At 52.5% G+C, this 106,414-nt stretch overlaps 5 protein-coding genes across 5 annotated transcripts; 2 read left to right on the top strand and 3 right to left on the bottom strand.

The window, feature by feature from the left end:
- Positions 1-862: 862 nt before the first annotated feature.
- On the bottom strand, positions 863-37,762 carry NUP214 (nucleoporin 214). Its single transcript, XM_058818208.1, has 36 exons — positions 37,691-37,762; positions 36,137-36,332; positions 35,326-35,477; positions 34,862-35,066; positions 34,323-34,393; positions 33,897-33,960; positions 33,529-33,632; positions 33,114-33,220; positions 32,900-32,966; positions 32,269-32,392; positions 30,278-30,439; positions 28,746-29,202; positions 27,271-27,446; positions 26,657-26,748; positions 26,254-26,343; positions 25,760-25,909; positions 25,394-25,552; positions 23,114-23,217; positions 22,448-22,627; positions 21,917-22,002; positions 21,735-21,818; positions 21,142-21,387; positions 20,298-20,462; positions 19,695-19,806; positions 17,834-17,909; positions 17,057-17,165; positions 15,990-16,092; positions 14,410-14,483; positions 10,897-12,654; positions 9,424-9,494; positions 8,773-8,929; positions 7,321-7,470; positions 5,918-6,089; positions 2,550-2,692; positions 1,746-1,770; positions 863-1,072 (listed from the first exon to the last, which is right to left on the bottom strand). The coding sequence occupies exons 1-36, from the start codon at positions 37,730-37,732 to the stop codon at positions 1,039-1,041; spliced, it is 6,267 nt and encodes a 2,088-aa protein (XP_058674191.1). The 5' UTR covers positions 37,733-37,762; the 3' UTR covers positions 863-1,038.
- Positions 37,763-39,073: 1,311 nt separating this feature from the next.
- Positions 39,074-51,479, bottom strand: AIF1L (allograft inflammatory factor 1 like). Its single transcript, XM_058818237.1, has 5 exons — positions 51,388-51,479; positions 46,985-47,051; positions 43,956-43,997; positions 42,662-42,824; positions 39,074-41,042 (listed from the first exon to the last, which is right to left on the bottom strand). The coding sequence occupies exons 1-5, from the start codon at positions 51,463-51,465 to the stop codon at positions 40,955-40,957; spliced, it is 438 nt and encodes a 145-aa protein (XP_058674220.1). The 5' UTR covers positions 51,466-51,479; the 3' UTR covers positions 39,074-40,954.
- A 2,251-nt stretch (positions 51,480-53,730) lies between these two features.
- Positions 53,731-72,037, bottom strand: LAMC3 (laminin subunit gamma 3). The gene is given in 29 exon segments (XM_058818343.1): positions 53,731-53,975; positions 54,983-55,082; positions 55,281-55,427; positions 55,557-55,756; positions 55,858-55,960; positions 56,085-56,246; positions 56,348-56,492; positions 56,776-56,901; positions 57,015-57,091; positions 57,364-57,569; positions 57,951-58,089; positions 58,555-58,733; positions 58,815-58,957; positions 59,059-59,212; positions 59,563-59,808; positions 59,891-60,079; positions 61,697-61,915; positions 62,352-62,464; positions 62,654-62,849; positions 63,126-63,242; positions 64,618-64,754; positions 64,948-65,046; positions 65,149-65,266; positions 65,402-65,590; positions 65,907-66,073; positions 66,909-67,039; positions 67,217-67,521; positions 71,516-71,939; positions 71,942-72,037. Coding segments are annotated over 29 exon segments (4,857 nt in total). The 5' UTR covers positions 72,023-72,037.
- Positions 72,038-83,778: 11,741 nt separating this feature from the next.
- FIBCD1 (fibrinogen C domain containing 1) lies at positions 83,779-97,424 on the top strand. The gene is made up of 7 exons (XM_058818395.1): positions 83,779-83,856; positions 88,521-88,997; positions 90,197-90,356; positions 90,993-91,129; positions 95,754-95,850; positions 96,009-96,188; positions 97,165-97,424. Exons 1-7 carry the CDS (start codon positions 83,785-83,787, stop codon positions 97,422-97,424), a joined length of 1,383 nt encoding a protein of 460 aa, XP_058674378.1. The 5' UTR covers positions 83,779-83,784.
- Positions 97,425-101,392: 3,968 nt separating this feature from the next.
- Positions 101,393-101,776, top strand: QRFP (pyroglutamylated RFamide peptide). The gene has a single exon (XM_058818461.1). It carries the CDS (start codon positions 101,414-101,416, stop codon positions 101,774-101,776), a length of 363 nt encoding a protein of 120 aa, XP_058674444.1. The 5' UTR covers positions 101,393-101,413.
- The last annotated feature ends 4,638 nt before the right edge of the window (positions 101,777-106,414 follow it).

Consider the following 106,414-nt stretch of genomic DNA (forward strand, 5'->3'; position numbering starts at 1 on the left):
AAAGAAACAATATAATATTTCTGCTGAAAACAGAAAATGCAGAACTCCCCAAAACATCCTAATAGGACCAAGGAGAAAATCCCATCTAATTTGCTAATACAGGAGCTGCTATTTCAAACATGTTATCCACAGAGCAACATTTGCAGGTTTCATGGAGGTCAGATGCATCAAATACAAAAAGTGTTTGGTCAGGAGTCTTTGGGGCATTCTTAAAAAAAATTGTTTAGTATGTTCAAGTATAAACACATGAGAATTTCACAAATGAAACTGACTAAAGCCAAAAGCTACAGGAAAAAAACCAAAATCTCATCTCTGTTAGAAAACAAAATGTATCCAACAGTAGAATCCAACAACCAAAGCCAAAAAAGGCAAAATCACTAATGGCTCTAGATGGAGGTCATGTGTCTCCTTCCAGGGCCAGAAGTTTTTCCCCAGAACCTGAGTTCCAATTTTTGAGTTCTGTAAGATGTACAGAAAGGTAAAAATAGGAGAGCTTTTACTTCCCACCTCTTTGCTGAATGTTACTGCCATGGGAACGTGCTCTGCACGCTGCCAGCTTCTTCCCAGATAATTTCCTATTTCTCCACCAAGCCTCTGGCTCACACATGACTCAGTTTCAGCACTTCACTGAGATAAGCATGTGCCCCATCCTAGACTTAAAATTAGCAGGGCAAACCTCAGTCCCTTCTTCAGAGCCTGGGATAATCAGGCATTCTATTAATGAAAAATGTGCTGGTTTATGTCAGGAACCAACTGGAGCTTCTACCTTGGGTAGGCAAGGGATGGACAAGAAAAAGCTGAGCTCAGCACACATCCAGCCCTTGATGCAGAGAGATAATAAACCCTTCCACCACAGAAAACATCAAGCCAGATAAAATAGTTTAATATAGAGCAAGAGCAAGTATTGCATAAAAATAAGCAAAATCTTTTTCTTAAAAAAAAAGTCTGAGAACTCGTATTTAGAAGAAAAGCTGGTTGGGTATCAATCATGTGGGTGACTCATGAATGCAGGAGCTACAGGAAGAGTTCAGGATGTCCCTAGCTTCTCCATCCACTAAATCCAGAGGAAGATCTGTGGAGCAAGATAAAAAGAAAACCACAGCAGTGAGTGCTAGAGCCTCCCTCAGGCAGCATTAATTCAGCAGATCTCTCAATCAAACCTGCAGTCTCCCTAGTACCAGCAGCTTTTTATGAGAACACACAAGTATTTCCAGCCTCTTTTACCTGAGCCTGCAGCAACACACACTGACTAGATATAATTGTGCTTATTCTAGAGCCTGCCATCTGCAGAGATCCATGTTCTCTCCATCTGACAGGGAAACAAAGTTTAGGAAACTTGCTGGAAGGGATCCAGCCAGGCAGAGGCAGAGCAGATGACAGAGTTAACCTTTAACTGTAAATCATCATCTCACTTCAGCCACCAAAGTACCAATTTATCTCATTCCTTGTTTCAACCTGATAAATGGAGCAGACTCCTGATTCACAGACACAGCTTGAGCAGAGAGATCATGTCCCTGAGAGGTGGAGAGGGAGCATGATCCAAGTGGAAATTTTCTCTTAAGAGACAGGTAAACCTCTCTGGAAAGCTCACATCCTGGACTGGGACCTCTGCAGCATCACCAAAATGGGAATAGAGCTAGTATTTAAATGCTATTTTGAGTGTTTGCTCCTGTAAACCATTCCATTCTTTATTCTGATTCAATTCCTATTTTTAAGGAAGAGTTAAGACACAAAATGGTACTTACGTGTTAGGTGATCCAAAACCAAACCCTGAAAGAAAAGCAAGATAGAAAAACAGTTGGTAAAAGGGAACACGAATGCTTAGGATTTGTAGTAAATGTCCCCTCCCACACACAGATTGAAAAATATTTCTTTCCTGCCTTAGGCCAGGAAAAAAGCGATGGGCAAACAATGAAAGTCAAATCTCCATCTACAAGAGAAGTGACTTGCCTGCCTCCTGAGAGAGCTTGGCTTTCACTGCTCATCAGCCAGGTCATTCATTAGCAGCCCTGCAGACAATGTGCCTGCTTTGCTCCTCTCTCCCTGAGCTGCTTTTTTGAGGTTTGTGCTTAATGCAGGCCCCTGGTGTCAGGCAGCCACCAGGGAACGTGGCCCTGCCTGGATCACTGTGGCTTCACTGAACTGCAGCACAAAAACATTTGGCTGTTGGTGCTCCAGCTCAATTTTTCAGTGCATATTCCTCTAACACTAACCACTTACAGCACAGATACCCAAGTGGGTACTGAAGAAATATTCCTTATTTCTCAGTATTTTCCTTGGAGAAGAAAGAGCAACTCCACAAAAAGGGGTGAAAAGCAGTAAACAGATGAGGTGTGCAGAGCAGTAGTGATGTGCTGCCATTGCAGCCAGCAGATCAGTCATGAATTAGGAGCTGAAGGCTGAGAAGGTGCTGTACCTCACCCTGCACCTCTATCCTCCTGGACATGGTGCCTTCCCTACAGCACCAGGCAGATTTTTGAGAATTCCCACCAAATTTCCAGGGAAAACAAGAGACATGGGGATGTTATGGTGACTTTAGCCTCTCCTACCTCCTCCACCTGTCCCAAAAGCTGAGAATCCACTGCTCTGGGTGCCAAAGCCTGTGCCCTGCTGGGACAGGGAGCCAAAGGTGGGAGTGTTCTGGTTTGCCAAGGTGCCAAACGACGCCGTGTTGTTACTGGTACCACCAAACCTGCAGGTTTAAAGAGAAAATCTCAGTTTGCAAACATCATCTCACTTACACTGGAAGTTTGTCCCCATACCCATGATAACAGTGCACTCCTTAAATGAGGATACATCAAAAGGTGGGATCAGTTGATATGAATAATTGTTCATTTTGGAAAGATTTCTTGCTTTGGGAGAATATTGTACATAGCAAGGTCTGTTCAGCTCCCATTCTAAACACACACCAGGCAAATATGTTCATGCTCACACACAGGGTATATTTTCAAGGGCTTGGAAATACCAACTCCAGCCAACAAATGGAGTATTTTAATTCACCCCTGTGTGTGTGTTGTCACCAAAAGCCTTGCTTCACAAACAGGGCAGCAAACACAGAATTGGTGTGAGCTGCTCAAAGTCAGAGCACAAACCAGAGCCCAGATACAGAACCCAGACTCTCAAATTTCAGAGGGTACCTTCCCCATTGCCCAGAAATGTGCAGATTTCTCAAATCCTTTCTCCCCCCAGCCCATTTTGAACTACACAAGGTTCCAGTGCTTCCCTGAAGATCTTCACCAACCTGGCACTTCTCCCCACCAACTCTAACTAATCACTTCCCTAATTGCCTTTGGGGACTGAAATGAGAAACACTTTTATATAAGAAAATGTGCCTTTCTCCACCCACTCTGTCCAACCAGGCAGCACAAAGCTCTTGGTGTGACACACTAATGAGACCATGACATGCAGTGTTTCTCTGCCCTTCCTTCCATTCTGAATAGAAGAAATGTTCTCAAAGAACGACCTTCAAATTTAACTTAAACTGGGCAAAATGCAGATTTCCAAATGACAAGCTCTGCTAAAGCTCTGCAAATGCACAACAATCCTAAACTACAGCCTGAGCAGAGCTGGACATGTCACAGTGTGCCAGCTCTACAGGGCTGTGCCTCACACAAACTCCTGTCATTTCTCACTTCAAACACAACCTGACAGCACGTTAACCCACCTCTCCATCCATCCACATCCAGGAGACTTGAAAACACCCAAAACACAGAGCTACATCAAAAGCTATCTCTGCAGACAAAAGACAGCCCTTGTAGCAATGTGACAAGCAATTCACCTGGCAAAGGACATCACCTCTGCTGCCCCAGACACTGCCAAGTGTGCACACTGCCTCCACAGACTGCAGAGACACCAGGGGCACTTCAGTGACTCTGCATCTCTGCTCCTGCTCTGCCTTCTCACCTCTCAGAACCACAAATGTGCTTTTCTCAGGAAAAGCAGAACAGATTTTTTATTTTAAAAAGAAGCAAGACTGGGTGATGTGTTCAGAACAAGAGGTTTCAGAGTGCTCCATCCTCTCAGGACCATGCTACAACACAAATCCTGTCTACCTTGTGTAAGGAAGAGGTGAAAAGAGTGACAAGAAAACTTGTGGTTCAAACTGCTCCCTTCAGGCCTGTTGGAAAGGCTGCACACAGTTTAAGTAAGAAACAGCTTAATATGGACAGATTTTTTTCCAGACACATAAAAGACACGAAATGCAGTCATTGCCTGGTAACAATTTAATCAACCTATCTTGCCCAGATTTTCAGGTCTTTTGTAAAGCTGCTGTGCAAAACACAACTGAGATGCACTTGAGGTTAGTTTATAAAAGCAAAATATTATTTGCCCACAAACAGTTGGAACTGCACGGTCTGAAGAAGTGTAGTGGTTTCTATTTCTGATACCCCCATAATTTATTGAGTGATGCACATTTTTCAGAATTGAAGCAGTATGAATCACATGTATTTAAGTCAGCAGAGTATTCTCAGGAACTGGGAGCTAATACAACACCATGTACTTGCAAGTAACTTCTTTGGAATTGGGATTTTTAAAGTTTCACTTCAAGAGAAAGGCAAAAAGGAAGTCCTGCACAGATGCTACAGAATTAAACTATTGCTCAACATTATGTGGTGAGATTTGGATTTTTGTAAAGATGCCTGGGAATTTTGCACACTCTTTTAAAGTTTTAAAAATCAACATCATCAGGGAACTCTGAAAACATCAGACTGAGTCTGTACCTTTCTAGTAGAGAAAAAATTGTCAAAGCTTCCCACAAGTGAAGTCACTGAATTATCTTTCTTGAGTCTGCAGACTGCTTATGCAAGCCCTCTTTTCCATCAACATGCTGCTTGTTCTGAATCCCATTTTATCTTTAAGCTCTCCATGTTGTCACTAAGCAGATCCAGTCTCAGTACAAAATCCTGCAGCACAGTGGCTTGATGATGGAACTGAACAAACCAGCAGTTGATTTAAGCTAAGTCATCCCTACAAACACATCTTCCTTTTAAGATTTAATTAAGCTGCCTGTATTTTCACTTTCCAAAGGGACTCCTCAAGCTGCTGCACATTCTGGACAGCAGGAGCACCTGGCTGAAGCCTGCCCCAGCTCAGGGGTACCTGCCCACACCTCACAGGAATGAACAAGTCACACTTCTGGATGCTCCCCTGAGCCTTACATAAGGGCAGTTCCTCCTGAAGCCAGACAGAGAGACAAACACTTGTGAAATTTATAAACACCAAGATAGGGGAGACATCCTGTTTCCTCTCCTCACTGGAAGTTTTTCTCTTTTTAATTGGCTCTGTTCAGTCTGACTGTAACTGCAGCACAATGCTGAAGAACTGCATTTGCTGCCTCCTGCAGAAGCTGCTTGGCAAGGTTTGGAATTTTGTATTTGCTGAACAAAGCAAGGAATGATGTGCTGTCTGCTCTGGTGCCAAGCACAGTCTTAGGGGACACAGGAACAGGTAAAAACAATCAGGGAGGGATAAATATGAAGAGCTCAGACTGTTACAAGTGCCTCATCCCACAGGTGAGAGAACAGCCTGAATTCTCATTAGCATCTCTAGCCCGAATCTAACCAGAGGATAAAGTGTCTGGACAGAGTAACAGATAACAATAATTGTTATTTTCTTTGCTAGGCATAGTTTGTAGTCCTAGATTTGCACACAGAGAAAATACCCCTGCATTTCCTCACACAGTTACAAGCTGACATCTCTGAAGCTAAAGATTCAACACAGGATTTACCAGCATTACAATGCTCACGCTCATTCTTTGGGGTGCAAATTTTAGTTTTATATCTTAATATTTTTGTCTTTTAAACAAACCAAGGACAGTTTGAGCTTACCAGCCAACGATAGAACATATTCCTCATGTCAAAGCAGAGGTAACCAAGCAGAACCTTGTCATGCAAGCAGGCTGCTTTCCCTGGCTTACCCAAATCCTCCAGCGCTGGCTGCTGCCGTCCCCTCGCCGAACACTTTGCCTCCCGTTGAGCCCAGAGGGCTTGAAAAGGTTGGGGCTGAACCGAATGCTGGCACCCCTCCAAACCCAGGGGATCCCCCAAAAGTGGGAGGGCTGCCAAACACTGGAGCAGCACCGAAGCCACCTGAGCAAAACAGAGGCAAAAAAGGGGACAGGAATATCACATAAATGATAAGGCAGAGAGAGAAAACAAAGAGCAGCTTTCCAGGTAGGTAATGGGGTGTGCATCCTATCATATGGACATCAATTTATGGAATTAATTCCAATCTGCAGGGTGTTTTGTTGTAAGAGATATGGGTAAGAGAAGTGCCTGAATGCATGAAAGAAAACTGCAACTGGCAAGTCTCCCCCATCTCTGAAGATCAGAGAGTAATGCAAACTTGGGTTTTAAGGGATTCAAGGATGCAAAGATTCAGGAGGTAGGGTATGATTTAATTCTGGTTTAAGTGGTGGAAACTAAAATGAAAGGATTAAATGCCAGGTCAGTGGAACTGCCTGCAGGAACTGAGAACTTATCTCTGCTCTTGGCAATTTCTTTTCAGGGGTTAGCCGCCTCCTGCAGCTCTGAATGGATTTCTACCCAGATTATTTCTATGTTCATCTGCTGATATTACTGGCCTGTTTCACTGTAGAACATGAAGGACACCTGCTCTTTTATTTGACCAGGGATGAGGATGAGATACCACTGCACCTTTTAATACCCAGGGTGAAATTCCAGTCCATGCCAAGGTAATGGATACTGTTTGGCTGTAAACACAAAAGGTCTGGAAAAAAAATAAATGCTAGGCCTGAATTATTTAAATGCAGATCAGATATTTTGTTACCTCTATCTCTAGGAAGTTAAGAGCATTTATCCCAGGGGCTGAAGCTTTGGTCAGCAAACACTCTCTTTAGCAACGTATATTAACATTTTTCACTTTCCTTTTTCCACTATTTTAAGTAGTGAAATGGGGATAAAAGAGGTTACAAAACCCAGAGCAAAGCTTGTAAGATAATATTCCAAGGAAGTATCTAAAACAAGAAAAATGTATTCAGTTCCATGTTCTGTACTCTTAACTTTACAGAACATATGACCAGAACTAAATTACACAGCTCTCAGCTCTTAAAGTGCAATGGGAATTTTTGGAATCAACACCTGAGGAAGTGGTGTACTGGATGCTGCATAAGAGAGAGTAAAATTCAGTCTTGGACCCACCAGTTAAAGCTCCACTCACTCAGCCATTTATTATTTTTCATTTATTGTTCAGAGACAATTCTTGTCCATGCACCGAGTCCAGGCTGTGCACAGCTCAGTGCAGAACAGCAAATATCTCCCAGACAGTGAGGGCTGTCCTAGTGGGTGCTCCCCAAAGTACCTGCTTTGTTTGGAGTGGAGAACCCAAAGCCTTGGGAGGCCACACTTCCACCACCAGAGCTGAAAGTGCCTGTAGGCTTCTGCTCTCCAAAGGAGGAGCTGCCAAAGCCAAAAGTCTTTGCTCCGCTGTTTCCAAATAAGCTTGAAGAATCTGGGGAGATGAAGAATATTTATAAACAGCCAATACTCAAGAAGACAATATTCTACACTGCACTTCATTAGCTGAAGCAGGAGAAAGGAAAATGACTTTTCTTTCCACAAGCCCCAAGCACACAATGAACATCACACTGACAACAGCACAGGGAGAAGCCAAGTTTTCCCTAATTCCTACAGGACTTTGTAGTTGCACCAAGATCCATTCTGGATTTGAGAGACCACTAACAAGCCTTTATTGCTGCAATCTAGTAAATTACCAGGAGGGATGATTTGTTTAGATGCATCCTGTGCCCCAGTCAGTAAAAGACAATTCCTCAAGTGAGAAATCCCAGCAGCTACAATCAGTCCCTCCAGACAACACAAATATCAGCAAACCACAAATTAAAGGTTCTCAGCTGTTTTGGCAATGCTCATTATTTCTACACAAGATTATCTAACAGGACCTTAAAGTAGGAGCCAAACTTCTCCAGCCTTACTGAGAAATAACTCATTTTCTTCATCCTTCATGAGCCTACAGGGAGTTTTTGCATCTGGAGGCAGGACACAGAACAACCAAAGCTTTTCTCTGGTAAACCATCTGTTTTGTTTCATCACAAACCGCAGAATTGCATTAAATGATTAAATTAGCAAGGTTAGAAAACTGACCTCAACCATTAATCCCAATGGATCATTAAAGATGTAATAAAATAAATGGATTTTCTCTTTTAAGGCTTGAAGTGCTACTTCTAACCACTTGCAGCACTAATTTTACAGCTTCCCTTTGTTCCCCAACTTTCATGTTCAGTCACTGCTTCCCCCTCTTTGGGCTTTCTACCTGCCTATCCATATGTCAGAGCAAATTCTGATAAAGTACCTTGCATGTGCTGCATAAAGACATTAATTTTTAGGTAGAGGTTCACAAAAATTCTCTCCCTCTCATATTGATGTGTTGCAATTTTTACAGTCCTAGGGCGATGAGAGATGATCAAAGCTTTCTAACTTCCAACCAAGTTGGAGGCAGAAATTCAGTGACAAGAATTTTGAGTATTTCATTTTAAGGAAGGATTTAGACAAGAATTCTCTACAGAATATAAATATTATTCACACTTCTTGTTTGTTTCAATGGCTTCCCTACTTGTTTTCCATAAACCTAGAAGAAAAATTCTGGATTACACATCACACATGCACTGGTTACTCCCTCAAAGCCTTTCATATTAACACAGAATTTACTCAAAAACAACCAGCAGAGAAGCAGATGGGCTCACAAAAAGCAGATGGAAATCACAGCACATTTTGTATTCTTGTTTTGTTCACTTACTCTGGGAAGCTGCAGATCCAAATCCTCCACTGGAGGAACTGAAGGGATTCTTGTTGGCTGCATCCTGGCTTGGCTTTCCTCCCAAACCACTGAAGAAGCCTCCACCTCTCCCACCACTTCCAGCTCCAAACAAGCTTCCACTGGAAGAAGATGGCTGCTAGAACACAAAAAAAGGACAAAAAAGGGATTTAAGCAAAGTCAAAGCAGCACGTGTTCCCCCCAGGCTGCTCTGCCTGGGTCTTTTCTCTGGATGTCTGAAGGGGCTGACAAACCAGCCAGCAATCACCTTCCAAAATGGAATGCCATGAAATTTTATTTAAGTCTCTCTTAAATCTTGTCCACAGCACAGAATAATGCCTTTGAGACTTGCCCTACACTTGTCCTACTTTCCACATAGCATGGAATAAAGGCAGGAGACTCACTGCATCTATCTTATCTTGCATCTGATAAAATGTTTGTGTCTCCATGCCCCCTGCAGTATTCATGCAGATGCTGCTTTGGTGCTTACCACAACAGCAAATATCTCCAGTACAGACTGGGACACATTTTATTTAATACATCAAACTATATTTTAAAAAATACATCAGAAATAAGGAACCCTGATCAAGTCCCCCACATGTAACAGCCCCACAAAAAGCCATAAATACTTGCCTGGCCAAAGACAGTGCCTCCAGTATTTGCTGCTTGCCCAAACACAGAACCTGTGTTACTAGAACCAAAACCTAAGAGGAAAATAAAAGAAAAATTAACCACTAAAACTATTACCAGAGTGTAAGACCAGGACAGGATAAGGACAGGTCTTCCATGCCAAAACAAGGATACAAATGATGTTAGCAAACATATCTAGGCTGGACAAATACAAAGCATGTCCCAACACACAAATAATAATTTACACTGAAAGTTTATATCAAAATCATTCTCATTCTCTCTTTGGCCAACTTAAAAACAGACATTATAAGGCCTTTTCACTTGTAGGATTGTAACTAACACTAAGAGAATGGAATTTCTGTTAACATGGCTACAATAACACTGCAAGTCGTGCACAAGCACTGGAGCATTCTGATTGCCCTTGTGTAAAGAGGATCTGAGCTTTGTTACCTGAAGACTCCTGTTAAAGATAATGAAATGTTTTGATTAAAAAAAGAACTCCCCTTTCCATTTCCCAGTTCACTTAAATGTGCCTTTTGTAATAAAACTTGCATCTCTATAATTAGGAACACCTTTCTCGAGCAGAGTTCACTTCCCACCATTTAACTATTCTCTGCTACTGTAGTTAAAATGAGCAAGCAGTTGCCTGCAGTGCCATCATTTTTAATTAAATGAACCTAATTAGTTTTTCTTCTTTGGAAATACATGCTCTCCATTATTACTATGCACTTGTCACTTTTCCCTGGGAGCTCTCTGAAGATTGTACAGAAAAACCTTTGGAAAAGCCCCAACAATATACTGGAGAACAAAAAGGGACTGACCAAGGAGGTTTGGTCTGTGCAGGAATCCAATTTAACTGTGTGGACAGGTAGCTGATGCTCCTGTTACTGCTATATTTAATTTTGAGATGTTTCCAAATGCAGAAGTGGATTTAACAGATTTTTCCCTGCAAACCCATCACTTTGAGGGCTTAAATTTTTTTTTTGGCCATCCTAGCTGATGATAGTGTTACACCTGGCTGTACATGCACTGTTGCATCTGTTCAGTGCAGGCCACTGAGGGAAGTGCTGCATCTGTGTTTATTCATTGCCTTGGTTATGGTTTCAGAGCTGCTCTGTCCCTTTCGTGCAACAATTTACATTTCCAGTTATTGTGCAACAGGCAGGATAATATGTACTTCAAAATTAAATTAAGGTAGACTAGTAAGTATAAAATGAAGGCAGGACTGGCTGACAAGGCTACATTCAGAGGCCTGCTGCTGAACAGTGAAGCAGAGCAAAAGCTTCTTTTGCCTCCAACATTAGTCTGCTTCTCACATCCACTGCAGCTCTTGTTCTTACTAACTGAAAACAAAACAGAACAAAACCAAAAAATGAGACCCATCAGGTGCAATAGGGGGGGAAAAAGGCATTAATGCCATCCTGCTTTCCCCAGTGATACACTCCAAGCCAGAGAGTGCCAACACTCTGCTCTTACCTGAGGCCTGGCAGAAGCTGAAGCCAGCAGAGGACGTGGTGGTGGTGACAGCAGCAGTGCTCCCAAACACAGATCCCCCCTGCCCAAAGCCAGAGCTCTGCCCAAACACAGGAGGGCTGCTCTGCCCAAAGAGCACCCCCCCTGTGCTGGCTGGCTGCCCAAAGGAGAAGGAGCTGGCACTGTTGGTGCTGGCTGGGGCTCCAAAAACATTCCCACTGCTCGAGGCTGCTGTGGAAGCTGCTGGCTGGCCAAAGGCTGGCATTGTCCCAAAGCCAGACTGGCTGAAGGTAAAGCCACTTGAAGAACTGCTTGCAGGCTGTCCAAAGACTGGTGCTTGCCCAAAGGCTGGCTGGCCAAAGCCTCCCGTGGTGGTGGTGCCAAAAGCAGAAGCACCAAAGGCTGAGGTGGCAGCCTGGGTGGTGGCAGTGGCCGTGGAGAGAGTGCTGGTGGTGAGCTGCCCAAAGGGAGAGGATGCTGTGGTACCTGCTGGGAGCTGTCCAAAAACTGGGGGTGTGGAAGGAGTGGCAGCAGCTTCTCCAGCAGGCTGGGTAAATGCTGAGCCAGAAGAGCTGGAACTTGGTGGCTGAGAGAACACTGAGGAGCCTGCAGACGTGGGGGCAAACACAGAGGCACCAACAGCTGCACTCTGCACACCTGTAGTAACATCAGAGGTAGAAGCCAGAGCACCTGTGGCTTCTGCAGGAGAGGCAACACTTGCTGTGAAGGTTGCTGCTGACACATTCTGATCTGCAGGGGTGGCTGTGGAGACAGCAGGAGGCACTGGGGCCTTCAGATCACTGGTGGAGGTGGGAGCAGCCACGGGCTCAGGGGCAGGAGGTGCCACTGTGGTCCCAGAGCCCTCTGGGACGGTGTCCCCAGCTGTGGCCTGGGGTAAGGCTGGCTCTTTGAGTGGCTCTGAGAGCTGTGCCTGGGGCTGTGGCACTGCAGCTGAAGACCCAGCTGCTCCAGTTTCGTTTTCAGATGGTTTTTCTGAGCCTGGTGGTAATTTGGCATCCCCTGCAGACTTACTGGAAGTTGCAGCAGGGACAGCAGTTTGTGATGAACTTGAGAAACCTCCAAACGAGAGGGATGTCGAAGCAGGGAGAGTAGAAGGGGCAGGGGTGGAAGTGCTCATACTGTTTGTCTGCTGAATACCAAATGAAAAGGTGGGTTTGCTACCACCAGAGCTTCCAAGATTAAACACCCCAGAAGAGCCTGTGTTGGTTAACTGGACATTGCCAAAGAGACTGCCCGTGGCACTGGTGCTGATGGACAGGGGTGCTGTGCCAGCTGATGTGACTGAGGTTGAAGCAGCTTCTCCAGCTTTTCCTAAAGCCAGGGGAGCAGTAAAACTAAACCCAGAAGATATTGTAGACACTTTAGTTGACTGTGTTCCTGCAGCACTGGTGGATGGTGCTTTACTGGTGGTCTTGGCATTATCATCTACTTGACCAACCCGTAGTCCTGAGAAGCTCCCAAGAGTTTCCCCAGCTAGGTTGCCCTGAAACAAGTGATCTCCTGGTTTGGATGGAGCAATATCCAACTTGCCAGAGGTTGTGGGGGGAGCAGAAGATGATGTTGCAGCAGCTTTGGTTGACTGGGTGCCATCTGCTGAGGAGCTACTTCCTACTACACCTCCTGGAGCACCTGCTGGTTTGTGGGACCCAAACACAAAGGAGGAGGCCTCAGCAATTGCTCCAAGTTTGGAACTCCCAGCAAACAAAAATGAGTCTGGCTGAGCTGATTCTTTTGCAGGAGCTGTCAGTGAGAGAGACAGAGGAAACAAATTGAGTTAAGGTATGCAAAGCTCATTTATCATTCTTGCAATAATGGTCCATTTTAGTGCTTCACAGACTGTCAGTGCTCCTGCCTCAAAGCTATAAAGCCTCTGTCCATCAGGTAACTGCAGCCTTCACATCCATTCAGGACACAACAGTGACACCTGAAGCCTTTATGGCCAGGGTGGCAGTGACAAACACTGCTAGTGTCACATCACTGCCTCCACTTAACCATCCTTTCCTCTGAGAAGAGACAACTCCAGCCTTTGGCTCCCATTTCTTTTTCAACAGTTTGATAAAAACATGAAAGACCTGGTTATTACAGATCATTTTCTACTGACACCACTCTCACCTCTTCTTACTTGGTTCAGGTAAAAAAATTCCTGACATTTACTACAGCACTTTCTTTTTAAACCAATGGCTCAGAACAGTTAAGGTCATAAAAATACTTTCTGACACTTGAAGAGTTTTCCACAAAATCAAATCTTTCTTTACCAATTCAGTTATTTATAGACCACCAACCAGTTTTGATACAGCTTGTTTTCAGCTTTGAAAAACTAGAGAAAAACTCTCAAAGGTAATTGCCTGCCCTCCATTTCTAACCTACACTGCTGTCCAACAGGGTGAAATTGTTAAAGTTTTAAGGGAGACTGAGCTAGTTTTATTTAATGTACTGTCATTTCATTTCTGTGCACCAAACTCTGACCAGAAAACACTTCACTGGTGTTTGGACAAAGAACAGGAAATCTTCATGGAGCTCAAACAACAAAGAGCAAAAGTTTCTTACCAGATCTGGTATTATCTTTGTGTTTTCCTCTATATTAAGTATATTTAAGTGACTGACATTCAATAACGTAGCTTTATTTTCCTCCCGAGGCCCTGAAATTACATTCTGTAGTTCTTTCATTATCAATTAGAGAGACAGAGGTGCTCCTACCAGCTCACAGAACAGAGTGAAGTACCTGCCCTCACACAATGCTGTGGTTTACAAGTCTGCCTCCTGTACCCCCCACTCCTGCTTCATCTCTGTTATTTACCTAAGCTTTTATGTTCATCTCCAAATTTTAAGCCCAGCTCATTCTCTCTGCTTAACATCAAGAGTGTCAGTAGGATTACTGTAGCTGTGATGTCTAAGGATAGAAACAAGCCAAGATTTGTAAGAAGAGGTGATATCTTTTATCAGAGGGACCAACAACATTGGGAGCAAATTTTCTGACTGTATGATCTCATCTGCAAGACTGAAATTAAAGGCAGAAAGCTTCAAAAATATTACAAAGCAGATTTTATCAGTTCCTTTGATGAGACTCAACAAGGATCTACCTACGGCATGGAAAATCAGCCTCTGTATTGTCACTTCAATTTTGGAAGCAACACAAAGCCATTCCAAGCACTTCCCTCTGATTACTAAATGCTCAGTGGATAACAGTTCTATGTCAGTCCACCTCAGCAAACTTAAATCTACAGATTAAAAACAGCAGAGGAAATGACTACAGATGTTACCCTTTCCATAATCTAGTGCCTCCTAAATGTTCTTGGCAACAAATATTTTGCTTAATTGATGGGTGGGTGGCCCAGATTTCTGTGTATTACAGGGGAGAACCCAGCATGTGTATGAAATGTTATTGCAATTTTAGTAATAGAAGTGCAACACACAACAAGAACCACATGGATTAGGAAGAGTAAACACTCTGTTAAGAGGGAAGAGATGCTGTTTGCACAACTCTCCCAGACTAACCTTGAGAGGGAGCGAGGCTGGCAGGCGTCTGTGATGAAGCAGCTGATGTGACACCACCAAAATTAAATACAGGCCTAGGAGGAGAGGGGAGAAAGGGAAAGAATGACTTAGCTCAAAGTGCTGAAATTTCCAACCATATGATGGGCACAACTCAGAGGCTCAGATTTCCAGTACAGACTTGCACAAAGCCAGGCACACAGGAACAGTTTCTCCAAGGATTAACAGCAAGAGAGAAGCATACACACACACTGTGCTCCATTTGTTCCCTCGCTGAAAAGGCTTCTAGAGGGTTAAAGAGAGTCAGGGCTCAAAGTTCTTTTCACCACCCTCATCCTTCCATGTTCTTTCCTTTCTGTGGTGTATTTCTTGCTCATGCACCAAAACCTGATGAATTTGGGTGAGAGGAAAAACCACAGAGGTAACTAGAGTTTGAAAGAGGTAAAAGGGAAGAATCAGTGCACGTGCAGAAGGGAATGACTGGATACAACCATCCATCAAAAAGGAGATCACTCATAGCAAGACAAAAGTGAAAAGTTATCATGACTATTTTACACTGAAAATATTTTGTCTTGCAAAAATACTGTGATCTTTCATAATGAGTCTTGCAGAGATCTCCATTCCCTGAGGCTTTTTAAGCTTTCTCTGATTCTCAAAGACCAGCTGCTGATACAGAAGTCAGGCCATGGGACTAAGACATCACTGACAGCAGCACTGTATTTAGCATATGGTTTACACACTGAGGCACTGCACATGGGACAAAGGGAGGGTTGTTTGCTTTTTGAATCTGAATTTCCATCACTCAAAAGGACTCTTTTAGCCCTCTGAAGAGCCCAGCAAGGCATTTGGGTAGTATTCACTTTAAAAAAGTGCAGAGAAATGGGTAAGACTGGAAGAAAGCACCCATTTGAATGTGTGTGTATTCTGAAATACTTAATGCTGCCAACTTCACAGAGAAATTCACTTGAGTGGTAGACCAGTAAACACGCAGAACTTCAAACAATCATTCCTAAGGAATTATCCCTCTCCCCTAAACATAAGATATAACCAAATAAACATTTTTGCTATCCCTGAAATTCCATAAGAAAGATTTCAGAGTAACTGTATGTTCATAATATGTGCCTTGCTCTGTGTTATTGTTATGTAACAGATATCACCAGATGGCTTGGGGGCCCTCTTGTCACCTTCATGAACTGATTACTTTTCCAAGCCAAAACACAAAATTTGTTCTGCTGTATTAAAATGAAGAAGTAATTGTGACCATCAGTACATATTTCAAGTCCTAACAGGTCATTTGTTTATCAGTAGATAAAACCCAAAAGTAAGCCAGTCATCCTTTACTCTTGATTAGTTATACACTGAAAATTCTCAGAGCAACATGATATTGAGTCAAAATCTCAAAGACCTTCACTCAGGCTTCCACAAACAAGGTCTTCAAAGGATTCTGGTACAACCCCTGCCCTCCCAGTCTAACATTGCAGGTGCCATTTTACAGTTCTGCACAGCTTGTAGGCAACACCTGCTGTAACAGCCAAAACTCATATTTAATGTCAACCACAAAGAAATTTAATGTTCATACAGACCCTGCAGAAGAAAACAAGGATGTTTTGTTAAGCTGTGAAGTTGTTGCTTGTACTGATGTCACAGTAGAAGAAACAGCTGTAACTGTTTTTACTGTCCCTTGTCCTGTAAGTTACAAGAACAACAAATAAATATACTTTTAAAATAAATTTACAAATTAAAAAAAATAAACAAGGCATCCTGTCATCTATCTATTAGAAAAGCAGGGATTAGCTTGCACACACAGTCTATAATTTAATAAATTTCTAATAAAAAGGAAGTGCTATCAAATTCAGGAGCTGACATTTTCAATAAACCAAAATTTAAGAAGCATTTGCCAAGTCAAATATGATTCCTAGCTATTTTTACTGCTTCCTACCCCTGGCTAAGAGGCAACCTACATCCACGGATTAAAGGCAAAAGACCAACAGAGATGGATTGCAGACATTTATGCAAGAGGCTTATAAAACCATGCCCAATGCAAGCATTATTGTCTAATACACATGAAAAATCAATTGCTTCCTTCCCCTAATGTTTCCTCTTTCCCTGTTAAGTTGTAAACTGAGCACTCCTTTCTTTGCAAGCTTCCCAACTCTGAGACTGATCCCTGTGTCTGAAGTGGCTCTGAAGTTGGTCCTACAGCTCAATGTTCAATAGATCCAGCACAGGAATTAGATCAAGCTTGTTCAGGTACTCCTATAATGCTATGTGGCTAAAAATCAAATCAGCACATTTAAAATCAGTAGGATTTTAATGTTTTAAAAATGAAATCTGCTTTTAATTTGCTGTCAAACCACAGTAGCCTTGTGGAAGATGTGCTTTCAGCATTCCCTGATAAGAGTTACAAGCCCTGAATGCACTCTGAACAAGGAATTGTGTCACTAAATTCTAGATGCAGGAGCAGACAAAACACAGGGAGAGTAGAAAACCACTCTCCTGTACTTCTGTACCTTCATTTTTACAAATTCTTCCCTTCAAGACTGGCACAGCAACCTCTCAGTGGAGGCAAATCTGTTCTCAGTATTCTCATTCTCTGGACTGTGCACCCTGACATCTTGCAAGAGACATCCAGGCCTTATTTCCAACTTACCTGAGATCTTGTTGCCTGATGATGTTGGAGCAGCTGTGGATGCCATAGGAGAGGGTGCACACACAGAGGAAGGGGGAGTCTGGCTCTTCATTGAGCTTGTGAGAGATGTCTAAAAACACAGCACCACTTCAGGTCAGTGAAGTCTGTCCATTATCAAAGGTCTTTCTGACTTTGGTTTGCTATTATCAGAGTCATGCAGTGACTTAAGAATAAAATAGAGGTGGGTGGCTGCAGCACTTAGAAGAGCTCTGCACTCTTGGGCCCATTATGTCTTGACACTTAAATAGAGGGTCAGTCCTCAGCTTTTTCAACAAGCCAGCAAGCCTCTGTGGGCAGCAGCTCAATGATTTCAGAGGACAAAGACTTCTGCATTGGGGTTTTTTGATGCATAGATATAAACCCCAGCAGCTTGTCAACTATTAAGCAATATTTTCAGTAGAACAGCAGGGTAATAAAGAACTCTCTCCTTTGTTTTCCTGTAACTTTCTTTTTTTTTTTGTGTGTGAAATTTAGTTGTAGCTACCTAACACAGCTTCCTTTGCTGTTAGCTGCAACCATCACTGCAGCAAGGCTGTGGCCATTAGAAAGCTGCATGTCTTCAGAAGTGAGAAAAGACAAGACATAACATAAGATATGCCTGACATCACGCTGTCAAGGTCACAGATACAGAAATGGTTTGTCAAGAATGCAGGGCAAGCTATGAAAATTAAACCCCCAAACTCTGCTGAGCATGCCCAGGTAAGTATTCCACAGGGAAAGGGCTCCCTATCAAAATACCTGCTTAGCTTGATTTGTAGCAACAGTTGCCAAAACTTGATGGACTGCCTGGGCTGCAGAGTGAGGTACAGATGATCTAAAAAAAAAAATTAAACAATTATATGAATAACTAGTCTGAAAGAGGATTTCCTCTCCTCTCCTCTCAGAAAGCCCAGCTCCCAGAAGCCTTGAACAACAGCCACTATTAAAGATTCCACACACAACTCCAAAAGAACAAATCTGATTAGAGAATAAACCTCTTAAATGAATCAGCCACATTTAACAAAGGAAGTCTGTAAATGTGTTTAAACCTCTAGACTGAAATGATCAAGTCTTCTCCAGACACTCTTGTCTCTGAACAGAGTCAGGGCTTTCTATTTTACAGGGAGTTGATGAAAAATCAGCAGGTAAGGGGATTACAATTTTATGCCTAGTGGATAACAAATTTAAGCAGCTTCCTCCACAATGTGGAGTCCAGACACGTACATGCAATACTTAGAAATGCTGAGTAAGTTGGGAGGGGGTGGAGGGAGCATTTCCTGTCTTTGAAGTGCACTATAAACACTGACAAAGTCGTGGAAAGAACTGTGATAAAATTAATCTATATTCTACATTGTAAATTTGGTATTTTTGACCATGAAATACAAACCCCCAGACAATTGCTGCAGAATGGCAGCACCTCATGGGCTGCAGGATCTGACCTTGGCACTGTGGGGCACCAACAAATCAAATCAAGCTCCCTTTCTAAAAAGCTGAATCAAAGGAATTCCACCTTTTTTTTTTTTTTTTACAGTGAAAAGTAAACACACAAATGTGTGAAAGCCAGTGGTGATGCAACAATAGCAATTGTTCCAGGAACTGCACATACAGTTATATGGATAAAGCATTTGTAATTCCATATATAATCAGAGATATGTGATGAATTTATCCCTCTTCTTGCAGTAAGCCCAACTTTGCACAGACTTCTCAGTACTGCCCTGAACTGGCCATGCACTGCCCTGGTCTTAAGCAACAGCATGAACTTCAAGTTAAGACAGTTCCAAGGTCATCACAATGGCAGGGAAAAAGCTTAGTCCTAGGCTGGTGACAGAGCCTGGTGATAAGGAAGAAATCTCTGGAATGAGCTGAGCTGGCTGCTGTCTGCAGGAAGCAGAGTAGGGAAGCCAAGTGTTAGAGCTAACTCACAAGAAATGGTAACAAATTCAAGGTTAAATACCAGAAGTCAATGTTCCTAGTTTACTCCTGAGGAAGAGCCCTGCAGCTCTGAAAGGTTCCAAAGGGACTGACCCCTAGTGACACCCAACCTTGCAGTCAAAATTCTGGTGTCAAAACATTTGAGACAAGTTTCCAGAAAAGCCAGAGCACAGCTCTCCCTCCCTTCAGGGGGTAAATGTGGGAACAGACAGAAGAGGCATAACTCCAGAGAAGGTTCTCTCAGCAAAGGATGACAAAGTAGAAGGAAAACATCTGGACAGCCTGAAGTCACAGACCACACTCAGTGACAGAGGGCTGCAATTCCCTCACTGAAAGAGGTAGAATAGAGGTAGTGATTTGAGAGATACCAGGGCCAAATTTCATATTAGCAGTTAAACCACTGAATCCCAAAAGCAGAGGATGCACATAAATGCATTTCACAGACAAATGGAGAAGGAGGTTAATACTGGTCTCATCATTTGTTCAGGACAAGCCTTTAGCAATTCCTTGAATGACCTGCTAAGATCTTTCTTTCAACACACAAACCCAATACTCTTGTCTAAATGCACCCACTTCAGGTCTTACACAGGCAGACTCAGTAAAACACTGCTACTGCTCCCCACTGGCAGATGTGCTCCAGTGCAAATACTACCAAAGGGCACCAGAAAGAGAGGCAGCACTCACTCACCCTATAACTGCAGAGACTGCACTGCTGGACAGTGCACCAGACTTGAGTTCTCGAACGTTCACCACCTGAGGAACATTCTTCAGAGTTGATTCAGTCAAGGAGGTGCTCACAGCTTGAAGGAAAAGGAAAAAAAAAAAAGACAAAAAAAAAAAAAAAACAGATGTGAAGAAAAACTCTATATTAAGCATTTAATTTCATTCAGCATGGCCTGAATAATTCCAAGAAGGTCCATCCAAGATTCAAGAACATATATAGTGTACCTGGCCTGAAATATTTGGAACCTCAGATTTCATTAAGGACAAAAGTGGGCAGCAATCTATATAGTTGGTACATTTTTTGTTTGCTGAGCAAATCTACTATGAACTCTCTCTTACCAACATTGTAACATCTTCTGTTAACAGAAACGGGAATTTCTCAGGTATTCTGTACTAGCAGCTTACAGGAAAAAGGAAGACAAAGGAACACTGGATAGCTCAGAGGTGCGACAACTACAGATGTGTGCCACATTCTGTTTGATGATCTCCTCCTTTGAGAGCACTAAATCCCTGTGAAAGCCCCACTGAGCTGCTCAGAGGTCACTTGGGCAATTAGCCATCCTTTTACCTGGGGACTGGTTAGCAGCCATCTGCCTCTGCAGAGCTGCAGCAGCAGCTGCTTGTGGTGCTGGAACAGTGACAGTGGGAGCAGGGGCTCCATGCTTCACAGTCTTTGTTGCAAGCATTGTACTGTCTGCCCCTTGTGGGATGATTCTGTTTGAAGATGCAGGCACTAAAAATAAAACAAATTAACAAAAGTATTAGTTAAATGTTTCTCTATAAATCAGGGAGTCTTTGGAAGCCTTTGCTGAGCTGCAGTTCCTCTAAGTACACAGCTTCCTTCTGACAGGACTCATGTGCAGGCCATTCAAACAATCAACACAATCTGTCCCTGGCAGATTTTGGTATATCCCAAGAAATTTAGTCAGTCTCAATAGATGTAATTTCAATACACTAGAGGATTTCCAATTTGCTGTAACAGACACTTCTGCTGACACCTTATTTCTCTCTCTGGCTGCAGAGATTAAAGAAACCTCTCTTGCACAAGGAAAACTGAATGTATGCAAATGCAGCTCTTACTGAGACTTGCTGGGCTCAGACCTCCTAACCCTGGCCACAGATGCAGCAGTACTCCAGCTTCTTAGGCTTTGGGCAATATTTTAGCTCACTGAAATTTGAAAGAAGCAGGCTATCACAAAAACACAATCAGTGAGTTAAGGTGTTTTAGTGCCTTTAGCTCAAGTTCATGAGGTTACAAAGCCACTCTGTTACTGCTCCTGGGAACCTGGCAAAGTAAATGTGTATCCTGCAGTCTCATTTCTCCAGGGCCTGAAGCACTGGCAATGGATAACACAGTAGTTAAAGCTACTCACAAGACCACATTGAGAAGAGACACTGCAAACACGACTCACACAAAGTACCCAGGGAGAGGTGCTGTTTCCCAAAGGATGGAGACTGAGCCATCAAGCCAGGCTGGACTGAGGGAGTTCGGACCACGGGAGCATGACGAGGGACCTGGACTGGGGCAGCCTCTTCTTCCTGGTCCACTGCTTGGGAATCATCATTCTCCAGTGACTGGGAAACTGAGGATGTTGAGCTGACTTCATCCAAATCTTCATAATATCTTGTGGACAAGAAGGCAGATCGGGACAAACTTGCTGCAACATCAAAACCAAAATTCAGTATTAAGTTGAGGGAACCATCCAGTGTAACAGCCATGACAAATGCACCCTAGGACAGTCACCTATTGGCTTGTTTAACTCATACATTTAAGATTTGACTTCTTAACTGCCTGCAAAGGCAGCCTTCAACCAGACAGCAACTGAAGGCAAGTCCTTCTGAGAGCAGATGGGAGAACAGGAAAGGAGAAGTAGGGGGCTGAGTAGTCAAAAGCTAATTTCAGGTCTCAGTCCCACAGCAAGTAAGTCACCCTCCCAGAAAGAGTGAGACTTTATAGAAGTGACTATAGAAGCATATCAGACTTCTATAGTCACTAAAGGCTTACCTGGAGCTGTAGACCTAATTGGTGGAGTTTTCCTCTTGGCTAGAAAATTCCTCAGCTGTGCCTGCTTCACTGGGGATAACTTAGCTGGAAAATGGAAGGCAGTTATTAGTCTACAGTCAAACTGCAAGTAAAAAAAAAAAAAAGGTAATTCACATTTATGGCAGGAAGAAAGAATAAATTACCAGGTGCTTTGGGCAGAGGTTTTGCATGTGATTTCAAAGTGGTTTTCATCAAATCGTTGCGCAGGCTTTCAAGGTCACTGTCAAAACTGGGACAAGGCAGAGAAGTGAAAAAACAGCAGCAGAAAAAAGAAGCCAACCAAAGCAGGAACAAAACTGGGCCAAAGTAGCCACTAGAACCACTGGCATATTTAGAAGAACAATTGGCTCCTCTAGATACTGTGTGATGCACCTTTAACTATTTTGGAAACTTCAATTCTTCCCCTGAAGTCAGACAGACAACCAGCAGTATCTCAGCCTGGAGGCTCAATTATCCCATTTACTAAAAAACTTGTTAAACTTTTAGGGGAAATTTCTGCTAAGTATCACACAGTGTCCACGAATACAACCAATGAACTTCTGTATTACCTGGGCATGGTTTAGTATAATCTTCAGAACATCCTGTCCTCCCGTACCATGCCCACAAAACATCATTGTCTGGAGGATGCACATTACTGGGGGCAAGAGAGAGGGAGGAATTCATGTTTCACACACCTCTGAGCACTGTTGAGAGGTGAATCACTGGGAACACTCCACTGAGATGTCTGGTTGTAGAGGCGCAGCTGCTGCAGGCTGTTCACCAGGTGGTTCAGCCTCTTCCTCTGCTGGTTGATGATTTCCCGGTTGTTTGCCAGGGTGTTGAACAAAGTCTCTCGCTCAGGGACTATCAGACGCCTGCAGAGACCAGACCAAGAGACAGGGATAAGGATCATTCTGTGCATCTGGGGCACAGGCAGCAAGCAAACACCAATGGTTTGGTGGTTCTGGCTACTGAAACTCAAGGTCAATCTCCAAAGCAGTTCAGTTCATTTCAAATACAGATTTCTCCTTTGAATGTGCAGTTTATTTCTTTAGCTCATTTGCTTTAAGATGCTTTATCTATTAGAAAGGTTTAATTAGCTGCCATCAATGAATTTCTGCAAAACTTAGTTTGTTTCTACAAGCACTATTTACACTGTACAGAGACACAACAAGCTTATAACATGTACAAAGCCAGAGAGTCTGAACCTATGGCTCCCATTAGGTGTCTGAGACAAGCTTCATTTGCAGATCCCTCAAAAAAAAAAAAAAATCACACTTTTAAATAGAAAAAGGTCTTTATCTGTTAATTATAGACTAATTCCCAATTCACAGATGTAGTTCTGTACTCCAGTTCCTTACTTCTGCTTTCTCTTCTGTTCCAGGTGCCGGTCCCACTCCAAATCCAGGACGTCGTTCACATCCTGAACAGCAAACTTCACGTACTGGTGCAAGCGCCGGATTTCCTGCCATGAAAAATAAAGTGAGCTTTAAATTCATTTCAGATATTTCAGTTGAAGAAGATGAAGACTCTTTGGGCTCATTCAGTCCAAGCCATAGAACACTTGCCTGTATTTCTGCCTGGAGATTTTTGCCAGCACAACAGAACCCAACACGGTGAAAATTTATGTAACAATCAATAGGGTACACATTGTCCAAGGTTTGCCCTGGACATTTCACCTCAGCTCTCAACTAAGAGAAATACTGTCCATAATTATTTGCAAAACACTGCCAGGTCTTTACAAAAAGGATTTTACAAACCCCAGGCATTATACAAAACAATTCTTATTTCAAATGCCACTTCCAGAGCATGAGTCATTTGGTCCCATCTTACAACACTGAAACTTCTAACAATTATAAGTGATCAAAGCTTTGCAGGCTGCTCACACGGCTCTAGAATATCAGCATTCACAGACTATGATTCATGAAAGCACTCACAAATGCTTACACATCCCACAGTAAGGCAAGGAATTAATTTGACTTTTATAGGTAGGAAAATAAAAGTAAGTAAAAAGCAAGGACAGAGAGTAAAGTGACTTATCCATGACCACACAGCTGCACAACTGCAGCTATGCCAGAGACCTCTGGCCCCAAGCTCTGCTCCCTAAACAAACCCAGAGCTCAGTCTCATTCCTGTGATCCCTCCTGCCTGGCATGGCACAGCCCTGGCTTGAACTCCAACCTTGTAAAATGGAAGTGGGAACTGTAGCTGGTTTCAGCTCATCTCAACAGAATGCTCACCTAAATACAATGAAGCAACCAAGGAACACAGCTTGAGAAGAATTCCACTATAATGCTCTCAAGATACAACATGGAATTCTAGTGGGACCTCTCCAACCTGAAAGCAAACCCAGTCCTGCTGTGGGCTTAGTGTTAAACACTGCCAAGCCCAGGCTTCCTTTCCCCAGCACCTATGTGGCAGCAACTCTCTGGATACCAAACTGGTAGAGCTGGACATCAGAAAAGTCTCAGGGTATTGAAAACTTCATGAAAACTAAGACACAAAGCTGCCTAAGGGAGCTTTTCTCACCCAGGAGAATGGGGATGATGCAGACTAAGCAAAATTTCAGAGTCAGCACACAGCTTTCTCAAAGCAAACTTCCACAAAGTTGACCCAAAAGCTCTCTCATTCCATTCAAATCCACTTCCACTTCTCTCCCACTGTGTTCTACTTTCCTCATGGTCCTTTCTCTACACAGTGAAACACATACTTCAAGATTATCATCTCTCTGAAGTCACAGGCTTAAGCTTCAAATGTCACAGCGACATGCTGGACATCAAAGCAGCAATTAAGACTGTGAATCAGTCAACAGAATCCAGGTGAAGATTAGAGATCAGACTTAAAAGAAATTACTTTGTGTCAGCTGATTTCCAATAACTACATGCATGGTCTTGATACTTAATGCCACAAAGATGACATTCAATTATGCCTTCAACCTGCCAGTCAAACCTCTTGAGGGGAACTTATCAGTGTATAAAAGACCAAGTATCATTTGTAGGGCACATTCACTCTATTTTGCTTAGGGTTAAATAGCCTTCATCACCAGAGCTGCAACAAAAAGTGCTTCACCCCTGCTTTCTTTCTTGTCTTTGAAAGCTTCTTTATGTACTGCTGGTTATTTTCCTTTGTGCCCCAGCTTTCAGAATATCATTAAGCTTTATGCTCCACCATCCATGAAATTAACCACACAATTCTGTAAGTCATAATAAATCATCAAATTGTTCCACAAGGCACTTGCTGAAGATAAAAATAATTCTAAGAACTCTTCTATAAAGTGTAGGAAAAAACTCAACACTCTTTTAACTAAATCCCTGAGCAAACACTACAGGCTGAGAAGGAACAGGATGTCAAGAGTCACATTCTAAGATTAGAAGACTTAGATCTCAGGTGAACTACATCCACTTCAGGAGGAGTTTTGAATCATCACTGCAAATGGCAACAACAGAGAGGAGCTTCAGGAGAGGATTTCCAGCAGCTCTTGCAAACTCATGGAAACCAAAGCTCCCCACACATTTACTAGACTATTTACTGAAACAGCAAATACTTAGGGCAGAACAAGAATGTTAGGAACTTGCACACACAAGCCTAAGTTTTATTTGATTTAAAGCTCTCTATCAGAAGTTGGCTGACATGATTCATACCTGAAGCTGTGCTTCACTCTTGGGATCCAAAGGTTTCTTATAGAGCAAGTGTAAATACCCCGAGCTACGATTCTGTTCGTTCTGTTCTTTAGCCTCTTCTACCCCTGCAAATCCCTCCAGCAGGGTTGTCTTCAGAATACTGATATCTCCATGAAGTGACTGCAAAGTGAAAAGATGGGACAAGGTTCAAGGTAACATTTTCTACAGCCATTTCTAGCACAAGGGCTCCTGCAAGCATCTATCTGTCTAAAAGCACAAAGGCAAATGCCCAGGTGTTCCCTCTACAGTTCAGGTGTAGAGGTGTAGGAGGAACATCAGGTGAGGAACAGTCACTGCTGGTTCACAGTTTGAAGACAGCCTGCTCACCTCTGTGGTCTCTTTAATTTCCAAGAGGAAGGTGTGAAGATCCTCTGACTCAGTCCTCAGCATCTTCATTTCCTCTGGAGTCCCAACTTGGAAACAGGCTTTGGAAGTCCTGGCCTTCAGCTCCTCCATCTCCTTTTGGAAATGTGCAATCTGCAAGGCCAAGTGGAAGAAAGGGCAGCCACTGAAAACACAGCAGGGACTGGAACAAATGTCTCAGCTCTTGGACCATGCCTCAACCACACCATAAACACTGATCACTTTGCAGCCAATGCAGGAAATTCTTCTTGAACATTAACAGGAAAGAATACTCCATCTTCTCAGCACAATGACTGAAGATGACTGAACAGGACACACAAATAACAACTACAAATCAGGCTGATCATCTTAGGAAAAATTTTCATTCTGATTCCTGAACTACTTACAGACACCATCAGAACACAGCTGAACTGAAGTGTTTGTGTGGCATTATGAAGAAAACTGCTTGAAAATCTTACCTCCTCCCTGATGCCTGCTATGACAGGGTCTGACTCCTTCCACTGGTGGGTCTGTTTCTCTAAAGCTGTGCTGGGGAGTGCTGATTTGCCCTGGGGAAAAAAAAAAAAAAAAAAGACAAAACCAAAACAAATATTAAGGATATATCCATTGTAACAGGGAGTTCAGAATATCAAAAAAGGCCTGGTGTTAAACTCCATTCAGACACTCTGGTTATAACAGGTAAAATACAGCTCTCTAAAGACATGCAGAAAACATTATTTAGAACCACAGATTTGCCACTGTTTCAAAATCAGAACTTAGCTAATTCTTTGACCAACATTAGTTCAGTCCAAAGAATTCTAAGCAATTCATGGGCCATGAAAAACATTCACCCTCCAAAGAAACCAGACAAGTTCCTGTTACCTGAGCAGAGCTTGGTTTTGCTGCTGATGGGGTGACTTTGGCTGTCTTCTGTACCAAGGAAGCTGAAGGAGGATTTTGAGCAGGACGTGCCACTGGAATTTAATAAGAACAACAGAAATGGATGAAGTTAAACAAAGCTTGAGGAAACAGGCAGTGATGAGAAACAATCAGCATTATCAAATCCAAAAGCAGTAGTGCTATGGGCCCCAATGCAAGAACACACCTTCCTCAGGTGCCTTTTCACTTCCATTCAACTTCTCTTGTGACTGCTTTGAACTCTGGTCAATGCAGATGGAAGGTAAGGCACTGATTTGTGTGGCTGCCCAGAAACATTCAGAGCACTGAAAATGCCAGAACTTCTGGGTGAACTTCAGCAGCTGAATATAATTATTTCACACATGGCTCTTTGAGAAATAGAGCACAAATGGAAAAAATGCTCAGTTTCAAGACAAAGTGATTCACATCATGATGGTGTGCCAATCAGGAGGGCCTCTGGAGCAGGAAAAGCAGCAGGAAAAAATAAGCAAAAAGCCAAACGAAGCTCCCTGTGTCCTAAAACTTTTATAATGTTTTTCATAATGCTTTATTCCCAACAATAGGTATCAGACTCCTACCTGTGGCAGGCACAGGGGATGAAGTTTTCAGTGGTGTGGCAGGAGGGGCTGCAACAGGCATGGATTGGCTCAAAGAACCTCCAGGAGCAGTTTTGGAACTGGTTGAGAAGGAAAACATTGTGGAGGTGCTTTGCCCACTGCTGCTGGTGGGAGAAGAGGTGTCTACAGCACTGAACCTGCAACAGAATGAATAAATGAGTGAGTGAATGAATGAATAAATGAATGAGCACCCCCTGGGATCAGAACCACTCAAGCTGCAGATACAAAATCATGACTGTAACTTGTGGGATAGTGGGAAGGAGCCATTCAGGATAATTTCTGAATACATGGAACCACAGAGACTTCTATCTTAGATCCTCCCGTGAGCAAAAGCTAAATGCCAGCAAAAAATACTACCCTGCTTCAAATGCACCTCATAATTTTGTTCCAGCTATAGCAAATCTGAGCTGACCTTCACTGCACATCTCAGAGTAAGGCTCAAACAGAAATTCTATAGGAAAATATGAATTTCTGCTCATTTGCAAACTCAGCTCCTCAAGACAGCCAATTTAAATATTCAGCCAATTCACTGGTGTATCATTTGCTTTATACACAAAATATAAAAAGCCCTAAGAGCTCCCATCAGATTCTGGTGTAGTAAAGATTTTTCTAATTCAAAAAGAATCATTTAAACCATCAGAAATTTCTTTATGATGCATTTACATGAAAGTTCTTCTCCTTAAAAAGCAGCTCCAATTAACATAGCTCTGTGTTTTAAGCCACTTTTTCTAAAAATAAAGAGCAAGTCTCAGGAGTTGGAGGGAAGAGTGAGTATATGACATCTGAGAACACTCAAATCCATTTTACATGGCTTCTAATCAATATTAGTTTTGTTTTTTTTTTCCAGTCAGTGTGAACAAGCTTTGAAGATTCCAGATCCTGTGCTCAGTGAGCAAGTGTCCATTTAAGAATACAACCAAAAGGTCTGGCACCTTCTCTGCTGAACACAGAGTGGCAAAGCAATCCATCAGCTGTGGCTCCAGCTTCCTCTCAGGCTGGGGTAAGGAACCTTCAATAAACTGTCAGAGAAATTTGTACTATCACCACCCCACTCAAACAATTCCAGACAGAAGAGATTTCCCAGCAGTCCTCAGTCACGATTTGCATCAAACCAAGGCATGGAATCACTGTTTGATGCCTATGAAACAAAGATATAAAACCCCCCTAAGTCTCTGGCAATTTATCAGTCTAAATTTTTGGCACTGTCCCTTGACTAGTACACATGAACAAAATCTCTGCCATGGGAAGCACTGAGGGTTTCCACAGCCACAACACTCTTGGATAAAGAGGGGCTTCCTCAGTGCTTTCCTGGGAATGTGGGGAACTGCTGTCAGGGCAAAAAGCCAGACACCATCTTCAGAACTACCATATATTATCCATGCCTGCTGCAATTTAACATGTATCCAGCCCCTGCATTCAGTGCTGAATCTATTTACTTCTCATTGAGGTTCACTTTGACTGAAGAAGCTGAAGGTGCAAAAGATGACTTCTGTGCAGCAGGTGCTGTGGAGAGCAGTGGCCCAGGTGAGCTGTCTGCAGCTGGTTTAAAGTTCATGGAGCCAAAAGGAAAAGAGGTGGCAGGAGCTGCTGTAGTGCTGCCTGCAGAAGCAGGAGTCATGGATGCCTTGGAAGAAGCAGAGGAGAAGGAGAATGTTGCTAGTCCAGTCAGAGAAGGAGTCTGGCCTTGCTTGGAGGCATCAGTGGCAAAGGAATATGGTGGAGGATCACTGCCTGTGGAGCCAGGAGCCTTCACAGCTGGGGGCATGAAGGAAAAAACAGCTGCTCCACTCCCTGCTGGAGGCTGACTTGAGGTGGGCACAGTGGGAGCAGCAGCTGGGGCTGTGTCAGGCTTCAGAGAAGTTGGAGTTGTGGTTGGACTCGTGGCAGCACTCCCTGCAGGAACACAAATGGGAAAGGAGGAGGCTCATGGGGCTGCACTGAGTCATGGCAGAAGGTATTGCAAGGCTAAATCTGTTTGATATGGACAGCTCAGCACTGCTCCTCTCATTGGACAGTGAGGAAGAGAGATGGCAGAGCTGGGCTGGCAGTTCCCAATCCCAGCAAGTGATACAGAAACTGTACAAAGTCATGATCAATACAACAATCTGTTCAGATTAATGTTGTCTGCAGTTTCCTGTGAAAAAGCTTCACCTTCCTCCATTGATTTTGATGAGGTTCCTGCCATCTCAAATAAAATAAGCAGTAAGCATTCAAGTTAGCCAGCACTGCAGGAAGGCAGGCTGCCAAAAAGCAGCTTTCTGGCTGGGAAAGGAGAAGCAAATTTGGGCACAGGGGAGAAAATGGTGCATTTGCAATTATTTCTCTATGAATGCAGACAAGCAAAACAATCATCTTACCTGCCTACATCATACCACACAGCAACACATCTATAACTCAAACAAAACTACTCCCATTCACCTGCTGACACAATTTTCACAGTGCTGAGGAAAGCTTTAAATAGAATTTAAAAATAATTTTATTTAAATAGGATTTTTCTGCAGTCAAACACCTTAGTTCATATCATGACCTCCTGTGGCAAAACTATGGAGGAAAACCATCATCTCTCTGAAGTGTGCAGGCCATGTTCAGAGCTGGGCAAAGAGCCTCCTAAAACTGGTCTGGCCCTATTCTGCAAAATAGGGAAATTGCAGAAGAGATTGCACAGGGAAATCTAAATGCACAGCCTGTAAAGTGCTTGAGATCCCACAAACAAACTCCATGATCCTAGAGGTCTTTTCCAAACCAAATGATTCTGTGATTTGGTGAACAGGACTTGGTAATTTCATACTCATGCACCAAAGACAGAACAGTCCTGGAAGCTCAAAACACCCAAGAACTGCTCCCCATTATCATTATAAAGAAATAATATGTTTTCTGTCACCACATGTATCTGACTACTGAACTGACAAAGATCAGTATGACAAAGATCCACAAATCCCAGTGCTCCCCTGAGCCCTGGAGCACTCACCTGCTGCCTTTGGGACTCTCTCCCCTGCCACCTGCAGTGGCTCTGGGGTCACAATAAGTGACTTGACTCCTGGGTTTTGGTTGATCATGTGAAATGGGCAAAGCACACCATCCGTAGAGAGCAGGATCAGAACTGGAGCTGGAGCAAGGATCTTCTCATCACCTGCCAGAGACCACACATGTAAGTCCTGCAGTCAAAGCTTCCTATTCTGTTCCTGCTGGAATTGCCTCCTTCAATATTTCTTACATTTCTACCTTCTTGCTTTCATTTGCATTTTTGTTCCCTTGCTTCTCTGTCAGTGCTCAGATCTCTTCCTTTATCCTTTTGTATTCCTTTGTGTTTCTGACTTCATGTTTCATAAAAGAGTTGTTTGACAATTGAATGTCATCTCCTGAATGACAAAGCCCAACTTTCACCCATCAATTCCTGTGCCAAGCTTTTTCAGATTTTGAAGCAGTCATTTTTCCTCACTGATACTCTGCTCCCTCCTTCAATTCCTCTCAGCAATCCCCACATTCCATTGGGCCCTCCTCATTAACATTCATATGCATAAACTACAAAATGGAATTGCTACAGAGGAAGCTTTTTAACTTTAAAGAAAGCAAACATCAAACAAATATCCTCGTGATCTGAACCACTGACATAAAATACTTGTGTTTTATGCAGCTGCTTTGTGAGTCTGCTTCAGTACAAAAATTCTCAGAACAGTTAAAGGCTCCAGAACACTCTCTGTCTTTCTCAAATCCTGTAATAGTTTAACTGTGCCTAATTACATGCAAAAAACCAAACCCAACACATACAGAGTGTAGGAAAAATCTGCTATAATCATGGTGCTTTGTTTGTCAGGCACAGTGAACAGCCATTTTTCTTTACTATTGGTTCTTCAGGAAAACCATGCTAGGGAAGGGCTGTTTGCATTTGGGAACAAGCTCCAGGACAAATCAGGTTTCTCTGCAACCTAAACTTGCTGTGAACTGCAAAGCCAATTAATGTGTAGCCAAACTCTTGTGTCAGAACACAGAAAATGTATTAGCACAGAGCTTCTCCAAAAACCTTTTTAAAAACTCTGAGGCAGCATAACACAGGCTTTAAAAAATCTGTCCTGACAGATTTCTTAATCCAGTAACTGTATAGATTAACAGAGAAAAGGCTTCAAATTCAATTTGGCATTCAACTACAAATGTTTGACCTCAATTCCCTACTGCAGGTTTTTTTTCAGGTAAAGGTCTCAGTTAACTGGCACCCTCCTGCGCTCTTCAGGAACTCCTGACTGCAGTACCTTCCACTCTGCCTGAAGGCATCTCTATTTCCATCTGTCTCTGGCCTTCAAGGCAGAATTCTCAGAATTCACTGAGATGCAACACAATAGCTCAGATGTAGCTTCAGACTTTGACAAAATGCTTTGAAGGGCCTTCAGGCAGCACAGAAGGTACAGCAATAATGCAGCTGAGATGTGGAGCACAGCAGGGTTCAGGCAGTACAGACCTGAGCTTTAATGCAGAATTAAAACCTACGCATTCACCTCAGCAATCTTTGCTCTTTCTGGCTTTGAAACCAACCCACTTTTCCTTTAGATCCATGCAAATGTACTTGATACAAAACAGTTCTGCAAAAGGACATAAGTGACAAGAATAAAAAACACCTCATGGGCAGCCTGAAATCCCCAGTGTTGGAACACAACTCCTTTAAACTCACTAAAATGTCAGTTCTGGGGACAGATGTAACTCAGGAGCTTTGTTTGTCATGTCTGTTGGTGTCATATCGCAGGATGCTGAAAGCTCCAGGAAAAAAATGAATTTAACACTTCACCCCTGAATCCTTACACAGAAGTGAAGCCACGTGCTGTGGGTTTGGAATTAAAACAGCAGGAGATGTGTTGGTCTGCCTTTCAGAATGATCTCCCAGAACTCTGAGCACAAGGCTGCCCCTCAAGAACATCAAATATACTGAGATTTTTGGACTACCCCACAAGAAAGACAAACAAGACTTACTGATCACAATGGGCATGTTACTGGTGTAGTCCACAGCAACACCAACAGGCAGAGTGTCATCACTTTTATCTGTCAGAGGAAGTTCTGCTCTGCTTGAGTCCTCCAAAACCCACGATTCCCAGTTCTGCAAAAAGTAAAATTATTGCTACATCAGCTACTGCTTTCCTGTGACCAGCCTTCTTCAGCACTCCAGCCTACAACAGCTGAAACACCAGCTAGAGAGTAACTACTTAAATTTGTCAGATTAACAAATGCCAGAAAGATCAGGGTCCTTCACAGATTTCTGTGTGACTTCTCATGTATCACTGCATGTCAGAGGTCAGACATTTTTAATGCTTAACTTCAACTGATGACCCCACATCAATCACTTTATTATAGTGAGTTTGATCAAATTTTGCAAATAACAAAAAATAGACTTCTGGAACTTGATTCACAACACACATCTCTTGTTCACCTAAGAGTTATCTTCAGATTATGTACAATTTAGAAGCTTGTTTAGTTTTGGGATGTCTTAAAAAAATCATCATCTCATGGTATTCCAGGTCTTATACAGGTTATACCTGGGGAAAGAAAATGCATGTTTGCACAGATGCAACACAAAATACATTCCAAAATGGAGTAAAAATATTACCTGATCCCCCTGCCTGGCAAGAATGCTGACTTCTGTGGAAGCTGCTGAAGCTGCCAGAACTAGATCCCTGTAAGCATGGACACAAACAGGTTAAAACTAACATAACAGTCCACTGCAAGGTCAACAAAAAGGAGGAACACAATCTATGCAGAAGCACTGATGACTCAGACATGCATACCAAGGGAAGGACTTTGCCATGATTCCTGCCACTCACCATTCCTCCACAAAATTGAGGAAGTAATGATGTTGTCTCTCAGTGCAGCTCGTGTAGCACGGTTCCATGAAATTCACAAACTTCTCTGGTCGCTTCTCTTCCTTTTTCTGTAGGATCAACATTGATAATTTATCCTTCAATGCACCAACCAAGTGATCTCCCTTAAACTTGACAGTATCAGGGCACACCAATAACATCACAATTGGATCTCAGCAGAGAATAATTTACTCATTGATTTTCAGGTGGATCCTACTTCCTCCACTTAATCCCCCAACCTCAATCCCATGATTTACAGCACTACTAAACTCAAATTCTGTGTGGTGCCAACATCAACAATAAAAGTAACTCTCCATTGTCATGAAGAAGTCAGGAACAAGCAACAGACACTATTGTCATTGTGACTGCTGGCACTTACAGGCAATATGGCTATGACCACTTGTGGAGACATCTCCAGTGTCCCATCAGCCTCTGCATACACAATGGCAAAGACATAGGTGCCAATCCAAAGCACATCCAAAACTGAAAGAGAAAGCAAATACCTCAGCCAGAAACACTTTATAGTTAATATTTCCTTGTTGATTTTAACTGTGCACAGCACACAAAAGGAAATAACAAGCAAATGGCAACTAAACTCCTAAACTACCAAGCTTAAGAATCACAGAAAATCACACTGTAATTTCATAATCATTGCTATACAGGTGCTATAACTAAAGACAATAGGGGGAACAATGAGTAAAATACTTTGGAAGAGAAAACAAGTTAAAAAGTAATAAAAAGATGCACCTTTAACAGGATTGTCCGAGTCATAAAAGGGAGGACAAGGAATTACTTTCTTCTCCTGCAGATTCTGCAAATAAAACAACTCTTAAATATACAGAAAAGGCAATGAACAAATCCAATTGCAAGTTTTGCAGAAAGCCCAGAAAACTGGTTTAAAACTCACCCATTCTTTAACAATCATGGGCCACTCTGAAATCATGACTTCAGTGACCAGTGCAAACCTTAAACTAAACCAAGTATTGGCCTAAGACACTTGAATATTACTGAAGCACTTGGGTAGCATCACATGGCTCACACCATGTGCCACCTAACCAGATTCTGGAGTTTGTGATACAAAAACCAATCTACCAACCAAAGAAAGACCAACCAACAACCCAAACATATTTTAAACTCCTGAAATCATAAGGCCTTAACACCACCAATACTCACAGGCAGATATTGCACCACAGTGCCATTTTGCCTCCCTGCAGCCAGTTGTTTTCCCTTTGGGCTCCAACACACTAGGCAAAAAAAGAGAAAATTTCATTAGCCCTGAGGAACTGGAGATGCCCCACAAAAAGAGGGCAAATAAATTAAAACTGCTATTTTTTTAACTGAAAGAAAAAAAATAATCTGAATCAAACAAGGCATCATCCAGTCACAGAGAAGGCAGGACTATACAGGTCAAAGCCCAACAGGTGATGATGCTTATTTGCATGTTTTCCTGGAAATGAGTCAAGCCTGAGATAGCACAAACCACAGGTGGGCACGTTTGGTAACTCACAAGACTCAGCTGCTGCAATCAACTGGGAAAGAGTAATTCCACTGCAACACATTTTCTGAGTCTCACTGAGTTTAAACCCTTCCTTTTTGAGAAGAATTTTAAGAAACCTCCTCCTGAGGCAAACAACCTGTGTTTATACACCTCTCAATCAATGTCTCCTCTTTAATGTTCAAGATTCTGAGTGCCCTCCAAGGCTGCCACTCACCAGATGTGACAGCAGCAGAGGATGGGAGTGTGGCATAGACCTTCACAGAGTCTGTGACCTGCAGCACGGAGATGCTGCCATCGGACAGACAGACGGCCACCATGGTGGGACTGGCAGGGTTCCACTTCAGGTCATTGACCATGGCTGCACCTCCTGAGTCCTTGGCCAGTTTGTGACAAGCAAATGCATGTTTCTGCTGTTTTGCCTTTTGGGGAAGACAAATACACAGGACAGTCAAAGTGGAGCACAAAACCAAACTCTCCTGAAGCCACAGCTCAAAGCAGTTTTGACTTATAAGTCTATAAATTAATGATAAAAACAAGCAGATTTTGAGAAACTCCTGTACAAGACAACCCTCAGAGAGACAGAAAATCCCACCCCAGCTACACCTCTCCTCTGCTGCATTCTGAAAAAAAAAATCCAAGCCCCAAACCAAAGGCAAACCCACTTGGCATAGGCTGTACCTGATTTAGGAATGTGCGGACATCAAAAAAGCTGATGAAGGACCCAACCTCACTGGACATCATACAGACAGACAGGGTGAGATTGTCACAGCTCAGAGCCAGGTGCTGCATAGGAAACTTCATGGGAACCAGAGTACTCTGAATACTCTCCACTTGAAACACAAAAGGAAAGGAAGATGGAATGAAGGGGACAAATTTAAATAGCAGGAATTGTTCTTGTAAAATGAGACAACAAATTTATGCAATAATCTTCAGTCCTATGAACAGCAGTTATTAAAAGTAACATGTAGAAAAACTGAATGAAAGCAAATCCCTTGATCTGTATCAATACAATCTTGAGAGATGCCAAATTTCTAAAAAAAGAAAATGCCACCTTACTTCCTCAGTAACCTGAGTAATAATAAGTGGAAAGATTTTTGGCTTTATTCATGTATGTAGAGAATGGAACAGTTACTAAGGAGAATGAAAACCATTCTGCACTCAGGTGGTGGAACAGTGGTTGCTTCTCCTCTCCTGGACAGTAATTTAGCCAGAGTGGGTAACTCAGTGTGAAAGCTGCCTCAGTGTGTCCCTCAAATCTCACACATCCCTGACACATGCACAGGCTCACAGCTCAAAGAATGGCTACCAACCATTGTTCCTGCCTTCCTACACAAGAAAATGTGGCAATTCAAATGCCTGACAGAGAATGGCAAGGACTGTAACATGTATCAGAAACCAAGAGTTCCATGTCATAAACCCCTACAAACCTGTCTCTGCCAAACCCGTGAGATTTAAGTGTGTCTTACCGTGAGATTTAAGTGTGTCTTACCAATTTTATTGGGATCTTCTCCTGGCTGTTTCTGCATGAGAAGATCTCTGGTGTGGAAGATCTGCAGGCTGGTCCCTCCTCCAGCAAAGACCAGCCCATATTTGTTGGACACTGCGAGGAGGCTGGAGCGCTCTTTGGGGAGGTCATCAGGAGAATCAAAGATGCGAACCTTCTTCAGTGCTCTGAACTGAAAATCCTGTTTGGGAGAGTTGGGAAGAGGCTGCTCACATGCTGCCCAAGAGGAACAATTTGCTTTGGCTTCTCTATCCTGCACACCCAGGCAGGCTCTGGCCACTCCATCACATTTTCTGTCTCATCCATAAAAGACTGAGATCACACCACTTTTTTTTTTTTTCCCATTGGTTAAATCTTTCTTGTACCCAGTGCTTGTGTTCATAAAATCTGCCTGGGATATCTGACCTTCTCAGGAGCACACCAAAACCAGCCAAGGGATACAAAGAGAAAGGAATAAAGAAAAGATGGGACAGGACTGAACAAAACTTGCTGCTACAGGTACACATTTGCCAACCTACATGCCAGTAACTCCAGTCAAGCACCTGAGTTATTCCCAAATAACTGCCACTAAATAAGGACATTCCTGCAATCTGAGGAGGATGTAGGAACTCAGAAGCTTCTGCAAAGCAAACAGCCCAACCACCCTGTCTATGAGGGCAGAAGGCATCTGCATAAAGATCCATAATCACCCCAGGAATCTGTTCCCCCATGTCCCTTCTCACAGTAACACTGTGAGACACAGTGACACAGGATGGGCTAGGCTGGCTCCACACAGCAACACTCCAGCTCACACTGCCCCACAGCCACACATTCCCAAACCACGAGATCCCAGCACAAGGCATGCTGACAGAAGGACTTAGAAACATATCACTCTTCTTCCAAAACAAGGTTCCTCCAACTCTCCTTCATCCCTGAAACTGCTCAAGAACGAGGCTTGGAGCAACCTGGTCTGCTGGAAGGCGTCCCTGCCCATGGCAGGGTTTATTAGGATTCCTTCCAACCCAAACCATTCTGTGATTTCCTCCCCAGGCATTAAACACCCCTCTACACCAAGGCCATGCCAGCCTTCACTTTTCCACCCCACAGGCTTGTACCACGGTATACCAGAGAGTCCCCAAATATTTGGAAGTCCTCAAGATTGCCCAGAAAGGCTGCGGAGTGTTCCTCACTGGAGATATTCCCGACCCGTTTGGACACAATCCTGTGCTGTGTGCTCTGGGACGAACCAGTCAGAGCAGGGAGGTTTGCCCAGATGACCACTGTGGTCCCTTCCAGCCTGACCCATCCTGCGGTTCTGTTTCACAAACACTGCAAGGATGTCTCAAACAGCCCCGCCATATCCCAAGCCGACCCTCCCGGTTTGTCAGCCCCACGGTCCCAACCAAGCCTCCCCCATAACCCATCACCGCTCGCAGCCCAGGCCGAGCCTTCTCCAAGCCCCGCTCCCCTCCGGCTCCAAGCCAAGGCCCCCCGGCCCGAGTGAAACAGCCTGTTCCCCCGTCGGGCTGCCCCCACAGCCCCGCTCTCCCCGTGCCTCACCTTCATCTCCCGCTCGGGGATCACGTCCATGTCGTCCCCCATGGCGGCCCCGCGGCCGCGGTCCCGCCGCCCGCGCTCCGCCGGGAGAGCCCCGCGCCGCTTCCGCTTCCGCCGGGGCCGCTCTGGCCGCGGCTCTCGCTGCTCCGGGTCCTCCCAGCGGCTCCTCCCCTACAGCAGCTGGGTTTAATAAACCCTCTTTGCACAGAGTCAGATTGGAAAATAACTATGAACCATCGAGTCTAATCTGTGACCGATCACCACCTGTCACCCACATCACTGAGTGTCGTTCCTTAAACACCTCCAGGGACCGTGACTCCAGCACCCCTCTCGCAGCCCATTCCGATATCTGATCGCCCTTTCTGTGAAGAAATTCCTCCCAGTGTCCAACCTAAACCCCCCTGGCGCAGCTTAAGGCTGTGTGCTCTAACCCTCCACACGTTCTGAGGCGCTGAGAGCTGCGCGATGCCCGTGCCTCGCTCCATCCTGAGGGGACAGACCCCGCTGACAGCGGGGATGGGCTCCGGCAGAACCAGGGTTAGGCTCCGGCCGAACCGGGGTTAGGCTCCGGCTGTCCCTGCCGAGCCACGGTGGAGCCTGGCAGGCGGCTGCTCCACCCCGGCCACCAGCCCTTGGTGAGCTGCTTTGATGCTTTTCCCGTATCAGTATTGCTGAAGGGCTAAGGAATAACAGACTCCCGAGTCGGAAGGAACGCTCAAGGATAAATTGAGCATCCTGACCCTGCACAGGCCAACCCCAGAGTCCCACCATGTCCCTGAGACCCATGTCCAAACATCCTGCAGCTCTGGCAGCCTTGGGGCCGTGCCTGTTCCCTGGGGAGCCTGGGCAGTGCCCAGCATTCTCTGGGGAAGAAGAACCTTTTCCTAATTCCAACCTAACCCTACCCTGACTCAGTTTCGTGCCTTTCCATCAGCTAAAATCCTGCTCCCTTGGCGTGGGCTGCAGTGGGAGCACAGGGATGCTCTGGGTCAGCTCCAGTGCGGGGTGGCTGAGCTGCAAACACAGCAGCTCTGTGAGCTGGAGGAGCCTTATTGTGCTCCAGGACCATGCAAAAGCAGAAGATGGGGCCTTAATCATGCCAGGTCCCCAATTTCTTTACTTGTTCAAGTTTTCAGGGGTTCAGCTCCCAACCAGACAGAATGCCAGCACTCAGCCCTATGGGAACATCTTGAGAAGGGCTGTTTCCAGCTCTAGCAGGTCATTCTCTTTTCCAGGACCAAAAAGGACAAGGATTGCCACAGAGACAAGCAATGATGGCTTTGGGCAGTGACCTGAACTGCAGCAAACCACATCCAAGTTTCCCTCGTGTAATATGCTTCCTTTATTTCCTAAGTGAACAACAGCTCCAACACATAGCCAAGAAAAGCAGGTGCATTCCCAGAGGCTACCAGGCAGAAGAAAGCAGACATGGGGCTGTGATCTCAGGGAAATTCTGTCCTTTTGAGAAACATGTGAAAAAAGTGCACACAGTAATTCCCTGGGAAACGTGGTCTCCCCTTTAGATAATTCACATCAGACAAGAACCTTGGGCAATGGCTTCCAGAGCAGAGAGAATAATAAAAAAACCCTTCCTTCAAGAGAAGCATTGCAAGTGTCTGCTCTCAATAAACAAGTTATTCCTTAAAACAAGCACTGGCACCTGCTTCTTTTCAGTAAGTCAGAAAAAAGCGCCAACTTTCAGGAGGTGGCCTCTGTATTTCATCCCACAAACTCCATGGCTTTCAGTCAGTTATTACAGATAAAAATCAGATCAAGACAGTCCAAACCTATCTCCACGATCTGTTTAAGAGTTTATATTAACAGACTTGGAAACCAGCTCTCTTAATCTTCAACCAGTCATATAGACCAAACTTCAGAGGAGATAACAGTAAACACTGACACACTGTGTAGCTTTAAAAGATTTATTTTCAGTCCCTGAAGTAGACTGGTGCTGCTTTTGCTCATAATTTTTCTCTCTGTTACAGTTTTGGTTTTCACACAAACAGTAGTGAGAATGTTTTTGTTGGTTTTTTAAATTATTTAAAAGTGCAGCCTTTGGCAGGAACAATCAGCCTAGTAGAGTTAATCATCTGTATTTCCTTTAAAAAATGTACTTACTAAACCATGATTTAAAAAAGTTAAAAGCTGTCAAGAGCATTTAAGAAAAGAGGAGGGAAAGGCCAAAGAGCAAACACCTGAATTCCAGAAATTGTGTATGGAACAAGAATCACCACAGTACCCAGAGCATGGATAGCACAGTCCCAGCTCATATTCCATATTTACAGCCCTTCTTATTTTGCAGATTTGACAGCTTATCCATCAGGGAAATGGATAATCCCAGGGGACCAGGCTGAAACACGTACAGGGAGGTCTGCAAAAATCAGAGGGACAGAGCAGCTGCCTGAGGACAGATCCTCATCTGCAGCTGCTCTGGCCAGGCTCAGTTTGGTCACTCAGCTTCCTTTCACCTGGAGGTTTCACTTGCCCCAGGAATCCTGTGGGGCTGCAAAGGCATCACAGCTTGGTTCTGGACTCCATGGATGGGACAGACAACCACCTGCCCAGAGGTTACACTCCTGGTCGGGCCCAAGTGGTGATTTATCAGGAAGGGGCTCCCCAAGGTGGCATTAACCATCCTCACTTGCAGTTGGACCCCGAGATCTGCCTGCAGGATGAGCCCCCAGAGCAGACAGAAACTGTCCCCACTCCAACAGGCTGTGCAGGCAGATCTCTGTGTCCAAGCACATTCCCCATAGGATCAGGCAGATGTGGGAGGCTGATTTGCATTTTGGGGAGGTCAGGAGGGGAAGAACTAAGTCCAAAGTAGGAACAGGAGGATGCCGCAGAGAAGGCACTTATTTCTTTGCACCCATGAAGCTGCTCTCAGGGGCTTTTTCCACATCTGGCAGCAAGGACCATCAGGAACCTGTCGTGACAAGCACAGCTCTGAATCCATAGGCTGGGAACAAAGTAGCTCCTCGTCTGAGAAATGCAGGAAGGGCAGAGGAAAGAGTAAAATCACAGGATATTTTTTGTTCTTTTTGGTCTCACATTACACTTGGTGCTACGGCTTCTGTCTAACAGATCGAGTGTGCTAAGGGATGCAGCAGAAAGACACGAGCGGGAGGGGCTCCAGCTTCCCTTGCTGTTCCTCTAAGGCAGGTTAGTTGAAAACTAGGACTGTCCACAATAAAGAGTAACAAAGCACAGGTAACCTCTGTTACAGACCAGCAAAGCAAACAGTGCCCATTTTACAGCCTGTCCTCTTCAAGGGAGGCTGGCTATGTCTCTCTCTGGAGGGGGACCAGAAGGTTTTCGGCTGCTTTCATTGGCTTTTCCTTCAAACAGCATGACCCTGCAAAACACAACAGATATTGCCAATTTTAAAAAAGCAAATGTATATTTATCCATCATTGGGGGTGTCATTCTCTGCTGAAAAAGAGCATCTGGCTCCCCTACAAAGAGCACTCAGATAATTAACAAAGCAGGGAAAGCCAACAGAGGGCAGTGCTGCCAGGCTGGGTTTTCCAGCAGCTACCAGGAGTGGGTTCCCTAAGTCTCTGCCGGTTTTCCTCTCAGAGCCCAGGGGATTAGCACATTTTATTTAGACAGCCACTTCCGAAATCCCCTGGGCACACACTGCATGCCAAGTGCTCCTGATGCGTAAAAGCAAATACCACTCCTGGCCCACCTTGCACATAACCACACAACAGAGCATTCAGAAGCCAACACTGAGCAAGCAATTACAGCCCGGGGAGAGAGCAAAAACAAGGAGCAAGGCACTGGCTGTAGGAATCTCAAGCATTTTGAAACCACTAGCACTGTCTTTGTCCCTGAGGACTGCAGCTACGCTGGGAATGCCAGCTGCCTCGATGGATCAAAGGGCTGCACTGCTCTTAGGATGAGTTTTACATTTCTGCTCCTGCTCTACAGGGTCCAACAGACAATGGGGTGTCTGTTAGCAAGAGAAGGGACCTGTTTGTGAAAGCTGCTGCAGTTGGGAGGAGGGATGGGAGATACAGGACACGCTGCAGGCTGTCTGATTCTGTGGAGAAAAAGGAGGAGCAGGGATGTCAGAAGTCTGTGTCTGCCTGGAAGAGGAGCATCACAACAGAGACACAGCACACAGTGGGGAGAATCTGCCAGCAAACATGTCCCAGCTTAGAGAAACCACATGAGAAGTGGATGCAAGATTCTTCCTCCCAACCTGCCCGGAAAGCTGGCTGTGTTTCTAAAGCTGCCTTCAAAAAGGGGTAAGGAGGATGGAGAGGATCAGCTCCTATTCATGGCAGTTTCAGACACAAAAGCAAGGCCAGCCTCTGAGCTGTGAAAGGAAATGCCAGGCTTCAATGGGATGGAGATGGAGCCAAGCAAGTGTTTGGAAGCCATTTGTTAGAGCAGCACTTTCAGAGCCCTGTTGAGAGGGCAGAGGGGGCCGTGGGAGGCTAGTGCTGGCAGCCTGTATCACAGAACACCTCTCCCAGCACAAGCCAGCTGTTTTAAGCATGTGCCCCATCTCCATCTCTGCCCATCCCTCCAAGATCAGGCAGGGACAGAGCATCCTGCGGGATACAGGGTGCTCCATCATTCACTCAGGTCCTGCCACCATCCACAGGGGAAGTCTGTGTCCCCAAAGCCAGCAGGATCCTCAAGGAGGAGATGGGAAGCAGTCCTGCAGCGCTGAATGCCTGCACACCCTCGGGCAGGGAGGGGGATGGCTCCCATGGAGCACGTGGGAGGAAGCCTGGTGCTAACACACAGCAGGCAGCTCTGCTGGGAGCACTCACCACTGCTCAGCTTGTACATCCTCCATGGCACCCTGCAGACTGCCCTGCACAAGGATCCTTGTGTCCCTCCATGAACACTGAGCGTGCACAGCTCCAGCTCCACCACACAGAACAGCCTGTGCTTCCCAGCTGCCCCCAGAGCAGCTCAGGTGCTGCTGCTCTCCCCAGCTCCATCCTGGACACTCACAGTTTGAGCACAGCAGAGCGCTTCCCAAGCATCAAGTTGACAAAGTCCTGGTAGGAGATGGTGTCGCTGACCCCTCCAGTCACCTCAGAGATCATCCTCTTCAGCTCTAGGTGGGTCTTCGGAGCCCCCAGCTTCTCCATCATCCTTTTGACAGACATCAAATCTGCAAGAGCAATCACTGCTGTCAAGGGGTGACCCCACAGACCAACCCTAGGGACAGAGCCATGAGTTCCCCACCTGAGACCACCTCACCCTGTGGCTGACACTAAAAGTCCTCCAGCACAGCTCACTGCCACTCTGCCCAGTACAAAGCATCGCTTCCCACTTGTGCAGCTCAGTATAAAAGTACCACACACTCAGAGAAGAGGGACAACTGCAAGTGCTCCAGGGACACTTGGGGACAGTGCTCTCTAGCTCGGATTGTGGTGCCAAGAATCACAAGGATGGGGAGGAGGGAAGCACCACTGGGGTTAAAGCTGGAGACAAACAAGCAGTGGGGAGCAGACGCCCCTGCCCATCTCCACAGGCCATTTCCTCCCATTGCACTGCTGCCTGCTGAGACCTGCGGGCCCCTTCCCTCCCGGAAGCCTCAGTCAGGCCTCTCCAGCTCCACACAGGCTGCACTTCAGCTGCAACACTTGTGGAGGAGGGGAACAAGGCAGCTGCCTCCTGGAAGGGCACAGTGCACAAGTGATTACACTTCAGTGTCAGCTCCAGGCCTGCAGGAGGCTGGAACTTTATGTAACTGGTGCTTTCTGAGCCCAAAGCAGGGCTGCTCAGCTGAGCCAGACTCACACCCAAGGCCTTGGCTTCCCTCTGCTCCCTTCCTTGCAAAGCAAAGAGCTTCTCTGCACCAGAGAATTGCTCGTGGATTTATACAGCTCCTGCCTCAAGCCAGGCAAGCCCTAGGATTGTCCAAGTCCTGCAGCTTCCCAGCTCTGAATTCCCAGCTTTGCAGCAGAGGATTGAGTAGAAGGCCTCAGTGGAGAAAAAGGGAGAAGAAAAAAAAAAGCATTTGGAGCAGAAAGAAGTGGAGGAGATCAACAGAACTTCATGAGAACAGCACTGAGAAGAGCTTAGATCTTGAAATAGGCAAGGAGAGACTGAGGAAGCTGAGAGGCAGGGGCTGGAGAGCCAAGGAAGCCCCTGGCTGACAATCAAGGTCCAAGCAAGGCTGGACATAGGAAAAGCCCACAAGTTTTCCTCCTCAACACCATGATGCAGAAGGAAGCAGCAGATCCAGCAGCAGACAGGCTGTGGCTCTTCCAGTCCAGCATCCCTCAGAATCACTCACCAATTTCACCTTGGTTGTTAAGGTCAAACTCCATGTATTTCTCTGGAAAAGACACAGAATTAAGTTAGCAGGACTCTAGAGCAGGGGGGTGTGCAGGGCTTTGGAGCACTGCCTGCTTACAGCCCTGAAATAAAGCATTTGGTGATAAGATTGATATACTGCTGAATGCAAAGTTCAGAGGGGGAGACCATCTCAAGGCCTGGTTTTAGCACCCTTATCTCAACTCTAGGGCTCTAGAGTTTAGGTTCTCTTTAATTGTGGCTGCTTTTCATTTAAGCTGAAGGAAAACACTGGCATGAGAACAAGGTATCAGCTGGCTATGAACAGCGTTAAAAGGTTTCCAGCCAGAAAAACAAAGCTCTGGAACAGGCTCCCAGAAGGAGTAGCAAGGAAAACAAACCCCTGAGCACTGCAGAGATGAAGCTTGATCGGATTAGGAGGGGGATTAAATGACGCAGTTGCCTGCAGTAATGAGGGACAGACTCCACAGTGCTCCCATCACTGTGCTCCCTCCCAGAGCAGCACCTGCCAGCTGAGATGCTCAAGGACCACATCAAGAGGGTGAAGCCAAGAACATGCCTGGGCACAGTGATGCTGGAGCAGGTTGTTTGCCCTTCCAGCCTGCTGTCAAACACTGCTGACTCGAGCAAATCCAGCATTGTCAGGGAGAGGCAGAGCCTGCTCCAGAAGGTCTGGTTAGCTTTGCAGGACAAAAACTTGCATGCTGCAACAGGCAGAGCACTGATTTGAGTTAGAAAATTCAGGAATTCAGTCCTGTGCAGTTTCTGCCCTTTGAAGTGGCACACCTGAGCTTCCTACACACCCCTCACCCCTTGATAGCTGTTCCCCATTTAGACTTTAAGCTCTTCAGGCAAGGATTTGTCTGTCTTACAGACCATACAGCTCCCAGCACCACAGGAGGCCCCCATCACCTCAGCTCCACTAAATGGAAAGAGCAAGATGCCTGCTGGCACCATCCATCCATGCTGAGCTGGAGAAACCACCCTGCAGTGAGCACTCGCTCCCCACACCAGCCTTGGAGGACTCAAATTAACCAAGGCTTCCAGGCTGCTCCTTTTCCCCAGGAAGGAAAATGGAAAACACCTTTTGCCTCTGCTCCAGGAACACCAACAGGCATATGAGCATGAACACAGAAGTGGCAGGCTAATTTAAGGAGCCAAAGGGAAGAGTGGTTATTTCACACAATGGATTCTTCCCAGGACCTGTGCTTCTAAAGGAAATTGTTGGGATAACTGGACTGATGGGCAGGAGGCAAAGGAATGGCTTGGCTTGGCTTCACCTGGGTCTCAGCCCATGGATTCCTGCTGCCATGAGCTGACCAGGACAGAATACCATGGACAGGAAATACCATGTACAAACCAAAGCTATTCATGCTTCAGGCTGGAGTAAATGTCTCACATTAAGCATCAAGCAACCAATCCTAGAAGAAATCAGGGCTGTAACACACAGCCCTGATTAGGGGCTGATGTGGCACTGCCTCTCCCCACTCTCTGCCTCACCAGAATGACCTTGTGCATTTTAGCTGCCACCTCCCTCACCAGGGTCAGGCACCCCTGCATATGCCTGGGGCACAAACCCTGCTCTGCCATGTCCATGCCCAGCCCATGTTTTCTTTTCTTCTGAGCTGACACTTAGCCAACAGTGCAGAGAACAGAGGCAGCTTTACATCAGCCTCAGCTCACACATTCACATTTCCCTCCCACCCCAGCAGCAGGGACATAGTGGGGCAAAAACCATGCACGGTCCCTCCCTCACAAACACATTTACACAAACACTGCATGGGGGCTCCATCTCTCTGCCTCCCCCAGGCTGGGAGGAGGAAGTGGGAAGGACAGCAGAGAAGAAATATTCCCCCCATCATCACACAATGAGCTGATTGTTGGGGGAGCTGGAGGAGGCCTTGGAGAGAGGGACAGGCCACGGAGACAAACTCACGAGGCAGCAGGAAGAGATGCCAAAGGCTCTCGTTACAGGGAATTCTGCGCCTGTGACCTACAGTTGCAATGTTTGAAGAGCCCCAATTGTGATGGGAAAAAATAATGCGGGGCTGCAGCCAAAAGCCAAAGCTGCACAAAAAGCAACACAAAGAGATGGGGGAGCACAGGAGGCTCCTCTGTGCCCAGCAGTGTAAGGGATCACAAAACGCCAGCCAGCTTCTTCCTCGCTGGACTGCAAAGCCAAAATTCAAAGGGAAATAGCAGACAATGTCTGAAATGGAAGCAAGGTCAGGTTTTATTTGGTTAGAGCCAGGCTGAGCACAAGCCTCGAGGCAGTGTGACGCAGGCATGTTTTCCCAACTGCCTTCAGCCACAGCTTGGAAAGAAAGTGGGTACACCAGAATAACCCTGCCAGATCTTGTCCTCTAACCAGTCTGAGGACAAGCTCCAGAGGACTCCAGGCTTTTGAGCTGTTTCTCTATCCCCTGTCCCAGCAAAAGGCCCAAACTTAAGCCCTGGATCTGCTGACCCACTGGAGTCAGGCTTTGGTCAGAACCAGACATATCAGTGCTGTGTTCCCTCTGCTGGGAAAGAACTAAAACTTTTGGAGAGAGGAAGTCCCCAACTCCTCCAGAAAGCAGCTGACACTTCTGCTTTGTGGAATGAGGCCCTCCTACATACTGGAAAAACAAAAAATAGAGTCCAGCTATTGCATTGCCCGTTATGCCAGTTAGCTTGCTGGGTAACTAGACAGAAACCATCCTCCTTTGCTGCTCCCCAGGGTTTTGCCCACACAGCAGGTTTTGTAGTAACAGCAGCTGCCAGGCAGGGTGTCTGTAGGGTGACAAATCCCTGCCCTGCAAGCAGGAGAAGCACAAAGGCTTGTGTGGAAAACACCTCTCCAGAGAGTTTCACCAAGTCCCACAAGCAAGGGGGAAGGCATCCATCCCAGCTCAGTCACTTGTATTTGGCCGAGAATCTCAGGCTGGTGACACCCAAGTGCTGAGGAAAATAATCAGGTTCAGCGCAAACAGTAAGGCTCAAAGGACAGGGCGACCCTCCAGTTCTCACCTTTGAACACTGCCAACTTCTCCTCCAGGCCTTTTTCATTACTGAACTTTGGGTCACAGAGAAACTCCTAAAACAGAAAAAAAATATCCTCAAGGTTAAAGGTGTGAAAACACCCTGGAGGGCACCTCCAAAGGGCACAATTCCCAGAGAGTCACAGCTGAGCAACAGCACCAGGAGACTTGAAAATGGGCTGAATCCCTCCACACCTTGTCATTAACATTCCAGTGCAAGGGGAATCCCTCTGATGTCTCAGATTTCCCACCAGCAGCTTGAGGGAGGGCTGGACCCCACCTGCCTTTGAAATAACTGCATGAAAGCCCCTGTTCATGCTCTCAAAGTTTCAGCTCCCCACATCTCTGCTTAAGCACACTTAGCATGTGGATTGGGCACTTATTTCCAGCAAGGGCTCCTAGTCCTTGCAGAAAACACTCTTATCTCAGATTTCAAACTCTTAGATAAACTCAGAGGGGTTGCAAAGAGAGCAGGCAAAGTTTGCAGAATGTCATATGCCCAAGAGGACGGGTATTTTGGGCTCAGGAACTCTTATACCAAATATCCATTTTCCCCCCTCTACCCTGCTCAATTCTGGCCACTTGTCCCTAGCCCCACCTCAAAAACCTTCAGATGGCCATGAGAACAGACCACAGCTCGCACAGCCAGCTCTTGTGCTGTGCCCTGCCAGCAGCACTCCCCACAGCTGTGAGCAGCAGGGTCTTGCTCCTGTCCCTGCCCTCCCACACCGCCCAGCTCCAGCCCAGCACAGCTTAATGACTCGATCTGTGTTCAGCACAACACCACATTCTTCAGTGCAGAAATCATTAACATCTGCACAGCTTATGCATGGCCTGCCCAGGACAAACCCCTCGAGGGGTGAGTGGATAGAGGGCTGAGGCTGTTGCCTACTCTGGGAATGTGTTCCTCACCACTGCTCCCCATGCTCACGGGGAAGGCAGGAGTGTGCTGATCACTGTTGGTAATGCTAATCCTGCTCCTGTGCTCTGGGTCCCACACACCTGGAGCTGCTCCCTCCTTCCTCATTGGGACAGGGGAGCTTGGACTGCTCAGGGAATCCTCAAACCTTCACTGCCATGGCAAGTCTTTTCCCTGCAGCTGAACTAGGGTTTTGCAGGAAGCCCACTAGGACAGAAGTGACTGCCACCCCCTCCTCCCACCCCAGAAACTCCAGATGGGACACCAGACACCATGGCCACAAAACCAGTGTGACACTGGCTTCCCTCATCACCGTGGTCACCAACTCAGATGGAGAGCTGTGGTGAAAAACAACATTTCCAGTTCCTTCTTTTGCTCTCCTTTGCACACACAGTTTCATTTAGCTCAGTTATTTCTACCCAGGGGTATCATTTACCAGCCCAACACAAAGGGCCCAATTCAGCTTTGAGACCTGGGCCCAGGCAGCAGCAGGAGTCACCAGAGACCAGAGTAGTGTTACCTGCTGCCATCACCACTGAACAGCCTCTGCAGAAGGCAAACATCACTGAAAGCCAAAACAGGGCCAAAACACCTCCTGGCCACTAGGTCACAGCTTCATTCCTGCCCTGCAGGAGCAGCAAGCAGCTTCCACCTCCCAGCAGGACAGGGGATGTGAGGGCAGAGCACAGCGTCTCTCTAGGAGCAAAAAGCAGCACAGAAATGGTGAAGACTGAAGGGAATACATCCAGACCTGATGGCTGAAGGATACACGCCCAGGAGCCACCAGCACCTGGCACAAAAGCAGCACAGGTGACACTGCACACAGCATTAGGACTCAGTTCCCTTGTGCTTCAACTGGAGGGGGGCTGCAGGGCCCACCAGCACCACAGCTCTGCTCCAGGTGCAAGGAAGCAACAAGGGGCTGTACTTGAAAGGCATTCCACTTTCCACATTGTGTGTGAGCTGGGCTGTGACTGTGATAAGGAAAACACTCACAATGGCACACAGGAATTCAGTCCCCAGGGCCTGTGACTCAAACTCAGAGTGGCTGAAAGTTCCTCCTAGAGCCCTTTGCCGAAGTCCCCATTTTAAGGAGCATGTTCTATTAATAAGAACTGCTTTAAAAGCCTCTCCCCTGCTCCTGCCCTGAACAGCCTTTCTTGAGCTCTTGACTTTTCTAAGCCAATAAACTCAGTCAGACAAGCCCCAGTCTGACTGACTACCTGCAAGACAACCTGAGCAAAGCCAGATCCATCCTTGCTCCCCAAAAAGGTGACTCCAGCTGGCAGGCCAAGCTCTCTCAGGGATGTTGAAGTGCTGAATGCCAGCCACCCTGCCTGCAGGGGCTGGGAAGGGCTGAGGGATGCTCTGCCTGCCCTTGATGGGAGAAGCAGGCACCTGCTCTCTAACAGGCTGAATTCCTTCCCTGCAGCCCAGAGCATTAGAAGGTAAAACAAGGTTGAAACTAATCTGTGCTGGATTAGACCTGCCACCTTGATGCATGAGGCTGGACAATGTGATTGCATTGCCTGAAAAGAGGGGAACAACCAAGAGGGGAGCCCACAAGAGTGGTTCAGGCTGGAAGAGAGGAGCCAGCACCAGGACTCAGCTATCCTTCAGCAGCACATGTGCACTCAGCCTTCTGCCTGCCAGACCCATATCCCAGAGAGAGCTCTGGGGTAGAAACCAGCCAGGAAAACAGGGCTGGAGGGAGCTAAGTGTTAGGATGAGACAATGAGATTAAGCCTGATAGGAATTTGGCCTGATGGGTTTTATTAGGAGCACTTGACTGTTTTACAGCCTCAGGGCTCTTCAGTGCTGGGGAAACCCCCGTCCCTGGCTCCAGCCACAGTATCAGCCCAAGTTTCTGTATCAGCTGTTTGTCAGGGAGGTGTGAGGCTGTTTGCTGCACTCCCCCATTGCCACACAGAGCTGGCAGAGCACAGCAGCGTGGGGGTTGCTGCCCAGAGCACAATGGCTTCTGAGGATCCACGGGCCACCCGTGCTATCTGCAGCTCGGTTTTGAGCTGCTCAAACCCCAGCTCGTAGCGCTGAGCCAGCACACAGGGCAGCAAGGGTGCAAACAAGCAGCTCTGTCAGTGGGAAGTCACACAGCTTGTTTCATTTCTGTCACCCAAACCTCAGCCAAAGAAAAGGCCAGAAGTGATGTCAGCTTAGGGGAGAGATAGGGAACCTGCTGAACCCTGCGTGGGAACAGCCCTGAGCCTGGGGACACAGCAGGGGCACAGCCCCAGCATCACAGCAAGCACAGCTTCCCAGGCTCAGTCCTACCAGCTTAAGGATCATGAATCCACCGTGGGCCTGTGTGATCCTGGATGCTCTGCAGAAGCAGAAGCTGCAGCAGTAGGTACATCACAGTCCCTTGATCCCCAGCCTAAGGGCCAACACCACCTTGGCTAGGAGAGATGTATTAGACCCAGCTGCACACCTTGGTGCAGGGTGTGCTGTGTCTGCCTTCCAGCTGCAGGTTACAAAGGCTCCATTTTAACCAAGTGCTCTTTTTCCACAGCACATCCTAATTTCTAGTTAATTGAGTAATTTCTAATGACTTAATTCCCTCCCCATTGATCTAAACTTCACCTTTACTGTCTCACTGGAGGAGCACATTGCTACTTTTCATAGCTTAGTCAGTGTGAGGGCAAGGTGAGCCCATCTCCTCTGGGCTTTCATCTTGTACAGCAATTTGATTTCTGTACTTCTAACACCAAGGTGTCACTAACTAAAGGAGCAGCTAAGAAGTGCTAGAAATCCCAGCACTGTTTGCTTCGAGGTTAAAACCTTCTTTTCACCCTCAGAACTGCTCTTAGCTGGGAGGGATGCCAACAGAGCTGCCCCCGTAACCATGCCAAGCAAGGGACAGGGTAAGCCTGGAGCTCGGGGGAAAGGACCTTGCCTGACCCTGGCATGAAGAGCACGAAGCCCAGTGCACTTTGCACTAATCCAGGAGGTTCCATTCCCCCTGCCCGAGGCTTGTGGGACGTCCAGCCATCCCGGGCAGCCCGTTCACTCGCTGTAATGAAAAGCTAGGAAGGCTGGAGTCAGCTCTGAGCAGCACAAACTTCTCATTCCGGGAGGAAAAAGTTGAAGCGCTCGATACAGCAGAGAGGAGGTTGAAATCCTCCAGGAGAACAACAGCCCCCATTCTTGCCGGAGCACGTTCCCAAAGGGAACTCCATAGCAGCCAGCCCCCGGGCGCCCACCAGCCCGCTCGGACCTGCCGATGTGCGATGTATGGGGAGCAAAGAGCCGCAACACCAGCGGATGGAGAGCGGGCCCCGCACAAACCCCGCTTCCTCCTGCGGCCGCATCCCCTCCCCAAAGGGGTTTGGGCAGAGGGGTCTCCAGCTCCTCCTGCACCCACCGCCCCCTTCCTCCTCTTCCTCCCGCCCCCTCCGCAGCCCCCTCCCCATTCCCCACTCCTCACAGGGGTCGGGAGGCGGCCCCAGCCCCACCTTGTTGATCTCGTCCAGCCGCCCGTCGTGCGGGGCTCTCCGCAGCCCCCCGCCGCTCGGCCGGCGCGGAGCCGCCATCGCACCGAGCCGCCCGCGCCCGCCGCCGCCTTAAATAGGGGCGGGCAGGGCCGGGCCGGGCCCTCCGCCCCCCGCCCTTAACCCGTTCCCCGCCCCGCACCGGGAGGGCAGCGAGGTGCCCGCGGTGCCCGAGCACAGCGGGGAGGCACCGCCGGCTCTGGGTTTCCCGCAGGAGGGAAGGGATCGGCTCCCTGTGCCCGCACCGCCCGCAGGACGCGGCTCCGGGACACCGGGGATCGCTCGGAGCTGCCCTGGGAGCGGCATCGCCCCGCAGAGCCACAGGGGCGGGATGGCACAGCCGCTTCCAGGCGATGGATTAACGCTGGAGTGCGAGCAGCGGGAAAAGGGATGGACCGAGGTGATGTCCCGGCCATGCGTGTCCCGGCCAGGGTCGCACCTCCTTGCTGCCACCCTGACACCTAATTTTAAAATCATGTTCTAGCATGATTTCATGCTAGAATTTTCAGACATTTGCCCCTTGCCACCCCAAATGCAGCCGCATCTCAAGCCCTGCTCTTTAAAGCAGCGAATGCAGGTACAGCGTGCTCTCCTGCCACCGCACACCCTGGATGGACAGCTGCGTGTTATATTAAGAATTTTTAATGGATACAGCTCTAGGCAGGTGGCGCCAGCCAAAAACACAGAGTTCCAGGGAGAGCAGGAGGCAGCGTGAAGCACATCTTCAGCGGCAGGCACACAGCAGAGGCTTGACATTTCTGTAAGAGCAGCAAATTTGTGTGTTCACTGGAGATGTGTAATTGTCCTCCCAGAGAGACAGTGAGTGGCCATGGCCCCCTGCCTCTGGCCAAGCCGGATCACGCTGTGCTCTCGCTGTTCCATGGTTTTGCTTTCCCAGAGCTGTCCTTGGGCAGCAGCAGGGGAGCCCCTGCCATCACACCCCCACAGCACTGCAGCTCTGCCCACTCCTCGGGCAGCTTTTGTGCAGAATTAGAAGGGCGATGGCTTTGTTCTCAGCAGGAGAATCCTGTGTTCCTTCCAGGCCACTGGACCCACCAGAGATGTTGCTGGGGGAATTCAACATCGATGGCAGCAATTTTACATAAATTACACAAGACTTTAGCAAACCTGATTTGCAGCACTGTGAGCAGAAAAAAAACATAGGTAAAACCGGTTAAAAAATGAAGCAAGCTCCAGCCTGGGGACTCGTTTCTGCTCTCATGGGAATGATTTCAGCTACCTGGAGTCACAGCCCAGCCAGCACAAGGTGGGCTGAGCCAGGACCTGGCTTGTCCTGCAGCCTAGCCCACACAGGAGCACAGAGGAACAGAAATGCCTTTCCTTTAAAGGCAATACAGCCCCTGACCTCTGCCACCCCGTGGGAGTGACACAGGCAGAAGCAGTGTCCAGCTGTTCCCCATCCAGTCCACACTGGCTGCACAGCCTGCTGCCATCAGCCAGTTCCTCTCCAGTGGAGCTGTGGGTGCTGCTGCTCTGACACCTCCTTTGGCTGCATCTCTGGGACTTGGTGGCAATTGGCTGTTTTGTAGCCATGCCTGGTGACATTCAGTGAGCCAAGCAGAGCTGGCTGCGGCCTTGTCTTACCCTGGAGCAAGGGAACAGCAAGACCTGAGCTCCTCTCATACTGAAGCAGGCTGAGGATGTCCCACCTGCCTTCCAGGAGCTGGGTGAGGATCCATCTTTGCTTTGTTTCTGCTCATTAATTGAGCCCTCCCTGCTGTGAGCTCCCTTCCCTTGGGAGGCAGGCAAGCTGTGTGCCCTCAGGCGAGCAGCTCTCTGCCTGGCTTCACCAGCATTCCTCTCTGCACCTCTGTGACCACAGCACTGCAGGGTGCTGTGCAGCAGCACCAGCTTCCAGCATGTGTGAGAGCCTCTCTTCTCCTGGGGCAGGAGGGAGTGCCAGGCAGTACAGCTTGGGTACACTGCATACTTGGTAAGCTGTCCCAGCGATGGGAAAGGAGGGATGGAGGAGATCTGTGAGGATTCTTTGTTCACTCTGCAGTGGGAGACCAACCCTGGAATGGCTCCATATCCTGCACAGAAACATCAGTGCCCCTGGTGGGTGGGTGTCCCCCCATCCCAAGGACAGAGGTGGTGGCTGGAGTCGTGCTGCAGAGTGCTTGAGGTGCGGAGCCTGAACAGGTGTGAAGAAGGACCTGGGGTGTGATACTGAGGGAGGGCAGTGCAGTGGGAGGGATTGGTGCTGGTGAATGCAGAGTGTCCTTCCCTCTGCCATTCCCTGTGCAGGGTGGGCACAGAGGACGTGTGGCAGCAGCCAGCCACCGGTCACTTGGAGCAGCTCTCAGGGAGACTCCTCAAAATGTCCTCCAAGTTCTGCTTGTCGGCCCGGATCTCAGCCAAGTCGCTCTCAAACGCCTGGATCTGCTCCTGCTGCCGTGCTGCCTCCTGCTGCAGCCGCCTGAGCTGCCTGGCCAGGGGACCTGGTGTGGCCAGGCGCAGCCACAGCTGCTCCAGCTGCAGCCTCCCAGCGCTCAGCACCGCCTCCACCTCCGTGTCCTGCTCCAGCTCACCTGGGCAAGGAGGGAGAGTGTCACAGACATCTTTTATGAAGAACCCTTTCCTTACGATTTTTCCTCCTGAGAAGCTGAGAGGCCTCAGGAATAAAATGTAAACATTGATTATCGGCTGCTGTTGAATGCAACAGGTAGATCTTTGATTGGCCCATGTTGGTTGTTTCTAATTAATGGCCAATCACAGCCCAGCTGGCTTGGACAGACAGTCTGAGCCACAAGCCTTTGTTATCATTCTTTCCTTTTCTATTCTTTGCTAGCCTTCTGATGAAATCCTTCCTTCTATTCTTTTAGTATAGTTTTAATATAATATATATAATAAAATAATAAATCAGCCTTCTGAAACATGGAGTCAGATTCTCTTCTCTTCCCTCATCCTCAGACCCCTGTGAACATGGTTACAGGAGAGGACATGGATGAGAGCAGAGAAGGGGACAGGAGATGTTCTGGATGTACTCCATGGCACCAGGCAGACTATAAGGAGTGGGTGCAGCAGGGCATGGAGGCTTTGCAGCTTCTCACTGATCACAGACAAGCAAACAGAGCTGTGGCTCCAGGCAGGGCCTGGGCACTTCTCATTCTTAAAAATGGGTCATGGTTTCCAGGCTTTTTCAAAATTTCTTGGATGCAAAAGTCCTGGAATGCTCAGAAATAGACCCATGTGATAAAAACAGGAGGAGCTGGAGCAAGACCAACCAGCAACAAGGAGCAAACCAGTCTAGCACAGCCCTCAGTTCCAAAGGGACTTTGCCAGCCTTGCTCTCCCTGAGGATCCCAAGGGAGATCAGTGTACCCAGAGCAGACATGAGCACACACATTCAGCAAGCCCCAATTCATTCTTCATGAGCCTTAAAGAAGCCTTGCTGAGACCATGGATATCAGCCAAAAGAGCACCCAGCCCAGCCTGGATGGCCATCAGGCAGGAGTAGCAGTGAGCGGGAGAGCCCTGGTCCCCAAGAGCCCAGCCCTTCCCCTGGAACTCACACCCCATTTCCCCCAGGTCTCACCTAGGCTGTTCAGCAGGTTGTTCAGGGTCTCGATGTCCGACATGAGTGAGCCCCGGGCTTCCTGGAGACCTTTTGCCATCTCACTCACCTCTGACCCCACCTTCCAACAGAGACAGACACCCAGATCAGGGACACCACTGACCCTTGGCTGGATGGTGGAGGAGATCCCAGGAACATCCCCAAGGTGTTGTCCCTACAGTGGAGCTCCCAAACCAGATTGCTCCCTATGCTTTGGGCTGTGGGCAAAGCTGCCTCCATGCTCTGGAGGACACAGCCTGCCCAAGGGAACCCAGCTGACCTGCTGTGCTTCCTCCAGGTCGCCTCTGAGCTTCTCAGCCATGTGCTCCTGCTGGGAGAGCTCCCACTGGGTCTCATTGGCACGCATGGCGAACTGGCTGGCGTGTTTGAGGGCCTGTTTGCTCTCCTGCAGCACCGCCCGTGCCCTCTGCAAAGGGACAGAGATGGGGACAGTCACCTGAGGACACACAGCCTGCCTGCAGCAGCCTGGGCTCTGTGGGTGATGCTGCCAGCCTGGCCATGCCCAGCAGCTCCACCCCAACCCCTCAGTTCAGACCTTGGCACTCTCCTCAGAGAGTTTCTCAGCCTCCCCAGCTGTCCTCTGGGCTGTGGTGGAGATGGACAGGGAGTTTCCCAGAGTCTTCTCTGCCTGTTTAATCTTCCTCTGAGCATCCACCACCACTCTGTTCCGCACAGAAGCCATCCTCCTCCTCAGGGCAGCCTGGCTCTTCCGATGCCCCAGCACCTTCTTCATGCCTATGGGAGCAACCTGACCATCACCAAACTGTCCTTTTCTCCCCTTGCCACCTGATGAGAGCCAGGTTGTGGCTGGAGATGCTCTGACTGGTGCCTTTTACCTTCCAAGCTGGCCAGGAGGGACTCAGTATCGGAGAGAACAGCTTTTCCTCGAGAGACAGCCCTGGTGGCCATGCCATGGGCAGAGCCAGCCTGGTCCTGGAGCTGGAGAGAAGATAGGAGGAATGAGGCTGGGCAGCTGGGAGGCATCTGGGAGGAATGAGGCTGACCACACCTGGCTGCTGGAGCAGCAGGGATGGGGCTCCCCATTCCTGTGAGCAGCAATTACCTGCTTGAAGCCACGAGTCCTCTGCAGTTCCAGATGCAATCCTGCTGCCAGAGTGTGAGATACCTCCACAGCCTGCTGAGCCAAGGGCTCCTGGGCTGCTGCTGCCTGCTCCAGCACTGCCAGCTCCTGTGCCAGGTCTGCAGCCTGCATTGGCAGCACCTGCTGCGGGATCAGGAGTGCCAAAGGCTCCATGAGATCATCTCCCAGCTTGGTAAAGCAGGAGGTAGGGGTGCCAGCAGGAGCTTGGTTTGGGTGCTGCTCACCTGCCTCAGAGCAGCCACCTGCAAAAGTCTCTCAGCCAGGTCAGCCTGTGCCTGTTCCACAGCTGCCAGAGCTCTCCTGGCCTCTGCTGCCACCTCTGCCATGCCAGCACCCAGCTCCTCCTGTGCCCGCTGGATTTCCTCATACCTACACAGGACACTGCTGTCAGCCAGGGCCCTCTGGTCCCTTCAAGGATGAAGAGGACAATGTGGCCCTGGACATGGATGTAGCAGGAAATTCTGGGGCTTTTCTTGAACCCTCCCCAGCACACAGCACTCTGTCCCTCTGCTTTACAGCACTGTGGTGCTATGAGCACCCTGCAAGGTGCTCAGCATGTGCCTGTTGGGCAGGTGGCAAATCCCTGTGACTGAGCCCTGTGACAGGGACCTGGCCAGAGGAAAGGGGCTGTGGTGCCCTGCCAGCCCCTCACCCAGCCTCCAGCTCATCCTGTGTGCTGTTCCTCTCCAGCAGGTTCCTCAGGAGCTCGGAGCTGGCATTGGAGGCACGCAGTGCTCTCCTGACCACGGCCTCCACCTGTGCCATGGAGTCCTTGTGGCTGCAGGGACAAGGACACACAGACAAAGGCAATCAGGATTGGCCTCCTGGAAAAGGAATGCCCCCTGCACCCCCAGCTGGGCTGACAGCTTCCTCTGCCTGCTCAAATCTTACCTCTTGGACAGAGCCTGAGCCTCCAGTGCCCAGCGGCTCCAGTTTGTGGGCTGCTGTGGGATTTCCTGGGGAATTTCCTTGGAACGCAAACAGCAGCACTGAGACCCTGGCAGGGAACAGGCACCCCTGCACCCTGCCAGCCCAGCACCACCAAGAACCTCCCAAAGGGCTAGAGCAAGGAGAATATCTCCTCTTGGCTCAGCTGCAAGGAGGGCCATACCCACATGGAGCCCAGGCTTTCCCACTCCCCCACTCTGCTGGTCACATCCCACCCCAACAGTGCTGGCAGGCACATCCCAGTGCCCCCAGCATTGCCACCACCCCCCCAGGAGCCCCTGAGAGTCCCCACCGTGGTAGCCAGGGTGTCAGCAGCGTGCAGGATCTCCTGCTCAGCCGACTGCAGCGCGGCCCCAATCTCGGAGAGCAGCGTACAGGTCTTGGGGGGTCCGTGATGGGAGCAGCTGCTGGCCTGGCTGGCATTGCTGAGACGGCCTTGTGCAGTGTTCAGTGCCCCTGCCAGCTGTCCCACCTGCACCAGGAGGGTGGCCCAGGCACCTGTGGGCAGCACAAGCATCTCAATGCCCGTTGGGGTTGCTCAGGGCTCCCTGCTGCCCTGTGGAGCTGCTCCATGCCCCAGCCCCTAACAGCTACTGCTGAAAGGGGAGTGCAGTCCCTCTGGGTGTGCAGGAGGAACCCAGGAATTCAGCACCCAAAGGGTACCCCCCAATAATGCCCATCACTGCCTGCTCCAAGACCTCAGTGGTGTGAGCATCCCCGCAGTGTTCTGTCCTCCCAAAAAGGCATGTCCCCTCCACTGTTCTCCCCCAGGTCACAGCACACTGAGGCTAGCACACACCTGGGACCTCCTTGCACCCCCCCAGCATGTCACAGCACCCTGAGGGAGCAGCGAGTGGGAGGAAGGAGAGTCCCCTGTACCTCTCAGGAGGTGTGGGCTGGGCAGCCCATCTCCACGGGGTGCATCTCCCAGCATGGCAGCCTGGCCCGGGTGGGTGTCACAGCCTGGCTTCTGCAGCCACTCCTCCATCTCCTGCAGCCTGGCCTTCAGGCGGTCAGCCTGTGGGCAGGACAGGGGACACGGGGGGACAGTGAGGCACTGCAGAGGTGTCACAGACATCTCTTATGAAAAATCCTTTCCTTAGGGTTTTTCCTCTTGAGAAGCTGAGAGGCCTCAAGAACAAAATGTAAACATTGATTATCTGCTGGTGTGGAATGCAACAGATGCATCTGTGATTGGTCTCATGTGGTTGTTTCTAATTAATGACCAACCACAGTCCAGCTGGCTCAGACAGAGAGCCCAAGACACAAGCCTTGTGTTATCATTCTTTCTTTTTCTATTCTTAGCTAACCTGCTGATGAAATCCTTCCTTCTATTCTTTTAGTGTAGTTTTAATAAAACATATATCATAAAATAATAAATCAAGCCTTCTGAAACATGGAGTCAGATCCTCATATCTTCCCTCATCCTCAGACCCCTGTGAACACCGTCACACAGGGGTGCTGTGCCTGTCACAGGCTGTACCTCGTCCTTCACCAGCCCGTAGCAGGCAGGGCACTGCTGGCAGCGGGAGCTCAGCGGCTCCAGGAAGAAGTTGGCCTGGCAGCGGTCACACTTGTAGCCCACGAAGCCAGGGTGGCACAGGCAGGTGCTGTTCTCGTGGCACTGCGGGGTGATGGAGCCCAGCGGGGAGCAGTTGCAGGCTGCAGTGGGGGCAGAAAGGCGTCACAGTGTGGCTGCCAGCCCTGCTTTGGGGACAAAGATGCAGCGCCCGTTCCCCTTACCTCGGCAGCCCCTGGCAGAGAAGCCGAAGAAGCCGTGCTGGCATCGATCACATCTCCTCCCTGTGACACCAGGTTGGCAGGAGCACTGCCCCGTCAGCGCGTGGCACCCGCTCTCCCGTGACCCTGTTGGGTGGCACTCACAGCTGGCATGAGAAGTGGAGGGTCATGAGCAGGCAATCAGTGCAGAGAGCAGAGCTGGGAGCATGGAGCCATCCCTGGCAGCCCCGTGGGATGCCCCACATACCTCCTGCACCCCACGGTGGGCTCCAGGCCGTAGTAGCCAGGCTGGCACTGCCCACAGGCTCTGCCTGTCACATGTGGGAGGCAGTGGCACTGGCCTGTGCCAGGATCACAGCCCTCCAGCCTCGGGTCTGAGCCACTGGGGCTGCAGTCACAAGCTGTGGGAGACAAAATAACCCTTAAATCCCAGCATAAATAACCAGACAAAATAACCCATAAATCCCAGCATGGGGCAGGTGGATTGGCCTGCAGGTGGGCGCTGGGGCTGAGCTCCTGACAACGTGGAGAGCCACATTCCTCCATCAGCCAGGGCTCCAAAGAGCCCCTGCAAGCCAGAGTACCTCTGGGGAAGGATGGCAGTGGAGCAAGAGGGCAAAGGGGAACAGGTGGGGGCAACCTGGACCATCCATCAGCCCCCTAAACCTGCTGGGCATCCCCTTCCACCCTCTGCCTTCACTGCTGGGAGGGTTTTGGCTGCTAGTGAGCTGTGCCCCGGGGCGGTACTTACGAGCACACTTCCCAGCAGGGCTGGGAGCCAGCGCGTCCCCGTAGAAGCCCGGCCGGCACTTCTCGCAATGCTCCCCCATTGTGTGGTGGAGGCAGCGCAGGCATCGGCCGGACACGGGGTCGCAGTTCCCCACGGCATTGGGATCCACGTTCCCGTGGCACTGGCAGGGCTCACAGGGGTGCACGGGGCCTCTCTGCCCCAGGGGGTCCCCGAAAAACCCATCATCGCAGAGCTCACAGCGCTTTCCTGGGGAAGGTGGAACGGTGGCGAGGATCCAGCCGTGCCCACTCTGCCCACGACCCCTGTGCCCACCCAGGCCCGGCCTCACCTCTCTGCCCCGGGGGGCAGTGGGTGCAGACCACCTCCCCAGTGCTGGGCACCGCGGTGCAGGGCGAGCGGCCGGGGCAGGGGCAGGGCTTGCAGTCATCGGAGCGCCCCACGAAGGGGTTGCCGTAAAAGCCGGGGCTGCAGCGCTCGCAGGAGGGACCCTCTGTGTTGTGTGAGCACTGGCAGTGCCCTGCGGGGAGGAAAATCCGCTAATAACCCCAACACACCCCCATGAACAAGCCCCACCACCACAAGCAACCCTATCCCAAGACCATAACCAACAACACCCCAACGAGCTCAAGCTTCCAGATGGGGATCCTCCGCCAATGACGCTGAATAAACAAACACTACCAACATCCCCCCTAAATAAACTATACCGAGCACCAAAGGCACAAAAGAGACCCCTAAACTTACTAGTCAACCTCACCCTGCAACCACTGCTACAACTAACCCCAACACCCTGTAGTAAGGGTAGGGGTTAGATGCAACCCAGCGGATCCCTTGCTGAGCGCGGCGAGAGGGATGTGCAGCTCCAAGCGAGGGGTTGCACATCCCCAACCAGCACTCGGGATATTTTCCCTCCTTGCCCAGTCCTTGGTAGAGGGAGAAGGTTTTGGAGCGGCCACGGAGGCCACAGCGATGCAGGGACGAGGCAGCGCTGGCACAGGCAGCACCATCAGTGTGCGCGGGGGCTGCCGGCGCCTGCCGTAATCCACAACACATTTCCGAGTGTCGAGGCGCGTCCTTTCCAGCCCGGCTTGGAAAACACAAACAGCCGGCCCGGCACCCACCGGGGAGCATCTCCAGAGCGAGCCGAGCCTCTGAGTCAGCCTTCCGAAATGGGCTGTGAGGAGGAGAGGGAGGAAGAGGAGGGGCTCAAGGAACCCCCAGCTCCAGGCAGATGCTCTGCTTCCCTGGAGACAGAGGAGTTGGGGGAGGATTCCCCCCGTGTTTTGTGGGGTCGGGTCATACCAGGAAGGCTGCGCAGGAGGGAGTGTTATTCCATTTTCCCCACATCCAGGCAGAGTCAGACGATGGAAAAGAAAGAAAAAGCGGGTGGCAGGAAGAAGTGGAAAAATAAACGAAAGGAAATGCGCAGGCTGGCAGCGCCCAGGCCGGAACATCAAAAGTCTGGCCCCTTCCCTGGGGATTGTGCAGTCGCGGCGCCAGCCCCGCTCTGCGGGATGAGGGCGGGTTTGCAGAGCTGCTGCCGTGGTTCTGCGGGCAGGGCAGGGACATTTGCCGAGCTCTCTGCCTCCCCAAGCCCTCTCCATCCCTGCTGCACATCATTATTGCTCCCCACCTAGGAGAGCCAGCCACCAGGGGTTGGGCTGGTTGGGCTCCTCTGGTGTCTGCCCTCTGTGTTTTCCTGCTTTTTTCCTTGTTTCTCTGCTCAGGTTAACTCTCAGTTTGCAGATCCCAGAGCTGCCCCCAGTCCTGCTCCTCTCATCGGGCAGTGATGCTATCTGTGAGACCCAGCCGAGCTAAACCCTCTCTGCTGCCCTGGTCCCTGCTCCCTCACTCCTCTGAGCACCAACACCCTTCCCTCGTCCTCCTTAGAAGTCATAAATTATCATGAAAAATGCTCCTCTAATTATAGATTACCACCATTATTGCACTTCATTAATAATCTCTATCTTTGCAGTTATGAACCCTGTCCCTAGAACCACCCAAGCGATTCAACTTGCAGATTTTGGGAACCACAACCTCACCAGTGGTTCCCAGCTTCCCTCAGAGCAAGCAAAGGCGGGGATTTGTCACCCACACACGGAGCAGCAGGTGAGTGGCGGGGCTGGAGGGTGCACACCTGTGAGGGGGTGGCAGTCCCCGTGCTGGTTGCAGGTGCAGGGCACGCAGCTGACGAAGGGGCCGCCAAATGGGATCTCCCTCTTGAATCCAGGGGCACAGGACTGGCAGAACTGCCCGCTGTATCCCGTGGGACACGTGCACTCCTCCACCCAGCCCGCCCGAGGGCCCGGCCCGGGGCGAGCAGATGTGAGCTGGACCTGGCTCAGGGACAGCCTGCCTGTGAGAGGGGACAGCCGTGTGGGAATGGGGTGCTGCATGCCCTGCTCTGCCCTGAAATGCTCCAGACAGACCCCAAAACACCTCCTGGAGAGCCCAGGGGTGTTCACAGAGAGGAGGCAGCCCCTGCCCCAAAACACCCCTGACAATCTCTCTCATCCTTCAGAGCCTGATGCTGCTTCACTGTCTCCAGTCCCACCCCAGCCTGGTCCCCATGGGGATGTCCTGTGGAGATGTCTCAGTCCCACCCCAGGTTGGTCCCCACAGGGATGTCCTGTGCAGATGTCTCCAATCCCACCCCAGCCTGGTCCCCACAGGGATGTCCTGTGCAGATGTCTCCACCCCCACCCCAGCCTGGGCTCCATGGGATGTCCTATGGACATGTCTCCAGTCCCACCCCAGCCTGGTCCCATGGGATGTCCCCTGGAGCCACCCACCTCTCCCGGGGCCGTGGCTCACGCGGAGATGGAGGGAGCTCAGGTTGGAGAGCAGGCGCTGGAAGCTGAAGGCTGACAGCAAAGGCTCTGCACCCTCCTCTGCCTCGTGGAGCCTGTTGGAGAGGGAGTGGGGAAGGCAGGAAGGGCCAGCATGGGCTGGGTGCTGCAGGACAGCTCAGCTCCTGGCTGGGACCTGGGCAGGGGGTCCCTGAGATGGGCAGAGAGCAGTAAAAGACAGCCCAGACAAATCAGGCACTGAGCCCTAAACCCACTGAGGCTCCCCAAAACACCGTGATGGGTACCTGAAGGTGACAGCTTGCTTTCCATGCTGGAGCTGGCTCTTGCTGCTGGACATGGTGATCTTCATCCCCTCACCCTCCAGCAGCAGCTGGACCTGGAGCAGGGGCACTCTGGGTTCTGTTCTTGTCCCGTTCTCCACTCCCAGCAGCAGGGACAGGAGCTGCCCATAACTGAGGCACTGGTTCTGCAGAAACTTCTCTGTGAGGGGAGAGAGGAGCAAAGTCTGTAGGACATGGAGGCACAGCTCTGCCAGGACTGCCAGTCCACTCCTATTCCCACCGCCACCATCGAGAGCCACAGCCACCCTCCTAGAGTGGTGCCAGCTCCAGCCTGCCCTCCTGGGGTCCCAATGCACTGTTCCAATGCCCACCACTATGTGTTCTGCTATGGAAATGTTCTTAGCTCTGGAATGGAGCCCAGTGCCTTCTGCAGCAGCATAGCAGTGGGATGAGAGAACCAAGGGATCCACAGTACCTGGTGCAAGGAAATCCACTGGCTCCTCTCCATCCCACTCAGCGATGATCTCCCGGCCAGCCCAGCGCAGGGGCAGCTCTGTGGTGCCTGGAGCTGTGGCAGCCCAGCCCTCCAGCCCTGTGTGACAGGATAGAGTGGCAGGGCACAGCTAAGGGAGCAGTGAGTGCCTGCCAGCACAGCACCAGCAGGGCGCTGCTTTCAGGGGCTCTGTCCCTCCTCCCAACACTCTCTCCTTGGAAGGAGCCAGCACTTTGTAACACCCTGCTCCACTTGGGCCCTGTGTTCTCATGCCCTTAACCACCCCTCATCTATTTATTTTCTTAGATTTGGAGGAAATTATCATCTTTAAACTTTTGCCCTCCTGTCTGTGCTGCCATTCTAACATTACTGTGTGCTGGTGAGCACAGGAAGCCTGAGGAGAAATGCTGGAGAAGCCCAGAAGAGATGGGCCATAGTTGCATTAATTTGGTTTCCTTAAGAAACCAGTTAAACTCCCCCCCATTCCACAGGGTTAGCTATTTCTTCCAGCTCTGCAGGACAAACACTTGGAAATCTCTCAAGCGGGCTGTGCTGTGTTATCAAATCATCCCAAATTTATACTTTCACCCAGTGTAAGAAAATTCCATCTGATCCCCCTCCACTCTGGGCTGGGGAATGTTTTGGGGAGCAGGGATTTAGGAGTGTGCTGTGGCTGCATCTCAGCTCAGAAACTTCCAAACCAGCCCCCAAAGGAGCAGCCCCAAACTGGCTGTGTGAAGGATGGAAAAAAAGGCTCGGTTTAAAGCCTGGCTCGGTTTCAAGGCCGGGAAGACATTCCAGCAGCACAGCAATTGGCAGCGCGGTTTAAAGGCAATTAAGATCCGCCCGTGCCCGGCGCGTTCGCACCCATCTGGGAAGCGCGGGGTGCCCGCCGGGGGTGCCCGTGCCCGCGGTGTCCCCGCGGTGTCCCCGCAGCGTGCGGCAGATGGCAGGGTTTCCCCAGCATCCCGCACGCTCCCAGCCCTGCCAGCAGCCAGGCAAAAGCGCCACCTCCCTCCCTCCCGCCCGTCCAACCGAGCTGTCACATCCCAGCCGGGCACGGGGACAGAAGGGAATAATTGGGGGAGTTCCCAGCAGGCTCCGTCCTATTGTTGTTTTTTTTTTTTTTTTATCTTTCTGAGCTGATCTTTAGTGCTCCTGCCGTCCCTGGTGTGGTGCAATGTCCATGCCTGATCCCACAGCCCTCCCTGAGCCATGCACAGCCCCAGGAGCAGGTTGGCATGGAGGGGTGCCACGGGGAGTCCCAACACCCTGTCCCCGTGGAGCTGGGGGCAGGAGCAGAAATTTAACAGCAAAACAGGGGCAAGCCAGAGAAATCCCTCTCCACCCATCACCACCAGGGAGATGCTCAGCCCCACACAGGGACATTCAGCCACATCCTTCCCAACCATTTTTGGCTGAAATTGGCAGAGCAGTGCCCTTAGTTTTACTTGGGGCTAGGGGAGGTCGTTACCTTGGCTGAAGTCGGAGCGGATCTGGGTCTCCTCGTAGCCATCTGCCGCCCTGCAGGCGCTGGAGTGGCCGTAACAGAAGCAGCTGGTGCAGCCGATGGGGTTGTGGGGCTGCAGGTTAAACCAGCCCGGCTGGCACCTGGGCACGGGGAGGAAACAGGAGAATGTGGCACAGGGCAGGCAGAGCTGCAGGGAACCACGGCAGTGTCACTGTGTGGGACTCTGGTGACACTCCTGTGAGCCCAGCCCCAGTGGTCCAGAGGAATGCGGCCCTGTCACCAAGCCCAAGACTGGAAAGGGACAGTGTTCCTGTCCCCATGCCAGGTGCTCACCTGTTGCACAGGTGTCCCTCCACCCTCTCCTTGCAGGTGCAGTGCCCCGTGTTGGGGTCGCAGGTGCCCACGCTGCCCGCGGGGTCACAGCTGCAGGGTCTGGATGGGTGAGATAAAGGCAGGACGGGGTGAGATAAAGGCAGGACGGGGTGAGCCCCGGTCCCATCCCGCTGTCCCTGCCCAGGCCGAGCTCCTCCTCACCTGCAGCCGCCCTCGCTGAGGCTGTGGTAGCCGTCCTTGCAGCGCTCACACTTCCAGCCCGTCACGTTGGCTTTGCAGACGCAGGTCCCCGAGCTGTCGCACTGGGGCTGCAGGGACCCTGCGGGGACCCGACCAGCCCTGAGGCTCAACCCCAGAGGGGAAAGACGGGGAAACCCCGAGCAAGAGAGAACCCCCCAAATTCATCCCTCCCAGCAAACTCCGGCTGGGTTATCGGTAGCTGTGCCGCACGCACCTGCGGGGTGGCAGTGGCAGGGCTGGCAGGCTCCCTGCGGCTCCCAGCGGTAGTAGTTCTGCCTGCAGCTCTCGCAGCGGGGCCCGGCCGTGTTGTCGCGGCAGCTGAGGCAGTGTCCCCCGTGCCCGGTGCGCCGGAACAGCTCCCGGTCGTAGAAACACTCCTCGGAGCGGCCGCTGCAGTTGCAAGCTGCGGGAGAGGCGGGAGGACGGGTGGGCACCTGGCGGGCACTGGAGGACCCAGACGGGACCCCTTGGCCCAGCAGTGAGAGTTTTCAGCAGTGCCTGTGCCCTCGGAAGCAGAGGTGCGTGCAGTACAATGCACGGAGCAGATGGCTGCACTCGTGAGGTAAAGGGAATGGGAATACTCGGGGTGCTGCAGCGAAGGGGAGCCCCGGGGTACAAATCCTCCCTCCCTCCCAAAATGGAGCAGTGCGGGAAGGGCAGGAGGTGCCAGGTGAGCTGATGCAGCAGCAGGGCACCCAGAACCACTGGGGGGTACTCACGGAGGCACTCGTTGGCAGCCTCGGCCGTGCCGCGCGCCCAGGGCCGGTCCTGGTAGAAGGGCTGGCAGCGCTCACAGTCGGTGCCAGCCGTGTGGTGCTGGCACACACACACCAGCTGCCCGGCCTCGTCCGGCAAGCACTCGCTGGCATGGCCATTGCATTTGCACCTGCAGTGAGACCCCAGCACGGGGCAGCTGCTCTGAGCACAGTGTGGGCAGCAGCAGCAGTGGCACAGTGCCCAGGCTGTGCAGTGTGTGACCCTGCTGCTGGCCTGGCTGTGGGGTGAGAGCAGCTCAGGCTGTGCTGGCCTTGAGGCCACCTGTCATGTCCCTGAGGCTCTCCCACTCTGGCCAGTTGGGAGGTCACACACTGAGGGTGGCCCGTGCTGACCAGCTCCAGCTGCTGACCCCAGAGGTGGGACAGCAGCTCCAGGTCTGCTGGCTGGGAGCTGTCCCAGCCCCGCTGCCTGGGGCAGACAGCGCTCTCAGGGATGGGGAAATTTTCCACTTCTCCCAGCTGGGGAAGGGCATGTGCAGCACAGCCCGCAGGCAGCACCAAGTGGGTGCCACCTGCATCTCTATCCCACATCTGCTGCCCTTTCCTGCTGGCAGCTGTTCCAGCTTCTCTGCCGGTGGCCTCTGCAGCTTCAGGTCATCTTTCCACTAGAACCCCACGGCTCCCCTTTTGCAGTGCCCAGGAACCAGCAGAGTCACAGGAGGAGCAACACGAGCCCCAGCATGATTAAAAGCCATTGGGCTGGGAGGGAACAAAGCAAATACAGGTGGTGCCACATGGACTGGGCTAGTGGGGAAAAGACCTTTCTGCACAGCTGGGAGGTCTCCAGATTTCATCCCCTATCTCTGCATTTCCAGCTCCAGTTTACACATGGAGGAAGCCACACCTGAGCAGTTTGCCCCAAAATTCAGACAAGAGATGGGGAGCAGCTGCCTCAGTCCCACAGCCCCAAGAAGGTCCCCATACTTCTGCCTGGCTGCTCCTCACCTGCCACCAACAGAGAAGTCAGATATGGCGTAGTAGTAGGACTGCAACACCTTGGGGTCCTTGAAGATGTCATCCCCAAAAGTGTTGAGCCGGTTCAAGGAGATGAGCAGGTCAGTGACTGTCACCCACTCCTGCAGGGGACATGAGGAAGCCACCTTGGTGGAGAGGTCTGGGCCACCATCTCCCACCCCAACCAGGCCACATCCTGCAGCTTTTCAAGCCGGGCTGCAGCTCATCCCCAGCTGGGTGCAATAATTCCCTTGATCCCAAGGCTCTGTGCCCCACACCCTCTCCCACCCTGGTGGCACCTGCAGCGCGGGGCTCCCATCAAAATTGTAGGCGCTGGGCCGTCCCTCCAGGGTGGAGAAGGCCACGTTGCCGCCGCTCAGCGGGGAGATGTCGCTGAACTCGTCGCTGCAGAAGGCCACCTGCTCGTCCTCGCCGGGCCGCAGGTACTGCCGCGGCTGCTTGCCGTAGGTTTTGTGGCAGGAGGCGCTGTAGAACTGGAAGGGCACCCAGGGCCCCCCGGCGCGGCTGCGCTTGTAGATGGCGAAGCTCTCGGGGCGGCTGGTGTGGAACTTGAGCCGCACGTAGGTGATCTCGTAGGCTTTGCCTGGGGACAGAGCCACCACGCTGTGACCCTGTGTGGGTCACTCGATGGGCACCACAGCCTGGGTTATCCCAACAGCACCCTGCAGCACCCAGCGCAGCTAAAAATGGACAAATCACTGCCCTCACCTGTCACAGATATCTTTTATGAAACATCCTTTCCGTAGGATTTTTCCCCCTGAGAAGCCTCAGGAACAAAATGTAAACAATGATTATCTGCTGCTGTGGAACGCAACAGGTGGATCTTTGATTCAGCCATGTTGGATGTTTGTAATTAATGGCCAATCACAGCCCAGCCGGCTCGGGCTCTCTGTCCGAGCCACATCATTCTTTGCTATTCTATTCTTAGCTAGCCTTCTGATGAAATCCTTTCTTCTATTCTTTTAGTATAATTTTATTGTAATATATATCATAAAATAATAAATCAAGCCTTCTGAAACATGGAGTCAGATCCTCATCTCTTCCCTCATCCAAGACCCCCTGTGAACACTGTCACACTCACCCATCTGCCCTCAACAGCTCCTCCTTGGTGCAGCCCAAACCCTGTCTGGATCCAAGCTGGCTCTCGCCCCAGTGCAGGGCCCACCCCTTGTGTGGTGCACTGGGTGGGTTGCAAAGAGCAGCTCCAAATCCAGGCTGTGGGGGAGAGTTAGGCCCACAGCACTGAAAGCATCCCCAGGGCAGTGGTGCTTTAGGGATGGAGAGCTGGAAAAGGTCAAGGCCAATCCCTTCCCAGGGAGCTGCATGCCAGGACCTGGCATCGCTTCCATCTTTGCTGGGATGAAGACAAAGAGAGGCCACCAATCCTTGGGGCGTCCCAGCGAGCTCTGAAAGAGCTTGAAAGGATTAGCAGAAAGGAAAAGAGAAAACACCAAAGTGAACATCAGACCCACTTAATTGCCAGAGATGAAGGACCAGCTCAAAGCCCGAATTGCTCCATAACAGCACCACTCCTGACAGCACAAAACAATTAGCTGCAAGGTTTTGGCTTTATTTGAAAAGATAATGAGTTGGGAATGTTAGAGGGGTTATTCCGGGACTAGGAAAACAAGCCTTTAATTGGGCCCATATGAATTCTGTCGCGTATGTGCTGCGACTTTGCTGCGGGGGAGCCGAGGCAGCCGGCTACCAGCGCTGGGGAACAGCAGCTGCATCCCATCAGGGATGCGGGAAGCTCTGCCGGGAGAGGGGGACAGAGCCACTGCCAGCCCACCCGGAGGTGACGCGAAGGGGCTCAGCTGGGCTGTGCCACCCTCGCCTTGTGCCTGTCCCCTCCCCCGGAGCGCTGGTGGCAGCGGGGGTGGCCCTGTCCTGCACACCCCGAGCCTGGCAGGCGCCGGTTCCCAGACAGCGCTGTCCCCAGAGGGGTTCTACCAAAACAGCGAGGTCGGGGCCGTCACCTCCCGGGGCAGCTCGCTCTGGGAGAGGAAGGGAAGGCAGGGCTGTGTCAATAAACCACCCCTGCCCCAAGTGGCCCCACATGAGGGGAGGGGGTGGCCGCGCTGGGGCAGCCCCGTTTTGGTGCCTCCAGCTGGGGTGGAGTAGATTCACTTTCCTGAGGAATTTTCGTGAGAGGAGAAGTTTGGCTGATTAAATAGGCTGTCTGAGAATTTTCATGTGCTTTTCCCAGACAGGCTTTTTAATCAGCCAATTTCTCCTAAGAAAAAAAAATAATAAAAAAAGATCCAGAAAATAAACCAGGCTGGTTATCTCCTCTTTGCTGCTCAGGTGTGACATGTCCCAAAGCCAGATGTGCTGCTGGACAGCGATGCTGGGAATGGTACACAAGCAGCACCAGGACCCCTGGGTGCTCTCCCAGCTGTGCACCTGCCTTCCCCCGAGCCCAAACTGCAGCTTGTACTGCCCTGGGGCTCCAAGAAGAGAATTCTGGAGAGGAGGAAAGCAGCATGTGGGACAGTCATGTCACCTACATGTCCTGTCATCTCTAGTCCTACAGGAAAATCAGAGTCACAGACACAGATAATGCCTGATCGAGACACTCCAAAGTGAGCCATTGGCATTCAGATTGCTTCCTGAGGAGCCCTGGAGTGTGCTGCCTTTGCAAGCCATGGATATTTTGAGTTCCTTCCTGACATCTGACAGGGGACATACAAGAGCTGTGGACACTTGGGATGATCGACCAGCTGCGAGCCCACTGCACCATAACAGCATGGCTGGAACCTCACAGAGAGAGAGAGATTTAAAGGAGCATAATCTAATTAACGCCAATCAACAACACACAGGTAAACACGGGTCTTGTCCAAGTCATCCCATGTCTTATTTAATAAGCTCCCCAGGCAACCACGCTGCAGAACTTACAGGAGGTGTGAGTGAGCAAGACAGGCAGGCTGAGGGGACACACTGCATGGGATGGAACACCCAATTACTTGGTGGAGCTCAGGGGCAAGGACTCAGCCCAGGTTGCATTCCAGGGGACTGCAGTTGGGCTTTTCCTGCTTAACCCAAGTGAAAGCATTGAGGCAGCAATAAAAACATCTGTGGCTGGGACAAGAACGGGGCCTGGCAGTTGTGGGAAAGGTCAGACAATGATGTGCCAAGCACCAAGATGGTATTTTTTAGCATGGCAAGATAAAGGAGCCATGTAGGAAGAAAGGTACAACGGCAGAGGATGCTCCAGCTCATGAAGGGCTATAGGGCTGGAAGATGATCGGTGCAATGCTTGAGCCTTGGCTGTGTTAACAGAGACAGATACAGCAGGGCAGTCACAGGGACTGGGCTCCACTGGAAACCCCAGTGTGGGGTCCAAGAAAGACCACAGAGGAGCCAGGGAAGAGCTGGAAGAAGGACAGGGAATGGGAAAGCAGCCCCGGGGCTTGCAGAGCCCGCACATGTGGGTGTGCACAGCTGGGACTGGTGGCCACAAAGTCGCCCGGCGGCGGCAGCTCAGCCACACAGGCTGCATTCGGGTGGTCTGTGCCCCGGGTCACCCACACACGGACTGGGGACAAACAGCCTGTGCTGGGCGGGCAAGAGGCTGGATAATGCCCTCAGGGCTAGCAGGAGCAGGGAGTGAGGATGGCAGACTCCTCCAGCATCGCTCCTGGTGCCAAGCCCCAGCCCGGGGACAGGAGCAGATGTCCTTCCCCTTGCAGGGCGCTGGGAAAGCAGCGACCTCCACCCAGCCAGGCAACTCCCAAATCCCTGCTGGGACAGGCATGGACCCTCCACGGCCACCCCGACCCCGCTGGGTCCCACCAGCACGGCTCAGTGCCACCCCGACACTCGGCTGTCCCCTCACCAGTGCCACCCCGACACTCATGCGTCCCCTCACCGGCTCCAGCCGCAGCCCCTCCACTACCCGCCTTCGGCATGCAGATGGCAGGAGACTGCAGAGAATGAAGATTTTGCAGCGCTGGCCAACAGCCAGGAGAGTTTAGATGGCAGGAAAATGTTATAAAACCTTTTTAAAATGCTAGGCATGCCCCTTGGGTTTAAGCACCCTCCAGGTGGGCGGCTTGCACGGTATTTAAAACACAGAGGGTTTGATGCCAGCTGGGGAAACCTACCGGGATTGCACGGTGTGTCTGGAGCTCGGCACCCCGAGACACACCAGGCACCCCGAGCAACGCACGGGGGTGAAACAGGAGGAGCTTGGCACCCACGGCAGCCACCCTCCCCGGGCAGGGCTCTCCCAGTGTAGGAACTATCTGCCTCCAGCTCCACAGGCTTCCAAAATCAGTGAATAAAACATCCTGGGGTGAAGGGGGGAGCAGCACTCTGAGCATGGCTGGGAAGCAGCACAGACAGGCACAGCTCCTGGCATCCCGGGCAAGGCTGATGGAGTCCATCCTCCCCGAGTCCTTTCAGTGCTCTGCACAGTGCAGCTCCCTCCATCCACCCCCCAAAAAGCCCTCGGGAGGGTCCTGTCCTTAACCCAGCGCTGGCAGCAAGAGCTGCAGGGTGCAGGAGCATCCAGCCCCATCTCTGCACCCCGATCTCCCTCCACCGACCCCGCCGCGGCTCCTGCTGGCGCTTACCCAGGTGCAGGGTGATGTTGACGGAGTTGGGGTGCTGGATGCCGAAGGCCATGGACTGGCTCTGCCACCAGGTGCTCTCCTCCTGGCTGTGGAAGTCGGTGAGCAGGGAGGCGTTGTGGTGGCGCCGGGGGTCGCTGGCGTCGCAGCGGTGGCACAGGGCGCTGGCGTGCTGGGCGCCCATGTGCAGGCAGTAATCCTCGGGGGGAGACCCGCACGTGTTGCTGGCACGGACGGCCCGGCCGAAGGCGGCGTTCTCGAACACGGGCATGCAGCGGCGGGGCTGCCCCCGGGGGTCCCAGCAGGGGGATGGGACCCCCAGCCCCAGCCCCAGCAGGGCCAGCAGGCAGAGCCCCGCAGGCCGAGCCATGCCGCGGAAACCCCGGCCGGACTCTGAGGCTCCTCTGGATGGCAGCAGGCGGGACGGGATGGGACGGGACGGGGTGGGATGGATGGGATGGGATGGGACGGGTCCCCCTGCCCGGCACCTCCTCTCGCTCCGAGGTCCATCTTGTGGAAGCTGCTGGGAATGTCGAAATATTCGTGTGAGAGGCAGAGCTGTGGAGTTTGAGATCCCTGCAGGACATGCTAGTGCTCAGGCCGTGGGGTTGGGACTATCCGGTGCTCCATCCCCAAAACATCTCCCTTTCTTTGTGGATTGGGGATTTGCATCTCCAGCTGCGTGGGCATAGCTGAGCTCCTCCATTTCTCAGCCGTGGGAATGAGCTTGTGGTGGTGCATATCTCACATGAGGATTTTTCCATCAATTGGTGGGGGTCACCACTTTTTTTGCTGCTCCAAAATCAAGGGTGGATTAGGGAAAGGCTCTGAAACAGATTCACTTTGAAGCACCTTCTCCCCACACTGATTTATGGGGGGCATTGACTGCTCTCCCACTTACACCAGCCTGCCTGGGCTGTGGGTCTGTGACACCCCAGCACCCTCGAGTGGGGGGTCCCATCCCTGCCTGCTGCCCTGAGCCAGCCCAGTCCCCCAGACCCAAGTGAGGGCACATTCCTGTGGAGGCATCTCCATGGGGTGGCAAACCAGATCATCACCAGACCTCATTAGCAGCTCTCGGCTAATGCTAATTATAGTCTGTGCCAGGGGAACCTCTCTGGGGACCACGGCACCCTCCAGATCTGACCCATGAGGGCAGGAGGGTGGCAGCACACAGGGAGAGAGGCAGCCTGGCACGGTGCCATGCCCCTGGACAAACCCTGACCCACACCCCACAGGGCAGTATTTGCAAAAGTGGGATGCACAGGGGAGCTCTGACCCCCACACCACTTCACTGAGCTGCCCACAGGGGCTCTGGAAACTTAGTACTCATATATAATTTAAGCTCTCTTCCTCCCCTTCCCTTCTACTCTTATTTATTTTATTCTCCTTCCCCTCCACGCTGCGGGAGAAAGCACCAGAGGGGAGCTGTGAATCAGAGTCCTGGGCAGCAGCGCCGTTTCAAAGCCCCATTATCATATATTGACCCAGGCTCTGACAGCCAGAGCCAGCTCCTCTGGGAGGGCTGCATTTCCCAGCATCCAGGAGCTGTGCAGCAGCTGCTGGGAGTGGGCAGCCACTGGGAAACCCACTGTCAGCCTCCGGGGAGAAGGAGAGGGGTTTGCAGCTCAATTATTGCCCCGCGCGTTCCCAGCGCCAGTTTTAATGGGACTTGCATCCTGCAGGGATGAGGTTTTCCAGGTGTTTTGCTTTTCCTGTGGTACTGAGGCTGTAAGCTCAGGACAGGAGATAGAATCATAAAATACTCTGAGCTGGAAGAGACCCAAAAGGATCATTGAGCCCAACTCTTAAGTGAATGACCCATGTGGGGATTGATCCCACGACCTTGGCACTATTAACACCGAGCTCTAACCAAACCTTTTGTGTCAGGGGTTTGCCTCCTCCTCCTTGGGATGCAGCACTCATCCCTGAGAGGATTTGCCTGCCCCTGTTACAGAGGGGGAGAGAGTCATGACATGTTAGAGAGTGATGACACCACACAGCCAGGGCTCAGGATGCTGATGAGTGCCCCAATCCCTCCTTCTCCTCCTCCAGCACAGCCCACCGGGTGTGGGGGCACAGAGAGCTTGATGGGAATTGGTGCTGACACTGCTCTGCTATGGGGATGCTGCAGTGGGAACTGCACATTCCCAGGTGGATTCAGCTGTGCCCCAGACAGGATGAGCCCTCACCAGCCTCCTGCTGGGTGGTGGGCACAAGTTTGCCCCTTACTGTGGTCCATAGTAGCAAAGCCCAACCTCACCTGAACTCCTCTGTACCTGAGAGACTTCACCCAATGCTCCAGGACTTTGGTCCAAGCACTTGAGGGATGTGGTGACCAAGGCTGTGATGACACCAGCCTGTCCAGGAACCTTCTTGTGCCCCAACACAGACCTGGTTCCCCGCAAGGGTTAAAAGCCGTGGAGGCGGAGAGGAGAAAATGTTCTTCTGATTTGCTTAATGAACGTTAATTAAGAAGACAGAAGATAGCAGATTCCTTCAGGGTAGAGATGAAAGGCCCGTTAATTAAATCTGGAGAGCGAGGAACAGGGCCAACTGATCCTCCTCCTGATCAGACCTGACAAGGCAGGCGCGGGGCAGGAGCGAGGTGTGCCACATCCCACAGCCCCTCGTGGCCCCCAGCCCAGCTCCAGGCTGCCAGCACGGCCAGGTTCTACAGGCTGTGTGGGACTGGGTGCCTCTTACCTGCCCCCAGCGCCCCTGAGGCTGAGGGTGGCCCCATCCACGCCCTGCAGCTGGGGTGAGAGCTGGGTCACTGCTCCAGGCTCCACTGCACTCATGGAGTGGTTCTGTTCTCAGTTTCCAGCAGGAACTTCTCCCAAAGGATGAGCTGACCTTGCTGGAGGAAGGGGAGCACAGGATGGACAGCTCCATCCTGAGGAAGAGGAGGAGAAGGTTTGGTCACCCAGCTTGGTGGTTTGCCCCAGGTCCCACCTCCCACAGGTTAAATGGGAGAGGGTCAGGAAGGCACTGACTACCACCATGTGCCATGGAGGGACAAGCCTCTGGGATGGACACCTCCCTGTGCTTCACACGCACACTGCCTCACCTTCCTGGAACAGGCAGCTCCTACCACCAGGGATTCGCCAGAAATGGATTTTGTGCCTGTAGCTGAGACCTGGGGCACAGTAACAGGATTCTGCTGGCAGCCTGCTGCCTCCATGCTATCTTCCTGCTTTCAGCACAGCCTTATTTTCAAAAGCAGAGCACTTGAGCATCCCAAATCACAGCCCAAAAAAACCCCAGCAGCCTTACCTGGCCCTCTCTGACACTGTGTCCAGTTCCCTCTCCCCCTGCATCCCCTGCCCTGGCACTGGAGCAGGGTTGGAGGCAGGCTGAGCTGCAGGATGCCACCAGCATTCCAATGAGCACAGACATGGCTCTGCTGCTCTCCCAGCCCTGCAAGGGGGCACAGCTGGGGTGACAGGGTGCTCTTTGTCACAAGCAGCAGCTCCTTGGGCAGAAAGGAGGAAAGGGCAGCTGCCAGCTCACCCCCCAGCTCTGCTGACCACGGAGTGAAGGTCCCATCTTCAGCGTAGTGGGAAAACGAACCTGCAGTGTAAATAATGGCTGGAGTATCTCTCGTGCACGCTGGCTTATTTTGTAAACCTGAACTTTGCAAAATGTCACAAAACGGAGAAACGAGAGGCCTGGGATGAGTAAATCTCCATTAGAAATTCCCTGGGATGGCAGCAGTGATGTTCTCGCTCGATGATGGCACATTCCAGCCCAGCCCGGCTCGGGGAGCGGGGTCATGCGTGGCGCTGATTGCAGAAAGTATTTAATTAACACTGCTGTAAATGCAGTGCTGGAGATGCCAGCCAGACCACGGAGGGGCCACCACGCTGCTGAGCTGCAGGAAGTTCTGCCAAGGCTGACAGGAGATGAGGGAGGGCAGAGAAAATCCGGCAGATTTTGCTCCCTGCTTTGCCACAGCCCCTAAGGGGCAAGGGGAGGATGGGACAGTGACACTGCCAGGATGTCCCCTGAGCAAGAAGGCTTCACCAGCAGTGTCCAGACAAGTGGGGGAACCCCATAACGGGTAAAGGAGCTCTCTCCCAAAGCAATTGCCAGGACACACATCACCATCCTCTTCCCTGATGCACAAATGGTCTAAAGTCACCTTTTCAGAGGTAATCATCCCCAAATTCTCTCAATACCTGGCAGACAGTGAAAATAGGAACATCTCAGCTTCACTCGTGCATGACCACAAGCTCATCATGTCACTGATGAGCTGAGCTGCTCCAGATCTGACCCAGCTCAAGGACACAGGGTGAGAGCCAAGCCATCCCTGTCCCCAGGACACACATTTCACCCATTGCCTTGGGCTCAGGAGGTCAGGGAGCACAGCAGGAGAAAGCACCAGGTCAGAGCAGGACCAGCAGGTTTCAGGCACAGCCAAAAAGGACCTTTTCCCTCCTGAGCTCATCAGCAGCCTAATGACTCTGCCTAAAAAGCTCCAGAGCCCCTAATCACTCATCACATTACGGCTGCTCACAAGTGAGGCCAACCAGCACAAACCTCCTCAAAGCCTTTCTAATTAATGAGCAGAGGCTTAGGCTCTCCCAGCCCAAAAGCAGCATCTCAGATAAAACCAGCAGCCTCCTGCCAGCCCCAGTCCCCTTGATAAACCCCTTTAATGGGCTTGTCAGCATCACCTGAGGCCACTCCATTGGCTAACAAGGCACATCTGTCTGTCTGTCCCAGCCTCCATGCTGTGGGTGGGGAAATGTCCATCCATCCATCCATCCATCCATCCATCCATCCATCCATCCATCCATCCATCCATCCATCCATCCATCCATCCATCCATCCCCACCGTGGCAGGAGCCATGGGATGTTCCTGCCATGGCTGCCCCTAATCCCCTGCTGGATCCCTGGACATTTCCCCTTCACCAGCAGGGTGGGTGACAGCTGAGCAGCAGCAGATGCCACCAGATGGTCACCAGAATGACAGACCCAGCTAAGCTGGTAACTGGGAGGACACTGGAGCCCCTCATTTGCTAAGTGGCTCCCTGTACTGGTCCCAAGGGGAGCAAGCAAGGGATGGTGGCACTGAGCTGCTGCCCACAAAGCCTCCAGGCCCTTTGCAGCACTGAAACACCTGCACTGGCTCTGTCACAAAGGTTTGTGGCCACAGCCACAGCTTGAGCTGTCCTCTGAGAGAGGCTGAGCACTCGCACCTCATCACAGAGATGGTTTCTCAGGGGGCTTTGGAAAATCAGGCTTGGGAATCTTTTAAGAACTATTTAAGCCTGCTGTAAGCCTGGGGGCTTTCCCACAGCCCCTAAAACCCATTGCTGTGATGAGTGGTGAGTGCTCAGCCCCTCTGCCAGGGGCTCCCCCCCCCTCCCTCCCTCTCCCATCAATCAGAGGTGCCCCAATACTCTCTGTGACAAATAAAAGTTGCTGCAATACCTTTGACTTTAAAGCAGGAGAAATAACTCCTCCGTAACGTGATCTACTGTGTCTATCCCCAGGCGTGTCGCCCTGCATCGGGGCTGGGGCTCTGATTTAATATTCTCATGGAAAGCGGCGCCCTCACCCAATTACCACGGGCATTTCTGCACAGGCAGCAGCTGAGCCACCGGGCACTGAATGAGCCCCACGGGGGACAGAGCCCCACTGGGGTCACCCCAAAAGTGCCGCAGGGGGCCCCGAGTTAATCTGGCACTCCCAGATGCGTCTGTGCCGAGCACTGGGTTGGACTGGGAGGCACTGGTGGGAACTGGGAGAGCGAAGGGAAAGCAAAGCCTCGCTCCAGGCGGCGGCAGAGAGCTCTGTGGGAAACGTCCCCGGAGATTTCCACTTTCCACGGGAATAAAAACCTTCTATTTCCAACTGGAATGCCTGCTGCTCAGCATCCCCCTCCAGCCACGGAGGCTGGATGCTCCCTGGTAATCCTGCATCGTTTATTTTCATTGGCTGACAGAAAAAAGCGCCGTCAGAAAAGCGATGTTAGCTGTGCTGGCTGGCATAGAAAATGTTGCTTTAATTGTATTTTATTTGGCAGTAAGAAAAGAGAAGCAAGAACAAACCCTCGAGATATCCCCTCTCTCCCCCCCATTTAAAATTTCAATTTGGTAATTTTATGACAATGTTTCTGATAAAACCCAACAAAGCACATTAAAGTGAGAGAAGTGATTTATCCTTTTCAGTGGCACATGATCTTTGGATACATTTCCCAGTCTATATATATTAAGACAGTTAAAAAAACCAAAAACCCAAACAAACTTGTTTTTATTTTTTTTTAATGTCAGCTGTTATTTTTCAACCACAAACCCCAGTATTTTTTCCAACTCTGGTTTCCTCCTTTCTGATCTCTAAAGGGCAAAACCAGGCAAGTATTGGATATCCCATCTGAAAAAACCATCACGGAGCAGCCCCACTTCCTTCATCCCAGGCTTGGCCATCACACCATGTCCTGCTGTGATTTTACGCTTTCAAGGCCATTTTCCTTGAAAATTTCCCTTCCATCCTGTCCTCAAAGAAACTGTGTCATTGATTTGCTGTTGAAATTTGGAGGAAGCGGCTGGCTCATGCTCAGCCTCCCCTGATGCTGATGCCAGCTGGGAGCCGCACGGGCTGGCCATGATTTGGGGGTTCCCTGACCTTTCCCCATCATCTCCACAAGCCAGGAGGATAAAACCTTCCAAGCTAACCTGACACTTAGAAACCAAACCACCAACACGTAAACCTGAGGGGTTTCTCTGTGCCACCCGGAATCAAACACTGAGTTTTGGCTAACCAGCCTGGTTCTCCCACCCAGCCGAGCATCCTGAGCTTCCCTCCAGCCTCCTGCAGATTTATTTGCTGCACAAATCTCCTGCTCCCACCCAGTGTGGCAGCGACGCCTTCGGAGCACCGGGTGTTCCACACAGCGTGGGGAGGGCTTGGGAAGGGGTTAATGGGTGGGCACAGGCAGAGCTGGGGAGTTGCTAGGAGACTTGGGGCTTTGGGATGCTGGATGTGATGCTCAGCCAATGGAGAAGTCCTCCGAGGAGTAAATCTGCTAATTTGGGCATCGTTGGTTGCAGGGGCTCGGGGTGGATGTGGGTGCTGAGCAGAGCTGACCCTGACCCCCTCCTCCCAGCCCCACACTGGTGCTTTCCCATCCTGCTCCTGTGGTTTCAATTAAACCACTGAATTAATCTCCAGCAATAAACTCAGCTGCTATTGTAGTTTGCTTTGGGATTCATCATCACTTTTGCAGCAAATACAGCAATTAAACAGAAAGGTCTTGGTAGCTCAGGGGGGGAAAGCTGGGCTCCCCCAGGCTGGTGTTTGGGATTGGGGTACCCAGGTCCCCCCCAGGTTAGTTTTCACCAGCCCAAAGCCCTTTGTGGAGAATGCTGAGAGCAAGGAGAGCTGGAGGAGGCACCACTGCCCCCCCTCACCTGCATATGCTCCTCCAGATGGCCCAGGCTGCTGCTCTCCATGTGGGAAAAGGTTTTAAATTAAAATCTTCCCCGTGTTTTTTGGTGATTTTTGGCTGGGTTTCTTTCTCCTGACTTTCCAGCTCTCCAGCCCATTTGCCATCATTAAGTGCAGATGGATTGGCAGCACGGTGGAGCTGGGTGGGCACAGGGGGGTCTCCAGGCAGGGCCCAGACCCACAGAGACATCCTTGCACCCCACAGTGAGCCCCTCTCAGCCTGGGGTCAGCCCTATCTGCCCACAGCCCTCCTTGGCTGTCAGGAAAATGAGTTGTTCCTTTCTGGAGATCCCTGTGGACCCCCCAGCCAGCCCCTCTCATCAGCACCAATGTCCCCCCTGTCACCATGGGCAGGGGAGCACTCTGGATATCCATCCCAGTGGGGTCTGACCTGGATCTGCTCCAAACCAGAGCCTTTTCCCACCCATCAGCTGCTCAGTGTAGAGATGGGATGGGATGGGATGGGATGGGATGGGATGGGATGGGATGGGATGGGATGGGATGGGATGGGATGGGATGGGATGGGATGGGATGGGATGGGGATGGGATGGGATGGGGATGGATGCAGCTTTCCTGCTATTCACAAGCCTGGCAGAGGAGCAATGCCCACACCAGGGCAGGATCTGGCCCCTCCAGGGACTCTGGGATGCCAACTTTTCAGAGAAACAGCGGATTACAGCACATCAGCTCCAATCAATACTCTGCCGTAGCAGAGAGCAAAGGGAAAAGAGGAACAAAAAGAGGTTTCTCATTTGCGGGGGATTTGGGGCTTTTGCTGTGTTTGGAGGGAGGAGTGGGAAAAAAAAGCTTGAGAAAGGGCTGGGAAGGAAGAGCTGGGGGGGACAGAGCAGCTCCCACCCATCTGGGACACTGGGTGGGACCCTCTGAAACACTCGGGGTGCCAGGGAGAGCACAAGGGCATGGGGTGGGATTGGGATGGGAATGGGGTGAGCACAGGGTGCTCCATCTCCTCCTGGCACAGAAGGTTCCATTCTCTCCTCCTGAGACCATGGCATCTGCAGCAAAGAGGGGCAAAAGTGCATGACAGGGTTTGGCAGAGGGGAGAGAGGAGAAAAGACGCTCAGCCCTCGTCTGGTCCTGCTGAGACCCTCACAAAGTACAGCCAGGCTGGGGGATGCTCTAGACAAAATGGAGGTGTTAAAGGAGGGGTTTTGGAAACCCAAATATCTTGCAGGGACAAGAACAGAAGTGATGCTACTGACCCCATGTGGGCTGCAGCCCGGGAGCTCTTTGTGGGTGGTTTGTCTCTTGTCTGAGCCATCGATTCCCCCTGTGGAAGAAAAAGGCCCTGACACAGCCAGCGGTGTCCTGCCGTGTCACCCCAGGGATGGACAGAGCACCCTGGGGGAGAGGCTCCTTCCCTGGCAGCCAAAACGGGCTGAAAAAGGGGGACAGGGGAGCCTGCACAGCCTCAGCACAGAGCAGGGCTGGAACAGGAGCTGGGGACACACAGGGGAGCCTGGGGACACACAGGGGAGCCTGGGGACATACAGGGGAGCCTGGGGACATACAGGGGAGCCTGCACAGCCTCAGCACAGGGCACTGCTGTGCCCAGCTCACCCTGGGCTGCCCCGCTCCTGTGCAGGGACCCCCGCAGCAGCCACACTGCCAGCAGAGAGAGCCCCCAGCGGGGACCAGGGAGGGTTTTTGTCACTCCGGGTCGGTGGCCCGGTGAAGGACCAGCGAAGGACCATCCGGGCACCGCAGCGCTCTCCCTCGGCTGCTTGGGATGAGGCTCACGCAGCTCCTCTGCATTCCGCGCTCTCGCCGGCGCGGGGACGGAGAGCTTTGAAGGAGCTGCCCTTTCATTATTAATATGATGATGATGTCTGACGCCGTGCGTGTGCAGCGGCGGCTCTGCCTCCCCTGGCTCCCTGCCAAGGAAAGCACACGCTGTTCCTGGGGAGGGCTCGGTGTCCCCCAGCCCAGCCCTGGCACCGTGTCTGGGACAGTCCTGATGCCCCTCTCTGGGCTGGACCCACGGGCCATCGCTGCTCTCACCAGCTCTAGCACCGAGTGTGGCTGAGCACAAGGAGGGTGAAGTGCCACCTCTGTAGTGTCCTGTCCCCACGGGGGCACAGCGCTGACCGCAGCCCAGCCTCTGCCCGACACCCCCACTGCAACTCTGCTCGCTGTCTTGGACCACAGCATAGGAGAGGGTGTCTGAAATGTTTCAAAGGGCTCTGTTTAGAGCTTGGGTCTGATCCAGTGTTGCTTCAGCTGTTTTCTTCCCCCAGGCCAAGCCGGGACCCCGGAGCAGAGCGGGCAGAGCAGCTCTGGGAGGGCTCCCGCAGGAGCCGCAGCCTCCCGGCATCCTCACATCAAACCTCTCCTGCTTTTGCCCTCGGGCCACTGCCTGAGACATGAATCATCCTCTCCGATGCCGATCGATCCGGGCTGGGCTGCTGGCAGAGCCCCCTCCTCAGCCCCGGGGGAGGGTCTGTGCCCATCGGTGCCCAGCCCCCGCCGTGTGCCCAAAACAAGGCTCAGCCTGAGCGCCCAATCCCTCCCGACACAGCCTGTGGAGCCGGGTCCAGGCCTGTGGGGCCGTGGGTCTCAGCTGGCATGGATGCCCCTTCCCATGTCCCCAGTTCCACACCTACAGCCGGACCCTGTGACAGGTAACAGGAGGTGGCACGGCTCAGTGTAAGGCAGTGATGAGCCAGGCCAGTGTCCCTGCTGGCCCCTGGTCCGGGCAGGGCTCATCCTGAGCATCACTCAAGCTCCCAAAACCCTTTGCCAGAGTGGCAATCTCCTTCCCACTCACCGCATGGCTTGGAGACCGGCAATTGGAGACAGCAGTGGGACCGAGCCGGACCCTACATCCTCCCAGGGGACAGCGGGGACACCCCACACATGACAGGGCTGCGAGGGGCCAGCCCTGCCTGCACAGACCGGCCAGCAGGATCCCAGATCCCACCCTGCACCACCTCCGCAGTCCGGCTGTGGGCTATGTCAAGGTATGTTGGATTGCAAATTAAGCGTCAGCCCCGCTGCACGGTCCCGGCTCCATCTGCAGAAAATGAGTTGCTGGACTTGGAGAGTGTCCAGTTGTGCAGCTCGGCGTGCCTAACGCCCAGGGCTGACAAGCCACTGAATCACTCCTCCCCGCGCTGCCAGGCCACATGAAGCCAAGATGCATTTCTTTTTAATGATAAGTTTTTATTGTTTGGAGTTCTGCTTAAACAGCTTCCCGGGGGCAGCGCCTCCTGCCTCCAGGAGCCGAGCACCAGGGGCACGGGCTGGCCGGGCTCAGCTGCACAGGGAAGTCCTTGAAAATCATCCATGGGGAAGGAGCTGGGCTGGCAGCCACGAGTGAGCATCGCCCGGTAAATCCACACTAAACACCTCTGCAGCCAAAGGCAGGATTTGCACCTGGCTGGGACACAGTGCACACACCCCCCCCCACACACACAGAGAACCGAAGGATTGAGGCAAAGCCTGCGCTCCCCTCCCTGCCCCACAGAGCTCTTTGGGGAATATTCGCCAGCCCAGCACGCATCCAGCTCTTCCCAAAATAGGGTGTGTGCCCTGGAGACAAACTGCTTGAACCCCTTGTTCCCCATATATGCAAACTACCACCCCTGTGCCACCCCTGCCCCACAGACAGGCAGCCCCCACACCAGTGGAGCCACATTGGAGCTGCTGCAGGTCCCGACTGGGGCTGAGCTCCAGGACAGACCCAGGGGGGTTTGGGGGTGCCCAGGGGACCGCCCCATGCTGCAGGACAAGGGGCTGCAGGGCTGCCCAGGAGGTTTCCCAGGGGATTCTCAGCCTGGAGAGAGAGCTCAGCCTCCCCCCAGCCGGATTGAAGCAGCTCTGAGCCATCGCTGCTCTCACGCTGCTCCTCTGAACCTCTCAGCAACGCTCCTGCCCGCAGGTCAGACAAGTGGCAAATAAAAGATTTACGGGAGGTGCGGCAAAGCTCTGGGAAGGGAAAACCACATCCACACGGGAGTGGCGGCACACGGGGCCGGGAGGGAGCCCTGGCACGCAGGGCCAGCCCCACGGCTCGGGGCTGGCAGCGCTGGGCTTCGGGCACCGCTGCCACCCTGCAGGGGCTGGGGGCGGCTGTGCCTCGCCCCGCCGGCCCCGGCTCCGCAGAGTGCGCTGGGATTTGCTCCGAGAGCACTTTGGCCACCCTCGGGAGCAAAGGTTTGGGGGGTGGCGATGCCAATGCCGCCCTCTCCGCCCCCCCGCCCGGCACCCTGCCCATCCCTGCCCACCCATGGGACTGAGCCCCACCAGCTCGGGGCGTTCCGCCGGAGGATGTGGGGGCGTTTCTCCGGCAAGGGGTGAGCGGGTTCCGGGGGCATCCCCCGCTCTCCCCCCGGGCCCCTGCAGCACCCCCGATCCCGCTGGCACCCCGCCTTACCTGCTGCCGCTGCTCCAGCTGTGCTGCCACATCTGGGCAGCCGCGGAGCCCGGGGCTGGAGGGGGGGTTCGGGTCCGGGTCCGGAATGATCGGGGGGCGGCAGGCGGTGCTGGGGGGGGCGGGGAGATCCCCCGGGGCATCACCGGGCGGGGTGCCCGGAGCGGGGCCGGGGGAGCCCCGGGGGGGGTCGGGGCGGGCGGGGAGGGAAGATCCACCCCCGTGTCCGTGCCCGTGTCCTCCCTCCCTCCTCTTCCTCCCTCCCTCCTCCTCCTCCTCCTCCTCCGCCGCCGCCGCCGCCGCCCGTCCTCCGCCGCGGCCAGCCGGGCAGCGCGGGCGGGCCGGGGGCTGCGCCGCCGGAGAGGAGGTTTGGGGGGGCTTGTGGGGGTCCGGGCACTTACTTGGGCTGGAAGTTGGCGGCGCGATGGGGAACGAGCGTTGGAAAACCGTGGGAGGAGCCTCGCAACTTGAGGATGGGCAGCAGGAGAAATCACAGGTACGGGGCGGGGGGCAAGGGGGGCAGGGGGTGGGGGTCACCCAGCCCGAGGGTCCCAGCCACCCCCCAGTGTCCCCAGCGAGCTTTTCTCCCGGCGCACCCCAGTGTGGCGAGCTGTCCCCTGTCCCCACCGTGCGGAGCCCCCCGGGCTGCACCTCCTCACCCCCCTCCCAATTAATGCTTTCATTAACCTGCGGGTTAATTAACCCGGGGCTGCCCCGGGTTGGGGCAGCGTGCGATGCTCGGGGGCTACCACCCTGCCGAACCGCTCTAAACTGCTGAAATAACCCTTTAAAGGGGATTTGGCATCTCAGCTCCGCGCTGCAGCCGGGCTCACCCCTCCCGGTTCGGGGGCTCCCGGCCCCCGCTGGGTTTGGGGGGGCCGGCGCTGCGGCGGCAGAGCCTGCGGTGACACGCGGGGATCCGGCACGTGCCCAGCCCGTTTGCACACCCCGCTGCACGTGTGGCAGCTCCACAGCCCGGCCGAGCGGGCTGCCAGCCCGGCAAGCGCGGGATGGCTCGGCTTGGAAGGGATGTTAAAGATTACCCAGTTCCGACCCCCGTGGCACGGGCAGGGACACCTTCCAGGCTGCTCAATCCCCCATCCAGCCCGGCCCTGGACAGTTCCAGGATAGGCACAGGGATGGGCACGGGCACGGATGCGCGCTGAGCGCGGGCAGGGTGGGAAGAAGGAGTGAGGAGTGTGGGCAAAAGCGTCTGCGAGGAGCTGCAGGACAGCAAATCTCCAGCGAGCCTGTGAGTGAAGGGAAAGGACCCAGAGCTGGCAGCGCTGACCTTCCTCGGCACCCAGGAGCTGGGCAAGCATGGGGGGCGACACGCTCGACCCCAGCTCTGCCACTCTCCTGTCCCCTGACACCCGCAGCAAGGCAAGAGGGGCTTCTGCCCGAATTCTCCTTCTGCCAGCAGCTCAGTGGAGAGGGGCTGCGCGCCCCGGCAGAGCCCTGACCCCCGAGAGAGAAACCAGCCTGCCCTGCCCTCCCCTCCTTGGCAGAGCCCTCCCTGTGCACAGGGATTCGAGCCGTGCCACCCGTCTGGAGCCGCCACCCCCCGGTTTGTGCCCCCGAGGGCGAGCCGGGCAGGATCAGCACGGATCCAGTCCCACAAGGCAGCGGGGCCGGGTGGCTCGCGGTGGGTTTCAGGGATGTTCGGAGTTTGCCGTGCTCCGGTGGAACCCAGCCCAGCGTGCTCACCCACAGAGCGGCTCGGTGCTCGCCATCCTGCCCGTGCTCTCTCCTTTCCCCATCCGCAGAGTGTGGCGTGCCGAGGCAGCGGTGGCAGGCAGGCTCTGGGTGACGGAGCAGAGCAGGAAAACAGGAGCGGGGTTCGGTTCAGCCGCTCCGTGCCCGCGGGGGTGACACAGCCCCGGCCAGGGCGAGGGGAGGCGGCTGCAGCCCCGAGCCGGGCAGGGCGGGATGGGCAGCGAGGGAGGACAGGGACGGAGAGGGGGAGCAGAGCGAGGATGCAAACTGAGCTCTGAATAAATGATAGGTGCGGGCTGGGGGACCCTGCAGCGCTGGGTGGACCCCGGCAGGGAGGTGCGGCTACCTGGACTAAAGTTACACCAGCAGCTGAGCCTGGGCGATGCAAACCTCGGTGTTCACTTACCTGGGAGGCAGAACAGCGGCTCTGGTTCGTCCCTGGCTCAGGGCACAGCCTGGGGGCTGAGCAGAGCAGCCCGGCTGCAGGAACGCTGCCTGCCATCCCTCAGTCTGCTGGGCTGGAGAGCAGCAGGGATTGTGGCAGGAGCAAAGGGGACTCCTCATCTTAGAGCATCTCCCAGGGCAGAGCTCAGCCTCTGCTGCCACTGCTCTCCATCCATGCTCTCCAGGGACCAGCCACCTCTGCTCTGGGGACAAGCCAGCTCGTGTCCTTCCCTTCCCACAGGTGTGGAGTGCTGGCGCTGCTTGTCTCCATCCCAGAACGGCCAGTCTGGCTGGCTGAGTGGGCTGGGGGCTGATTTGAGGCCCCTGATGGGGTCCAGAGCTGCTCAGGAAGTGTGGCTGTGTCACCAAGGACCCATGGGTGACCAAGTGTAGATCCTGTGCCAGGGCAGGGCATGGAGAGCCCAACTCACCAGGGACACAACCATCCCTTGGATCCTGCCTGGGGCTCCCTCCAGGCTCCAGAGCAGGTTTGCAAGTGAAGATCTGCTCATCCCAGGCACCACTCAGTCACACAGATTCTGCTCTCCTTAGGAAAGATGATTTCAAGACACTGGGACCTCCAGCCCAATGGATATCCCCAGGGGAACATCAATAACCAGGGCAGGGGGGTGTCTTACAGCTGTCCAAAAGTCTTGGCAAGAACTCCAGGAGCTTGAGGCCATGGAGCAGACAGCAGGAACCCTATGGATGATGAGAGCTGGCTCATGGTGAGGCAGGAGTGAGTGGCAGGGGGTGTCTGCAGGGTCCCTTGCCCAGCTGGGCATGCTGCTGCAGTGCTGCTGTGCTGGAGGGGCTTGGGGGGCCCCCCAGCCCAGTTTGGAGTGCTGCTGGTGCCACTGGCTGGGTTTGCCTCCTCTCCCCACTGCAGGTTGCCAGGTAACACAACGTGCCAGCAAAACGCCGTGGGACTCCTGAGGCTGCTGCCACTCAGGATCCTGCAGCCACAAGCAGGGGGGATCCCTTTGGAAGGGAATTGGCCTCAGTTCCTGCTGCTGGTGGGAGGGCAGTGATTGTGGGGCTTGAGGGCTGGAAAACAGCTGGATACAGCTCCTGGTGTGGTGCACACCCAGGCAGAGCTGTGAGGTTTTGGTGGCTGGGATTTGTGTGGCTGTGGGAAGAGGAGCCTCATCCACTCATGGCTCTGTTTTGGGAGCTCTCACTGCTCAGAGGGGACGTTGTGCCCTGCAGCTCCTCCTTGTGCCCCTCGAGCTGGGCATGGCTCATTGTGGGGAGCAGCACGGGAGGGCACAAAGCCCTGGAGGTGAGAGTGCTGTGACAGCCAGGACAACCACAGGGACAAGGTCCCTGCTCACCCCGTAGATCCCACTGACACTGGCCTTTGGTCAGCAGCCACCCCTCCTGTCACTTCAGGGTGCTGAGGGGCCCAGGTGAGCCCAGGTCCTGGGTGCCCATTTAAGGATGTGAGCAATGGGCATCTGCCACCTCTGTCTGCCACCATGCTGCTGCTCCTGGGTGTCCCCTGTGCCCCTAAGCAGGGCTCTGTGTCTACACACACACCAGGCAAACTCCTCAAGACCCTGCTTGCACAGAGTTTCCCTTATTGCCTTTGACATCTCCTTTTAACCTGCGCCGAGGGGCTGAGCCTGGGGCTGTGTCCTCCCTGCAGGTGGCTTCCATTCAGCCCAGTGCTGTTTGATCTCCCTCCATGGAGAGGGGCAGAAACCCAGAGCCCACCCTGGGGCTGGTGGGGGACCCTCAGCCCCCCAGCCAACCCTGCTGCTGCTGTGGGGTCACCTTAATGCAAATGGTTGCGTGAGAGGGAATGAAATGAAGGGTGCTTGAAGGAAGGTGTCACTCCAGATAGATGTGCACGGGAGGGGAGAGGGCCTGGGAAATCTTTGCAGATGCAGCAATTTTCCCTTCGTTTCTGGGCAAAGTAGTCTTTGTCTCTCTGAATCTGCAGTTTGCTGCCAGCCCTGCAATTCCTTGTGACAGCCGTGGCCAGGGTCAGGGGGAAATCAGAGCCTCTGTCCTGCAGGTGTAACGAGCAGGGGAGGGGACAGGGAGCCGATGGGATCGGGTGGCAGCTCACCTGCTCTGCTCTGACTGTGCTGGCACTCGAGGCTCTGCAGGGAGAAAAGGCTCCTGGTGGGCATGGAGCAGGTGCCAGGGGCTGAGCCCGTGGCTCTGAGCAGCAGCAGAGCTGCCAGAGGGGCTGGGGGGGTCAGAGACCTTTCCCACAGCGACTCTCCCTTGCCAGGAGGCTCTGGGACTGATCCAAAGCTTTGGGAGCAGCTCTGCCCCCTCCAGCAGGAAATGATGAAGGATGAAGGGGATGAAGATAAGTTGCCTGCCATAGCTGGGAGCTGCCCTGTGCAGAGCAGGTCCCCACATTACTCAGTGACCCCAGCACAGCCCCACAGCCACCAGTGCTGCTCTCCCTGTGGTCCTGCTGTGAGGGACACGAGGTGTTTTCCCATTTTCCCCCCACATTTGTGCCCAGGGCAGCAGGGAGCCCCCCCCACATCTCCGGGGGAGCCAGGGCTGCTCCAGCCGAGGATCAGGGCTGTAAATAAAACATGCCACGGGAGCGGGCGGTGCCGTGCCTTGCTCTCGTTATTATTTCATACCCGCTCCCCAGCGGGCTCGGCAGCTCTGCTCACTCACAGCTCACCCGTGTCCCTGCAGGGCTCCCTGGGTCCCCACCCTCACAGCCATTGCCAGACCCCAAATCCCGTGCAGAGCCTGCCTGTGAGGGGATGGGGCAGTGCAGATGTCCTCCATGTCCCTGCAGGGCTCCCTGGGGTCCTCCCCACCCTCACAGCCATTGCCAGACCCCAAATCCCGTGCAGAGCCTGCCTGTGAGGGGATGGGGCAGTGCTGATGGCCTCCATGTCCCTGAAGCGCTCCTGGGGTCCCCACCCTCCCTCAGAGCCATTGCCAGACCCCAAACCCCATTCAGAGCCCACCTGTGGGGTGAGGGGATGGGGCTGATGGCGTGTCCGTGTCTGCCCACAGAGGATGAGCTGTGGCTACATCCTGTGCACCGTGCTGCTCTCAGTGGCCGTGCTCCTGGCCGTGACGGTCACCGGCGCCATCCTCTTCATGAACCACTACCACACGCCCGTCACCGAGCCGCCCCCCGTCATCAGCACCAACCCCGAGGAGGCCAACGCGCTGGTGACCATCGAGAAGGCCGACAGCTCCCGCATCAACATCTTCATCGACCCCAACTGCCCCAGCGCCGCCGGCGCCCTGGGCCGCGTGGAGGGCCTGCAGAGCTCCCTGCTGCACGCCCTCACCGAGCACGACGCCGAGGCCAAGGCCACCAAGAGCCAGCAGAAGGCCCTGCTGGTGACGGTGGCGGACGAGGTGGCCAAGCTGCTGAGCCACGCCGTGCAGCTGCGTGCCGACTGCGACGGGCTCAAGAAGGGGCACAGCGCCATGGGGCAGGAGCTGAGCGCCCTGCAGGGAGAGCAGGGCAGGCTCATCCAGGTGAGCTGGGGCTGGCAGTGCCAGGCAGGGCAGGCCCCACTCCTCCTGCCACCGTGAGCCACCCAGCTGCAATCCCCTACCACCACCCCAGCCTGAAACCTCCTCACTTCTCCTCGTCCTTACCCTAGGACTAGTGTACGAATGAATTCAAGGCGGATTAGAATGAGCAGAATAACAGAAAGTTAGTCTAAATAAGATTGTTGATTTGGACTCAACAGATTATAGCTACAACCCTATAATTTTCTTTATATCCTACCTCCACCTAAGCTTCTACTCAGCCTTCACTCTAAGCAGCCTAGGCCCAGCCTTCCACCAAACACACCTATCCTAACCCACTGAACCCCGCAACATCCCTGGGGGTGGAATTCCCTGTGCCAATATCCCTGTGGCATGGCTGCTCCTGCCCTCAACATCCAGGGGAGAGCTCCAGGTGAAGGAGCTGAGGTTGAAGGTAAGGGCTTGGGAATTGGAAGGTGGAAGTGTCTCCCTGCCAAACCACCCCAGTGCCAGTGAGCCTGGTGTGCAGCCTCCCACCTTGTGGGTGTCCCAGCTCCAGGTTCAGTTTGGGAGCTCCAGACAGAGCAAAGCACACCACAGAATCTTCCCAAGGGCAGTTCATGCAGCAATCAGCTCCCCCTCTTTACAGTCCCCAAAATTTCCCAGCCAATGAGCTGTGTTGAAATGCTTACCTGAGTATGCCAGGGCTCTGCCAGGTGTCACAGCAAGATCCAGGGCATGGCTCCACGCCTGACCCTCCTGGTACTCAGCTCCCTCTGAGTACCAGCGCTGCTTGTTTCTCTCTGCTTCCCATCCTGGTGCTCTGCCACAACCACCCCGTGTCCCTGTCCCAGCCTGGGTCACCTCAGGGGATGACAGGAGCTGGGGGCTGCCTCAGGACACGGCTATTCCTGCCGCCTCCGTCATCCTGCCCTTGCCCAGAGATGCCCCTTATCCCACGGGATTGCAGCACCACTGCACCCAGGTTTGGGGATCTCTCCTTCCTGGGGGCAGTAGGTATTTATCTGGACCTTGACCCCTGCCAAAACTCAAGAGATAAAGAGATAAAGCAACAGAGATATTTTATGGGATTTACACCCTGGCATTGCTGAGCGCAGCAGTCAGGGGGCAGGGAGGGATGTGGAAGGGATTTAACCATTTCACCCCCATTTCTGTGTCCCCCCCTGTGTCCCTGCCCGCAGCTGCTGTCGGAGAGCCAGAGCAGCGTGGCCCGGCTGGTGAGCTCCGTCAGCGATGCGCTGGACTCGCTGCAGAGGGAGCGCGGCGGGGCCCGGCCCCGGCTCAAGGCTGACCTGCAGCGAGCCCCGGCCAGGGGAGCCCGGCCCCGGGGCTGCTCCAACGGTGAGAGGCACCCCTGGGGAGAGGGATGGGCCTGGGGAAGCTCGGGCAAGGGAGGAATCACCCTGCATGGGGCAGAGCATCCGGGAGAGGGGATTAATACAGTGCAGGGGGTGGGAGAGGGAAAGGGGTGTCCTGGGAGGGGGAGTTCTCAATCTGCAGCTCCCAGTCATCCATAAACCAGCCCAAAAGCCCTTTCACACCCCTGCAAAGCTCCTACAGAGGGTAGCAGGGACCAGGCAGAGCATTCGCCTCCATCGGGTGTGGAAGGTGGCCCTGCACAGTCACATCCCTCAGCCTTGGGTTGGTTTGCAGCTGAGGAGCCTGTCCTGGAGCTGGGAGCATTGTGCCCACAGCCTCCCTGGGCACTGGCTGTCCCTTGTCCCCATCTGGGTGCCAGCTTGCCCTTGCCATCCCACGGGGACATGAGGGCAGTCCCTGCCAGCTGCTGGGGAGCCCCGTGGTGGTGGCATCCCCCTTGGCACTGCTCGCCCCGAGAGGAGAAGGGAGGAAAAGAGCAAAGCGGCGCCAAGCTGCAAGCAAGGTTGGGAGCCTGTAAGAAATGGCAAGACATTAAATTAGCCCATTAATTAACCAGCTTTCCCCATCACCCCACCCCACCCCGATGGCACCCTGCAGGCTCCCGGCCCCGAGACTGCTTTGACATCTACGTGAGTGGGCAGCAGGAGGATGGGATTTACTCCATCTTCCCCACCCACTACCCCGATGGCTTCCAGGTCTACTGTGACATGAGCACGGACGGGGGCGGCTGGACGGTGAGTGAGCTGCCAGCACCCCGCTGGGGACACAGGGACATGGGGACACGGGGACATGGGGACACGGGGACATGGGGACACGGCGCTGCTGGCCCTGCTGGGCGGGGGAGATGGCACTGGGACACTTGGGGGTGTCACCAGGAGGGACAGGTGATGCCAGGGGGGCTGGCTGTGCAGCCAGTGGTGAGCCCTGAGCTGGAGCCAGTGCCTGCCTGCACTGGGGAGCTGGGCTGGGGCTGGAGGCGTTCAGGAGGGAGTTGGTGCCACCTCTGGGATTTGTCCCTCTCAGCAGGGCTGGGCTGTGCCATGGGCCATGTGGCTGTGCATTGCCCCATTGGGGCAGTGCTGGGGCTCAGGCAGACCCCAAACCCGGACATTTGGCCTCATTTAAGGCCGGGCTGCCTGGGGCACCTCTGCTGATTCACTCCCTGTCCGATTCACTCTGCCACAGCGCCTGCAATGGGCTGTGATCACAGCAATGGGGGGGGGACAGGGCTCTGCCACTGCCCCAGGGAGCAGCTGGGGGTCAGCAGCACCCCCTGCCCTGGAGGGCATCACTTGGGGTGCCAGCAGGTGTTGGGGGTCTCGCCAGGCAGCCTCTGCCCTGGGGACATGCTGGGCCAGGACCCCTCCAGCTGGGCGCTCTAGGAAACAAATCCCCACCATCTGATCCCCCTAAGCAGCTTTGAGCAGGGCCAGCAGGGAGCTCAGGCCCCCTGCCCTCAGGGGCTGCTGAGAGCCCACCCAGGGCAGGAGGGACCTGTGGTGGGTACCAGGGTGGTACCACAGCTCCGGTGGGGAAACTGAGGCACAGCACAGCCAGGACCTCAGCTCTAGGGGGATTACAGAGGGGAGAGGGGACCCTTCGGGCTCCCCAAGGTGCAGAGGGTCCTTGTAAACCCCGTGCACAGCCTGCACAGCCTCTGCCAGCCCCAGCCAAGCCTGAAGAGCAGCCCAAGGTGATTAGTGAGACACTCAGAGGCTTATTTAAAGCTGCTGCAGGCGGGAGGGCTCGGCTGGGCTGGGGAGGGGGCTCAGCGAGGGTTTCTGAGCCTGGGAGTGCAGTGGCACAGACACCACAGAGCTCTGCCCTGCCTTGGTGAGACCAGGAGCCAAAGCAGGACCCCAGAGACAGCCAGGGCTGGGCTGAGGGTGCCCACCCCAGGCTCCTGTTCTGGGGGTGCTCTGCAGCAGAGGGTCCCAAACGTGCCGTGGGTGCAGGGATGGTCTCAGCCATCTCTGGAGGAATGGGGGTGTGAGGGCACTGCCTGACCCAGGCTCCAGGAAAGCCATGGCATGGATGGGTGCTGTGGGGCAGAGCCTGGGAAATTCCCTTCCCTTCTCTTCCCTTCCCTTCCCTTCCCTTCCCTTCCCTTCCCTTCCCTTCCCTTCCCTTCCCTTCCCTTCCCTTCCCTTCCCTTCCCTTCCCTTCCCTTCCCTTCCCTTCCCTTCCCTTCCCTTCCCTTCCCTTCCCTTCCCTTCCCTTCCCTTCCCTTCCCTTCTCTCTGGAATGATTTCTCCTGACATTTGGGCTCATTTGCATGTGGGTGGGTGGGTGGAAGCGATGGCAGCAGCTGAATCAATTTTGACTCGGGAGCCTGGGAGCTGCTGAGCTCAGCTTTAGGCTGCCTGGGCAGCTCAGAGGCCAAGGCCAGGGCTCAGGACCTCCCTGTCCCCAGAGCCTGCTCTGCAGGGTCCTGCTGGCTCCCTGTCCCCATCCTGGGCTGTTTTGTCCCCCCTTGGTCCTGCCCAGAAGCAGCAGGGCCACGTTTGTGCTGCTGGGGATGTGGCTCTGGGTCAGTGCCACCCATGCCCTGTGCCCAGCACTGCCTGGGGCTGCAGTGACTGCCCTGGGGCTGCCCAGCCCAGCTCTGCCCCTCACACTCACCTCTGGCTCTTTCTTGAAGTGATGATGGCATGGTGGAGGTCCAGGGAGCTCAGCAGGGCTCAAAAAGTGTCCTTTTCACATGATGTCTTCAGAGTGTCTTTGCTAATGTCCCACGCTCCTCCCAGTGCCCCTGAGCCTCCATTGCTCCTCATTTGGGGCAAAATCCCCTGGATCAGCACCTCAGCTCCTCAGCATCACCTCAGGTGCTGTGAGCACTGGGAAATGTTGGAGAGCCAAAGAAAGCAGGAGAAAAGGCTGTGCCAGCAGCACAAGGGCTGTGGTGACATCAGGTGACAGCTCCCAGCCTCAGGGGTGCCTGCTGTGCTGGGACACTGCTGGGGATGGCCTCAGCAGCCTGGAGAGGGGTCCTGGACAGGGATGGGGCTGGGCATTGACACTGGGCTGGGGTAAAACACAGGCAGGGCTGAGAGGAGCCACAGAAACGTGTTCTGTTTCCAAGGATGTGGTTTGTGTGCCACCACAAACAGGACAAGACAATTCTGCTGGCAGGGCCAGGCAGGAGCAGCTCCTGGGAGGGCAGAGATGCCAGCTCTGGTGTTCACAGCTGTCCCAAGGCACTGGCACATCCTGGGGCCTGGCTCTGCACTGCCCAGAGCTTCTCCCTGACTTTCTTTGGGTCTCCCTGCTATGACAGGGCTCAGAGAGCACCCTGGGCTCTGTGCCATGGCTGCCAAAACTGGACCGGGAGCCTGAGCTCTGTGCTGGTGATGTCCCCACACTGGGAGCTTCAAGCCCAGCCGGAGTTTGGTGGAGCTGAGGGAGAGGAAGCTGCCAGTGGCAGGCACAGGCTGGTGCTCCCACTTTTCCCTGCTTTCAACCCATTTTTCTGGGTTTGTGTCTTTGCAGGAGCCTGTCCCTGCCCCACAGGGGCAACTGGGGGAGGCAGAGAACGAGGGAGATAAATATTTCAGCCTTGCCTTTAAAGAAGGGAGGGAAATCCTTTTTGCTTAAGAGGGGGGTGATGCATATTTGATGAGGAGGGAAAGAGCAGCGAGGCAGGGCTGGAACACGATGATCCTGCAGGTCACTGGTGCACCCAACATCCCCAGCACCCACAGAGGGTGATCAGGAGGCTCCCACAGCCCTGCCTGCACCTGGAGGGTGCAAAAAGAGGCACAGAAGGGATTGTGCATGAGAGATGGTGAGGATGGAGCAGGACACAGGGACTGCAGCACTCACCAGCAACAAACCTTGTTTCAAACCCCTTTGGGGCTGAGTCTGGTGGGCTGAGAGGCACTGAGGCCTCTCCTGGGATGATTCCTGAGCTGTGCCAAGGCTCAGGCAGCGGAGCCCTGTCCCACACGCTTCCCTGGGCACCACTCAGGCAATTGGCCTATTTAGAGCCGTGGCTCAAAGCCGATTAGGAGGGAGCACTGGTGCTGCAGCCACTGCCTTCCCCACGCCAGCCACGGAGCTGGTGGTGGCCGGGGAAAAGCAGCTTCAGGCCCCTGTCCAGCCATGCTGTCCCCCTTTCCCAGCAAGGCTGAAGAAAGCCCCTTTAAATGGGCTTAACCACAGCTTCTCAAGTGCTCAACGCGGGGATAAAAATTAAGGCTCTAATTCTAGAAGGTAAGTACAGCAGGATCAGAGCTGTGCCAGAGCCTCAGCCAGCCCCAAAAACACCCATCTGGGGAAGGGAAAACACTGAGAGCTTCACAAGGGGGTTCTGTTTTTTATGCCAGGGTGAAAAACCTGTATGGGAGGGCAGGAGCAGCAAGGGGAAGCAAAGGAGAGTGGCTTCCCCCAACTCCAGGGCTCATCCACATTCCCCAGTCCTGGAAGCTCAGCTGGGCAGCTCTGAAGATGGGGTGCTCTGGCCCCTGGCAGGGCTCTGCCCAAGCCACCAAGTGTGCCAGCTGTCCCCAGCACGGCCTCGGGAGCGCAGAGCTCGGTGGGAATGGGGCAGGCTTGCTCAGCCAACTTTAATGCAATTAATCCAGGGCTGGAGGCTTAGTTAAGTTCAAATGGTCGGGCATGAAGCAGCATTTTCTGGATCGCTGTCAATAAATCAAACCCAAAAGTATGGATAAAAGGGGATGGAGCACACAGGGCACACGGGCTGGTGAGCAGATGGGAGAGGGAAAGGGAAAGCCTCTGAGCAAAGCTGCATTGAGCCCTGGATCTGCCTGGGATCTGGGGGCTCTGCAGGGCTCAGGGCAGGCAGTGCCTCACAGCTAATTTCTCTGGGAGATTAATGAGGCTGTCAGAGAGATGATGTTTTATAATGGGGTGCCTGCCCAGGAGAGCAAGGAGATCCAGGAGGAGGAAATCAGCCCCGCTGGGTTTTTGCACAGTTCTGGGCACCCACTGTTGGCAGGAGGGCTCACAGCAACGTGGGCACCCTGTGCTGCAGGACAGAGCTCGGGTTGTGCCCTCTGTGTCCCTGCTCCCCTGTGCAGGGGCAGCCTGCAGGGTGTCCATCACCCCAGGGACACCACAGACTTCCCAAGGAACTTCAGGTTCCCAAGGAACTCAGGTTTCCCGAGCTCTGCTCACATTTCCAGACAGAGGATCCTGGGAAGGGTTTTGCCTGAACAGACTCACCCACCCCTGGGATGGAGCATTTCCCCGGGGAGCTCATCCCCGTGCAATCACTGAGCCGACAGGGCTTAATTTGTGCTGCTAATTAAACAGGGGTGGGCAGCAGGGCGGGGAGCAGAGGGGTCCCACAGGCTGGGAGCAGCCCCACAGCTGATGCCCTTTGTGTGTCCCCAGGTGTTCCAGCGGCGGGAGGACGGCTCCGTGAATTTTTTCCGTGGCTGGGAAGCCTACCGGGACGGCTTTGGGAAGCTGACAGGAGAGCACTGGCTGGGTGTGTGGGGCTGGCACTGCCGGCTCCTGGCAAAGCCTGGGCAGCTCCGGGGTTCCTTTGTGATGGAGGGGACGCCGAGACCCCCACCCATGGGCTGGGAGGGAGGGGCTGCAGCCCTGGGCACGCCATCCCCACACTCACCCCTTTGCCTCTGCCAGGGCTCAAGAGGATCCACCTGCTGACGGTGCAGGGCAGCTACGAGCTCCGCATCGACCTGGAGGACTTCGACAACGGCACCGCCTTCGCCCACTACGGCAGCTTCGGGGTGGGGCTCTTCTCCGTGGACCCCGAGGAGGACGGGTACCCCATCAGCATCGCCGACTACTCAGGGACTGCAGGTGGGGCACCAGGATGGGGGGCACATCTCCCATGGGTGGGGAGGTCCACAGCTGTGGTGGTGTTCACAGGGGAATTAGGAAGAGGGAAGAGACAAGGATCTAACTCCATGTTTCATAAGGCTAATATATTATTTTATTAAAATAAATATTATTTATATTTATATAAAAATATATTCTATTTTATATACAAATAGTATCTATATATAAATAATATTCATATATAAATAATATGTATTATTCATATATATTATTATATATAAATAGATATTTCTATATAAATAAATTTATATAATATTTGTACATAAGTATATTTTAATATAAATATTATAAATTCATAGATAAACATAAATATATAATTTAATATAAAATATAAATATATAAATATATAATTTAATGTAAAATTATATATTTATATATAATTTATATTTATATAGTATAAATATATATTTTATTATGCAAAATATAAATGTTATATTATTTATAATATATAGTGATAAATATTATATTAAAACTATACTAAAAGAATAGAAGAAAGGATTTCATCAGAAGGCTTGGACAGAACAGAAAAGGAATTAAAATGGAATGATAATAAAATCTTGTGACTGACCAGACAGTCCAATACAGCTGGACTGTGATTGGCCATTAATTAGAAACAACTACATGAGACTAATCAAATATCCACCTGTTGCATTGCACAGCAGCAGATAATTGTTGTTTATATTTTACTCCTGAGGCTTCTCAGGAGAAAAAAATTTCCATAAAACGTCTGTGACACACAGCCATCAAACCCCCTTGCTGGGGTGTTCCAGTGTCCCATGGCAGCGGCACCAGCTGCATCCCTGCGGCTTTGGGGAGCTGGAGGTGGGTGAAGTTGGGCATCTGCTGGTTGGGCATCTGCTGGAGGAGCCCCATGGGGTGCCCAGGGGAGCCCCACAGGGCAGGAGGTGCCCATCAGGACTCCTTTCCCCCGGCACAGGTGACTCCTTCCTGAAGCACAACGGGATGAAGTTCACCACCAAGGACCTGGACAACGACCACTCGGAGAACAACTGCGCCTCCTTCTACCACGGCGCCTGGTGGTACCGCAACTGCCACACGTCCAACCTGAACGGGCAGTACCTGCGCGGCCACCACAGCTCCTACGCCGACGGCATCGAGTGGTCCTCCTGGACCGGCTGGCAGTACTCGCTCAAGTTCACCGAGATGAAGATCCGGCCCATCCGCGAGGAGAATTAGCTGATGGCATCTGCCCCCCCACACCGTGCCCGCTCCCCTGCCCCTCCCCAGCTCCCTGCAGATCCACTCCCTCAGCTGCCACCCTCCTCATCCTCTCCGAGGGCTTGCCCACCTCTGAGGGGCTTCTGGGGAGCATCTGCTGCCACTGAGGGTGACTTTGGCTCCTGGGCACCCAGAGGTGTTGTCAGAGTTTAGCTTCCCACTGCCATGACGAGGCGTCCTGGCCAGAGTGTGACCCACAGCCTGTGCTCCTGGCTGGGGCACAAAGGATGCAGGTGTTTGGGCAGAGGTGCCCAGCAGGAAGGAAAGGATGGAGGAGGGAGGGATGCAGCAGCCCAGGCAGACTGAGCACCTCTGGTCACCTCTGCCCTGGGCACTGACACCTGGCAGTGGGCTCACCAAGCTGGCAAAGGGCTGGGGGCATTGTCATGGGGAACCCCAGCCCCCCAAACCCACAGGACTGGGATGAGGCTGCTGCAGCTCCCCCATGGTGCTACTGGTGATGGGGAGGCTCAGCTGGGGAAGCCTGACGTGCCAGCAATTCCTCCTTGGGCTGCAGAACGCTCTCCCCTGCCCCTGCAGGAGCAGCGCGGCTGGGGAGGGACAACCACCAGCTCCTTACTCCCCACTGTCCCTGTCCTGGCTCCTGGAGCCCCCCAGCTGGCCAGGACACCCCAAAGTGAGCCAGAGCAGCGCTGCAAGGACGCACACCCAGAACTGAGCTCAGCACAGAGCTGCTTTGGCAGTGCTGGGCAAACGGGGAGCACAGCAAGGAAGAGGAGGAGGCGAGGAAGGCTCACTTCCCAACACAGCTCTGCCTGCAGTTCACAGCCCCTCCCTCCCAACCAGACCCATTGGATTCACATCAGACTTTCACCATGCAAAGGCTGTGACCTTTCCCCAGACCCTTGGGGCAGCTCAGCCCCATCTCCCAGTGAGCCCCCTCTGCTCACTGCTGGCCTGGACACTGCACTCTGAGCTGTGGCACTGGCTGGGCACCTGCAGATATCCAAAGCCTTTCATTTCCTCAAATCCTGTTAAGGTTTTGCAAAAGAGAAGCCCCGAGTGGGGCTTAGCATCTGCAGGGCCCTGATAACTGGGCAGCAGCACCAGCCAGCCCAGGCAGGAGCTGCCGTGGGACTGATGTCTCCTGCTGGCTCCCTGGAAGGACTCAAATGGGGGATTTTGTCCAAAAAAACTGAGAACCAAATGTGATCAGACTCTGGACCGAGAGGGGAGGGGACAGACAGAGCCCTGCCGCCCTTTACAGCATTCTCTGCCTGTGCTACAGCAGAGCCCTGCCCCAAGAAACAGCATCAGACAGACAGATGGACTGAGGAGGGGAGGAAAACTCCCCGTCTCCATTTCCAGGGGAGCTTAAAGCACGGGGAGATCAAAGGCTCAGCTTCCCAACTGTGCCAGGTTTGTACTTCCCTCTGTGAATCTCCTTTTTTTTTTAAGCCTTCCCCACCTCGGATCTTGTGCTGGACAAGATCTCTCACCCACTGGGTGAGTGTCTGTCTGTCTGCCCTGACAGAGAAACGACAAACCATGCACTGGGATCACCACAGCTTTTACTCTGCCAGAGAGATCCTTCAGAGCCCTCAGGGCAGGGAGAGCTCTGAGCGAAGGGCACTCAGCTCTAAGCACTCCATCCATGCCCAGAACGATGGGGACTGGGGGAACCCAGCAGTGGCATTTCTCAGCACAACAGCAGGAGCCCTGACAGCTTCCAAGGAGCTTCCTGCATTCCACTGGACCTTTCTGGAAAGGTTCCTGCCTGCACCCATCTTTACTTTTCGATCAGTTATTTCGGTGGGTTAGCTGTGGCTGGGTTTTCTGATGCTTTGGGCAGGAATGCACATGGAACCATGTGCTGGGTGGGAAGGCTCATCCCCCCCCAGACCCCTCCCCTGGTCATGCCAGGGAGGGAATGTTGTACGTTGGTTTGTTGGTAGCACATCCTTGTGTAACCGCCTGTGTCACCCAGGACCCCCCAGAGATTTGTTTTGACTTGCACGAGAGGTTTTTAATCCATGCCAAGACGCAGGATTTCCCAGGATTATTCCCAAGAGCTCAAGCGTTGCTCCATGGCCCTGGATTAGGTTAAACCCATCTGTGGTGACACCTCCCTGGGAAGGGGTGGGCAGGGGTGACCGTGGGGCTGGGATGTGGCCATGGACCTTCCAGAGCAGCCCTGGGCCAGGCCGTGGTGTGTAGCAGTGCTGTGAAGTCTAGGTCGTGTGTGAGTGTGTCCAAAGCTGTACATGTGGACTTTCTAAACTCCTTAATAAAAGGATCTCATCGTTACTCACCGTGTGACAGCTGTGACAGCGCGGGGACACGGCCAGAGGGACAGCAGAGGGAGTGGCACTGAATCCCTGCAGCTCCTCGCTGTGCTGGGGGATGGATCCTTCACCATGCCAGGCCACTACACCAAAACCACCCTGCACAACAAGAGCTGGGACACCCAGGGGCTCAGGAGGCTCCCCAGGGCTCCAGCCCAAACCAAGGCCCTGCAGGACATTGGGGTGGCCCTAGGACAGGGGCTGGGAGGGTGGCAGTGTCTGTGCCACAGGGACATGTCTGTGCCACCACACCAAAACCAATCTGCACAACAAGAGCTGGGACACCCAGGGTCTGAGGAGGATTCCAGGGCTCCAGCCCAAACCAAGGCCCTGCAGGACATTGGGGTGGCCTTGGGACTGTCAGGGTGGCACTGTCTGTGCCACGGGGACCTGCTCTGATGGACAGAGCACCGAGCAATGCCCCAGTCCCTCCCTGCTGCCCACTCCAATTCCACTGCCACAGCCAGGACAGACCTGGAGGGGACAGCAGGGTGCCTTGGGGACCATGTTCCAGCACTGGGGCTGTGCGTGCTGACTAGGGAGGGTGGGAGCACTCGGTCATGTCCATGTGGGGCCGGGCCCTGGGCAGGTTTGGGGTCTCCAGTGGTGCCTGTGCACACAAACAGATGGGTGGGACCCCCCAAGAGCTGCACACAGGACACACCAGCCACATGGAGGGGACACACTTGTACCCCAGATGAGACCCTCCATCCCTGCAGCACCCCTGACAGCTGCCAGGGACGCAAGGCCAGCTCCCAGCCGCTCTCCAGATGAGGCAGCAGACAGCAGCAGTGTTAATGAGCGGCGTTGCTGCGTTCCCATTGTGGCAGCTCCACCAACCCCTGTCCCCTCTGTCCCCGAGGGTCCCACCCTCCTCTCCCCGAGGCCACAGCCCAGGGGTGACCTGGCAATCAGCGCCCGTGGCTATTTAATGGCCCAGGGTGGGCTGGCCACTCATCCGGACTCAGGGCTGGCAGAGAGGTGCCAGGGGAGGCAGCACTGGGCAGCACCGAGGGGCAGAGGTGAGTGACTGGTGCCCGTGTGTCTGTCTGTCTGTCTGTCTGCCTTACACCCCTGCCTCGATGGGCAGCACAGCTGGGGAGCAGTGAAAGGCTGGGGGAAACAGCTGGGGACCCACAGCACCCCCAGACCCCAGGATGGGACTCAGAAATTTGGATCCTTGATGGGAAACGGGGAGCAAAAAGGGAGAGAGCAGAGCAGAGGGAAGGTGTGGAAAAGGTAGGGGTGAAACTGAAGTGAAACCTGCGGGCTAAGGAGTGTTGGGAAGGGCAGGAAAGGGCTTGAGTGCGTCTGGGTCTGGAGCAGGAGGGAGAAACAAACTCCTTGGGTGGAGCAGACAGCACCTGCAGCAGCTTTTAAGGCAATATCTGAATAATAATAATAATAATAATAATAATAATAATAATAATAATAATACCTGTTTCCTCTTTCTGGGAAGAGGAAGGGAAGGCATGGGGGAGCTTGGACCCTCTCTGGGGCTGGGTGCTGCTGCAGGAGGAGCAGTGGGTGCTTGGGGGGTTCTAGCACGGCTGGTTTGGGGGTGCTGCAGCAGGGATGGGGAACAGCCCAGGGCATCCCCTGCTCCCCTGACATTCCCTCCCCTCCCTGTGCTTCCCCCAGATGAGAGCACGCTACTCGCTGTCCTGCCTGTTCCTGCTGAGCCTGGGCGCCTGCTTCCCCCCGGGCGAGCGCTGGGAGCCGGCCCAGCCCGGGGAAGGGGCTCTGCTGGGTCCCGGCTGGCACACGGAGGGCCGGGGTGCCGGCTGGAGGGCAGCCCCGAAGCGGCGGAGGAGCGAGGAGGAGCGGGACGCGCTGCTGAGCATCGCCCGGGAGCTGCTCGGGGCGCGGCCGGGCCGGAGCGGCGGCCCCGAGGCGCTGCCCGCGGGAGGGGAGAAGCGCAGCGGAGCCCTGGGCAACCTGGCGGAGGAACTCACCGGCTACAACAGGAAAAAAGGAGGCTTCACCTTCCGCTTCGGGAGATGAGAGCGTGGACTGCACTCCCCGCCTCCTGCGGGTCACCCCGTCCCGTCCTTCCCCTCATCTCACCTGGGTTTGCGTGGAAAAAAAGGATATTGGGTTTTGCTGCTGGGGGTCACCCCGTCCCGTCCTTCCCCTCATCTCACCTGGGTTTGCTTGGAAAAAAGGATATTTAGGGTTTTGCTCCTGTGGGTCACTCTGTCCTGTCATTCTCCTCCATCTCACCTGGGTTTGCTCAGAAAAAAAAAGGATATTTAGGGTTTTGCTGCTGGGGGTGCCTTGGGAAGGGGGGGATTCTGTGTTTGCTCTGCTCCCAGATCTGCTCTAGATCTCCCATCCCTGTTCCCGACCCATGCAATGGAAGAAGAGGAGGGGAAATCACCAAATCCCTTCCCTCATCACACAGAGCTTCTGCTGGGGCACAGGGAAAGGGGCTGTGTGACAGCTGGGTCTCCAGTGCTGGCAGAGAACAGGGGTGGCACAATGGGATGGGCAGAGCAGGGTGGCACAATGGGATGGGCAGAGCAGGGAGGCACACGGGCATGGGCAGAGCAGGGTGGCACAATGGGATGGACAGAGCAGGGAGGCACACGGGCATGGACAGAGCAGGGATGGCACAATGGGATGGGCAGAGCAGGGTGGCACATGGGCATGGGCAGAGCAGGGTGGCACAATGGGATGGGCAGTGCCAGCAGGGCCAGGCAGCAGGGCTGGAGGGTTGCAGCAGGATGCTGTGGCGCTGATAGTCCCCAGGGACTGTTTGTAGTCCAGGGCCAGCATCAGGGAGGAGAGGGTCCCTCAGAGCTCTCCACCGAGCTGCTGCTCTCCTGCCTATTAAGGGAAAGTCCCTTCGGCAGCAAATTCTGCTTAGTGTCAAGATGCCTCTCACACGAGGCAGCTCCTGCCTGCAAAACCAGGGCAGAGCAGCAGGGTTCGAGAAAATCTTGTCCTTAGCAACCCCTGGAGTGAGCACAGAACCCTGCCCTGGCACCACCAGCCCCGGCACAGCCCCACAGCCCTGCCCATGCCCCACACCAGGGTGAGATTGTGATGCCTGACCTTCGATGTCCTTGTCACCACCCAGCTCCTCAGGCAGCCTGGCCCTTCCCAAAGCCTTCCTGGCCTACTCACCACCTAACCCAGCTGGAGCTACTGCAGAAGGACTGAAACAAAACTTCTGACCACTGAGAGGTGCTCAGTGTCACTGGTGCTCCAGCCACCATCAGTGCAGCTTTGGGGACCATCAGCCCCAAAAGTCAGCACAGGAAGAGCCCAAGCCACCGCCTTCCCCTCTTTTGGGCAGATTTAGCTGTGCCAATCCCAGTGTTTTCTCTGTGCCTGCCAGAGGTAGCAGCAATCAGAGCTCTAACTACCTGCTGCAGGCACTAACAGCAACTCACACACTGAGCCACGGCTGATATTTCATTGCAGGCACAGAAACGAGCCTGGAGATGATTTGCAAGCTCTGAATTGCACCCTCAAAAATCAGAGACCGTGGCAGGACTTGGTTGGGGGAGTAAAAAGATTAAAAAAAAAAAACCTAAATCAGGCTGCAAGAGGTGCATTGTAATACCCATCAGGCACACAGAGCACTTAATGCAGTGCTGCGTGAGCCCTTCTGGCAGCAGAGCAGCGGCTGGGGCTGAATGGAGGGGGAACAATCGTGGGGCAGCAGGAGCAGGGAGCAGTGGAGGCCAGGACAGGCTCACCCAGGTCTGAGGGACACGGACAGTGCCGGGTTTGCCCTCAGGTGAGGATGGTGATGGCTCTGAAGGTGAGGATGGGCATTTCCTCCCCTGCAGCCCCGAGCATCGCGCACTGGGGAGCACAGCAGGTTCACCCACGGCACTGAGCCCGCACAGACCCGCAGCCCAGGGCTCCCCATCCCATCTCCATCCCTGCATCCCTCCCAGTCCCGCCCCGGTTTGGATCGGGCCGGCGGCGCCGCCTCACGGAGCTGTATCGATGTTTCCATGGCAACCACTTCCCCCTGCCCCTCTCCCTTTTGAGTGTTCAAACCATCAATAAACACGCACTGATCAATTTTACCCTGCGCTGGAGCCGGGGGGAGGGAGCCAAGGGAGGAAGGGGAAGAGTTTTGGTGTAGCTCAGGGTTAGTGAGGGCTGGTAAATCCCCGGCTTTGCTGTGATGGATCTTTGCAGGGGAAAGCGGCACTGACTGCTGCGGGAAGGGAAGGGGAACCTGCTGGGCAATGCTGTGGCTGCGGGGATGCCTGGGCTCCTGCACTCCAGTCCCGGAGAGGAACAGGCTCAGAACAGCCTCATAAAAGCTCTCACACAACGAGGCTTTGATTGATGTGCAATAACCTCGGTAGAACTCACTGAAAATTGGAGCACTTACCTGGCAGGTGGGACGGAGTTGGGCTCAGCCCTCACGCCCCAGGGCTCCTTGATGGGCAGCTTGGTGCCAGCAGGGCATTGCCATCACCCTCCTCACGCTCTGCCAGGCTGTGCCATGGGGCAGATGAGGGGCCATGGCATCCCTGAACTGCCCTGAGACACCTCGGCGTGCCCGGGAAGAGGCAGCATTCCAGCATTCCAGGCTCTTGGTTGCTGCTCCTTGGTGCTTATTGCTGGGGAGGGGAGGTAAAAGTGAATGGAAAATAACTGCCTGGAGCCTGGGGGTGTAGCTGGGAGGAAGGAGGGGGGAACATGCCAGGAACGACCCCTGAGGGGCTGAACGCCCACCCTGCACACATCATCTCCCACAGGAAGCCGCACCCCTGCCCAGATCCTCTGCTATCCTCATGGGGAGCAGCTCCTGAGGGACACCCAGACCCTGAACATCCCTGAGAGGTGGAGAGCTCAGAACCCACCTACCCACAGGGAGCTGCATCAAACAGGCTCTGGATTCCTCTACAGGTGGGCAGAGACAGCCCTGCAGGCATTGCCACAGCTGGGACTGCCCATGAAGTGCCACATTAACCTTCCCTGCCTTCACAGCCCCTGGCTCTAACCTGGCCTCTGCTCCACTCCCATGGGCTGCCCCTCACTGTTCCCCCAGCCCTGGCAGAGCTGCACACACACACAACAGGAACAGCAAACCTCAAACCCAAAGGATCCTCTGCAGAGAAGAGCCTGGGTTAATTGCATCCCGGGGACTCTGGGTATCACAACTGGGCCATGCAGGCTGCAGGAGCACAGGTGGGACCTTTACAGCAAAGTAGATGCCAGCACAAACACAGAACCCTCAACAAGGGGGGGTTGCTGGGCAAACGTGCAGCACAGCCTGGTTTGCAGGTCAGCTCTCTGCTGAGCTGGATCTGCCAGGGAGGACAGCCCTGAGCCCAGGCTCAGCACTGGGGTAACTGAGGGCTGTTCTCACCCACACTTCAGGGGCATTGGCACTGCCAGGGCACCAGGACTGACCAGGAATTGACCATGGAGCATCATTCCCTGCAGCCCACCCAGGCCAGGTCTCACCCTTGGCCAAGGAGTGCCCCACTCTGCTGCCAGCTGCTTTTAGTGCACAGGTGATGACAGGAACCCTCTCCTCAGAGCTGACACTGTGCTCAGGTCTATTTTCCTCTATTTCCAATTGTGGAAGGATGGATTTCAGCCAAGCGAGAGGCTGTGGCTGTCCCTGACCATCCTGGGGGACAGGCACACCTGGAAACACCACTGGCCCAGCCAGCCTGACCATGAAAACATGGGATTTGCAAGAAAAATACTGAGCATAAATCACTGACATTTTACATCTCGTGACAAGCAACTTCCCAACAAAAAGCAAGACGACATTAAATGAAAACTTAAAAGAGTGAACATCGTAATTTCAAAGACACGAAAACCAAAACAAAACCACAAACACAGCTATTTTTCCCCCAGAGCACTTTCACTTTCAAGCTCAATAGCCTTGAAAATTGGAGCAATCAAACTGTTAAATGCATCGATCTGTTAAATCAACTCCTACTGTACTCAGCTAAATTTAGCCTTTAATCCCCCCTCTCTCACTCCCAACACCAAAGATCCAGGGGCTTTCCCCAGCCAGGTCAAGCAGCCCCTGCCTTCCCACGACACCACAGAGCAGTCCCTAAGCCAGCAGGGATGGAAATCACCAGCAGTGACAGCATTTAGGGGCAGGTGAAGCTTCTCCATCAGCCCACAGCTACCCACCATATCCAAGTTTGGACACTGAATTTTGCCAGGGTGTTGGTCACAATCCCACCCAGAACTCCCTGAGTGCTGCAGACCCCTCTGTTGTGCCTCTGCCTTGCCAAGTGCAGGCCATTAATTTTCTTTATATTCACCAGTGCATCCTCCTGCTTCACCTTCTTCAGCCTCAGCAGCAGCAGCCCAAGGTTTCCCCTCAGCCTTGTTCCCCTTCAGCCAGGACCCACAGATTTCACCAGGGACTTACTGAGGGGATAAGGAATGCAAAGAACTGGGTTACAGCCCTAAAACATCACTGTGGAACTGTGGGACACCACACACTGTCACCTGCCCTTGTTTTCCTCTCATCCTTTTTTAGTCTTGAGCATCTTCATTAATCAAAGCAGAGGCTGATTTTAGAGGCTGCTCAGTGCCTGGAAATGTCCCTCCCCCGAGGTTTGCTGGAAAGGCTGAAGGGAAACAGAAAATAAGAATGGGCAAGCAGAAATGAGGGAGGGAACTGCATGAGGACAG

The sequence above is a fragment of the Ammospiza caudacuta genome, chromosome 21, assembly GCF_027887145.1.
Source record: "Ammospiza caudacuta isolate bAmmCau1 chromosome 21, bAmmCau1.pri, whole genome shotgun sequence".
Taxonomy (NCBI): Eukaryota; Metazoa; Chordata; class Aves; order Passeriformes; family Passerellidae; genus Ammospiza; species Ammospiza caudacuta.

Coding starts and splice junctions, on each gene's coding strand:
- NUP214 (XM_058818208.1), bottom strand. CDS start 37,732: ATGGGGGACGACATGGACGTGATCCCCGAGCGGGAGATGAAG. Junction 9,495..10,896: donor CAGCTTCTGCCAGGCCTCAG/GTAAGAGCAGAG, acceptor TTTTCCTCTTAG/GTTTTGGTTCTAGTAACACA. Junction 8,930..9,423: donor GAGGCACTGTCTTTGGCCAG/GCAAGTATTTAT, acceptor TTTGTGTTCTAG/CAGCCATCTTCTTCCAGTGG.
- AIF1L (XM_058818237.1), bottom strand. CDS start 51,465: ATGGCGGCTCCGCGCCGGCCGAGCGGCGGGGGGCTGCGGAGAGCCCCG. Junction 43,998..46,984: donor GAAGTTGGCAGTGTTCAAAG/GTGAGAACTGGA, acceptor TGTCTTTTCCAG/AGAAATACATGGAGTTTGAC. Junction 41,043..42,661: donor CGCTCTGCTGTGCTCAAACT/GTGAGTGTCCAG, acceptor TGTGTTTTGCAG/GGTCATGCTGTTTGAAGGAA.
- FIBCD1 (XM_058818395.1), top strand. CDS start 83,785: ATGGGGAACGAGCGTTGGAAAACCGTGGGAGGAGCCTCGCAACTTGAG. Junction 91,130..95,753: donor CGGACGGGGGCGGCTGGACG/GTGAGTGAGCTG, acceptor GTGTGTCCCCAG/GTGTTCCAGCGGCGGGAGGA. Junction 95,851..96,008: donor GACAGGAGAGCACTGGCTGG/GTGTGTGGGGCT, acceptor TGCCTCTGCCAG/GGCTCAAGAGGATCCACCTG.
- QRFP (XM_058818461.1), top strand. CDS start 101,414: ATGAGAGCACGCTACTCGCTGTCCTGCCTGTTCCTGCTGAGCCTGGGC.